Below are 144,179 nucleotides of genomic sequence, written 5' to 3' on the forward strand. Positions count from 1 at the left end.
GGTCAAAAATCTGGCAACTAAATGTAATGTGGATAAGTGCCAAGATAATGCACCTGGGACGTAAAAACCCAAGAGCAGAATATACAGTCAGTGATACAGTCCTAACCTCAGTGTCTGAGGAAAGGGATTTAGGGATCATTATTTCAGAAGACTTAAAGGTAGGCAGACCATGTCAGAGCAGCAGGAGATGCTAGCAGAATGCTGGGGTGTATAGGGAGAGGCATTACCAGTAGACAGAGGGGGGCGCTCATGCCGCTCTACAGAGCACTAGTGAGACCTCATCTGGAGTATTGTGCGCAGTACTGGAGACCATATCTCCAGAAGGATACTGATACTTTGGAGAGAGTTCAGAGAAGAGCTACTAAACTGGTCCATGGATTGCAGGATAAAACTTACCAGGAAAGATGAAAGGACCTTAACATGTAGAGCTTGGAAGAAAGACGAGACAGAGGGGAGATGAGAGAAACTGCTAAATACATAAAGGGAATCAACAAGGGAAAAGAGGAGAGAAGATTTAAAAGAAGAAAAACTGATACAAGAGGACATAGTTTTAAATATAAAAACTGAGTCTGCTTATATAGCACCTACCAGTAGCCATTTGGCTCCAGGAGAAGTATATAATGGGCTCAGCATGCATGTTGGTACTTGCATCCATGGATCCGATGGAAGCTGTTATGGCCCTGGACGGGGTTAAAAGCAGAGTGTGCTTGGCGTGCATGCTGTACCTGCGCTCCCTGGACTTTGTGTGGCTGTCATGGCCCATAACAGGTAGGAACTAGTGTTAGGGACCACTCATAGAGGCGACCTTGACGTGGTGAGTGGCTTATTACGCTTTGGCCAAAATGTACACCAATGCCATTCAACATCCAGTATAGAGGCAGGCAGAGTGCTGGGTGCAGAGTGCTGGCTGCAGAGTGCTGGGTGCAGAGTGCTGGGTGCAGAGTGCTGGGTGCAGAGTGCTGGGTGCAGAGTGCTGGCTGCAGAGTGCTGGCTGCAGAGTGCTGGCTGCAGAGTGTGATTGCATTTGTGTTTTAGCGCCTCTATTATTTAAGCATTGTATGGCTGTATTATTTGGATATTGTAGTGCTTTTTTATTTGGGTATTGTATGAGCCTATTATTTCAGAATTGTATGGCTCTATTATTCAGATATTGTATGGCCCTGTTATTTGATAGAGCCATACAGTGCTCGAGTAATAGAGCCATCCAATGTATGGCTTTATTATTTGAGTATTGCATTTCCCTATTATTTGAGCACTGTATGGCTCTATTATTTGGGTATTGCTTCTAGAGGCAGTGGAATACCAATCTTGCATTTTATCTCGTTTAAAGTACATTTACTTTCTTTTTGTCGCACACGACGATGGACAGAGAGACTTATGGAAGAAACCATCTAAGGCTAGTTTACAGATCCTGCAGGTTGTTCCATTTAAGAACAGCCTGCCAGATCTGCCACTGCTAAACACTGCCAGAAATAACATCCGGCCCCATGAACTATAATGAAGTCTGGGAGAAATCCGGCACAAGTCCGGCAAATATGTCAAGTAATATGGAGAATGCTGGTATAACTCTGGGTATCTCCTGTATATAATTATATATGTACAGCTGGTATAAGTTATACATCTTCTTGTACATAGTAATATGGACCATGCTGGTATAACCTGGGCATCTTGTCACGAGGGTGTCAAGAGCCACGTCTGACTCCGTTGTACCCGGGGTAGGAAGTCGCAGCGGGTGGCTGCGCGCTCTATGTCTAAAGATCACGTTGTTTCTTAGTGATTGTTTTCTGTGTTTGGCCTTGCAATCCTTTTTGTCTCACTCAGGGATCCGTAGCTTCTCCTCCTCAGCTGTTTCTTGTCTGCCACTCCCAACTCCTCTATATTCTCCTCTCACACTTCTCTAGTTGCCAGTTATAGAGCTTCCTGCCTGGACATCTATACTGACCCACTGGAGCTGTGAATCCTGGTTGTTGTTCCAGAGTGCTTCCCTCCGGATCCCTGTTTGGGCTTTTTGTTGTCTCCTGTTGTCGCCCACCTGGGATTATATGTTTAGTCTGATTGTCTGTCCTCCCCTTGGTGTTTTCCTTTAGAGCTAGTGGTGCGGACTAGTGTTCCCACCGCCCTGTTCACTATCTAGGGCTCATCTTAGGGAAAGCCAGGGTTTTAGGCACGTGATCGGCGTACGGGTGAGGAAACCCGTCTAGGGACGTCAGGGCAGCCAGGTGCCAGCCGCAAGGTCACCACCTTCCCTCTCACTTGGGCAGGGCATTCCTCTTTCCCTCCCTCTGTGTCACGTATGTGATAGTCACGCCGATCGTGATACATCTCCTGTATATAATTATATATGTACAGCTGGTATAAGTTATACATCTTCTTGTATATAGTGATATGGACCATGCTGGTATAACCTGGGCATCTCCTGTATATAATTATATATGTACAGCTGGTATAAGTTATACATCTTCTTGTATACAGTGATATGGACCATGCTGGTATAACCTGGGTATCTCCTGTATATAATTATATATGTACAGCTGGTATAAGTTATACATCTTCTTGTATATAGTGATATGGACCATGCTGGTATAACCTGGGCATCTCCAGTATATAATTATATATGTACAGCTGGTATAAGTTATACATCTTGTATATAGTGATATGGACCATGCTGGTATAACCTGGGTATCTCCTGTATATAATTATATATGTACAGCTGGTATAACTTGGGCATCTCCTGTATATAATTATATATGTACAGCTGGTATAAGTTATACATCTTCTTGTATATAGTGATATGGACCATGCTGGTATAACCTGGGTATCTCCTGTATATAATTATATATATACAGCTGGGATAAGTCATACATCTAGTATATAGTGATATGGAGCATGCTGGTATAACCAGGGTTGTTCTTCATACACGGTCACACAGTGTGCAGTCTGACATTCAGCATAAACCATTCCTGTCTTCCTAATAAGAGGACTGTTCTTTGTAGTCTAACTTGTTTATTAGCCAAACAGGATTGTTTGATTGGTAAAACTATAAGAATGCAAATAGCAAGTATAAGTATAGATAGCATGTACTATAACATTACATTTACACTGAAGCACATGGTAAAATGGCTGCCTGTACATGAGATTGCATGTCTAGCTAACAGTGGTAACAACTCCCTGAGTAACAATTATAACTAGCTGAACAGCTTTGCATACCATAATGTCCCTGAAACAAAGACAGATCTCTCACCAGATATGCTTTTACATGGATGGTGGAGTTTGAGAAGGAGATATGCAAAATACAGCTCTGCTGATGTGTCCTGGAGACTGGAGGCTTCTCTTTCACAGGATGCTCGACACTCCCCACAATGCAGCAGTATTTGTAACAGGAAAAACTAAGTGTAATACAACTTAACACCGCTACATGGTGCTATAACCACACTAATCACTACAGAAATACCAAAACTGAGGAAGACATAATCTGTAATGATTCTCAAACTCATCTAGGCTGAACAAGGGCATCTCCTGTATAATTATATATGTACAGCTGGTATAACCTGGGTATCTCCTGTATAATTATATATGTACAGCTGGTATAACCTGGGCATCTCCTGTATAATTATATATGTACAGCTGGTATAACCTGGGTATCTCCTGTATATAATTATATATATAACTGGTATAAGTTATACATCTTCTTGTATATAGTGATATGGACCATGCTGGTATAACCTGGGTATCTCCTGTATATAATTATATATGCAGAGCTGGTATAACCTGGGTATGTAATATCTATGTTTCCATTTCTGGTCTTGGATGTCTTGTGTTGGTTCCGGTTTCTCTGAGCTTCTTAGAAAACATTTAGAGTTTCTCTGATTTCGGAGGGTTTGTTGATGACACAATGTTCTGCTCTCGGGTTACTGGCGGCTCGGGGCAGTTGTGTTCTTACAAGTCTCCAGCGAGTGCACGCAGCTCTGAGGTGTTAACATTTCCTAGATTATAAAGTATTACGGTGGAATTGCGCTATACCTGCTGCTGCTGCGTTCAATCAGCAATTTGGTTTTAATATCCTGTATCGTGAATCGGCTGAGCACCTGATCGGAGGAAGGCCGTGCCGCAGAGTTCATCTTTGATGCCAGTGAATATTTTGCTCATTTCCCTCCCGACCCTCACATAACACTGAGGGGAGGGGGACGTCTGTATAAATCTCATGGATTATAATCTGTTCTTTCAGATCTGGCACAAGGCTTGTTTTCATTGTGAAGTCTGCAAAATGATCCTGACCGTCAACAACTTTGTCAGTTTCCAGAAGAAGCCGTTCTGCCAGGCGTAAGTCGGGAGGGGGGTAATTACCTTCATGTTACATTCTCATTGGACGCAACCTTCTCAGCTATATACATTGACATCAATAATAACACTGAATAATAAAATAGAGGCGGTATATATCTACAACAAAGAAGAAAAGAAATGAATCGCGCATCCAGCTGCTCCGCTTTGATCTCAGACTTTAGCAGAAAACAGCGTTAAATAGCGCATGTGAACCGCCTCCTGTGCTACCTGCTGAGGCATTAGTGTACATAAAGGCATAAGCCCGCTCACCACGCCAAGGTTGCCTCTATGAGTGGGTCCTATTCTAAAATTGACGTGGCACTGCACGGCGACCACCGAGGCTGTGGCGCCAATCTGGCAGGCGGCGGGACCCAGCAGCCAAACAGCACCCCTGCTGCCTGACTATGCCATACCTAGCACTGGGCCCCCCCAACCTGCCAGCAACAGTGGTCACCGTGCAGCACCGCACCATGTGAACAGTTGTCAAAGCTCACCTTACCTGAAGCCCTCAGAAACTCCAACTGAGAGCATGGTAGGTTCATGTAAACCCACATGCAAAATACCTTGCTAATTAAAATCACCTGGCCGAATGGGAGGAGTGCTGATCCAGGGACAGATTCTCTATACATATACAAAAAAGCAGAAAAGAAATGAATCGCACATGTGGCTGTATATATATCTGTATGCGGTTTGCTGCTGAGCTCCCTCTAGTGGTGGCTGTATAAATCTGTATGTAGTAATCTCCTGACCTCCCTCTAGTGGTGGCTGTATATATCTGTATGTAGTAATCTCCTGAGCTCCCTCTAGTGGTGGCTGTATATATCTGTATGCAGTAATCTCCTGAGCTCCCTCTAGTGGTGGCTGTATATATCTGTATGTAGTAATCTCCTGAGCTCCCTCTAGTGGTGGCTGTATATATCTGTATGCAGTAATCTCCTGAGCTCCCTCTAGTGGTGGCTGTATATATCTGTATGTAGTAATCTCCTGAGCTCTCTCTAGTGGTGACTGTATATATCTGTATGTGGTATGTTGCTGAGCTCCCTCTAGTGGTGGCTGTATATATCTGCATGTAGTAATCTCCTGAGCTCCCTCTAGTGGTGGCTGTATATATCTGTATGTAGTAATATCCTGAGCTCCCTCTAGTGGTGGATGTATATATCTGTATGTAGTAATCTCCTGAGCTCCCTCTAGTGGTGGATGTATATATCTGTATGTAGTAATCTCCTGAGCTCCCTCTAGTGGTGGCTGTATATATCTGTATATAGTAATCTCCTGAGCTCCCTCTAGTGGTGGCTGTATATATCTGTATACAGTAATCTCCTGAGCTCCCTCTAGTGGTGGCTGTATATATCTGTATGTAGTAATCTCCTGAGCTCCCTCTAGTGGTGGCTGTATATATCTGTATACAGTAATCTCCTGAGCTCCCTCTAGTGGTGGCTGTATATATCTGTATGTAGTAATCTCCTGAGCTCCCTCTAGTGGTGGCTGTATATATCTGTATGCAGTAATCTCCTGAGCTCCCTCTAGTGGTGGCTGTATATATCTGTATGTAGTAATCTCCTGAGCTCCCTCTAGTGGTGGCTGTATATATCTGTATGTAGTAATCTCCTGAGCTCCCTCTAGTGGTGGCTGTATATATCTGTATGTAGTAATCTCCTGAGCTCCCTCTAGTGGTGGCTGTATATATATGTATGTAGTAATCTCCTGAGCTCCCTCTAGTGGTGGCTGTATATATCTGTATGCATTGAGCTCCTGACCTGCTTTTAGTGATATCTGCAGGAAAGAAGCTTTTGGTCTCTGAATGGTGTTTGGAGTTCGTTGTCAGAAAAGGATGCAGGGTAAAGTGAACCTTAGAACATTATTGTGTTAAAACATTTACCTTAAAAGCGTAATCATATACTCATCTGGGCTTCCAACATATTAGTCAGGGCCTCCTGTTTATTACTTAGGTCTGACCTTCACCTTTCTTCTTCAGGCACAATCCTAAGATTAACACCTTCACCAGTGTGTATGACACGCCGGCCAATATCCATGTGAAGAGACAGTCTGATACATTCAGTGAGGTGAGTGCACAGGTGACATCCACCTGATTGTGTAGTTCTATAATATCTGGCAGAGACAGAAGCTTTCTTATGGTCTATGTAACACCTGCTTGGTGTAGTGTACAAATCACACAACACAACGCTCATGACAGCACCTAGTGGCCATCAGAGGTACTGCAATTACCGTATTTGTAACTTTAGGATATTACCTGGACGGCACGGATGTCAGATAGCCATGCCTGCGTTTTCTGCAGAGCGCCACTCCTGGCCGTGGCTGTGCCTGGTATTGCAGATCTTTGATGTCCATTGTGTGGGATAATATTTTCCCTAACAATTGTACTTGGCTGTTCTTTGTTGTATCTGTTCATGGGAAAGCTGGGTGACAATGATCCTGTCATTACAGCTCCTTCATGTGTTGTCGCTCAGCTTCTCCAGACTTCTGTACGCCGGTCCCATATTCTCCTTGATCTGCTCTTCAGGACTGCAGGAGCTTTCATAGCAGCCACTGAGGTTGTCACCCAGCTTTCCCAGAAGCAGATAAACGACTGATGTGATGACCTGAGAGAAGAGTTAGCGATTGTCGTGGCTTTCAGTCCACACTTTCCACCATTCACCACATACCAGACTTTTCCTGTGACCCCAGTGTTTAATAAGAGCAGCCCCTCTGCGGCCGCCGTCGTGTTCCGGAATGTTCTGTGGTATTCCGATCTATTTTGGTGACTCAGCTGTGACTTGAGCGCAGTTATTTACGGATCCTGTAGGTTTACAACAGTTTCCTTCCAGTGCGGCTGTCGCTGTCAGTCATCATCCACCCGGCGGTCACTGGTGGAGGCTTCTATGCGATAGAGGTCACATGACGTGTCTAAAATTGCCTAAATACCTTATGTGTGGAAATTTCTTGTATGCACTGACTTTACTGGTTTACTGATCAGAATCCGAGGAAAGCTGGGTGATAACCTCTGTAAGGACTGCAATGACGGCCATATTACTTGTCATCCAGCTTTCCCAGGACCAGACAGAGTCAAGAACCTGATGGATATATTTCTAGATCCCGGAATGACAACCCCGCGTGAGCTACAGAAGCAATGACATGAGTTGTCACCCAGGAGCTGCCAGTTATATCTGCTTCTGGTAAAGCTGGGTGATACCGCTGCTGTTACAGCCCTCACAGGGGTCGTCACTCAGCTTTCCTTGGGGCTGAGAGGTAAATCTGCCGGGTCACACAGCAGTAAAGTGTCAGGATCGGGCTGACTTGTAAAGGTGACATGCTTCTGGTTCTGGGAAAGCTGGGTGACCTCTGTAAAACTTTGCCGGTTTGCCATTTAGCAATCTAGTAAATGTTTCCAGGCATTTTTTAAGAAGGAACCGGGATGACAGGAGACAAGCAGGGGCGGCACTGCTGCGCGACTGGGGAGCTGATGGCACTCAGACTGGTCATTCCGGACATGGGAACGCTGGGTGACAACCCTCATAGGAACTGCTGTCACCCGGTGCCCCATAGAACTGCCATCACCCGGTGCCCCATACAACTGCCATCACCCGGTGCCCCATACAACTGCCGTCACCCGGTGCCCCATACAACTGCCGTCACCCGGTGCCCCATACAACTGCCGTCACCCGGTGCCCCATAGAACTGCTGTCACCCAGTGCCCTGTAGAACTGCCATCACCCAGTACCCCATAGAACTGGTGTCACCCAGTGCCCCATACAACTGCCATCACCCAGTACCCATAGAACTGGTGTCACCCAGTGCCCTGTAGAACTGCCATCACCCAGTGCCCCATACAACTGCTGTCACCCAGTGCCCCATACAACTGCCATCACCCAGTACCCCATAGAACTGGTGTCACCCAGTACCCCATAGAACTGGTGTCACCCAGTGCCCTGTAGAACTGCCATCACCCAGTGCCCCATACAACTGCCGTCACCCAGTGCCCCATACAACTGCCGTCACCCAGTGCCCCATACAACTGCTGTCACCCAGTGCCCCATACAACTGCCATCACCCAGTGCCCCATACAACTGCCCTCACCCGGTGCTCCATACAACTGCCATCACCCGGTGCCCCATACAACTGCCGTCACCCGGTGCCCCATACAACTGCCGTCACCCGGTGCCCCATACAACTGCCGTCACCCGATGCCCCATATAACTGCCATCACCCGGTACCCCATAGAACTGACATCACCCGGGACCCCATAGAACTGCCATCACCCGGTGCCCCATACAACTGCCATCACCCGGTGCCCCATAGAACTGCTGTCACCCAGTACCCCATAGAACTGGTGTCACCCAGTGCACTGTAGAACTGCCATCACACAGTACCCCATAGAACTGGTGTCACCCAGTGCCCCATACAACTGCCGTCACCCAGTACCCCATAGAACTGGTGTCACCCAGTGCCCTGTAGAACTGCCATCACCCAGTGCCCCATACAACTGCTGTCACCCAGTGCCCCATACCACTGCCGTCACCCAGTGCCCCATAGAACTGGTGTCACCCAGTGCCCTGTAGAACTGCCATCACCCAGTGCCCCATACAACTGCTGTCACCCAGTGCCCCATACAACTGCTGTCACCCAGTGCCCCATACAACTGCCGTCACCCAGTGCCCCATACAACTGCCCTCACCCGGTGCCCCATACAACTGCCATCACCCGGTGCCCCATACAACTGCCATCACATGGTGCCCCATACAACTGCCCTCACCCGGTGCCCCATACAACTGCCGTCACCCGGTGCCCCATACAACTGCCGTCACCCGGTGCCCCATACAACTGCCGTCACCCGGTGCCCCATACAACTGCCGTCACCCGGTGCACCATACAACTGCCGTCACCCGGTGCCCCATACAACTGCCGTCACCCGATGCCCCATACAACTGCCGTCACCCGGTGCCCCATACAACTGCCGTCACCCGGTGCCCTGTAGAGATACAACAAAGAAAATAACAGAATATTAAATCAGAGGACAGATGAAAGGGCCTGGATATCTGGAATTATATGGGTTCTGCAACTTTCTGATAGACCCTGTATTTTGAGGCTTCATATTTTTCAAGATCTCTGCTTGTGCGGCGTCCGACAGCTGCAAGGGGTGCTTTGATGAAAGGGAGGATGAAATAAAGGAGTCCAGACCTTGTGTTGAAGTTGATAACAGCTTTAGGCCTCATGCACACGACCGTTGTTTTGGTCCGCATTTGAGCCGCAGTTTTTGAGGCTCAGGTGCGGACCCATTCACTTCAATGGGGCGGCAAAAGATGTGGACAGCACTCTGTGTGCTGTCCGCATCCGTTGCTCTGTTCCGTGGTCCGCAAAAAAAATATAACCTGTCCTATTCTTGTCTGTTTTGCGGACAAGAATAGGCAGTTATATCAATGGCTGTCCGTGCCTATTCACAAATTGCGGAACGCACACGGACGCCATCCATGTTTTACGGATCCGCAATTTGCGGACCGCATCACACAACAGTCGTGTGCATGAGGCCCAACTTGAATAAGCATTCATCAGGAAACCATCTTCCAACATTGTCTTGGTTACCAGCAGGCGTTGGCATGAAACTGTGGCAGGCAAACTCACTCGCCTACATCAGTTGCTCTCTGGCTCTGCTGTGCTAACAGGCTTAAATAGGAATCTTTTCCTTTCTGCTGTACTTAACTTTGTAGTCTGGTCTGTCTCTAATTTTATCCAGAGAGCTTTCTTCCTGGCTTCAGAGGCTCCAAGCCTTGGCCTCCATGTCCAGCAGAGCTGAAGGTGCTCTAGCTGGCTTGGACACAGCCTTCCCCTAGCAGGGGGTACTCTATTCTCACTCTAACCAGCTGAACTCCTCCCTTGAGGGAGCAAGCTAGAATGGAAAGAAGGTACATTCCTAGACAATTTAGCTCTGCCACATATGCCGCCATCTACTGGTCAACCAGGTACATTACACTTAAACAGTTACAAAACAATATTATGAATACACATTTTGCAGGCCCTGGAAATAAATACATCTGATGACATTAGGTTAACCATAGGAGACAGTAGAGAGGTGTAAAGGTGGTAATGCACCTCTGGGGCATTACACTTGCTGACAGTAAATTGGAACATTGATGAATTAGCTGTCATGTTCTGGTACACTGTAACAAACCCTCAGCTGTATCAGCAGGATCAGGTCAGGATGGGATTATGCAGATCCTGTCCTGTTGATTTTAACAACTGCAGCGCTTTGATGCGATTTTATGAAAATTGCTCCCTAAAAAATTGCAATTTGACAGCATCATGTGACATAAAGCTAAATTCAGAATAATAAAAGCTTCTACAAAGTTCTCATAGAATTTGTGAGCTGAACCAGCAGCCGTTTGTTACAATGTATCAGTGCAGCTGAAATGTATCAGTCTGGAGTGGAGGATTGTCCAGGCTGGATACTATAGCAAACCTCAGTTGTTAGACGTTTTTGGATCAGGACAGGTTTCTGTTTACTGCTCGCAAGCAGAGATCTTGAAAATAGTTAGAGAGCAAGAGACAATGTATATTAAAAGGTTAAGGAAGTGCCGGGGGGTTGTGGATGAGGCGCCGCTTATCTTCTTCGTTACTTTGTTTCTGCAGATTAAGTATCGGGAGGACGGAGAACGATTCAAGTCTGTTTTTCACTGGGACATGAAAGACATCGATCGTGATGAGAACTACAAGGCGCAGCATGTGAAGCAGCAGGTATCCCCTGCGCTGGGGGTGCGCACGTTGCGGTCAGGGGTATTGGGGTTGAGCTCTGACATCTACTGATCTTTATTTCCTAGAATGCATTTGAAGAGGGTAAATCCTGGCTGTCTAATGTAGACCCGGAGATGGTTCGCATCAAGCAGGTGCAGAGGATGGCAAATAACGTAAGACCCTCCGAAATCTATGACGTCCTCTCATGCCTTTGGAGGCCGCTTATCACACTGCACCGCTGATCATACACCCTTACCATTGCCACATCGTCAATTATTCTGGATTATAGGGCATAGGCAGGGTGCTAACCTCCTTAAGGAGACCAGTCCTGTATGGAGACTTACTGGAAGTCCTCCAGATTATAGAGACGAATGCTCCATGGGAATCGAATATGCAAACATGTATCTTCCAAAAAAGAGAACCATCTTGCTAGCGCCACCTTGTGGAAGTGGCTCCCTATGAGTCAAAATCCATCTTTCCAAGAAGCCTTGTGATTTGACAAGAGAATATAACTGGAACAGAGATCCCTGTTTACATAGTTGTTTTGGGGTGCTTGCCCCACATCAGTACGGAGCAGGATTCTGGCTGGCTCTGCAGTGGGAAAGGGTTCTGTTTCTTGGGTGATACCTCTTTGCATATTCGTTTCCCATGGAGCATTGCCAATAAATCTTCATATTATAGAGCACGTCCAGTAAGTCTCCAAACAGGACTGGTCTCTTTAGGGAGATTCAGCACCCTGACTATACCGCTTCCAAAGCATCGCACTGACCCGTAATGATGAGAGTCAAGCACCCTGAAACAGCTGCCTATGGAGGAATATCTGGTCTGACTATATTCCCCTGTCCAGTTCCAAGTTTTTGGGAAAGTCTGATCTTGACTCTCATCTCAACTGAGATAGTTCCCTTCCTTGGATTATAAGGTGAAAGGTGCTGTCAGGACACACCCTATTTGTAGTGTTTCTGATAGGTAGCCCACCCACACCGATCTAGGAATCTCCACATGACAGCCCACATACACCAGGCATCTAGTAGACTTCATATAGGGTTTCCATTCACTTCCATGAAGGATGCATTGCTGTCTTTACTTGACTGGTGACCGGTGACTTTCTATTACCATGTGCCTCTGCTCTTTTGCCAGGAAGAGTATACAGAGGAACATGAGCAGCAGAGCAGGAAAGGAAGCTTCCCGGCCATGATCACCCCGACATATCAGACAGCGAGGAAAGCCGCTCAGCTGGCCAGTAATGTAAGTGACCCAGACGAGCTAGGGGAGAGGACTTCTTTGGGGGGGGGGGGGGTTTCTGGGCTGGTCTTCTCATAGGCGGTATGCATAATACAGTATATTGTGGAACTCATCTGTATTGATGTGGGGGTGCTCTTTCAATGCAGGTGGTCTTATGGAGTAATATCCCACCATGCGGCCCCTGCAATCACCATATATACTGTGACTATACTCTTATATATCTTTCTACATGACAGGTGGAATACAAGCGCGGGCATGATGAGCGGCTGTCCCAGTACACGAGTCTGGCGGACACAAAGGATATCCTACATGCCAAGTCTGGGGGGCAGCAGCGCAGTGATGTAAGTGCCCCTAGTCCTCCCTGCACTCCACAGCACAATGGCTCCTGTCACATCTTTATTTTTTTTATCTAGATACAATACACAGAAGACTATGTGGAGCAGAGGGGGAAGGGCAGCTTCCCGGCACTGATTACTCCAGGCTACCAGATAGCCAAGAAGGCTAATGAGCTGGCCAGTGATGTAAGTGCATGTCTCATGAAGCTTCAGTGCCACTTCTAGCCATTAGGTGGCAATGTAGATCCCAACTGAAATTATCTTACAGTGTCATTTATAGACTATAGGGGGCTGGTTTCATATAACACGAGCGGTACGCATATGTCTACATCACAGTGGACTTTACATCCTGATGGCAGACAGCGCAAAAGAGACAAACCTGACTGCTTAAACATATATTCAGCACCTATAGAAGTCAATGCAAGCTGCATAAATCTGCATGCAATGGCGTTACCCTAGTGGTGGCTGTATAATCTGTATGTAGTGAGCTCCCTCTAGTGGTGGCTGTATAATCTGTATGTAGTGAGCTCCCTCTAGTGGTGGCTGTATAATCTGTATGTAGTGAGCTCCCTCTAGTGGTGGCTGTATAATATGTATGTAGTGAGCTCCCTCTAGTGGTGACTGTATAATCTGTATGTAGTGACCTCCCTCTAGTGGTGTCTGTATAATCTGTATGTAGTGAGCTCCCCCTATTGGTGGCTGTATAATCTGTATGTAGTGAGCTCCCCCTATTGGTGGCTGTATAATCTGTATGTAGTGAGCTTCCCTAGCAGTGGCTGTATAATCTGTATGTAGTGAGCTCCCTCTAGTGGTGACTGTATAATCTGTATGTAGTGAGCTCCCTCTAGTGGTGGCTGTATAATCTGTTGTAGTGAGCTCCCTCTAGTGGTGACTGTATAATCTGTATGTAGTGAGCTCCCTCTAGTGGTGGCTGTATAATCTGTATGTAGTGAGCTCTCCCTAGTGGTGGCTGTATAATCTGTATGTAGTGAGCTCCCTCTAGTGGTGGCTGTATATATCTGTATGTTGTGAGCTCCATCTAGTGGTGACTGTATAATCTGTATGTAGTGAGCTCCCTCTAGTGGTGGCTGTATATATCTGTATGTTGTGAGCTCCATCTAGTGGTGACTGTATAATCTGTATGTAGTGAGCTCCCTCTAGTAGTGGCTGTATAATCTGTATGTAGTGAGCTCCCTCTAGTGGTGGCTGTATAATCTGTATGTAGTGAGCTCCCTCTAGTGGTGACTGTATAATCTGTATGTAGTGAGCTCCCTCTAGTGGTGGCTGTATAATCTGTATTTAGTGAGCTCCCTCTAGTGGTGGCTGTATAATCTGTATGTAGTTAGCTTCTTCTAGTGGTGACTGTATAATCTGTATGTAGTGAGCTCCCTCTAGTGGTGGCTGTATAATCTGTATGTAGTGAGCTCCCTCTAGTGGTGACTGTATAATCTGTATGTAGTGAGCTCCCTCTAGTGGTGGCTGTATAATCTGTATTTAGTGAGCTCCCTCTAGTGGTGGCTGTATAATCTGTATGTAGTTAGCTTCTTCTAGTGGTGACTGTATAATCTGTATGTAGTGAGCTCCCTCTAGTGGTGGCTGTATATATCTGTATGTGGTAATCTCCTGATCTCCCTCTAGTGGTGGCTGTATATATCTGTATGTAGTAATCTCCTGAGCTCCCTCTAGTGGTGGCTGTATATATCTGTATGTAGTAATCTCCTGAGCTCCCTCTAGTGGTGGCTGTATATATCTGTATGTAGTACTCTCCTGAGCTCCCTCTAGTGGTGGCTGTATATATCTGTATGCAGTAATCTCCTGAGCTCCCTCTAGTGGTGGCTGTATATATCTGTATGTAGTAATCTCCTGAGCTCCCTCTAGTGGTGGCTGTATATATCTGTATGCAGTAATCTCCTGAGCTCCCTCTAGTGGTGGCTGTATATATCTGTATGTAGTAATCTCCTGAGCTCCCTCTAGTGGTGGCAGTATATATCAGTATGTAGTAATCTCCTGAGCTCCCTCTAGTGGTGGCTGTATATATCTGTATGCAGTAATCTCCTGAGCTCCCTCTAGTGGTGACTGTATATATCTGTATGCAGTAATCTCCTGAGCTCCCTCTAGTGGTGGCTGTATATATCTGTATGTAGTAATCTCCTGAGCTCCCCCTTGTGGTGGCTGTATATATCTGTATGTAGTAATCTCCTGAGCTCCCTCTAGTGGTGGCTGTATATATCTGTATGCAGTAATCTCCTGAGCTCCCTCTAGTGGTGGCTGTATATATCTGTATGTTGTGAGCTACATCTAGTGGTGAGATGTTTCTGGACAAAGGGCAATGTTCTGTTGTCCAAATGGTCAGTTCCTTTTTGAAACATTTGCCCCTGCAGGGGGATTATGGCCGTGTGGAGAATTCAGTAAACAATGCAGAATGAGGTATAGAATACATAGCTGTGGTAATGCAGAGCCCTTACAGTTGGAGTGTAGTGGGACGTCATGCACCCTCTTATCTCTGTGGCAGGTAAAATATCACCAGCGTTATCAGAGGGAGATGAAGGGGAAAGCAGATGTTACCTCCACCAGACAGAGTACGGACCAGCTGGACCAGGTATGGTGGCGTCTCAGGGGTGCAGAACTGTTGCCTGTACTTCATCCCCCCCGAATGACTGTACTATCTCTTATCAGACCCTTGAAGTCTCATCCGTGTCCATTATACGATCAGATGACCCTTAGTCCCTGTAGGAGCTGATACAACCCCTCTAAGGCTAGGTCTACACGACGGCATTTGTAGCGCAACATTTTGTTGCACTAATGTCGCTCGCCAATTTTTATAATGGCAGTCTATGGTGTCGCACTGCAACATGCAACATGCTGCGATGCAACAGTCGCAGAAAAAACCATCTCGAATGTTGCAGTGCGACACCATAGACTGCCATTATAAAAATTGTTGCACGACAAATGTCGTTGTGTAGACCTAGCCTTAGGCTACTTTCACACTTGTGGCAGTGTGATCCAGCGGCCAGTTCCGCCGAATTGCCGCTGACTGAAAGCATTTGTGAGACGGATCCAGATGCGGATCCGTCTCACAAATGCATTGCAAGGACGGATCCGTCTCTCCGATTGTCATGCGGGCAGACAGATCTGTCTTGTATCTTTTTTCACATTTTTACTGGTCTGCACATGTGCAGGCCGGAAGGCCGGATCCGGCACTAATACATTCCTACGGGAAAAAATGCCGGATCCGGCGTTCAGGCATGTCTTCAGTTTTTTTCGCCGGAGATAAAAGCGTAGCATGCTGCGGTTTTCTCTTTTGCCTGATCAGTCAAAACGACTGAACTGAAGACATCCTGATGCAAACTGAACGGATTACTCTCCATTCAGAATGCATGGGGATAAAACTGATCAGTACTTTTCCGGTATTGAGCCCCTGTGACGGAACTCTATGCCGGAAAAGAAAAACGCAAGTGTGAAAGTAGCCTTAGTTCTATCACTGTCACCCCGGATATACAATATCTCCCATAAGTCACTTCTCTTATATTCAGCGTCATGTTTGCAGAAATAAGGGGGCACATACCTCCCTATAAGGGGGGCACATACTTTGTACAGACACAGGGCTAATCTCCCTATAGGTCAGGATAGCAGGCTGGTTACTAATTGATACATCTCTCAGCTCCACCTTGTATACAATGTAACAAGACGTCTTTGATGATGGGGATGCATCTTTTTGGTGCAGGAATATGATGAGGATCTGGAGGAGTACAGAGGGAAGGGCAGCTTCCCAGCAATGATCACCCCTGCATATCTCAGCGCCAAGAAGGCTAATGATATCGCCAGTGACGTGAGTATTGGTGTCGCGGGACTGTGGATTCTGCTGTTTTTGGTTTAGAACACTGTATGTGAATATATGACTGATGAATGCTTGTATGAGCTCTGTATGGTGGATGTACGTATATCTGACCCATGTATGGCGGATGAGTGTATGGCGGATGTATGTATATCTGACCCATGTATGGAGGATGAGTGTATGGCGGATGTATGGAGGTTGGATGTATGACTGATATATGGAGAACTGATGTATTGCTGATGTATGCAGGTGTATGACCCATGTATTGAGGATGGGTGCAGGTATGACTAATTGTGGAGAATCGATGTATGTCTCATTTATGGAGAGTGGGTGTATGAGTGACTGATGTATGGAGGATATATATATGACCCATGTATATAGGATAGGTGTACATATGATAGGTATGTGGTCATGGGTGCATGAGCCCTGGATAGAGGGTGGTTGTATGTATGACTGATGTATGTTGGATGTATGTATGTATGATTGATGTGTGGGGAATTGATGTATGGTTAATGCATGAAGGATGGGGGTATGAGTGATTCACACAGGGTAGGTGTATATATATACTGGTGTATGAGTAGGTAGGAAAAAGGCAGCACTCCAAAGAAATAAAATTAAAAAAACTCTTTATTCACCTCAGTGGCAATGGCGACGTTTCGGCTCTGCACTAGAGCCTTTCTCAAGCTGATGTATGAGGATCGGTGTATGTATGAGTGATGTATGAGGATAGGTGTATGCAGGGGCGTAGCTAAAGGCTCATGGGCCCTGGTGCAAGAGTTAGGCTTGGGCCCCCCTTCCCTCAGTGCTTTGTGTGTCTTCTTATGCAGCACAAGGGTCTTTGGGCCCCTCAGGCTCCTGGGCCGGGTAGCGACTGCTACCTCTGCACCCCGTATAGCTACGCCCCTGGGTGTATGTATGACTGATGTATGAGGATAGGTGTATGTGTGACTGATGTATGAGGATCGGTGTATGTATGACTGATGTATGAGGATCGGTGTATGTATGACTGATGTATGAGGATCGGTGTATGTATGACTGATGTATGAGGATCGGTGTATGTATGACTGATGTATGAGGATCGGTGTATGTATGACTGGTGTATGAGGATCGGTGTATGTATGACTGATGTATGAGGATCGGTGTATGTATGACTGGTGTATGAGGATCGGTGTATGTATGACTGATGTATGAGGATCGGTGTATGTGTGACTGATGTATGAGGATCGGTGTATGTATGACTGGTGTATGAGGACCGGTGTATGTATGGCCAGAAATAAGGAATATTCCATGTTCAGCAAATGCATGCTATCTATGTGTAATACAAGTTCTACAACCTTCCTATGTCATACTGTATCAGTTCCCACAGTTGTCAAGAAAAGATCTCTGCTTGCTGTCTCCAAATAGAAACCTTTGTAGTTTATTTCCTGCGGATACAGGCCTGGTCATGTGATGGATGCCCGAGAGTTACTGTCAACAGCTGTGCACCTGTGTGTCCCTCAGATGACCAGGGTATGCATACTTTTGCAACCAAGTTTTTATTGCTTCCATGCATCAAAAATGATGAATGAAGAAACGGGAATCGTCTCAATTAAAACGTTGCTGCTGTGTTGTGTAGACGGCTCCCGAGCAGACCTTTGTCTCCATGGTTACAGACTACAAACCACCCTTGTGTAGTCAGATCCTGCAGTCATGTGGTTCCCCCTCTGCTCCTCATCTTCATGGCCTACAAAGAGCAGAAGAGTCGGCTGCTGACAGCAGGATCAGACGACACCGCTTCCGTGTAGTCTGTTACCGTGGAGACCCACCAGTCTGCATAGGAGCTGTGGACGGAGGATTTTAATGAAAACGATTTGTAAAGTTGCTTCATTTCTATTATTGATGCCTTAGGGTCACAACACATGATTGCAAAAGTATACAAACTCCACACAGCTGGATGCTCAAGGGCTTTTCAGGGCGGGGGAAGGGGGTTCTCTGGATAATATGGCTTTGCTCTGGGGAGGGTTCACTGGTAAACTTTTAGCCCGTTCTTGTGGCCCCCCAGATATAGGCCCTTACTCTTATACTGCCATGTGGTGCAGTATTACAGGAGACACAGATACCTCTGGAGGGGGCCCAATAAACACAGGAGGTGTCCCCTCTCTATTTACTACATTCACCTGTTACAATGTATCAAAATGCAGAAGATGCAAATACAGGAAAATCTAATGCACTGGTCTAAGACTACAACTCTCATTCAATCTCAGGAGGTCAGCGAATAACCAGAAAACAATGTCCAGTATTGAACAATAGTCCAGCAGACATGTGACATCACCCCCAGCATCCGCCCACCTCACTCAATGTTCTTCTACTCCCCCTTTTGCCACCTCTTGCTTTCTAGAACAGAATAATCCAGTTTCTGTAGAATTCACTGCCAGCAGCAGCTCTATGAACTACACGTCCCATGATGCCTAGACAACACACAGGGAGGTGAGGCTGGATGACAGGTGTCAGAAGCTCTAGATGTATACAGGTGGGAGGCACAGGAGAGGCTAGACACTGTGCCCCGCAGCCTGTCACAAGCAGTGTACAAACTCCAGCCCATTGTCAGGAGGGGCAGAGGTGATAACAGTCTGACATCATCTACAGGAAACAGGGAGCTGTATTGTGGTGTCACCCGATGCATTCCTGAATCCCTGACGTATCCCCTCAAAATTATATTAAATATCAGTATAAAAATCAGTAACTTTTTATTATTTGTAGTTATTAATTGTCTTATTAATTACTCACTTATGTCGCCCCCGACTGTTGCACGTGATTTCATTGTGATCAAATGTAACTTCACCTCTTCCTGCAGCTTAAATACAAAGAAAAATACCAGACTCAGGTGAAGGGACATTACGATGGCGTCGGCATGGATCGCCGCACCTTACACGCCATCAAGGCCGGGAACCTCGCCAGCAATGTGAGTGGACCGAGAGGTTGATGCCTGTAGGACAGTTTTGTTACTAAGATGTCTGGATTTTAACATCTACAGTTAAACTCAATGAAAACTGTATGAATCTGTATGTAGTGAGCTCCCTCTAGTGGTGGCTGTATAATCTGTATGTAGTGAGCTCCCTCTAGTGGTGGCTGTATAATCTGTATGTAGTGAGCTCCCTCTAGTGGTGGCTGTATAATCTGTATGTAGTGAGCTCCCCCTAGTGGTGACTGTATAATCTGTATGTAGTGAGCTCCCTCTAGTGGTGGCTGTATAATCTGTATGTAGTGAGCTCCCTCTAGTGGTGGCTGTATAATCTGTATGTAGTGAGCTCCCTCTAGTGGTGGCTGTATAATCTGTATGTAGTGAGCTCCCTCTAGTGGTGGCTGTATAATCTGTATGTAGTGAGCTCCCTCTAGTGGTGGCTGTATAATCTGTATGTAGTGAGCTCCCCCTAGTGGTGGCTGTATAATCTGTATGTAGTGAGCTCCCTCTAGTGGTGGCTGTATAATCTGTATGTAGTGAGCTCCCTCTAGTGGTGGCTGTATAATCTGTATGTAGTGAGCTCCCCCTAGTGGTGACTGTATAATCTGTATGTAGTGAGCTCCCTCTAGTGGTGGCTGTATAATCTGTATGTAGTGAGCTCCCTCTAGTGGTGGCTGTATAATCTGTATGTAGTGAGCTCCCTCTAGTGGTGGCTGTATAATCTGTATGTAGTGAGCTCCCTCTAGTGGTGGCTGTATAATCTGTATGTAGTGAGCTCCCTCTAGTGGTGGACTGTATAATCTGTATGTAGTGAGCTCCCTCTAGTGGTGGCTGTATAATCTGTATGTAGTGAGCTCCCCCTAGTGGTGACTGTATAATCTGTATGTAGTGAGCTCCCTCTAGTGGTGGCTGTATAATCTGTATGTAGTGAGCTCCCTCTAGTGGTGGCTGTATAATCTGTATGTAGTGAGCTCCCTCTAGTGGTGGCTGTATAATCTGTATGTAGTGAGATCCCTCTAGTGGTGGCTGTATAATCTGTATGTAGTGAGCTCCCTCTAGTGGTGGCTGTATAATCTGTATGTAGTGAGATCCCTCTAGTGGTGGCTGTATAATCTGTATGTAGTGAGCTCCCTCTAGTGGTGGCTGTATAATCTGTATGTAGTGAGCTCCCTCTAGTGGTGACTGTATAATCTGTATGTAGTGAGCTCCCTCTAGTGGTGGCTGTATAATCTGTATGTAGTGAGCTCCCTCTAGTGGTGGCTGTATAATCTGTATGTAGTGAGCTCCCTCTAGTGGTGGCTGTATAATCTGTATGTAGTGAGCTCCCTCTAGTGGTGGCTGTATAATCTGTATGTAGTGAGCTCCCTCTAGTGGTGGCTGTATAATCTGTATGTAGTGAGCTCCCTCTAGTGGTGGCTGTATAATCTGTATGTAGTGAGATCCCTCTAGTGGTGGCTGTATAATCTGTATGTAGTGAGCTCCCTCTAGTGGTGGCTGTATAATCTGTATGTAGTGAGATCCCTCTAGTGGTGGCTGTATAATCTGTATGTAGTGAGCTCCCTCTAGTGGTGGCTGTATAATCTGTATGTAGTGAGCTCCCTCTAGTGGTGACTGTATAATCTGTATGTAGTGAGCTCCCCCTAGTAGTGACTGTATAATCTATATGTAGTGAGCTCCCTCTAGTGGTGACTGATATTAGTGGGTCGCTCTCTAGACCCTGTGGCCGCCCCAGTTACAGTGGAAGTAGCAGAATGGATGGAGACTGATTTGCGCTCTCGGTTTTGTCCTGCAGCTCTCCTACAAATCAGACAAGGCTGACGGCGAATACTGTTACCCAGCAACCCTCGCTCCATCTTACCAGACCACAAAGAAGCTGCTCCCCCTGAAGGATGTAAGTCACACAGGATATATACAAAGATGGAGCAGGAGTCTCACAGCGGTACAGAGTATTTTAGGAGAGGAGTGTACTGATCTTGTCCAAGGTCACAGACTGATCTTAGAGTTACATAGTGGAATGAGCAGGGCCCCCAGCAGCACAGAGTATTTCAGAGTGTGCAGATCACTGCGTGGCTCCTGACTCATTCCCGTTTTGCTGCTTTTTCCCTGCAGGTAAATTACCGGCAGAACATTGACCGGGTGAAGTTCAGCTCTGTCACCGATACCCCGCAGATTGTGCAAGCGAGGGTTAATGCTCAGCAGCTGAGTGATGTAAGTTAGCACGACCCTAACGGCTGATAATGCTTTGCCTTTCTTTCCCTCACTATTTTTAGGATCTCTGCTTGCTGACAGTGAATGGAAATGTTATTGTTTGCACAAAACCCATCCTGACCTGATACTTCTCACAGCTGAGGGTTTGTTACAATTGTATCCAGCTTAGACAATCCTCTGTGTAATAAAGTGTCAGGGCGGGAGAGATTTGTGGATCCAATGACACAGTTGTAACAAACCCTCAGCTGTGAGACGTGTTTTCTGTCTCTTCAGCTGAATTACAGAGCGGAGTACGAGAAATCCAAGACCCGCTACACCCTGCCCCAGGACGTCCCGGAATTAGTGAAGGCGAAGGCGAACGCTGAGCTCTACAGCGAGGTACGGTCACATCACTGCATGCCGCAGCCGACCCTCCCCCACCCGGGGGAACTGAGGGGGTAACACAGGGGGTCAGGAATCACTAAATATCCATCAGAAGTTCCCAGATCCTTTACCAAGCGTCAGCACCTTTCAGATCAAGCTGCTTCTAGGAAAGCTGGGTGACATCCAGTATGATCGCCATCATGGGTCAGAAGTTGTCACCCAGCTTTCCCAGGCTCCAGAATGTGGCATCTGCTCAGATATACAATGACCGTCCCCCTCCTATGCTGGGACCTGCATCACTGCTCCCTCCGCCATCTTGGAATCTGCCATGTTCCTGACTCCTTCCCATACATCCCATGTATATAATAGCTGTGCCCCTCCCCCCGTTATCCGCCGCGCTCTGGGATCGGGGGCCCCGCGGATCTCCGTGCATTTACTGATGGGATCCGTCTTTGTTACAGAACAGATACAAGGAGCAATGGAAGAAGAGCAAAGGGCAGAACTTCGAGATGAGCCTGGACAACCTGGCCATGATGACCGCCAAAGCCTCAGGGGACCTGGCAAGTGACGTAAGTGGGGAGCAAGCGTGGCACGGCGCCACCGGGGCTCTAACCCCTGCTGGGGCCACAGGGCTCCGCCTCCATATGGCGGAACTAGAATTCTATGGGACCCAGGGTAAACTTTGGATTGGGCCCCCCATTATAGGTTTGAATTTTGCCCCTTCAACGCTGTATATATATCGTTTTGCCCCCTCTGTATATAGTTGAATGATTGCCCCCCTCACTCTGTGTATATTAGATTTTTTGGGATTTTTTTTAATTCTGTCCTCATACCGGAGAGCAGCGTGCTGCGGTTTGCTTTCCGTCCTGGGATGCGGAGCAAGACGGAGCCGGCATGACCCACAATGCAAGTCAATGGGGACGGATCCGTTTTCTCTGCCACAATAGAAAACGGAACCGTCCCCCATCGACTTTCAGTGGCGTTCATGCCGGATCCGTCTTGGCGATGTTACAGATAATACAACTGGATCCGTTCATAACAGATGCAGACGGTTGTATTATTATCAGCGTTTTTGCTGAAACTGATATTTATTTCTAAGCCGGCACACTTGTGAACACAGCTTTGGATGTGACTAGAGAGTAAGACATGATGCAATGGCAGAACTAACTGAGAGACAAATACAGCAGAACTGGATGTGACTGGAGAATAATATATTATAACAGCAGAATCTATCAGATAAGATTTTTTTTTTCTTTTAATGCAGCTTTGGATGTGACTGGAGTGTAAGATGTGCTTTCTATCGCCTACAGATTAAATACAGAGAAGAATATGAGAAATATAAAGGAAAGGCGGCAGCGACCAGTGACTTGCGACTCCTCCATTCTATGCAAGTTGGGAAGCTGAGCAGCGAGGTGACAGATACACATCCGTATTTGGCCGCCATTACAGTCATCCAGCTTTCCTCAAAGCCGAAGCGGCTAATGTGCCTGAGACATCCCAAATCAGTGCCTGCCATTCAGGGGCCTGGGAAAGCTGGGTGACACGTATCATTAGGGTAAAGCTATTGATCAAACTTGTTGATTTCCCTTCCAGATCAACTACAAGAAAGGATTCGAGGAGTCGAAGACGCGCTTCCATTTGCCGATGGACATGGTGAACCTCACTCACGCCAAGCAGGCGCAGGCGCTGGCGAGCGACCTGGACTACCGCACCAAGCTCCACGAGTACACGCTGCTGCCCGAGGACATGAAGGTCACATGGGCCAAGAAAGCCTACGGCCTGCAGAGCGAGGTCAGCGGTGGCAGTTGATATCCTGCAAGCTTGTGTTACAGATCCTCTCCATTTTCAAGATCTCTGCTTGGTGTCAGTGAATGGGAGCATTCTTGTTTACAACCAGAGACTGAAAACATGAACACACCTAAGACCTCAGATTGTTACAATGTATCTGTGTGGAGTCTAGACTGGATACATTGTTGCAGTGTCTGTGTATTAACCTCTTAGTTCCAGGACATTCCTTTGTTAGAGCTGTCTTTCAGACCTAATATTACTGCTGGTGCAGGGGTTGTCACCCAGCTTTCCCAGAATCCCAGATTGATGCCTTGGGCTGAGATGTACAGTAACTAGTTAGATTTACCATTCAGGAGTCTGGAGGAGATGAGTGACCACAGGCCTGTAATCAGGGGCGTAGCTAAAGGCTCATGGGCCCTTGTGCAAGAGTTCAGATTGGGCCCCCCTTCCCTCAGTGCTTTGTGGCCAGGGGCAGGGAAGCACATTGCCTTTGTGCTGCCTGAGGCAGAAATTAAAACGGCACCTCTGCCCCATGCCAAATACTTCCCTCCAGCCAGAGGTGTAACTTGAACAGCATGCACTTTCTATAACACTGGTGTCTTCATATGCAGCACAAGGGTCGTTGGGCCCCTCAGGCTCCTGGGCCCGGTAGCGACTGCTACCTCTGCGCCCCCTACAGCTACGCCCCTGCTTGTAATAGAGGCTGCTATCATCTATGGTTGCCACTCAGCTTTCCCAGGGTCAGATATGATAGTTCCAGGGCTTCTATTTACTGGGGATAGGGATGAAAACCAGTTTGCTGCAGAGTCCAGTGTATTGTGGGGGAGAAACTAAAGTCTGCTCCATCTGTTCTTTCCCAGCATCAGTACAAGTCGGACCTGACGTGGATGAAGGGGGTCGGGTGGATGACAGAGGGAAGCCTGAACGCGAAGCAAGCGAAGAAAGCCGGAGATCTGTTTAGCGAGGTGAGACCTCAGAAGGGCCACCATGGTGGCCCCCAGCACAGTGGCCTCTCACCCAGCTTCTCTGGAAGCCTGAATGACAATCTGCTCCGCTGGGCAGTCGTACCCCCCACCCCCCTATTGCTGCTCCATAGTGACTGTTTTCCATTCAGGGGTTTGGAAAAGCTTGGTGAGGGCCTTGTGGGAGGTTGGCCAGACTGGTCACCCAGCTTTCCTAGGAACCAATAATGAAAGTTCATATTTTTTTAACCTTTTTTTTTAACAGAAAAAGTATCGTCAGAAGGCAGACGCTCTGAAGTTCACCAGCGTCGCTGACAACCCGCAGATCAGACATGCTAAGAAGAGTCAGGAACTGCAGAGCGATGTGAGTGGGACAGGACCAGCAGCTAATCAGGATTTAAAGGGACAGGCGTGCAGAGGGGGTAAATAATCGGGTCTCCTCAGGATATGGAGGCAGATCCCTATGAACATAGCAGTGCGTCCACTTACCTGCATAGAGGGCATGAGGGTGACAGCCAGGTGAAAAAGCTGCTAACACCATCATCATCACTCCCCATGTAGTAAGCAGCTAACAGGGTTTAAAGGGGAATTCCACCATTTTTCTGATGTGTCTTAGAGGCTATGTACACCTTTGGGGACATTTTTTTTATGATTGCATTTTACTCATATGGGGCTAAAAATCATTTTTTTAAATTGGTCTTTATTTTTTTTAAAAATATTGAGCTGTTCTGTCACAAAGGGTTCATTGTTTTTCTAGCTGTGCGCATCCTGCTTTTACTTTGTCATCTAATAACCCTCATCTCTAAATTACTGAGACGTCATAAACACTTATTAAGCCACATTCTTATCAGTAAGAGAAGGACTGAGCTATAACGAGTGTTTATAACGTCAGAGAGCAGAGATAAGGAGCCGTCAGCTCCCCAACTGATGGAAAAGAGAGAAAATCCACTGGATCATCTCAGCTCTGTACAGAGAAAATGACTCCATATTTTTAATAAAGACCAATTAAACAATGTTTTTTTTTTGCTCATAATGAGTACAATGCAATAATACAAAAATGCCCCTAAAGGTGTACATAGCCTTTAAGGGGGCACCGTATGCGATGGTTGTCATTAAATTAGGCATTCGCCATGTTATGAATATTCTCCAGAGCTGCACTTACAATTCAGTACGCTTCAGAGCTGAAATCTTCCAGTGTTCCCTGATTGATCAGTGTCTGCAGAGATTGCCCTGGTGATTTGCAGTCTGAGAATTGTCATCTGTACACCAGGGACTGTACAATTATCGGATGTGGTGGATACTCTCCCCCCCCCCCCCCACACACAATGCATTAAAGGGGTAACACTGTATGCAAAGGAAAACAATGTAACCTGAAAGTAAATCTCATGAGCCGCAACTTTACATTTTCCAGAGCAATAGTATAGCTTGCTAAAGTTCTCATACCCCTCTGCTGGTCATGGTGATTTCTATAAGTCTGCACAGAAGGTTGGGGGTTCTAGGATATTTAGGGGTGTCAGTCCCATTTACTAACATTGTCTGATATTGTGATGCAGCTTGTGTATAAATCTGGCATGGAGGATCTCCTGCACCACTACACCATGCACCATGATGAGCCCACCTTCCATCAAGCCAGGATCAACGCTACCAACCTCAGCGAGGTGAGGTCATTCCTCCACCCCAGGAACCCCAGACATCAACCCCTTAAAGACCGGGCCTATTACCAACCTTTTCATTTTTTCGTTCACATAGCCATATGAGGGATTATTTTTTTTGCCACTATGTTTTGTATTGGAAATCAGGTAGAAAATTTTTTGTGGGGTAAAATTGAAAAAACAAAACAAACAAAAAAAAATGAATTCTGCCAAAGTTTTGGGGGTTTTGACATTACGACGTTCACTGTGGGCTAAAAATGACATGACATCCTTATTCTGCAGCTCAATACAATTACGATAATTCCAAACTAGTATAGTTTATATTTTAAAATAAATAAATGTGCCTCTTGACTTTATTGCTACAGAATCATAGTGGCAGCTTTATGTCAGGATGGTGCTGTAGAAGTAAGGAACATAGAATTATAACTCAGGATAATGCCATGCACACCTGCAAGACGAGCAGTGTCCGGAACGGAGAATCACACTCTTACATGCAGCGTGATTTCTGGACTGCATACAGATATATACAGCCACCACTAGAGGGAGCTCAGGAGATTACTACATACAGATATATACAGCCACCACTAGAGGGAGCTCAGGAGATTACTACATACAGATATATACAGCCACCACTAGAGGGAGCTCAGGAGATTACTACATACAGATATATACAGCCACCACTAGAGGGAGCTCAGGAGATTACTTTATACAGATATATACAGCCACCACTAGAGGGAGCTCAGGAGATTACTACATACAGATATATATAGCACCACTAGAGGGAGCTCAGGAGATTACTACATACAGATATATACAGCCACCACTAGAGGGATCTCAGGAGAGTACTACATACAGATATATACAGCCACCACTAGAGGGAGCTGAGGAGATTACTACATACAGATATATACAGCCACCAATAGAGGGATCTCAGGAGAGTACTACATACAGATATATACAGCCACCACTAGAGGGAGCTGAGGAGATTACTACATACAGATATATACAGCCACCAATAGAGGGATCTTAGGAGAGTACTACATACAGATATATACAGCCACCACTAGAGGGAGCTGAGGAGATTACTACATACAGATATATACAGCCACCACTAGAGGGAGCTCAGGAGATTACTGCATACAGATATATACAACCAGCACTAGGGGAGCTCAGGAGATTACTGCATACAGGTATATACAGCCACCACTAGAGGAAGCTCAGGAGATTACTACATACAGATATATACAGCCACCACTAGAGGGAGCTCAGGAGATTACTACATACAGATATATACAGCCACCACTAGAGGGAGCCCAGGAGATTACTACATACAGATATATACAGCCACCACTAGAGGGAGCTCAGGAGATTACTGCATACAGATATATACAGCCACCACTAGAGGAAGCTCAGGAGATTACTGCATGTAGATATATACAGTCACCACTAGAGGGAGCTCAGGAGATTACTGCATACAGATATATACAGCCACCACTAGAGGGAGCTGAGGAGATTACTACATACAGATATATACAGCCACCACTAGAGGAAGCTCAGGAGATTACTGCATGTAGATATATACAGTCACCACTAGAGGGAGCTCAGAAGATTACTGCAAACAGATATATACAGCCACCACTAGAGGGAGCTCAGGAGATTACTACATACAGATATACAGCCACCACTAGAGGGAGCTCAGGAGATTACTACATACAGATATATACAGCCACCACTAGAAGGAGCTCAGGAGATTACTGCATACAGATATATACAGCCACCACTAGAGGGAGCTGAGGAGATTACTACATACAGATATATACAGCAACCACTAGAGGGAGCTCAGGAGATTACTACATACAGATATATACAGCCCCCACTAGAGGGAGCTCAGGAGATTACTACATACAGATATATACAGCCACCACTAGAGGGAGCTCAGGATCTCACTGGACACAGATATATACAGTCACCACTAGAGGGAGCTCAGGAGATTACTACATACAGATATACAGTTACCACTAGAGGGAGCTCAGGAGATTACTACATACAGATATATACAGCCACCACTAGAGGGAGCTCAGGATCTCACTGGACACAGATATATACAGCCACCACTAGAGGGAGCTCAGGATCTCACTGCATACAGATATATACAGCCACCACTAGAGGGAGCTCAGGAGATTACTACATACAGATATACAGCCACCACTAGAGTGAGCTCAGGAGATTACTACATACAGATATATACAGCCACCACTAGAAGGAGCTCAGGAGATTACTGCATACAGATATATACAGCCACCACTAGAGGGAGCTGAGGAGATTACTACATACAGATATATACAGCAACCACTAGAGGGAGCTCAGGAGATTACTACATACAGATATATACAGCCACCACTAGAGGGAGCTCAGGAGATTACTACATACAGATATATACAGCCACCACTAGAGGGAGCTCAGGATCTCACTGGACACAGATATATACAGCCACCACTAGAGGGAGCTGAGGAGATTACTACATACAGATATATACAGCCACCACGAGAGGAAGCTCAGGAGATTACTACATACAGATATATACAGCCACCACTAGAGGGAGCTCAGGAGATTACTACATACATATATATACAGCCACCACTAGAGGGAGCTCAGGAGATTACTACATACAGATATATACAGCCACCACTAGAGGGAGCTCAGGAGATTACTACATACAGATATATACAGCCACCACTAGAGGGAGCTCAGGAGATTACTACATACAGATATATACAGCCACCACTAGAGGGAGCTCAGGAGATTACTACATACAGATATATACAGCCACCACTAGAGGGAGCTCAGGATCTCACTGCATACAGATATATACACACTGAACAAAAATATAAACACAACACTTTTGGTTTTGCTCCCATTTTGCATGAACTGAACTCAAAGATCTGAAACATTTTCTACAGACACAAAAGACCCATTACTCTCAAATATTGTTCACAAATCTGTCTAAATCTGTGTCAGTGAGCACTTCTCTTTTGCTGCATCCATCCCACCTCACAGGTGTGGCATATCAAGGTGCTGATTAGACAGCATGAATATCGCACAGGTGTGCCTTAGACTGCCCACAATAAAAGGCCACTCTGAAATGTGCACTTTGATCACACAGCACAATGCCACAGATGTCGCAACGTTTGAGGGAGCGTGCACTTGGCATGCTGACTGCAGGAATGTCTACCAGAGCTGTTGCCCGTGCAATGAATGTTCATTTCTCTACCATAAGCCGTCTACAAAGGCGTTTCAGAGAATTTGGCAGTACAGCCAACCGGCCTCACAACTGCAGACCACGTGTAACCACACAACCGCAGACCACGTGTAACCACACCAACCAGGACCTCCACATCCAGCATGTCCACCTCCATGGTTGTCTGAGACCAGCCGCCCGGACAGCGGCAGCAACAATCGGTTTGTATAACCAAATAATTTCTGCACAAACTGTCAGAGACCGTCTCAGGGAAGCTCCTCTGCTCGTCGTCCTCATCGGGGTCTGGACCTGACTGCAGTTCGTCGTCGTAACCGACTTGAGTGGGCAAACGCTCACATCCAATGGCGTCTGGCACGTTGGAGAGGCGTTCTGTTCACGGATGAGTCGCGGTTTTCACTGTTCAGGGCAGATGGCAGACGGCGTGTGTGGCGTCGTGTGGGTGAGCGGTTTGCTGACGTCAGCGTTGTGGATGGAGTGGCCCATGGTGGCGGTGGGGTTACGGTATGGTCAGGCGTATGTTATGGACAACGAACATAGGTGCATTTTATTGATGGCATTCTGACTGCACAGAGATCCCGTGAGGAGATCCTGGGGCCCATTGTTGTGCCGTTCATCCACAACCATCGCCTCATGGTGCAGCAGGATAATGCACGGCCCCATATTGCAAGGATCTGGACACAACTCCCGGAAGCTGAAAACATCCCAGTTCTTGCCTGGCAGCATACTCACCGGACATGTCACCCATTCAGCATGTTTGGGACGCTCTGGATCGGCGTCTACGACAGCGTGTTCCTGTTCCTGCCAATATTCTGCAACTTCGCACAGAAGAGGAGTGGACCAACATCCCACAGGCCACAATCCACACCTGATCAACTCTATGCCACGGAGATGGGCTGCACTGTGTGAGGCAAATGGTGGCCACACCAGGTACTGACTGGTTTTCTGCCCCCCTCTCAGTAAGGCAAAACTGTGCACATTTCAGAGTGGTCTTTTATTGTGGGCAGCGTAATGCACAGCTGTGCAATATTCATGCTGTCTAATCAGCGCCTTGATCTGCCGCACCTGTGAGGGGGGATGGATGCGGCAAAGGAGAAGCGCTCACTGACACTGACACAGATTTGTGGACAATATCTGAGAGTAACGGGTCTTCTGTGTCTGTAGAAAATGTTTCAGGTCTTTGAGTTCAGCTCATGCAAAATGGGAGCAAAACCGAAAGTGTTGTGTTTATATTTGTGTTTAGTGTATATTTACCCATTGAAGTGAATAGCATTTTGAACCCCTCCCCCCACATCTGCAGTATTTCTGATAACCCCCATTATGCTTTACCTTTTCTTTTCTCACCTTCTTGCTTTCTTTGTCCAGACTTTATATAAGAGCAGCTGGAAAAAGCAGAAGGAGAAGGGATTTGAGCTGACTTTGGATTCGTTGCCCATCTTGACCGCCAAAGCCAAACGGGACCTCGCCAGTGACGTGAGTTCTCGATCCATCCGCCTCATAGACAGTTCCTGACTCCCGGATTAGGCTACTTTCACACTAGCGTTATTTTTTTACGGTATTAAAATCCGGTAAAAGGTTGCAATACTGGAAAAAAAAACGCATCAGTTTTGTCCCAAAGCATTCTGAATGGAAAGCAGTCCGTCCAGTAGGCATCAGGATGTCTTCCCTTCCGTCCCTTGTACGGTATTTGACCGGACAAAATACCGCAGCATGCATTAATGTATTAATGCCGGATCCGGAAATTGCCGCATCGCCAGATCCGGTTTTCCGGTCTGCGCATGCATAGTTCTTACTAGCTTTGAAAAACTTAAATACAGGATCCGTTATTCCGGATGATCCGGTATTTCAATGAATAAGTCTAACGGATTTCTGGATTCTTCTAACGCTAGTGTGAAAGTCCCCTAAGAGGCTGCTTCATAAATATCCGTAAATGTTTAAGGTTCGGGAACAATAGATTCGCTGAAGGGAGCGCTTCTCCTTTAAATAACCTTAACAACTTCCAGTCGTCTATATGATTGAAATGATATCAACTGTTTCTGCATCGGGGAAAGCTGTGTGACAATCAGTATGGCTGATATCGCGGCTCCTTCACGGGGGATCCCCCAGGTTCTCCAGGCTCTGATGGTACGATAGCCGCGATACACCCCCCGCTGGCGCTGATGTGGTCCACTGTCTCAGTGTGACATCCCCGCTGCTCCTGGAAGGGTCTCCTTGGCGTCTGTTACTGCAGCCACTTGCTATCACCCAGCTTTCCCAGATTCCTGCACAGCAGACCTGTAGAGGGGGGTCACCGTCTCTTCCTTCTCATCAAGGACCCCGGATATAAAGAAGAACCCCCACCATGGAGTCTCTGGTGCACATTATTCACCAAAGCAAAGGCAGAGACTTTAAGCTCCTGGGCCCCACTTTGAAATCTGTGACAGGGCCCCCAACACCAGTCAGAATACTGGGAGCAGAGGGGTTTTGGGGTTCCTTCAGGCACCAGGACCCAGATGTGACTGCTACCTCTGGTTATTAGAGTACCATTAGCCTCAGGGGTGCACCAGTCCAGCTGACACCTGGCTGAGATTCACATCCGAGGCGCCTGGCACGGAGTCAGTATCACACAACCCTAAGGTGGCGCTAGAGGGGGCGCTGTCAGTGCCCAAGGGGTTGTCTTCTGTAGCTGACCTTGGTCCCATGAGGAGCTGATAGAAGCGGTGCCCATCTACTGTCTATTGGGACGGACCTCACTGGGTGCCAGTGGCGTTGCTAGGGTCTCAAAAGATCCGGAGCCCAAGCCCCAATGAATGTAGCTCGTCCTGAAATGCCCCCAGTTTTTATACTGCCCCCTACTGTTATAATGCTCGTCCTGAAATGCCCCCAGTATTTATAATGCCACCTGCAGTGCCCCCTGTAGTTATATTCCTCCCTTTAGTGCCCTCAGAAATTATCATTCCTGAGCCCCTTTACCATACAGTCCCATGTAAATAACACTACTTCCCTCCCTCCGCCATAGAGACCCATGTAAAAAACATCACACCTTCTCTCCAGCCCCCTCCAATATACAGTTCCATATAAATAACATTATCCCCTCCCCAGCCGCCCCCAACATGCAGTTCCATGTAAACAACATCACCCATTCAACATTCAGTCCCATGTAAATAACATCACTCCCTTCAGCCCAGCATTAACCACAACTCCCAGCATTGCTCTGCCTCTCCCTTCACTTCCCTCTCCTCATGTAGCAGACATCACCACAGCTTCTTACCCAGGACTTCTCCTCTTCACTGCCGTCCTCTCCTGCACTGGTCACATTATGGTAACATCATCGCAGGTCCTTCTAAACCACCGCGTTCACCACTGATCACATGACCTGTGATGTCACCACAGGTCCTTCAGCTCTTCCAGTGCCTTACATTCAATTGTATTGCGTCCTGAGGACTTACAGTTGTATCTATCTGGCAGGCAGGACATCCGGGGCCCGGGACAGAACATCAGGGGTAAAACAATGCTCTCCTTTACACAAAGGTTCTGCTGAAAGCTACAGCTTATTCCAGGATTTTCATTTTCTAGCTCTGTGCTTGCTGTCAGTGAATAAGACCACTCCTGTTTACATTCAGAGGCAGTAATCATGCACATAACTAAGGGTACTTTCACACTAGCGTTGTTAGAACCCGTCAGGCAGTTCCGTTGTCGGAACTGCCTGCCGGATCTGGAAATCCGTATGCAAACGGATATCTTTTTTTTCCGGATCCGTTTTTCATTGAAATACCGGATCCGTCTTTCCGGTATCGTCCATCGTCCAATGCGGCAATTTCCGGAACACTTGGTACCAGATCCGGCATTAATACATTTCAATGGAAATTAATGCTGGATCCGGCAAATGCTGTAGTGTTCCGGAATTTTGGCCGGAAAAAATATCGCAGTAAGCTGTGGTATTTTATCCAGTCAAATAATGTACAAAGGACGGAACGGAAGACATCCCGATGCATGCTGAACGGATTGCTTTTCATTCAGAATGCATTGGGACAAAACGGAAGCGCTTTTTTCCCGGTGTTGAGACCCTTTACCAGATTTCAATACCGGAAAAGAATAACGCTAGTGTCAAAGTACGCTAATCCTGCTCCTGGCTGAGGGTTGGTTACAATTGTATCCTGCCTAGACAGCTGGTTTGCTACAATGTATCAGACTAGAGTCAAGGCCACAGAGCATTGTCTAGCCTCCTAACAATCACGTTAAAATTGGAAAAACCCTTCCAAAAATGTCACCTTTTTTTATTATAGATTTGTGTGTCTGCAGTAAATCTTGTTGGCGCACAACTCAGGGGACACTATTGCATTTTTAACCCCTTTAGCCTTAAGAACCAATACTATTTTCCCCCTTTGTGTTCTAGCAGTCATAACTTTTTTAACTTTTTCTTCTACATTTTTATTTTATTTTGCGGGATTAGTTGTAGGTTTTTTAGGAACCATTTTAGGGTATATATATTGTGTATTAAATAACTTTTATTATTTTAATTTTAGGGGGGAAGATTAAAAAAACAGCAATTTTTACATTATTTTGTGGATTTTTTTTTACGGCGTTCACTGTGTGGTAAAAATAACAGAATTTTATTATGTGGGTCTGTACAATGATGATAATGTCACATTTCTATATATTTTTACCGTTTTTTTCCTCTCCTCCTGCAGCTGCTCCCTCATTCTCCTCCACACTGGCAGGGAGTGGAGTCTGCTTTATCTGCTCATATCTCTGGTTTGGTACCAGCAAGAGTATTGTTTGAAAACTGACATTCTAAGCTTTCAGACAATACCAGAATGACAGCAATACGTTCAGTACAGGGGAAGATATCACTGATAGAAATCGGGATGCTGTGAATGCAGATGAAAGTGAAAGTAAAAGCAGGTTTTACCCCCGATTATTCCCGACTCGATTTGTAACAGTGATTTCTCCTCTGTTGCTTGGACATTAGCTGTCATTTTGGTCTTGTATGAAAAGTCTGGAATATCAAACAAGACCAGTTGCACGTTTCTAGCTGCTACTATTCCGGAGAAAGCAGCATGTAAAGCAGCCCTCCGCCCTCTATTTTAACAGTTAGCTACTTTTCCCACTGCCCCAGATGGATTTGGGGAAAACAATTAGGTGGCTAGACTGGATACAATTGTGTGCACTTCTTAGCTGAGAGCACAGGTAGCTGTGCATAGCGTTATGCTTCTCATTCACTGAAAGCAAGTAGAGATCTTGAAAACAGTAAGGAAGATAAAGTCTATAAGAAAGTTGTAGACTTTTCATTTATACAGTGGCCTCTGGGCTATCCTTTCCTACATGAGGTTCTCCATAGTCTTCTCATGACCTCCTGAGGTGGTGACATCTGGACAGGGGTTTCATCCTCATGATTTATATCACTCCCTGCAATTGTCTTATCTGCAGATCAAGTATAAGGAAGAATATGAAAAGACAAGGGGCAAGATGATTGGGGTGCAACGGGCTGAGGAAGACGCCACAATTTCCCACTCTCTCCAGATGACCAAAATGCAGAGTGATCTCGAGTACAAGAAAGGTTTTGAGGACACAAAGTCACGCTATCACGTATCCATGGACATGCTAGACATGGCACATGCGACCTTGGCACAAGCCCTGGCCACCGATCGTGGTTACAGGACGATGCACCACCGATATAGTGCCCTGCCTACTGACATGAAAGTTCAATGGGCAAAGAAGGCCTATGATCTGCAGAGTGATGTAAGTGCAACCAGGGTAATCGGGGAGATGGCAAAAAAGAGGTCCCACCCAAGCAGATGCAGCTTATTAGAGAGCATACAATTAGCTGGGGGATTACAATTTCAGGGGCTTCTAGAGTTCTTCACCATCCTTATCAGAAAGATCATCTACATAGAGTGTGCAACACTTGAAATGTTATTTTTTCTCTGAAAAAAAGTTCCAAATCACAAGCTTTCAGCATACAGATATACACAGCTACCACTAGAGGGAGCGCAGGAGATTACTACATACAGATATACACAGCTACCACTAGAGGGAGCGCAGGAGATTACTACATACAGATATACACAGCTACCACTAGAGGGAGCTCAGGAGATTACTACAAGCAGATATATACAGCCACTACTAGAGGGAGCTCAGGATCTCACTGCATACAGATATATGCAGCCACCACTAGAGGGAGCTCAGGAGATTACTACATACAGATATATACAGCCGCCACTAGAGGGAGCTCAGGAGATTACTACATACAGATATCTACAGCCACCACTAGAGGGAGCTCAGGATCTCACTGCATACAGATATATGCAGCCACCACTAGAGGGAGCTCAGGAGATTACTACATACAGATATACTGTCACCACTAGAGGGAGCTCAGGAGATTACTACATACAGATATATATTGTCACCACTAGAGGGAGCTCAGGAGATTACTGCATACAGATATATACAGCCACCACTAGAGGGAGCTCAGGAGATTACTACATACAGATATATACTGTCACCACTAGAGGGAGCTCAGGAGATTACTACATACAGATATATACTGTCACCACTAGAGGGAGCTCAGGAGATTACCACATACAGATATATACAGTCACCACTAGAGGGAGTTCAGGAGATTAGTACATACAGATATATACAGTCACCACTAGAGGGAGTTCAGGAGATTACTACATACAGATATATACAGCCACCACTAGAGGGAGCTCAGGACATTACTACATACAGATATATACAGCCACCACTAGAGGGAGCTCAGGAGATTACTACATACAGATATATACAGCCACCACTAGAGGGAGCTCAGGAGATTACTGTATGCAGATAAATAGAGCCACCACTAGAGGGAGCTCAGGAGATTACTACATACAGATATATACAGCCACCACTAGAGGGAGCTGAGGAGATTACTACATACAGATATATACAGCCACCACTAGAGGGAGCTCAGGAGATTACTACATACAGATATATACAGCCACCACTAGAGGGAGCTGAGGAGGTTACTACATACAGATATATACAGCCACCACTAGAGGGAGCTCAGGAGATTACTGCATACAGATATATACAACCACCACTAGAGGGAGCTGAGGAGATTACTACATACAGATATATACAGCCACCACTAGAGGGAGCTCAGGAGATTACTACATACAGATATATACAGCCACCACTAGAGGGAGCTCAGGAGATTACTGCATACAGATATATACAGCCACCACTAGAGGGAGCTCAGGAGATTACTACATACAGATATATACAGCCACCACTAGAGGGAGCTCAGGAGATTACAGCATACAGATATATACAGCCATTACTAGAGGGAGTTCAGGAGATTACTACATACAGATATATACAGCCACCACTAGAGGGAGCTCAGGAGATTACAGCATACAGATATATACAGCCACCACTAGAGGGAGCTCAGGAGATTACTACATACAGATATATACAGCCACCACTAGAGGGAGCTCAGGAGATTACAGCATACAGATATATACAGCCACCACTAGAGGGAGCTCAGGAGATTACAGCATACAGATATATACAGCCACCACTAGAGGGAGCTCAGGACATTACTACATACAGATATATACAGCCACCACTAGAGGGAGCTCAGGAGATTACTACATACAGATATATACAGCCACCACTAGAGGGAGCTCAGGAGATTACTACATATAGATAGAATTTTATAATTGTCTTTTTCTGTTCCTTCTTCCAGAACCAGTATAAATCGGACCTGAAGTGGATGCGGGGGGTCGGCTGGATCACTGCGGGGTCACTGGATGTGCTTCAGGCAAAGAAAGCAGTCGGGCTGATAAGTGAGGTCAGTCCCCGGGATGAATGAAGGAGTTGAATCAATAGTGTAGGAGAAAATGGCACAGACCGTTTCAATATGGAGCCTATAACACTATATGTTTGGTGCATCTTGCAGACAATTGCCCTCATGTCGCCTAATGGCTGCGTCCATCAATAATATCTGTCAGTATTTGAAGTCTTTAATAAATTACTCGCTAATTGCAATTTCTTGCACAATTCATAGACATCGTACAGACAGCTGCCGTCCGCCCTCAGCTTCACCAGTGTCCAGGACTCACCGGAGATGGTTCAGGCCAAGATTAGCTACAACCAGGCCGTGGACGTAAGTTGGGAAACCATCCCTATATAATAAAACTACATCCATAATTTCTTCCAGTCACATCCAGAGCTGCATTTACACATTTACAGTAATGCAGATTACAAATCTGCGCTGCATTGAGGTGGCGGTTAAAGTATCAAACATGTATGTGTAAGCACGGCGTTAACTGGTTCCATGTGGCAGCCTGCAGAATTCTGAATGCTGCTCTGGCTGTGACTAGGGTATAGGACATGCGGTTTATCTACACTGTGTTGTCAGTCATGTGATTGATTGTCCTGTGAGCTCACACAGGAAAGCAAGATTTGTAAATGCAGCTCTGGTTGTGACTAGAGTAGAAGTAAATCTTCATCTTCTTTCACAGAGTAAATATAAAAAGCAGGGGGAGAACATCAAGCACCGATTTACCGCCACCGCCGAGCTGCCTGAACTACTGCAAGCCAAACTCAATGCCCTGAACATCAGTGAGGTGGGTATCTGTGGATGGGCACTGAATATGGGGGGGAGCACCAGATAATTATCAACATGGGTTGTATGATTGACAGCTCTACAACATACAAGAAATCAGGACTCTGAGTGGTTGTGGTCAGCAGGACTCTAAGTCATTGTCTATGAGTCGGTGTGGTTAGCAGGACCCTCAGCCTTAGTCTATGAGTGGGTGTGGTCAGCAAGACTCTCAGGCTTTGTCTATGAGTGGGTGTGGTCAGCAGGACTCTAAGTCATTGTCTATGAGTGGGTATGGTCAGTAGGACCCTCAGCCTTAGTCTATGAGTGGGTGTGGTCAGCAGGACTCTTAGGCTTTGTCTATAAGTGTCACGGAAGGTGTACAGGAAACAAGACAACACAAAATGAATATACGACTCACTGGATTCAAAATTAAGGAACAAAAAGGGAGACCCCTGCATCAGACCTGGCACTCTCCCTGACTGCTCAGCCTATGCGAAAATCCCAATGGTAGATGATCGCATATCCTCGTACCTCGACTGTATAACACCTGAACACCCTATAATAGTGAGGGGACACGACAACCGGCTCCCTACACTAGATACGGAGGGAGTCAGGGTCACCTGGGATCCAGCAAACAGAAAAACACAAATGAATGCACAACACTTATCTTGTAGAAGACTGGGAAGTAGGATCAGCATGCACACACACTCCAGGAAGAAATATAAACCGCACACTGATGCACTATGGGGAGGAATTTAAAGGGATGCAATCAGTACAACTACATGACAGCTGAGAGAGGCTAACGAGATGAGGAACTGAAAGCAAAACAAAGGAAGCTCAAGGAGGAGGTTCTGAAAGGCATCTGTCAGAGTTTCTCAGATGTCTGGTGGTGACAATAAGGGAGTCTAGTCAGCAGAACTCTCAGGCTTTGTCTATGAGTAGGTGTAGTCAGCAGGACTGTCAGGCTTTGTCTATAAGTAGGTGTGGTCAGCAGGACTGTCAGTCTTTGTCTATGAGTGGGTGTGGTCATCAGGAGTGTCAGGCTTTATCTATGAGTGGGTATGGTCAGCAGGACTCTCAAGCTTTATCTATGAGTAGGTATGATCAGCAGAACTCTCAGGCTTTGTCTATGAGTGGGTGTGGTTAGCAGGACTGTCAGGCTTTGTCTATGAATCGGTGTGGTCAGTAGGACTTTCAGGCTTTGTCTACGAGTGGTTGTGGTCAGCAGGACTCTCAGTCGTTGTCTATGAGTGGGTGTGGTCAGCAGGACTCTCAGTCGTTGTCTATGAGTGGGTGTGGTCAGCAGGACTCTAAGTCGTTGTCTATGAGTGGTTGTGGTCAGCAGGACTCTCAGTCATTGTCTATGAGTGGGTGTGGTCAGCAGGACTCTAAGTCGTTGTCTATGAGTGGTTGTGGTCAGCAGGACTCTCAGTCATTGTCTATGAGTCGGTATGGTCAGCACGACTCTCGCTTTGTCTATGAGTGGGTGGGGTCAGCAGGACTCTCAGGCTTTGGCTATGAGTGGGTGTGGTCAGCAGGACTCTCAGGCTTTGGCTATGAGTGGGTGTGGTCAGCAGGACTGTCAGGCTTTGGCTATGAGTGGGTGTGGTCAGCAGGACTCTCAGGCTTTGGCTATGAGTGGGTGTGGTCAGCAGGACTGTCAGGCTTTGGCTATGAGTGGGTGTGGTCAGCAGGACTCTCAGGCTTTGGCTATGATTGGGTGTGCTCAGCAGGACTCTCAGGCTTTGGCTATGATTGGGTGTGGTCAGCAGGACTGTCAGGCTTTGGCTATGAGTGGGTGTGGTCAGCAGGACTCTCAGGCTTTGGCTATGAGTGGGTGTGGTCATCAGGACTCTCAGGCTTTGGCTATGAGTGGGTGTGGTCATCAGGACTCTCAGGCTTTGGCTATGAGTGGGTGTGGTCAGCAGGACTCTCAGGCTTTGGCTATGATTGGGTGTGGTCAGCAGGACTGTCAGGCTTTGGCTATGAGTGGGTGTGCTCAGCAGGACTCTCAGGCTTTGGCTATGATTGGGTGTGGTCAGCAGGACTGTCAGGCTTTGGCTATGAGTGGGTGTGGTCAGCAGGACTCTCAGGCTTTGGCTATGAGTGGGTGTGGTCAGCAGGACTGTCAGGCTTTGACTATGAGTGGGTGTGGTCAGCAGGACTGTCAGGCTTTGGCTATGATTGGGTGTGGTCAGCAGGACTGTCAGGCTTTGGCTATGAGTGGGTGTGCTCAGCAGGACTCTCAGGCTTTGGCTATGAGTGGGTGTGGTCATCAGGACTCCCAGGCTTTGGCTATGAGTGGGTGTGGTCAGCAGGACTGTCAGGATACCCAGATAAAAAATTGTAGGGGAATTTTATTGAATAAATAGTGCGTTCAGCAAAACTACAGTAGGGCGGAGATCACACGTATGTTTTTGGCAGCATTTTCTTTTGCACTTTTGAATTTTTTGGTACATTTTATGCAGTAAAAACTCCAGCTCCAGATGTTAGCTATAGGTCTAAGGGAAATTCAGTTTGGACTCAACCTGTATACCTGTATTTGTTTCCCTTCCCACAGACCCGCTACAAGGAGTCCTGGAGCCGGATGCGCGACGGCGGATACAAGCTGAAGCTGGACGCCATCCCATTCCAGGCCGCAAAGTCGTCGGGGGAAATTATCAGTGATGTAAGCGACTTGTGTAACATCATATTGTCAGAGCCGTGGCTGCAATGTCTGGAGCACAGCCGTAATGTCAGGAACGTGGCTGTAATGTCAGGGCCGTGGCTGTAATGTCAGAGCCGTGGCTGCAATGTCTGGAGCACAGCCGTAATGTCAGGACCCTGGCTGTAATGTCACGACCGTGGCTGTAATGTCAGGACCAAAGCTGTAATGTCAGGACCACGGCTGTAATGTCAGGGCCGTGGCTGTAATGTCAGGGCTGTGGCAGTAATATCAGGACCATGGCTATAATGTCAAGACCACGGCTGTGTCAGAACCACGGCTGTAATATCAGGACCCTGGCTGTAATGTCACGACCATGGCTGTAATGTCAGGGCCGTGGCTGTATTGTCAGGACCACGGCTGTAATATCAAGACCCTGGCTGTAATGTCAGGACCATGGCTGTAATATCAGGGCCATGGCTGTAATGTCAAGACCACGGCTGTAATGTCAGAACCACAGCTGTAATGTCAGAACCACGGCTGTAGTGTCAGGACCGAGGCTGTAATGTCAGGACCGAGGCTGTAATGTCTGGGCCGCGGCTGTAATGTCAGAACCACGGCTGTAATGTCAGGACCGTGGCTGTAATGTCAGAACCATGGCTGTATTGTCAGAACCACGGCTGTAATGTCAGGACCGTGGCTGTAATGTCAGAACCATGGCTGTAATGTCAGGATAGTGGCTGTAATGTCTGGGCCACGGCTGTAATGTCAGAACCACGGCTGTAATGTCAGGACCGTGGCTGTAATGTCAGAACCATGGCTGTAATGTCAGAACCACGGCTGTAATGTCAGGACCGTGGCTGTAATGTCAGGACCGTGGCTGTAATGTCAGGACCGTGGCTGTAATGTCAGAACCACGGCTGTGATGTCAGAAACACGGCTGTAATGTCAGGACCGTGGCTGTAATGTCAGGACCGTGGCTGTAATGTCAGGACCGTGGCTGTAATGTCAGGACCACGGCTGTAATGTCAGGACCCTGGCTGTAATGTCAGAACCACGGCTGTAATGTCAGGACCGTGGCTGTAATGTCAAGACCGTGGCTGTAATGTCAGGACCGTGGCTGTAATGTCAGAACCACGGCTGTGATGTCAGAAACACGGCTGTAATGTCAGGACCGTGGCTGTAATGTCAGGACCGTGGCTGTAATGTCAGGACCACGGCTGTAATGTCAGGACCGTTGCTGTAATGTCAGGACCGTGGCTGTAATGTCAGGACCGTGGCTGTAATGTCAGAACCACGGCTGTGATGTCAGAACCACGGCTGTAATGTCAGGACCACGGCTGTAATGTCAGGACCCTACAGTTAAACACTGCCCTACAACCTTTAAATCTCAGCATATTTATCATAATCTTGAATGAGATCAGTGTTTACTTGACCCCGAGCTAAAATAATTCCCTCATTCTACCCGTGGCCTTATAATAACCTGTCTGTGACACTATACTCATCTGCTCGTGCTGTTATCATGGTCTGTAGTATTATAATGCTGCGCCTAAAATATTATAATGGTCTGTAGTATTATATAGCCTCTAGTATTATAATGTCCTTTAGTATTATAATGGCCTGTAGTTTTATAATGTCTTGTAGTATTATAATGCTTTGCCTGTATTATCATGATGACCTATAGTATTATAATGCTGCACCTATTATATTATAATGGCCTATAGTATAATATTGCTCTGCCTGTAGTATTATAATAATGCACCTATGATATTATAATGGCCTGTAGCATTATAATATCCTGCAGTATTAGAATGGCCTATTATATTATAATGACCTGTAGTATTATAACGCTCCGCCTCCATCCGCCATCTTTCTCTCCACAGTATAAATATAAAGAGGAGTTTGAAAAATGTAAGGGTAAACTGCTCGGCCTGCGCAGACTGGAGGACGACCTGAACCTGTCTCATTCCGTTCACACCTCGTCTCTGTCCAGTGAGGTGAGATATCGGCGGTACCTATTTACACTACTACTCCTATCATGTTATAATTGTATCCTTTCTGTGGGAAAACACATTACACCTTCCGCAGGGGCTGGGACCCAGCTTTCCCAGACTGCTGAAGAGCAATAAACGGCCTGGTTCTGCCCCGGTCCAGTAGCAGGGTGTCATGGCGTTCAGGGACCTTAGCCTCAGCAGAACGATTGTCACCCAGCTTTCCCAGAAACTGATACAGTGAGATTATCACCCTAGACCGCTTACTATAGTCCAGCCTCATATTCAAAGCCGCTCCATGCTGCCCCCTGGTGTAAAAGCACCGCAGGGCAGATAGATTGATTCTTGATAGCTTTGGCTTCATTACTAATTCCAATATCTGTGCTTGCTGTCATTGAATGGATAATTATTGTTTGCATTCATGGGCTGTAAAATCATCCTGAGCCAAATGCTCATGTTGGTAGGTAGAGCAATGATACACTGTAACAAGTCCTGCAGCTGTGTAAGTCATGATCCGCACTGGATTCTGGTTTCTGGATGGAATTGGTAATGTTCCCATTCACCGAGAGCAAGCAGAGATCCTGGAGTGTATGAGAAATAGTTTGTTACCCAGCAGGCTGATCTTGTGTATCTCCAGGTCCAGTACAAGAAAGGCTTTGCGGAGAGTAAGTCTCGCTTCCGTCTGCCCCTGGACATGGTGAATCTGGTCCACGCCCGGAAGGCGCAGGCTCTGGTCAGCGACCAGGACTACAGGCACCTGCTGCACCGCTACACCGCACTGTCCGATGACCTCCGACTTATGACGGCTAAAAAAGCGTACAAGCTGCAAAGTGAGGTAATGCTGCAAAACCTGGTGACACACTGAACAAGATACGGGGTCACACCGGGGAGCGGGGGGCCGGTCAGGTGGCATCAATGTGATGAGGAAATCCTTTAAGGGGAATCTAACCAATCACATTGGAGGATGGTGTGAGGACAGGATACAAATGTGGCAACATTGTAACTCCCAAGCCACGCCCCCATCAACAGGGCAGCTGCCAACTACTGGTACTGCACAGAAAGGCAATGAACGAGTTTGGGGCATATTTCATGGTTCTGCTTGTGAACGCTAAATGACCCCCATGTACAGAATGACCGCCTAGCAGTAATGGCCGCTCTGTTCTATCTAGAACTTGTACCGATCGGATCTAAACTTTATGAGAGGCGTCGGCTGCATCACTCCCGGAGCGCTGGACATCGAGGAGAGGAAGAGAGCGACAAACCTGATCAGTGAGGTAACGGACGCGGAGGACTTCTCTGTTATCAGCCATTTCAGGGGAGAGGATAACTGTAGGACAGGAGAATACAGTATTGTCCCCTGTTATCAGCCATGTCAGGGGAGAGGATGACTGTAAGACAGGGGAATACGGTCTATTGCCCCCTGTTATCAGCCATTTCAGGGGAGAGGATGACTGTAAGACAGGAGAATACAGTCTATTGCTCCCTGTTATCAGCCATGTCAGGGGAGAGGATGACTGTAGGACAGGAGAATACAGTCTATTGCCCCCTGTTATCGGCCATTTCAGGGGAGAGGATGACTGTAGGACAGGAGAATACAGTCTATTGCCCCCTGTTATCAGCCATTTCAGGGGAGAGGAGGACTGTAGGACAGGAGAATACAGTCTATTGCCCCCTGTTATCAGCCATTTCAGGGGAGAGGATGACTGTAGGACAGGAGAATACAGTCTATTGCCCCCTGTTATCAGCCATTTCAGGGGAGAGGATGACTGTAGGACAGGAGAATACAGTCTATTGCTCCCTGTTATCAGCCATTTCAGGGGAGAGGATGACTGCAGGACAGGAGAATACAGTCTATTGCCCCTTGTTATCAGCCATTTCAAGGGAGAGGATGACTGTAGGACAGGAGAATACAGTCTATTGCTCCCCCTGTTATCAGCCATTTCAGGGGAGAGGATGACTGTAGGACAGGAGAATACAGTCTATTGCTCCCCTGTTATCAGCCATTTCAGGGGAGAGGATGACTGTAGGACAGGAGAATACAGTCTATTGCCACCTGTTATCAGCCATTTCAGGGGAGAGGATGACTGTAGGACAGGAGAATACAGTCTATTGCCCCTGTTATCAGCCATTTCAGGGGAGAGGATGACTGTAGGACAGGAGAATACAGTCTATTGCTCCCTGTTATCAGCCATTTCAGGGGAGAGGATGACTGTAGGACAGGAGAATACAGTCTATTGCTCCCTGTTATCAGCCATTTCAGGGGAGAGGATGACTGTAGGACAGGAGAATACAGTCTATTGCCCCCTGTTATCAGCCATTTCAGGGGAGAGGATGACTGTAGGACAGGAGAATACAGTCTATTGCCCCCTGTTATCAGCCATTTCAGGGGAGAGGATGACTGTAGGACAGGAGAATACAGTCTATTGCCCCCTGTTATCATGCCATTTCAGGGAGAGGATGACTGTAGGACAGGAGAATACAGTCTATTGCCCCCTGTTATCAGCCATTTCAGGGGAGAGGATGACTGTAGGACAGGAGAATACAGTCTATTGCCCCCTGTTATCAGCCATTTCAGGGGAGAGGATGACTGTAGGACAGGAGAATACAGTCTATTAGCCCCCTGTTATCAGCCATTTCAGGGGAGAGGATGACTGTAGGACAGGAGAATACAGTCTATTGCCCCTGTTATCAGCCATTTCAGGGGAGAGGATGACTGTAGGACAGGAGAATACAGTCTATTGCCCCTGTTATCAGCCATTTCAGGGGAGAGGATGACTGTAGGACAGGAGAATACAGTCTATTGCTCCCCTGTTATCAGCCATTTCAGGGGAGAGGATGACTGTAGGACAGGAGAATACAGTCTATTGCCCCCTGTTATCAGCCATTTCAGGGGAGAGGATGACTGTAGGACAGGAGAATACAGTCTATTACCCCCTGTTATCAGCCATTTCAGGGGAGAGGATGACTGTAGGACAGGGGAATACAGTCTATTGCCCCCTGTTATCAGCCATTTCAGGGGAGAGGATGACTGTAGGACAGGAGAATACAGTCTATTGCCCCCTGTTATCAGCCATTTCAGGGGAGAGGATGACTGTAGGACAGGAGAATACAGTCTATTGCCCCTGTTATCAGCCATTTCAGGGTAGAGGATGACTGTAGGACAGGAGAATACAGTCTATTGCCCCTGTTATCAGCCATTTCAGGGGAGAGGATGACTGTAGGACAGGAGAATACAGTCTATTGCCCCCTGTTATCAGCCATTTCAGGGTAGAGGATGACTGTAGGACAGGAGAATACAGTCTATTGCCACCTGTTATCAGCCATTTCAGGGGAGAGGATGACTGTAGGACAGGAGAATACAGTCTATTAGCCCCCTGTTATCAGCCATTTCAGGTTAGAGGATGACTGTAGGACAGGAGAATACAGTCTATTGCCCCCTGTTATCAGCCATTTCAGGGGAGAGGATGACTGTAGGACAGGAGAATACAGTCTATTGCCCCCTGTATCAGCCCATTCAGGGGAGAGGATGACTGTAGGACAGGAGAATACAGTCTATTGCTCCCCTGTTATCAGCCATTTCAGGGGAGAGGATGACTGTAGGACAGGAGAATACAGTCTATTGCCCCCTGTTATCAGCCATTTCAGGGGAGAGGATGACTGTAGGACAGGAGAATACAGTCTATTGCCCCCTGTTATCAGCCATTTCAGGGGAGAGGATGACTGTAGGACAGGAGAATACAGTCTATTGCTCCCTGTTATCAGCCATTTCCAGGGGAGAGGATGACTGTAGGACAGGAGAATACAGTCTATTGCTCCCTGTTATCAGCCATTTCAGGGGAGAGGATGACTGTAGGACAGGAGAATACAGTCTATTGCCCCCTGTTATCAGCCATTTCAGGGGAGAGGATGACTGTAGGACAGGAGAATACAGTCTATTGCTCCCTGTTATCAGCCATTTCAGGGGAGAGGGATGACTGTAGGACAGGAGAATACAGTCTATTGCCCCCTGTTATCAGCCATTTCAGGGGAGAGGATGACTGTAGGACAGGAGAATACAGTCTATTGCCCCCTGTTATCAGCCATTTCAGGGGAGAGGATGACTGTAGGACAGGAGAATACAGTCTATTGCCCCCTGTTATCAGCCATTTCAGGGGAGAGGATGACTGTAGGACAGGAGAATACAGTCTATTGCCCCCTGTTATCAGCCATTTCAGGGGAGAGGATGACTGTAGGACAGGAGAATACAGTCTATTGCCCCCTGTTATCAGCCATTTCAGGGGAGAGGATGACTGTAGGACAGGAGAATACAGTCTATTGCCCCTGTTATCAGCCATTTCAGGGGAGAGGATGACTGTAGGACAGGAGAATACAGTCTATTGCCCCCGTTATCAGCCATTTCAGGGGAGAGGATGACTGTAGGACAGGAGAATACAGTCTATTGCCCCCTGTTATCAGCCATTTCAGGGGAGAGGATGACTGTAGGACAGGAGAATACAGTCTATTGCCCCCTGTTATCAGCCATTTCAGGGGAGAGGATGACTGTAGGACAGGAGAATACAGTCTATTGCCCCCGTTATCAGCCATTTCAGGGGAGAGGATGACTGTAGGACAGGAGAATACAGTCTATTGCCCCCTGTTATCAGCCATTTCAGGGGAGAGGATGACTGTAGGACAGGAGAATACAGTCTATTGCCTCCTGTTATCAGACATTTCAGGGGAGAGGATGACTGTAGGACAGGAGAATACAGTCTATTACCCCCTGTTATCAGCCATTTCAGGGGAGAGGATGACTGTAGGACAGGAGAATACAGTCTATTGCCCCTGTTATCAGCCATTTCAGGGGAGAGGATGACTGTAGGACAGGAGAATACAGTCTATTGCCCCCTGTTATCAGCCATTTCAGGGTTGTGGATGACTGTAGGACAGGGGAATACAGTCTATTGCCCCCTGTTATCAGACATTTCAGGGTTGAGGATGACTGTAGGACAGGAGAATACAGTCTATTGCCCCCTGTTATCTGCCATTTCAGGGGAGAGGATGACTGTAGGACAGGAGAATACAGTCTATTGCCCCCTGTTATCTGCCATTTCAGGGGAGAGGATGACTGTAGGACAGGAGAATACAGTCTATTGCTCCCTGTTATCAGCCATTCCAGTGGAGAGGATGACTGTAGGACAGGAGAATACAGTCTATTGCCCCCTGTTATCAGCCATTTCAGGTGAGAGGATGACTGTAGGACAGGAGAATACAGTCTATTGCTCCCTGTTATCAGCCATTTCAGGGGAGAGGATGACTGTAGGACAGGAGAATACAGTCTATTGCCCCCTGTTATCAGCCATTTCAGAGGAGAGGATGACTGTAGGACAGGAGAATACAGGCTATTGCTCCCTGTTATCAGCCATTTCAGGCCCTTGTAGTGGTGGGGCTTTCTTCTTGGGGACCAGGCGCAGTCTTCTCTCTGTAGAAGGATCTCCTTTAGCTTGTACTGGAGGATTTTGGGTTCCGGTTCTCATTATTGCAATGTTCTTGTTCTCTGCTTCACACAGAGCAAATACCGACAGCAGCCGCACACGTTTAGATACACGACTGTAGCCGACTCCCTGGACGTTTTGCACGCTAAATTCAGCAACAAGATAACCAATGAGGTGAGTGACACTGGTGATTCCACAAATTTAAAGGGCCAGTGCAGTCTCCTGTGCAAGGGTTTTCCAGGAATAGCAAGTGATGGCCGTTATTAGACTTGCAATGGCTCATTGTGGGGAACAAATGCTGAGACCCCAACTGATCATAAAATGAAGGGGTATTGATTCCGGATACAGCACTGCAGCTATGTCTGAATTTTTTCCTGTCAATGAATCGAAACATGTTTGTTTCCAGCTGGAAGATAAAACCCTATGTTAATACTTCTAACAGCTGCAGCAGTGTAAATGTTCTTTCTCCTGTGCTGGATTCAAGGCACATCACTATTTTCTGCACTGACACAGTGCAACAAAATCTCAGCTGTGTAAGTGACTACATCAGGAGTTTACAATTTGTAACTCTCAAGAAGAATGTTTTCATTCACTGAGGGCAAGTAAAGATGAAAATGGTGACATTGAACCTCAGAGTACATAGAATATTTTGGGTGCCAGGGGAGGACTGCATTGGGCTGAAGTTTGGTCTTTACACAGAGCAGGCAGCCCTTAGGAGTCTCCCGCCTGACTCCATACATAGAATTATCCTGTGGGGTATCCCCAAATACTATCAGCAGTCTGACCGGGTGTGTGAATACCTCTGTAAATTCAGAGTTTATTCAGTCTCTACTTTTAAATTATTACCGGGATGCAAACTCACAGCCTCCTGTTCGGGAGACTGAGACCTCACCAGCGTGCTACAGACAGCACTGTTATTTATGAAAGGAATTCAATAGTCTTCATGTACAGTGCACCTACAGATACATCTCTGCATACCCGGACTCTATCTATCTATCTATCTATCTATCTATCGTTCCAAAATGTAATTGTGTGTATTGTAATATATTTAGCTCCATTACATTTAGCCTTTTGCTGTTATCCCTGTAGATACCGGGACATTGTACGTGAATACTACTGAAGGTTTTTAGATAGACACATTCCTGCCCCTCACTACAGTGAAGCCTGTGGCTCAGCTGGTAATGTCATATACAGTCCAAAATTATATCAATATAAACTACAGATTACCCTACAGATAAACCCCACCCACTTGGCTTGCCACACCCTCTACTAGTTTGGCTCCGCCTACAACATGTGGCCACTTCTATGTTTTTTTTAGCAGGGCCACTTTGAGCTCCCAATCTGCAGGGTTCCAAGCAGAAGGTGACTGAAATGACAGAACCCAATATCAGAATGGGGGGGGGGGGGTCAGATACTTCTGGTCCGACCACCACTATGCACATCATTAGGATGATACAATATTTCCATGTGTGATGGACACAATGTCATTACTGGAGGCAGGAGCTGACCATTGTTTTCCTATATACAGCGGCTGTACAGAGCGGCCGGGGAGGAGGTCCTGCACCACTACACCGCCGTGCTGGAGCTCCCGGAACACGTCCGCGCCAAACTGAATGCTGTCAACATCAGTGACGTAAGCACTGGGTGTAAAGGGTTAACAAATGTTCTGCAGTCTTATTCTACAATTCATAATAGTATCACTGTGTTATCTGTGGTGTTGCATAGGACTGCAGGTGACATCTACTACATTATCTGTACTCAGAGAGTTATCACTGTGTTAGCTGTGGTGTTACATAGGACTGCAGGTGACATCTACTACATTATCTGTACTCAGAGAGTTATCACTGTGGTATCTGTGGTGTTACATAGGACTGCAGGTGACATCTACTCCATTATCTGTACTCAGAGAGTTATCACTGTGTTAGCTGTGGTGTTACATAGGACTGCAGGTGACATCTACTCCATTATCTGTACTCAGAGAGTTATCACTGTGTTATCTGTGGTGTTACATAGGACTGCAGGTATCATCTACTACATTATCTGTACTCAGAGAGTTATCACTGTGTTATCTGTGGTGTTACATAGGACTGCAGGTGATATCTTCTACATTATCTATACTCAGTTATCACTGTGTTATCTGTGCTGTTACATAGGACTGCAGGTTTCCGTGATTGCGCTGTATTACCGGATTGTGATGCGTTTTCTGTTCTCCGCAGATAAAGTACAGGGAATCCTGGCTCAATATGCGCGCTCACGGTCACAACCTCACAATGGACGCACTACAGTTCCAGACTGCGAAGTTGTCGGGGTCTATAGCCAGCGATGTGAGTACAGTATGATGTGCACTATTCCACATGGGGTCATGTGACTGTGGCCGTGTATCACGCTGATCTCTCACGCTGATCTCTGGTGTCATTCACAGTACAAATACAAACACGATTACGTTGCTGAGAGAGGGAAACACATCGGCACTCGGAGCGTCTTGGACGATCCCAATATCCTGCGCTGTCTGCGTGTCGCCAAGTTGCAGAGCGAGCAGGAGTACAAGAAGGATTCCCATCATCTCCACTCCCAGTATCATCTCTCCTCTGACATGATGGACCTGGTGCACGCCAAGAAGGCGCAAGCTTTGGTCAGCGACCAGGACTACAAGGTTCTGCTCCACCAGTACACGACCGACTCTAAGGATCTAAGACTGCAATGTGCGAAGCAAGCACATCTGCTGCAGAGTGAGGTGAGAGACAGCATGAGGGTCTGCAGAGATACTCTGTTATGGGGGAATCTGTGGGTGATACTGTTATGGGGGATCTGTGGATGACACTGTTATGTGGGATCTGTGGATGACACTGTTATGGGGGATCTGTGGATGACACTGTTATGGGGGATCTGTGGATGACACTGTTATGGGGTATCTGTGGATGACACTGTTATGGGGGATCTGTGGATGACACTGTTATGGGGGATCTGTGGATGACACTGTTATGTGGGATCTGTGGATGACACTGTTATGTGGGATCTGTGGATGACACTGTTATAGGGGATCTGTGGATGACACTGTTATGGGGGATCTGTGGATGACACTGTTATGGGGGATCTATGGGTGACACTGTTATGGGGGATCTGTGGGTGACACTGTTATGGGGGATCTGTGGGTGACACTGTTATGGGGGATCTGTGGATGACACTGTTATGGGGGATCTATGAGTGACACTGTTATGGGGGATCTGTGGGTGATACTGTTATGGGAATCTGTGGATAACACTGTTATGGGGGATCTATGGGTGAAACTGTTATGGGGGATCTGTGGATGACACTGTTATGGGAATCTGTGGATGACACTGTTATGTGGGATCTGTGGGTGACACTGTTATAGGGGATCTGTGGATGACACTGTTATATGGGATCTGTGGATGACACTGTTATGTGGGACCTGTGGATGACACTGTTATAGGGGATCTGTGGATGACACTGTTATATGGGATCTGTGGATGACACTGTTATGGGGGATCTGTGGATGACACTGTTATGTGGGATCTGTGGATGACTCTGTTATGGGGATCTGTGGATGACACTGTTATGGGAATCTGTGGATGACACTGTTATGTGGGATCTGTGGGTGACACTGTTATAGGGGATCTGTGGATGACACTGTTATATGGGATCTGTGGATGACACTGTTATGTGGGATCTGTGGATGACACTGTTATAGGGGATCTGTGGATGACACTGTTATATGGGATCTGTGGATGACACTGTTATGGGGATCTGTGGATGACACTGTTATGGGAATCTGTGGATGACACTGTTATGTGGGATCTGTGGGTGACACTGTTATAGGGGATCTGTGGATGACACTGTTATATGGGATCTGTGGATGACACTGTTATGTGGGATCTGTGGGTGACACTGTTATGGGGGATCTGTGGATGACACTGTTATAGGGGATCTGTGGATGACACTGTTTTGGGGATCTGTGGATGACACTGTTTTGGGGGATCTGTGGATGACACTGTTTTTGGGGATCTGTGGATGACACTGTTTTTGGGGATCTGTGGATGACACTGTTATGGGGATCTGTGGATGACACTGTTATGGGGGATCTGTGGATGTCACTGTTATGGGGGATCTGTGGATGACACTGTTATGGGCGATCTGTGGATGTCACTGTTATGGCGATCTGTGGATGACACAATGCTATGGGGATCTGTTGATGACAATGTTATGGGGGATCTGTGGATGACGCACTGGTATGGGGGATCTGTGGATGACACTGGTATGGGGGATCTGTGGATGACACACTGTTTTGGGGAGATCTGTGGATGACACTGTTATGGGGGATCTGTGGATGACACTGTTTTAGGGGATCTATGGATGACACTGTTATGGGGGATCTGTGGCTGACACTGTTATGGGGGAATCTGTGGGTGGCACTGTTATGGGGGATCTGTGGATGACACACTGTTTTAGGGGATCTGTGGATGACAATGTTATGGGGGATCTGTGGATGACACTGTTTTAGGGGATCTATGGATGACACTGTTATGGGGGATCTGTGGCTGACACTGTTATGGGGGAATCTGTGGGTGGCACTGTTATGGGGGATCTGTGGATGACACTGTTATGGGGATCTGTGGATGACACTGTTATGGGGATCTGTGGATGACACTGTTATGGGGGATCTGTGGATGACACTGTTATGGGGATCTGTGGATGACACTGTTATGGGGGATCTGTGAATGACACTGTTATGGGGGATCTGTTGATTACAATGTTATGGGGATCTGTGGATGACGCACTGTTATGGGGGATCTGTGGATGACACTGTTATGGGGGATCTGTGGATGACACTGTTATGGGGTTCTGTGGATGACGCACTGTTATGGGGGATCTGTGGAGGGCGCACTGTGATAGCTGTTCTTACTATTTGCATTTTGTTTTCCCGCTGTTGCCGCAGTTACGTTTATTAGCCGGGATCGGTCGCTGTGTTTGCGCCGTTTTGACACTTGATGAACATTTCCCATTATTAATTAAGGGCGCAGAAAATAATGCAACACAGGGAATATCTGATGGCGGCGAATGCTTCATCCGCTCGAGGTCTCTGGTATCAGACATGATCCATTATTTACCGGCGCGGCGTGTGAACAAATGCAAACAGGTCCGCTTAACGGCTTGATGTGCGGGGAGGATGAATACGACGACGTTCAATTATTGATGCTGATCAAAGCCGCTCGTTAAACCTCTAATCATCGCAGATTGAGAATATTTTCTTTAGAAAATGGATATCACACATCAAATCCTCATGAAGATTGCAGCTCACACGATGGGGGTTATTAACGAGCGCAGCTCTGGAAGCCTTTTGTTTTAGATTGCAATAAGTTTTTCAGTCATCGTTTGATTTTTTTTCTGGGAAAGCTGGGTGATGGCCACCATGTCCGCTGTTATGACGCCCATTGGGGCTGCCACCCAGCTACTTGGTCAGGCAGGTAGAAGAGGGTTTTGGCGTCCAGTGAACAGGTGATAATTGTTTTCCGCTGTTCACCATAGAAATGCAGTCTCCTGTACAGCGGTGCATAGAAGACATCATGACTGGGAGATACATGGATGCTAATGGTGGTCACCCAGACAGGAAGCAAGTGGTTGCCTGGCAACATGAAATAACAAACCTGCAGAATATACGCAGAAAGAGATACATAAAACTCTACTAATGCTGACTGCACTGTGTATGGGGGAGGGCGCTGATTACCCATGATTCCCTGCCCTGATGTGAATAATTAATAAGCATCTGATACACTTTCATTACACATTATCACAGTTAAATACATTTGTGTGTGAAAGCCGCCGCCAACAATAATATAATGAATATTAATTCCCCCTATGACCGAAACGTCCCGACTCTGCTCTATTATTTAATGGCTGCCTCTCGTTTACTGGGAAGACGTCTTATTTGATGCTGCTCCTCTGGGATCCTGAATTAATCACAATCGTCTTCCTCTTCCTTCCTCCACAGTCTCGATATAAATCTGACCTAAACTTCCTGAGAGGAGTAGGGTGGGAGGCAGCGGGATCTCCCCATATACAAAGTGTGAAGAAAGCCGGAGAGCTCATCAGTGAGGTGAGAGGTCCTGAGAAAGAACTCCCCTGAGCTCAGTGTCTCCCCCTGGTGTATGCAAGCTGCCAAGGGGATGAGGGAAATGACCGCTACACTGAGCATATTCCTGACTCAAAAATAATATAACTAGTACAATACTGCCTCCTATGTACAAGAACATAACTACTATAATACTGCCTCCTATGTACAAGAACATAACTACTATAATACTGCATCCTATGTACAAGAATATAACTACTATAATACTGCTCCTATGTACAGGAATGTAACTACTATAATACTGCTCCTATGTACAAGAATATAACTACTATAATACTGCTCCTATGTACAAGAATATAACTACTATAATACTGCCTCATATGTACAAGAATATACCTACTATAATACTGCTCCTATGTACAAGAATATAACTACTATAATACTGCTCCTATGTACAAGAATATAACTACTATAATACTGCCTCCTATGTACAAGAACATTCAGTAACTACTATAATACTGCCTCCTATGTACAAGAATATAACTACTATAATACTGCCTCCTATGTACAAGAATATAACTACTATAATACTGCCTCCTATGTACAAGAATATAACTACTATAATACTGCCTCCTATGTACAGGAATATAACTACTATAATATTGCTCCTATGTACAAGAATATAACTACTATAATACTGCTCCTATGTACAAGAATATAACTACTATAATACTGCTCCTATGTACAAGAATATAACTACTATAATACTGCTCCTAAGTACAAGAATATAAGTACTATAATACTGCTCCTATGTACAGGAATATAACTACTATAATACTGCCTCCTATGTACAAGAATATAACTACTATAATACTGCTCCTATGTACAAGAATATATCTACTATAATACTGCTCCTATGTACAAGAATATAACTACTATAATACTGCTCCTATGTACAAGAATATAACTACTATAATACTGCCTCCTATGTACAAGAATATATCTACTATAATACTGATCCTATGTACAAGAATATAACTACTATAATACTGCTCCTATGTACAAGAATATAACTACTATAATACTGCCTCCTATGTACAGGAATATAACTACTATAATACTGCCTCCTATGTACAAGAATATAACTACTATAATACTGCCTCCTATGTACAAGAATATAACTACTATAATACTGCTCCTAAGTACAAGAATATAAGTACTATAATACTGCTCCTATGAACAGGAATATAACTACTATAATACTGCTCCTATGTACAAGAATATAACTACTATAATACTGCCTCCTATGTACAGGAATATAACTACTATAATACTGCCTCCTATGTACAAGAATATAACTACTATAATACTGCTCCTATGTACAGGAATATAACTACTATAATACTGCTCCTATGTACAAGAATATAACTACTATAATACTGCTCCTATGTACAAGAATATAACTACTATAATACTGCTCCTATGTATAAGAATATAACTACTATAATACTGCCTCCTATGTACAGGAATATAACTACTATAATACTGCCTCCTATGTACAAGAATATAACTACTATAATACTGCTCCTATGTACAGGAATATAACTACTATAATACTGCCTCCTATGTACAGGAATATAACTACTATAATACTGCCTCCTATGTACAAGAATATAACTACTATAATACTGCTCCTATGTACAAGAATATAACTACTATAATACTGCCTCCTATGTACAGGAATATAACTACTATAATACTGCCTCCTATGTACAAGAATATAACTACTATAATACTGCTCCTATGTACAAGAATATAGCTACTATAATACTGCTCCTATGTACAGGAATATAACTACTATAATACTGCCTCCTATGTACAAGAATATAACTACTATAATACTGCTCCTATGTCCAAGAATATAACTACTATAATATTGCTCCTATGTACAAGAATATAACTACTATAATACTGCCTCCTATGTACAAGAATATAACTACTATAATACTGCTCCTATGTACAAGAATATATCTACTATAATACTGCTCCTATGTACAAGAATATAACTACTATAATACTACTCCTATGTACAAGAATATAACTACTATAATACTGCCTCCTATGTACAAGAATATAACTACTATAATACTACTCCTATGTACAAGAATATAACTACTATAATACTGCTTCTATGTACAAGAATATAACTACTATAATACTGTTTCTATGTACAAGAATATAACTACTATAATACTGCTCCTATGTACAAGGATATAACTACTATAATACTGCTCCTATGTACAAGAATATAACTACTATAATACTGCCTCCTATGTACAAGAATATTACTACTATAATACTGCTCCTATGTACAAGAATATAACTACTATAATACTGCCCCTATGTACAAGAATATAACTACTATAATACTGCTCCTATGTACAGGAATATAACTACTATAATACTGCTCCTATGTACAAGAATATAACTACTATAATACTGCTCCTATGTACAAGAATATAACTACTATAGGGGCGGAGCCGAGCCACGCTGCTGAATGGCCGCACGAGCTTGAGCTCCTCCAGCATTCCGGTTCATTTGCCCTATATAAGCGTTTGATTTGCCTCATTATGGGGAGATCTGGCAAGGATAAGACCAGAGGAAGTTCGGAGTTGACCCCAAGGCTCCCTAAACAACCAGAGATGGAGAAATTCCTGCGAAAAACGCCAAGAGCTGCCGCACTGAAAGGCGCCAATATGGCGGCGTCTACCGCTCCGGACTCTGATGCAGGAGAAATGTCGGATGCGGGCAGTGGTTCTGATATTTCAGACAGGAGGCCTAGAGATCCGCCGCTGTCGGAACGGACCCTTCGCCGGGTTCTTGAATCTGCCCTTACGCCTCTCAAGCAGGATTTGGCGGACATTAAGGATGATATCAAACATCTAGGCCAGAGGGTGGTCACGCTGGAAAGCACGCAAGAAGCCATACTGACCTATGAGGGTAAAGCGGCAGAGGTGCTTGCGTCTCACAAAGCCCTATTGAACGACGCCTTCTTGAAATTGGAAGATCAGGAGAACCAGAGTCGCCGGCGCAACATACGCATTCGCGGCCTACCTGAATCAATGGTGGCGGAGGCCTTGCCGAAAGTGGCGCGAGAACTGTTCTCCACGATGCTTGGGCCTGATAGAGCAGAGGGGATAGTGGTGGAGCGCATACACAGGGCATTGCGCCCTAGGCCTAAACCCCAAGATCCGCCACGCGACGTAATTTGCGGCCTACTGAGCTACGTAGACACCGCAGCTCTCCTGAAAAGGCAAAGAGAGATGGAAATGTTGGAGTATGACAACGTACCGCTACAGATGTTCCAGGACCTGGCGCCATCTACCCTGGCAAAGCGACGCTTGTTCAAGCCTCTCCTTGATGTTCTTCGCAAGACGTCTACTCCGTTCAGGTGGCTGTACCCATTCGGTCTGTCGGTGTCCAGGAATGGAAAACTGCTCACGGTGCGGTCGCCTGCGGATCTGGAATCGGTCTGGAGGTCCCTAGATGTCCCTCCGGTGGAAATTTCCTCGTGGTTGCCAGCCGACCAAGATGGCCCCCTGCCTTTACCACCGCGAGTATCTGCCTGGCAGACGGCATCTGCGGGCAGGCCGGATCGATCGGGACGCAGCAAGTCGGACAGGGCTCTCACCTGAGCCTGTGACAAGGTTTTTGGCTGTTTGTATGAGCATGAACTGCTAATGCCATGCTTTATTTCACTCCGTTAATGTGAAGAGTTGGTAACCTCTACCTCTGTGCAAAATGTTTTGTTTAGCGGACTCTGGCCTTTCCCTAATGGCCCTATGTTTCGCTGCTATTCAGCTCATAATCTATGGTTTTTATGAAACGTTATGTCTTAAATGGGACGATTTCCTGCTGAGGCAGGCCTCCAAAAAGGGGTTTCCTCTCCCCTCATGTGCAGGGTAATGACCGGATGATCCCGGTGCTGGATGTGTTTTCTTTCACTTTTTTCGTTCTTTTTTGGTCTATATGTTAGAGACCAGAAGCGCTTCAATTGCCCCCTCACTAGTCCATTTCTATTTGGGCTCCTTCCCTCCCCTCCTTTCCGCTGCTCTCTTTATCTTGGTGCTTCTTTCTGGGACCTGGTGTACCATATGCTCATATACAGCTGTATGTATACAAAAATGTCCTCCATAACTGTAGCCTCACTTAATGCACATGGTCTGAACGAGCCATGCAAGCGGGCTCAGACACTTTCCCTCCTCCTGAAGGATAAGGTGTCAGTGGTCTTCCTGCAGGAGACTCATTTTAGGACAGGCAAAATTCCCAAGTTTCCTCCTAAGAAATTTGTGCAATGGTTTCATAGCACACATGATTCGGCCAGTAGGGGGGTTAGTATTGCCATACATAAGTGCCTTCCTTTTAAGCCCCAAACTATATCCGCTGACCCTGAAGGCAGATTCCTGTTTGTAAAGGGCGTCTTGGGGGACTCCCCGGTAACGCTCGCCAATTTGTATGCACCTAATAAAGGCCAAATCCCATGGCTCGTTCAGACCCTAACTGCACTCTCATCCTTCTCTGAGGGGTTACTGATTCTAGGGGGCGACTTTAATGTTGCCATGGAACCAGCGGTGGACACATCGGCGGGCAGACCCTCTGTGTCTTACAGGTTATTAAAAAGGCTAAAAATTTCGCTGAGGAAACTAAAAGTTTTAGACGTTTGGCGGATCATGAATCCCAATGGACGGGACTATACGTTTTACTCCCATGCTAAGACGTCCTTCCATAGATTGGATTATTTATTCATGTCTGATTCATACAGTCATGTGAAAAAATTAGGACACCCTTTGAAAGCATGTGGTTTTTTGTAACATTTTTAATAAAAGGTTATTTCATCTCCGTTTCAACAATACAGAGAGATTAAAGTAATCCAACTAAACAAAGAAAACTGAAGAAAAGTCTTTTCAAGATCTTCTGTAAATGTCATTCTACAAAAATGCCTATTCTAACTGAGGAAAAAGATAGGACACCCTTGCCCCTAATAGCGAGTGTTACCTCCTTTGGCTGAAATAACTGCAGTGAGACGGTTCTTGTAGCCATCTACCAGTCTTCGACATCGGTCTGAGGAAATTTTACCCCACTCCTCAATGCAGAACTTTTTCAGCTGTGAGATGTTTGAGGGGTTTCTTGCACGTACAGCCCTTTTCAAGTCACCCCACAGCATCTCAATGGGATTCAAATCTGGACTTTGACTTGGCCATTCCAGGACTCTCCATTTCTTCTTTTTCAGCCAATCTTTGGTTGATTTACTAGTATGTTTTGGGTCATTGTCATGTTGCATGGTCCAGTTCCGCTTCAGCTTTAATTTTCTAACTGATGGTCTCACATGTTCTTCAAGCACCTTCTGATACACAGTAGAATTCATCGTGGATTCTATGATGGTGAGCTGACCAGGTCCTGCTGCAGCAAAGCAGCCCCAAACCATGACACTTCCACCTCCATGCTTCACAGTTGGTATGAGGTTCTTTTCTTGGAATGCTGTGTTTGGTTTACGCCAAACATGTCCTCTGCTGTTGTGTCCAAATAATTCAATTTTGGACTCATCTGTCCAAAGAACATTATTCCAGAAGTCCTGGTCTTTGTCAACTTTATCTCTGGCAAATGTCAGTCTGGCCTCGATGTTTCTCTTGGAAAGCAAAGGTTTCCTCCTTGCACACCTCCCATGCAAGTTAAACTTGTACAGTCTCTTTCTGATTGTAGAGGCATGTACTTCTACATCAACAGTAGCCAGAGCCTGCTGTAGTTCTCGAGATGACACTTTAGGGTTTTTGGAGACCTCTTTTAGCATCTTGCGGTCTGCTCTTGGGGTGAACTTGCTGGGGCGACCAGTCCTGGGCATGTTGGCAGTTGTTTTGAAAGCCCTCCACTTGTAGACTATCTTCCGGACAGTGGAATGGCTGATTTCAAAATCTTTTGAGATCTTTTAAATCCCTTCCCAGACTCATAGGCTGCTACAATCTTTTTTCTGAAGTCCTCTGACAGCTCTTTTGCTCTCACCATGGTGCTCACTCTCACTTCAACAGTCAGGAGCACACCAAACTAAATGTCTGAGGTTTAAATAGGGCAAGCCTCATTCAACATGCAGAGTAACGATCTACTAATTATGTGCACCTGGTGTGATATACCTGTGTGAGATCTGAGCCAATTTAAGAGGGAATACATGTGAGGGTGTCCTATCTTTTTCCTCAGTTAGAATAGGCATTTTTGTAGAATGACATTTACAGAAGATCTTGAAAAGACTTTTCTTCAGTTTTCTTTGTTTAGTTGGATTACTTTAATCTCTCTGTATTGTTGAAACGGAGATGAAATAACCTTTTATTAAAAATGTTACAAAAAACCACATGCTTTCAAAGGGTGTCCTAATTTTTTCACATGACTGTATATTCGTAATGTCTCTGGAGCCCGGATAGGCAATATAACGTTATCTGATCATGCCCCTGTTTTTATTAGCTTCTCTTTGACAGGTCCGCAAAGGAAGGAACGTGTGTGGCGCCTTAACGACACTTTGGTCTCAGACCCCTCACACGTAACCAAACTTAGGGCCTCGATCTCGGAATTCTTTAGTATTAATGACACCCCAGATTCCCCCCCCTCGCCAGCTATACTTTGGGAAGCCCATAAAGTGGTCATTAGGGGAGAACTTATTGCCTTGGGGGCTTATGTAAAAAAGCAAAGGACGAAGGCCTTGGACGCTTTGCTGGCTACCATTGCCCGTTTAGAATCCTCCCACAAGGAGTCACAGGCTATTCATACCCTAACGGAATTGACTGAAGCCAGAACGCGTCTTAAAAACTTATTAAACGTCACTTCTGCAAAATTAGTGTTGAGATCCAGATTCAGGGCCTATGCCCATGGGAATAGGGGAAACAAACTGATGTCGGCTATTGCCAAAAAACAGTTCTCTGACTCCTTTGTTTCCTCTATCAAGGATCCCAAGGGGTTGTTACATAAGTCCACCCCAGACATAGCCAAGGCATTTTGTTCCTTCTATGAAGCCCTGTATAATCTACCCCCGCCGGCAGGAGCTACGCCTGGTGACCTAGCGGAAGCCACTGATAAATTCCTGCAGACCCTTGATCTCCCTTCTATCTCCTCATCTAAGGCCTCCCAACTAACTAGACCTATTTCAGAGTCAGAAATCCGCAAAGTTCTTATGTCAATCCCGTCAGGCAAGAGTCCAGGGCCTGATGGTTTTTCCATCGTGTATTATAAATCATTCCAAGATGTTTTAATCCCTCGTTTTCAGAATTTGTGTAACTATCTCCTGACTGGGGGTTCGCTTGCTCCCCACTCCTTGTTGGCACACATTACTGTCCTCCATAAGGAAAATAAGGATCCGACTTGCTGCAGTAATTATAGGCCGATATCCCTGCTTAACAATGATGTGAAGTGGTGGGCGAAGATTCTTGCCTCTAGGCTTCAGGATGTTCTTCCTGACGTGGTCCATGAGGAGCAGGTGGGCTTTGTCCATGGCAGACAGGGGTCGGAAAACACGGTGCGGCTTCTTCATCTGGTGAATTGGGCGAAGAGAGCTTCAAAGCCTCTGGTTCTGGTAAGTACGGATGCGGAGAAGGCCTTCGACAGGGTCAGCTGGCACTTTATGTCGCGGACCCTGGCGAGGTTTGGCTTCCCAGACCAGTTTGTTACTGCTATCCATACCCTATATTCGGCCCCCTCTGCCATGGTCAAGGTCAATGGAGCACTGTCCCCACCATTTCGCATCACTAATGGGACGAGACAGGGATGCCCCCTCTCACCCGCACTATTCGTTTTAGTGATGGAGACCCTTCTGTGTAAAGTTAGAGATGATCCAGATATTATAGGCCTACGGGTTGGCTCTGGCTACCATGTTACTGCAGCATTTGCGGATGACCTTTTGGTTATGACCTCCAACCCTTCGGAGTCCTTGCCCAAATTGTTGAATATATTTGAGGACTTTGGATTCGTGTCCAATTTTAAAATAAACTATGGGAAATCCATGGCTCTCAATATTTCCTGCCCCAAAACTATGATGAATAACCTTAAAAAAAGTACCCCGTTTGCCTGGGCCTCCAGAGACATTACGTTCTTGGGGACGCGAGTCTCGGCTAATGTCCAGGACTTAGCCTCTCTCAACTTTGCTCCACTTTTGCAAGATGTGCGTAATCATTTACAAAACCTGAAGCTTCCATTTATATCTTGGGTTGGAAGGAAAAATTACCTTAAGACATTCATCCTTCCCAAATTTCTATATATGCTGCAATCCCTCCCTATTTGGTTGCCGAATTCGTATTTCACAGAGGTCCGCCGAGTGTTCACGCGCTTTCTATGGAATAGCAAATCCCCGCGCATTGCCTACCATGTTCTGACAAGGGATAGAAGGTTTGGGGGTTTTGGGATGCCAGATGTAAAATTATATTATACTGCTGTCCAATTATGTAGATGTGTAACAGCCTTGTCCCGGCCATCTAGCTCACTATGTTCACGACTTGAGTCTGCACTGATCTCCAATCAGGAATGGCTTACCTTATGGGGTGTTCGGCCCTTCTCAGCCAATCACTGCGCCTCCTCTCCGTTTTTGAAGGGGATGCTGTAGAATGGTCCAAGATGGTCCAATCCCACCTGTTCAACTTTCCAAACTCCTGTATGCCACTCAAATTTTTGCAATCCCATATCCACCCTGCCGTGTCAAACCCCTCTGGGATTTGGTCCAAGCTCGCTGACCTCACTTTGCGAGATGTCCTTCTTCCAGATGGTAGTTTGGACTGGAATTTTATACTGAACCGCCCCGAAGTCAAAGCTGCTCCCTTCTTTCACCTGGCAGATTTTAAGAGAGATTCAGTTAAGTGTACTGGATCCTTTGCGGGGAGTGGTTCTTCTTCCTGGCTGGAGAAGAAGGTCCTAGCGATTAAGCCCCCCCTTAGGCAACTTTCTCTGATGTATAAAGAAATGCTCTCCAGCTTGCCTCCGGGGCTCAGTTATATGGCCTCTTGGGAAAAGGAGCTATCTCTGACCTTTACAGAACCAGAGAAAGCCTTTGTTTTAGCTCATTCGCATGGGTTTAACCGTTGTGTTAGAGTCCAGGAGAATTCTTTTAAGTTACTCAGCAGGTGGTATAAGACGCCCGAATTCCTGCATAAATTGAATCCAGAAATTCCTGAAACCTGTTGGAGATGTGGCATAGAAACCGGATCCCTGTCTCACATTTGGTGGCTGTGTCACAAGATTCAGCCGTTTTGGAAACAGGTGGAGTCTCTGATTAACACTATTTGTAAGACCAAGATTGTGCTAGATGCTAAACTTGTTCTGGTATGGTGCCCTAACGATACCCTCACTCCTGCTAAGAATAACCTCCCGACAATGCTACTTACCGCAGCGAAGTTGCTTATCCCCTTTTTGTGGAAAAGTGATTCCTCACCGTCTCTCCACATGTGGTCAGATAAGGTTGACCAGATCTACCGTTTTGAGGAGTTGGCGCACTGGGAAAGTAACTCACGCTCTCGCTTCTTAACACTGTGGTCCCCATGGAAAGTATATAGACACTTTGCTTGATAGAGCAGAAATGTATCACTTCTTGTTTCCCCTCCCTCCTCACCTTCCTGACTTTTCCTTCTTTCCCCCCCCTCACCTTTTTTCTTGTGTCATGTTTTCATGATTTGTTCATTGACAATGATAACTTGTGATGCCCTCACTTGACGTGTATGCTGGATGACTATTCTGTATTCCTGGCCATTGTATGGTCATGTGTGGGCCTCGGCCTTGATTTTCTTTCAATAAAAAGAAATATGGTTAAGAATATAACTACTATAATACTGCTCCTATGTACAAGAATATAACTACTATAATACTGCTCCTATGTACAAGAATATAACTACTATAATACTACTCCTATGTACAAGAATATAACTACTATAATACTACTCCTATGTACAAGAATATAACTACTATAATACTGCTCCTATGTACAAGAATATAACTACTATAATACTGCTCCTATGTACAAGAATATAACTACTATAATACTGCCTCCTATGTACAAGAATATAACTACTATAATACTGCTCCTATGTACAAGAATATATCTACTATAATACTGCTCCTATGTACAAGAATATAACTACTATAATACTACTCCTATGTACAGGAATATAACTACTATAATACTGCCTCCTATGTACAAGAATATAACTACTATATTACTGCTCCTATGTACAAGAATATAACTACTATAATACTGCTCCTATGTACAAGAATATAACTACTATAATACTGCTCCTATGTACAAGAATATAACTACTATAATACTGCCTCCTATGTACAAGAATATAACTACTATAATACTGCTCCTATGTACAAGAATATATCTACTATAATACTGCTCCTATGTACAAGAATATAACTACTATAATACTACTCCTATGTACAGGAATATAACTACTATAATACTGCCTCCTATGTACAAGAATATAACTACTATATTACTGCTCCTATGTACAAGAATATAACTACTATAATACTGCTCCTATGTACAAGAATATAACTACTATAATACTGCTCCTATGTACCAGAATATAACTACTATAATACTGCCTCCTATGTACAAGAATATAACTACTATAATACTGTCTCCTATGTACAAGAATATAACTGCTATAATACTGCTCCTATGTACATGAATATAACTACTATAATACTACTCCTATGTACAGGAATATAACTACTATAATACTGCCTCCTATGTACAAGAATATAACTACTATATTACTGCTCCTATGTACAAGAATATAACTACTATAATACTACTCCTATGTACAGGAATATAACTACTATAATACTGCCTCCTATGTACAAGAATATAACTACTATATTACTGCTCCTATGTACAAGAATATAACTACTATAATACTGCTCCTATGTACAAGAATATAACTACTATAATACTGCTCCTATGTACAAGAATATAACTACTATAATACTGCCTCCTATGTACAAGAATATAACTACTATAATACTGCTCCTATGTACAAGAATATATCTACTATAATACTGCTCCTATGTACAAGAATATAACTACTATAATACTACTCCTATGTACAGGAATATAACTACTATAATACTGCCTCCTATGTACAAGAATATAACTACTATATTACTGCTCCTATGTACAAGAATATAACTACTATAATACTGCTCCTATGTACAAGAATATAACTACTATAATACTGCTCCTATGTACCAGAATATAACTACTATAATACTGCCTCCTATGTACAAGAATATAACTACTATAATACTGTCTCCTATGTACAAGAATATAACTGCTATAATACTGCTCCTATGTACATGAATATAACTACTATAATACTACTCCTATGTACAGGAATATAACTACTATAATACTGCCTCCTATGTACAAGAATATAACTACTATATTACTGCTCCTATGTACAAGAATATAACTACTATAATACTGCTCCTATGTACAAGAATATAACTACTATAATACTGCTCCTATGTACCAGAATATAACTACTATAATACTGCCTCCTATGTACAAGAATATAACTACTATACTACTGTCTCCTATGTACAAGAATATAACTGCTATAATACTGCTCCTATGTACAAGAATATAACTACTATAATACTGCTCCTATGTACCAGAATATAACTACTATAATACTGCCTCCTATGTACAAGAATATAACTACTATAATACTGTCTCCTATGTACAAGAATATAACTGCTATAATACTGCTCCTATGTACAGGAATATAACTACTATAATACTGCCTCCTATTTACAAGAATATAACTACTATAATACTGCTCCTATGTACAAGAATATAACTACTATAATACTACTCCTATGTACAAGAATATAACTACTATAATACTACTCCTATGTACAAGAATATAACTACTATAATACTGCCTCCTATGTACAAGAATATAACTACTATAATACTGCCTCCTATGTACAAGAATATAACTACTATAATACTGCCTCCTATGTACAAGAATATAACTACTATAATACTGCCTCCTATGTACAAGAATATAACTACTATAATACTGCCTCCTATGTACAAGAATATAACTACTATAATACTGCTCCTATGTACAAGAATATAACTACTATAATACTGCTCCTATGTACAGGAATATAACTACTATAATACTGATTCTATATACAAGAATATAACTACTATAATACTGCTCCTATGTACAAGAATATAACTACTATAATACTACTCCTATGTACAAGAATATAACTCCTATAATACTGCCTCCTATGTACAAGAATATAACTACTATAATACTGATCCTATGTACAAGAATATAACTACTATAATACTGCTCCTATGTACAAGAATATAACTACTATAATACTGCTCCTATGTACAAGAATATAACTACTATAATACTGCTCCTATGTACAAGAATATAACTACTATAATACTGCTCCTATGTACAAGAATATAACTACTATAATACTGCTCCTATGTACAAGAATATAACTACTATAATACTGCCTCCTATGTACAAGAATATAACTACTATAATACTGCTCCTATGTACAAGAATATAACTACTATAATACTGCTCCTATGTACAGGAATATACTACTATAATACTGATTCTATATACAAGAATATAACTACTATAATACTGCTCCTATGTACAAGAATATAACTACTATAATACTACTCCTATGTACAAGAATATAACTCCTATAATACTGCCTCCTATGTACAAGAATATAACTACTATAATACTGATCCTATGTACAAGAATATAACTACTATAATACTGCTCCTATGTACAAGAATATAACTACTATAATACTGCTCCTATGTACAAGAATATAACTACTATAATACTGCCTCATATGAACTGGAATATAAGATGTTGAATTCCCCGCGCTTTGAATTTTCTCTCCTCAGACCAAATATCGTCAAAGTCCCGGATCAATGTCTTTTACAGCCGTTACAGACTCTCCCAGCCTGCTCCATGCCAAGAACAGCTATCAGCAGTGCAGTGAGGTCAGTACAACTCTCCAGGAAATTATACCGTATGTACTAATGTAATGTAAAGAGATAACTGTACAGTGCCTTGTGTAGAATGAAAATTTGCAGTGAACGTTCTGCACTTACACTAGACAAGGAGTATTATGCTGGGAGATTTCAGCTTTGGAGCTGCAAAATAGTGAGTACAGCTCTGGAGTATAATACAGGATGTAACTCAGGATCAGTACAGGATAAGTAATGTATGTACACAGTGACTGCACCAGCAGAATAGTGAGTGCTGCTCTGGAGTATAATACAGGATGTAACTCAGGATCAGTACAGGATACGTAATGTATGTACACAGTGACTGCACCAGCAGAATAGTGAGTGCAGCTCTGGAGTATAATACAGGATGTAACTCAGGATCAGTACAGGATAAGTAATGTATGTACACAGTGACTGCGCCAGCAGAATAGTGAGTGCTGCTCTGGAGTATAATACAGGATGTAACTCAGGACCAGTACAGGATAAGTAATGTATGTACACAGTGACTGCACCAGCAGAATAGTGAGTGCAGCTCTGGAGTATAATACAGGATGTAACTCAGGATCAGTACAGGATAAGTAATGTATGTACACAGTGACTGCACCAGCAGAATAGTGAGTGCAGCTCTGGAGTATAATACAGGATGTAACTCAGGATCAGTACAGGATAAGTAATGTATGTACACAGTGACTGCACCAGCAGAATAGTGAGTGCAGCTCTGGAGTATAATACAGGATGTAACTCAGGATCAGTACAGGATAAGTAATGTATGTACACAGCGACTGCACCAGCAGAATAGTGAGTGCAGCTCTGGAGTATAATACAGGATGTAACTCAGGATCAGTACAGGATAAGTAATGTATGTACACAGTGACTGCACCAGCAGAATAGTGAGTGCAGCTCTGGAGTATAACATACTGTAATACTGTTGCTCAGGGTGATAAGCCTGCGCTTAGTTGTTGTGGTTTGACCTCTTCCATCTTTATTCTTGCAGAGACTGTATAAATCGGGGGATCAGGAGTCGATGCACAGATTTACGTTGCCTCCGGATCATCCGGACTTTGTTCGCGCTCGAATTAATGCGGCTCAGATAAGTGACGTACGTTTCTTTTCTTGTCTGGATCGATGTATCCAGGGAAGGATGATTTGCTGACATTTGTATCATTTACAATCTTATCCATCTTATATCCGCTTCAGCTCGGCTGCACTGTGTCTCTGTACTGAGAGGTAGTGTGCAGTCCAGGGCCTGTCTCTTGGTTTCTGCTTTGTTCCTGCTCTATACTTTACAGTGCAGCTTCGCTCAGTTTATCATATTTTTGGAAGAAATATTGTGACATACATGGACAAGAAGATTTGAATGGTTATTTATTCATCTTTTCTTTTGACAGAAAGCCTACAGGACTCTATGGGAGCAGTCTCGTGCGGCGGGCTACGACCTGCGCCTGGACGCCATTCCCTTCCAGACCGCCAAGGCTTCCAGAGAGATCGCCAGTGATGTAAGATGTGGGGCTGCATGATTAAGGAATGTTTTTTCCTAAAATTCCAAAGTCATCCAGAGCGCAATGCAAAAAAACGTTTGGAGGCTTTAACCAGTTATAAGCCCCACCACTAGGAGGCAGCACCTGCGCCGGGGTCCTCACCCCTGAATACCATGTGTAATGCAGTTATGGCTCCATGGTACAAATCTCATTATTCTTCCTGCAGTTCCGCTACAGAGAAGCCTTCGTGAGGGACAGGGGGCATCAGATCGGCTTCCGCAGCGTCAGCGATGACCCCAAAACACAGCATGTTATGAAGGTGGGCAAACTCCTGAGCGACCGGGAGTACAAGAAACTGTCAGAAGAGAGCAGGTGCCGGGTCCGGACTCATATGGATCAACCAGGATTCATCCAGGCCAAGAAGAGCCAGGAGCAGGCCAGCGACATCAAGTACCGCCAGCACCTGCACCAGTACACGTGTGACCCCGAGCAGCTCGCCCTGAAACACGCCAAACAGGCGCACGGACTGCAGAGCGATGTGAGTGGGAGAAAGGGAGGTGGGGGGGGTCATCCAGATCCGTACAGGTCCGAGCCCCCCTCTATCCGCCAGCGCTGAGAGACGCCACAAGGAGCAGCCCCCCGGCCGGAGTACGGACGAGCTGGGTCACGACCTCACAGGATTATTACAGAATTCATTCTTATCTTCTCTTTCCAGGTTAAATACAAATCTGATCTCAACTGGATGAAAGGTGTGGGGTGGACGCCCCCCGGGTATTACAAGGTAGAGCTCGCCCGCCGGGCTGCGGAACAGAGAAATGCAGAGCATGAAGCGCCGCGCCGCCCGGAGGTTGGAGACTACGCAGCGGTAAGTGACCCTCAGACAGAATGCACCCCAACTTCTGCAGTCAGAGGTCTCTTTTTACCCTAAGGACAATGACACTGACACTCGGGGTACAGGATAATGACGCTGACACTCTGGGTACAGGATAATGACACTGACACTCGGGGTACAGGATAATGACGCTGACACTCTGGGTACAGGATAATGACACTGACACTCGGGGTACAGGATAATGACGCTGACACTCTGGGTACAGGATAATGACACTGACACTCGGGGTACAGGATAATGACACTGACACTCGGGGTACAGGATAATGACACTGACACTCGGGGTACAGGATAATGACACTGACACTCGGGGTACAGGATAATGACACTGACACTCGGGGTACAGGATAATGACGCTGACACTCAGGGTACAGGATAATGACGCTGACACTCGGGGTACAGGATAATGACGCTGACACTCAGGGTACAGGATAATGACGCTGACACTCAGGGTACAGGATAATGACGCTGACACTCGGGGTACAGGATAATGACACTGACACTCGGGGTACAGGATGATGACGCTGACACTCAGGGTACAGGATAATGACGCTGACACTCGGGGTACAGGGTAATGACACTGACACTCGGGGTACAGGATAATGACGCTGACACTCGGGGTACAGGATAATGACAATGACACTTGGGGTACAGGATAATGACGCTGACACTCGGGGTACAGGATAATGACACTGACACTCGGGGTACAGGATAATGACACTGACACTCGGGGTACAGGATAATGACACTGACACTCGGGGTACAGGATAATGACGCTGACACTTGGGGTACAGGATAATGACGCTGACACTCGGGGTACAGGATAATGACAATGACACTCGGGGTACAGGATAATGACGCTGACACTCGGGGTACAGGATAATGACGCTGACACTCGGGGTACAGGATAATGACGCTGACACTCGGGGTACAGGATAATGACGCTGACACTCGGGGTACAGGATAATGACACTGACACTCGGGGTACAGGATAATGACACTGACACTTGGGGTACAGGATAATGACACTGACACTTGGGGTACAGGATAATGACACTGACACTCGGGGTACAGGATAATGACACTGACACTCGGGTACAGGATAATGACACTGACACTCGGGGTACAGGATAATGACACTGACACTCGGGGTACAGGATAATGACACTGACACTCGGGGTACAGGATAATGACAATGACACTTGGGGTACAGGATAATGACGCTGACACTCGGGGTACAGGATAATGACACTGACACTCGGGTACAGGATAATGACACTGACACTCGGGGTACAGGATAATGACACTGACACTCGGGGTACAGGATAATGACGCTGACACTTGGGGTACAGGATAATGACGCTGACACTCGGGGTACAGGATAATGACAATGACACTCGGGGTACAGGATAATGACACTGACACTTGGGGTACAGGATAATGACGCTGACACTCGGGGTACAGGATAATGACACTGACACTTGGGGTACAGGATAATGACGCTGACACTCGGGGTACAGGATAATGACGCTGACACTCGGGGTACAGGATAATGACACTGACACTTGGGGTACAGGATAATGACACTAACACTTGGGGTACAGGATAATGACGCTGACACTCGGGGTACAGGATAATGACCCTCATTAGTTTGCTTATCCCCAGTATAACTTTTCTTGTAATGCTTTTTAGGGTGCCGAAGAATCTTTGGGGGACGTAAACCGAGACGCTTCTGAGATCCTTCAGGTGAAACGGAGAAAGATTCTTCCTATGAAGAAATGAGGGGCGCTGATCCTGGGGTGTTGGGGTGAAGATTTTGTGGACGCACTGGGCGGCTCCTGCTATGAAGATGTTGCTAGTGTTATTATGGTGTATTCTCCCCGGGGATCTTCTGGCGCTGTTCCACGCCTCACCTCCAGAGGGCAGTGTACTATAGTGATGAATGGGGAGGACTCAGCAGCACTATCAGTGTTACTCCGCAGTGCCTTAAAGTGCTTGCAATGAAGCTGCGATGTTCACTGGACACAGTGGAGGCTGCTGTAATTGCCTTGTAGATTTCTAGACTGGCAGGATCAGTTTCCGTATAATCCAGAAACATGAAGATGAATATTTGTAGACCTGAGATGTGTTTGTAAGAAATAAACAAGATTAATGCAGCAACTGTGTCAGTCTCTAGGACCCTGCGCTATACATCAGGACTGTGTCAGTCTCTAGGACCCTGCGCTGTACATCAGGACTGTGTCAGTCTCTAGGACCCTGCGCTATACATCAGGACTGTGTCAGTCTCTAGGACCCTGCGCTATACATCAGGACTGTGTCAGTCTCTAGGACCCTGCACTGTACATCAGGACTGTGTCAGTCTCTAGGACCCTGCGCTATACAGCAGGACTGTGTCAGTCTCTAGGACCCTGCGCTATACATCAGGACTGTGTCAGTCTCTAGGACCCTGCGCTATACATCAGGACTGTGTCAGTCTCTAGGACCCTACGCTATACATCAGGACTGTCTGTCTCTAGGACCCTGCTCTATACATCAGGACTGTGTCAGTCTCTAGGACCCTGCGCTATACATCAGGACTGTCTGTCTCTAGGACCCTGTGCTATACATCAGGACTGTGTCAGTCTCTAGGACCCTGCGCCATACATCAGGACTGTGTCAGTCTCTAGGACCCTGTGCTATACATCAGGACTGTGTCAGTCTCTAGGACCCTGCGCTATACATCAGGACTGCGTCAGTCTCTTGGACCCTGCGCCATACATCAGGGCTGTGTCAGTCTCTAGGACCCTGCGCCATACATCAGGGCTGTGTCAGTCTCTAGGACCCTGCGCTATACTTCAGGACTGTGTCAGTCTCTAGGACCCTGCGCTATACATCAGGACTGTGTCAGTCTCTAGGACCCTGTGCTATACATCAGGACTGTGTCAGTCTCTAGGATCCTGCGCTATACATCAGGACTGTGTCAGTCTCTAGGACCCTGCACTATACATCAGGACTGTGTCAGTCTCTAGGACCCCGTGCTATACATCAGGACTGTGTCAGTCTCTAGGACCCCGCGCTGTACATCAGGACTGTGTCAGTCTCTAGGACCCTGCGCTGTACATCAGGACTGTGTCAGTCTCTAGGACCCTGCGCTGTACATCAGGACTGTGTCAGTCTCTAGGACCCTGCGCTGTACATCAGGACTGTGTCAGTCTCTAGGAGCCTGCACTATACATCAGGACTGTGTCAGTCTCTAGGACCCTGCATTATACAGCAGGACTGTGTCAGTCTCTAGGACCCTGCGCTATACATCAGGACTGTGTCAGTCTCTAGGACCCTGCGCTATACATCAGGACTGTGTCAGTCTCTAGGAGCCTGCGCTATACATCAGGACTGTGTCAGTCTCTAGGACCCTGCGCTATACATCAGGGCTTTGTCAGTCTCTAGAAGCCTGCGCTATACATCAGGACTGTGTCAGTCTCTAGGAGCCTGCGCTATACATCAGGACTGTGTCAGTCTCTAGGACCCTGCGCTATACATCAGGACTGTGTCAGTCTCTAGGACCCTGCACTATACATCAGGACTGTGTCAGTCTCTAGGACCCTGCGCTGTACATCAGGACTGTGTCAGTCTCTAGGACCCTGCGCTGTACATCAGGACTGTGTCAGTCTCTAGGACCCTGCATTATACAGCAGGACTGTGTCAGTCTCTAGGAGCCTGCGCTATACATCAGGACTGTGTCAGTCTCTAGGACCCTGCGCTATACATCAGGGCTTGTCAGTCTCTAGAAGCCTGCGCTATACATCAGGACTGTGTCAGTCTCTAGGAGCCTGCGATATACATCAGGACTGTGTCAGTCTCTAGGACCCTGCGCTATACATCAGGACTGTGTCAGTCTCTAGGACCCCGTGCTATACATCAGGACTGTGTCAGTCTCTAGGACCCTGCGCCATACATCAGGGCTGTGTCAGTCTCTAGGACCCTGCGCTATACATCAGGGCTGTGTCAGTCTCTAGGACCCTGCGCTATACATCAGGACTGTGTCAGTCTCTAGGAGCCTGCGCTATACATCAGGACTGTGTCAGTCTCTAGGACCCTGCGCTATACATCAGGACTGTGTCAGTCTCTAGGACCCCGTGCTATACATCAGGACTGTGTCAGTCTCTAGGACCCTGCGCCATACATCAGGACTGTGTCAGTCTCTAGGACCCTGCGCTGTACATCAGGACTGTGTCAGTCTCTAGGACCCTGCGCTGTACATCAGGACTGTGTCAGTCTCTAGGACCCTGCATTATACAGCAGGACTGTGTCAGTCTCTAGGAGCCTGCACTATACATCAGGACTGTGTCAGTCTCTAGGACCCTGCACTATACATCAGGACTGTGTCAGTCTCTAGGACCCCGTGCTATACATCAGGACTGTGTCAGTCTCTAGGACCCTGCGCTGTACATCAGGACTGTGTCAGTCTCTAGGACCCTGCGCTGTACATCAGGACTGTGTCAGTCTCTAGGACCCTGCGCTATACATCAGGACTGTGTCAGTCTCTAGGACCCTGCGCTATACATCAGGGCTGTGTCAGTCTCTAGGACCCTGCACTATACATCAGGACTGTGTCAGTCTCTAGGACCCTGCGCTGTACATCAGGACTGTGTCAGTCTCTAGGACCCTGCGCTATACATCAGGGCTGTGTCAGTCTCTTGGACCCTGCACTATACATCAGGACTGTGTCAGTCTCTAGGACCCTGCGCTGTACATCAGGACTGTGTCAGTCTCTAGGACCCTGCGCTGTACATCAGGACTGTGTCAGTCTCTAGGACCCTGCGCTGTACATCAGGACTGTGTCAGTCTCTAGGACCCTGCGCTGTACATCAGGACTGTGTCAGTCTCTAGGACCCTGCGCTGTACATCAGGACTGTGTCAGTCTCTAGGAGCCTGCACTATACATCAGGACTGTGTCAGTCTCTAGGACCCTGCATTATACAGCAGGACTGTGTCAGTCTCTAGGAGCCTGCGCTATACATCAGGACTGTGTCAGTCTCTAGGACCCTGCGCTATACATCAGGACTGTGTCAGTCTCTAGGACCCTGCGCTATACATCAGGACTGTGTTAGTCTCTAGGACCCTGCGCTGAACATCAGGACTGTGTCAGTCTCTAGGACCCCGTGCTATACATCAGGACTGTGTCAGTCTCTAGGACCCTGCGCTGTACATCAGGACTGTGTCAGTCTCTAGGACCCTGCGCTGTACATCAGGACTGTGTCAGTCTCTAGGACCCTGCGCTATACATCAGGACTGTGTCAGTCTCTAGGACCCTGCGCTATACATCAGGACTGTGTCAGTCTCTAGGACCCTACGCTATACATCAGGACTGTCTGTCTCTAGGACCCTGCTCTATACATCAGGACTGTGTCAGTCTCTAGGACCCTGCGCTATACATCAGGACTGTCTGTCTCTAGGACCCTGCTCTATACATCAGGACTGTGTCAGTCTCTAGGACCCTGCGCTATACATCAGGACTGTCAGTCTCTAGGACCCTGCGCTATACATCAGGACTGTGTCAGTCTCTAGGACCCTGCGCTATACATCAGGACTGTCAGTCTCTAGGACCCTGCGCTATACATCAGGACTGTCAGTCTCTAGGACCCTGCGCTATACATCAGGACTGTGTCAGTCTCTAGGACCCTGCGCTATACATCAGGACTGTGTCAGTCTCTAGGACCCTGCGCTATACATCAGGGCTGTGTCAGTCTCTAGGACCCTGCGCCATACATCAGAGCTGTGTCAGTCTCTAGGACCCTGCGCCATACATCAGGACTGTGTCAGTCTCTAGGACCCTGCGCTATACATCAGGACTGTGTCAGTCTCTAGGACCCTGCGCCATACATCAGGACTGTGTCAGTCTCTAGGACCCTGCGCCATACATCAGGACTGTGTCAGTCTCTAGGACCCTGCGCTATACATCAGGACTGTGTCAGTCTCTAGGACCCTGCGCTATACATCAGGACTGTCTGTCTCTAGGACCCTGCTCTATACATCAGGACTGTGTCAGTCTCTAGGACCCTGCGCTATACATCAGGACTGTGTCAGTCTCTAGGACCCTGCACTATACATCAGGACTATGTCAGTCTCTAGGACCCTGCGCTATACATCAGGACTGTGTCAGTCTCTAGGAGCCTGCGCTATACATCAGGACTGTGTCAGTCTCTAGGACCCTGCGCTATACATCAGGACTGTGTCAGTCTCTAGGACCCTGCGCCATACATCAGGACTGTGTCAGTCTCTAGGACCCTGCGCCATACATCAGGACTGTGTCAGTCTCTAGGACCCTGCGCTATACATCAGGACTGTGTCAGTCTCTAGGACCCTACGCTATACATCAGGACTGTCTGTCTCTAGGACCCTGCGCTATACATCAGGACTGTGTCAGTCTCTAGGACCCTGCGCCATACATCAGGACTGTGTCAGTCTCTAGGACCCTGCGCCATACATCAGGACTGTGTCAGTCTCTAGGACCCTGCGCTATACATCAGGACTGTGTCAGTCTCTAGGACCCTGCGCTATACATCAGGACTGTCTGTCTCTAGGACCCTGCTCTATACATCAGGACTGTGTCAGTCTCTAGGACCCTGCGCTATACATCAGGACTGTCTGTCTCTAGGACCCTGCGCTATACCTGAGGTTGGACAGTGACCTCTTGGCCACACAGTGACATATTTAAAGAGTAAACCCTAAAGGTCATAGGTCATGGATGTTCATATACTGGAGGAACTTTGCTTTACTTTGGAGTCCAGAGTTTAGGCCTCGGCTACACAGCAACTTTTTGTAGCGCATCTGAATGATTTTAACTATTGAATGACAGCTGTATTTACTAGTTAAAATCAATGAGTCAATCTACAAAAAGTTGCATCGATCACACAAACGGGGGCCTCGTACCCCTGCAGCTCCCCTGAAGAGAATGGAGCCGCCGGTCAGGCTTGTGGGCAGCCGGTCAGGCATGTGGGCAGCCGGTCAGGCATGTGGGCAGCCGGTCAGGCTTGTGGGCAGCCGGTCAGGCATGTGGGCAGCCGGTCAGGCATGTGGGCAGCCGGTCAGGCATGTGGGCAGCCGGTCAGGCATGTGGGCAGCCGGTCAGGCATGTGGGCAGCCGGTCAGGCTTGTGGGCAGCCGGTCAGGCATGTGGGCAGCCGGTCAGGCTTGTGGGCAGCCGGTCAGGCATGTGGGCAGCCGGTCAGGCATGTGGGCAGCCGGTCAGGCTTGTGGGCAGCCGGTCAGGCTTGTGGGCAGCCGGTCAGGCATGTGGGCAGCCGGTCAGGCATGTGGGCAGCCGGTCAGGCATGTGGGCAGCCGCTCCATCCATTTCTAGGGGGGTTCCGGACATAGTGGAGCGTTGTACTCAGCTTCTCAGATTTCCCATAGAAGTGAATGGAGCGGCTGCCCGCATGTGCGACCGACCAACTAACTCCACCAGTGAGAAACAGAAGATGATTAAGAAGTGCTGCACATAGACAAGGGGGTGGAGCCTCAATAAGTGGGGGCGGAGTCCTTAATAAGTGGGGGCGGAGTCATTAATAAGTGGGGGCGGAGTCCTTAATAAGAAGGGGCGGAGTCCTCTGCTATACAACAGGCCGCACAGACTTCTTATAGATCCTTCCCACCCAGACAGGAGAAGATGGTGTTAGAAACCCTGGAGCCTTAGGACAAGGATGTGCAATAGAAATGGGGGAACCTTTGTAGGGATTTAGCTAAAATAATCAATTATAGCATAATGCCCAAAAAATATATAAAATGCTCGATCTGTACAGATTTTTACTTTTAGAATTACAAATTAAAATCCCATTTTTTCTTTGTCTCCGGGTTCTGATCCGGCATATCCTGACCTGAGATTCACAGAAGACGACATTTGTAAACAAACAACAAAGTATAATCTGGAAAGGTTACAATGTGTCACTGGAAGATACTGTCATTTGTGTCCAGAGCTGCATCTGCATAAAGGTTTCCAGCGCAGCCACTAAAGGGTTTAAAGGGGTTGTCCAGGGGTTTAAGGAAATGATATGAAATATAGAAATATTTTATACAAACTCTTTAAGTCCCCCCTCTCTGCGGTGGTCCCAAGTGGTCTTTCAGCAATGACATCACATACATCATTCACGTGACCGCTGCAGCCAAGCATTGGTCTCAGAGGTGACACTTGGATGGCATGTGACCTCTGGGGCCAGTGATTGGCTGCAGTGGTCATGTGAATGATGTCTGTGATGTCATTGCTGAAAGACCAGTTGTGGCAACTGGAGTGGGGGCTTTAGGATGGCGAAGGGTTAAAGAGTTGGGACATTGATAGCATATCGCTAGGATCAGGTAGGAGCCAGTCCCAGAGGTGGGAACCACACCTATCTCCAGAACGCCCCCCAAAAGTGAAGGAGAGCTCGCCGATCATCGCTATGGGAGTTCCGAACATAGCAGAGCCAGAGCGCACAGCTGCTTTTGGAAGTCCCATGGCAGTGAACAGGTTGTGGCCGCACATGCGCAGCTGCTCTCTGTTCACACTGGGGGCCCCGTTCTGGAGACAGAAGAAGGTTCCAGACCTGGGGCCCCCTTATCTGACACTGACATAGCCTTGCTATTTGCCATCAATGTTCCAGATGGGCCAATAATCCCCTTGATGAGTGAGTATAGTTTCTTTACTACAGCCCCTTTAAGCTTCTTTATGACATTTTGATATACAGGGAGCTCTCCCAGATTCACAGTGACCAATGTAATCCGTCTGAGGTCCCCCTCCCCCACATCTACCATCAGTAATATGGACTATGACGCTGCTGCGGTCACATCGGGGTCCACAGCTCCTAGGATTCCGCTCTCAGGCGTTGGATTTCATGCTTTTTTCGATCCATGGCAGAAATCTATAGACGTGTGCATAGACCCCGGGCTTGTCCTTCACTCCGCAGTTCTCTCCCCAGCTAACGACTCCGGCCACTTGTGTCTGACCTTCACCTTCACAGGCGAGGGGCCCCCCCGAGTCACCCTACAAAACCAAGGACCAATTAATCAAGTATTATTTGTAAAGTAGAGAAAGTGCAAGAAATGATTACATAGAAACGTATATTAAATGTAGACTATACACAATCCACCCTCTTACTGGGTCTGATCCAAAGGTTGGGAGCAATAAATATGATACAAGAGTATTAAAAAAAAGAAGGTATATTGTGGAGAAATGATGTATGAGATATAATATGGAACAAGAAAGACTTTTACGCAACAATTGTTACAATTGATGACACCATAAACTCGTACAGGATACAATGTGTTAAACCTCCCCAGATGTACTACCGCACAGAGGCCTGTTTAGGTCTCACTAGTTCCTGTCTCTCCTCTACAGGGGCGGACTGGCCATAGACCCTACTGGGAATTTTCCCAGTGTGCCGATGCCCAGAGGGCCACCCGAGCCCCCTCACTGCTGCCGGCCTGGTGCATACTACTGGGGGAACTCTAGGGGAAGTCCAGGCAGCATGCTGAAGGTAGGGCTGGTCTGGTGGCCCACATCTCACCTCCTAAGCTCCTGCTCCACAATTGGAGGAGGACAGAACGTGGCAGATCGTGAAGGCCACGGCAGAGGGACAGCTTCTGGGGAGGTATTCTGTGCTGCACTGTGGTATTACTGACTCTGCCAACTTCTATCAATTTGGACCGACCTACAACATTGGGGCCACTTTTATTTTTTTTTCCAGGGCCACTTAAAGTTCCCAGTCCACCCCTGCTCCCCTGGCTTTCCCCTCCGGGTCTGTTATCTAAGAATCTGCTGGCCTTCCCGCCTGCTTATTCACCACTTTATGGCTTGCTCGGCTTTGCACGCTTTGTGTGCCATTTGTTCCCTCCCTATCAGCATATGTAAGAGATACTGAAAGACCTTTATCTATGAGCCGGATGCTAATGAAGTGCATTCAGATATTACACCCACATTCCAGCCTCTCTATTTCTGATTCACAGAAATAAAATCCCTCCCAATATATACAATATAACACATATATCACTTCTGAAACACAAGGATAAGCAGCGCCCTGTATGCCAGGTGGCGCCATCTTATAGCACCACATTGGTGGCCGCTTCTCTGGTGGAGCAGGAGCATGCGATGACTACTAAACCCCATGGGCAAGTCAATGCATGGCCACAAGGATGCTGAGCTGGTAGAGGTAGAAATCCACTTCACTATCAGGGATAAGCCCTGGAACATCAAGGATAACCAACTGGTAGAGTCCAGGTCTCCGGTTCACCAGACCGTCTCGCCTGCCCGGTATTACACAAGCCCATTGTAAGAATGGACACTGTGTAATGCTTCATCTTCCCTGCGGCAGTGGGGTGCACAATGTGAAGACACAGACCTGATATTACAGGGGTCTTTACCCTAATCATCTGATAAATCCAAGCTTTAGGGCTGTTTTTACCCTGTACTAAGAGCTCTGTATAATAGAGGGACATACCTGGCAGGCATCCACTCCCCCGTCAGGGACTCCTGCGCAGAGCATACTGCGGTCAATTAGTTTCCCATAAGATTTAGCATCGGAGCAATTGGTTTCAGAGATCACCTGGACAGAAGCTTCAAGAAGATGGGCGGTTTGACCTGTTATAAACAGTAATGGATTTTAAGGTCAGAAGTGGTTGCGGAGGACAGGACAGAACCTCTGTCTGCTGTAATATAGTAACTAATAAGGAGGAGAGGAGAGAGAGGGGGAAGGAGGGAGATGCAGCTGCAGTATAAACTGTGACAAGACATCGAAAGGAGAGGAGAAGAAGGGGAGGACAGAACCTCTGTCTGCTGTAATATAGTAACTAATAAGGAGGAGAGGAGAGAGAAGGGAAAGGAGGGAGATGCAGCTGCAGTATAAACTGTGACAAGACAGCGAAAGGAGAGGAGAAGAAGGGGAGGACAGAACCTCTGTCTGCTGTAATATAGTAACTAATAAGGAGGAGAGGAGAGAGAAGGGAAAGGAGGGAGATGCAGCTGCAGTATAAACTGTGACAAGACAGCGAAAGGAGAGGAGAAGAAGGGGAGGACAGAACCTCTGTCTGCTGTAATATAGTAACTAATAAGGAGGAGAGGAGAGAGAAGGGAAAGGAGGGAGATGCAGCTGCAGTATAAACTGTGACAAGACAGCGAAAGGAGAGGAGAAGAAGGGGAGGACAGAACCTCTGTCTGCTGTAATATAGTAACTAATAAGGAGGAGAGGAGAGAGAGGGGAAAGGAGGGAGATGCAGCTGCAGTATAAACTGTGACAAGACAGCAAAAGGAGAGGAGAAGAAGGGGAGGACAGAACCTCTGTCTGCTGTAATATAGTAACTAATAAGGAGGAGAGGAGAGAGAGGGGAAAGGAGGGAGATGCAGCTGCAGAATAAACTGTGACAAGACAGTGAAAGGAGAGGAGAAGAAGGGGAGGACAGAACCTCTGTCTGCAGTAATATAGTAACTAATAAGGAGGAGAGGAGAGAGAAGGGAAAGGAGGGAGATGCAGCTGCAGTATAAACTGTGACAAGACAGCGAAAGGAGAGGAGAAGAAGGAGAGGACAGAACCTCTGCTGTAATATAGTAACTTATAAGGAGGAGAGGAGAGAGAAGGGAAAGGAGGGAGATGCAGCTGCAGTATAAACTGTGACAAGACAGCGAAAGGAGAGGAGAAGAAGGGGAGGACAGAACCTCTGTCTGCTGTAATATAGTAACTAATAAGGAGGAGAGGAGAGAGAGGGGAAAGGAGGGAAATGCAGCTGCAGTATAAACTGTGACAAGACAGCGAAAGGAGAGGAGAAGAAGGGGAGGACAGAACCTCTGTCTGCTGTAATATAGTAACTAATAAGGAGGAGAGGAGAGAGAGGGGAAAGGAGGGAGATGCAGCTGCAGTGTAAACTGTGACAAGACAGTGAAAGGAGAGGAGAAGAAGGGGAGGACAGAACCTCTGTCTGCTGTAATATAGTAACTAATAAGGAGGAGAGGAGAGAGAAGGGAAAGGAGGGAGATGCAGCTGCAGTATAAACTGTGACAAGACAGCGAAAGGAGAGGAGAAGAAGGGGAGGACAGAACCTCTGTCTGCTGTAATATAGTAACTAATAAGGAGGAGAGGAGAGAGAGGGGAAAGGAGGGAAATGCAGCTGCAGTATAAACTGTGACAAGACAGCGAAAGGAGAGGAGAAGAAGGGGAGGACAGAACCTCTGTCTGCTGTAATATAGTAACTAATAAGGAGGAGAGGAGAGAGAGGGGAAAGGAGGGAGATGCAGCTGCAGTGTAAACTGTGACAAGACAGTGAAAGGAGAGGAGAAGAAGGGGAGGACAGAACCTCTGTCTGCAGTAATATAGTAACTAATAAGGAGGAGAGGAGAGAGAGGGGAAAGGAGGGAGATGCAGCTGCAGTATAAACTGTGACAAGACAGCGAAAGGAGAGGAGAAGAAGGGGAGGACAGAACCTCTGTCTGCTGTAATATAGTAACTAATAAGGAGGAGAGGAGAGAGAGGGGAAAGGAGGGAAATGCAGCTGCAGTATAAACTGTGACAAGACAGCGAAAGGAGAGGAGAAGAAGGGGAGGACAGAACCTCTGTCTGCAGTAATATAGTAACTAATAAGGAGGAGAGGAGAGAGAAGGGAAAGGAGGGAGATGCAGCTGCAGTATAAACTGTGACAAGACAGCGAAAGGAGAGGAGAAGAAGGAGAGGACAGAACCTCTGCTGTAATATAGTAACTTATAAGGAGGAGAGGAGAGAGAAGGGAAAGGAGGGAGATGCAGCTGCAGTATAAACTGTGACAAGACAGCGAAAGGAGAGGAGAAGAAGGGGAGGACAGAACCTCTGTCTGCTGTAATATAGTAACTAATAAGGAGGAGAGGAGAGAGAGGGGAAAGGAGGGAAATGCAGCTGCAGTATAAACTGTGACAAGACAGCGAAAGGAGAGGAGAAGAAGGGGAGGACAGAACCTCTGTCTGCTGTAATATAGTAACTAATAAGGAGGAGAGGAGAGAGAGGGGAAAGGAGGGAGATGCAGCTGCAGTGTAAACTGTGACAAGACAGTGAAAGGAGAGGAGAAGAAGGGGAGGACAGAACCTCTGTCTGCTGTAATATAGTAACTAATAAGGAGGAGAGGAGAGAGAAGGGAAAGGAGGGAGATGCAGCTGCAGTATAAACTGTGACAAGACAGCGAAAGGAGAGGAGAAGAAGGGGAGGACAGAACCTCTGTCTGCTGTAATATAGTAACTAATAAGGAGGAGAGGAGAGAGAGGGGAAAGGAGGGAAATGCAGCTGCAGTATAAACTGTGACAAGACAGCGAAAGGAGAGGAGAAGAAGGGGAGGACAGAACCTCTGTCTGCTGTAATATAGTAACTAATAAGGAGGAGAGGAGAGAGAGGGGAAAGGAGGGAGATGCAGCTGCAGTGTAAACTGTGACAAGACAGTGAAAGGAGAGGAGAAGAAGGGGAGGACAGAACCTCTGTCTGCAGTAATATAGTAACTAATAAGGAGGAGAGGAGAGAGAGGGGAAAGGAGGGAGATGCAGCTGCAGTATAAACTGTGACAAGACAGCGAAAGGAGAGGAGAAGAAGGGGAGGACAGAACCTCTGTCTGCTGTAATATAGTAACTAATAAGGAGGAGAGGAGAGAGAGGGGAAAGGAGGGAAATGCAGCTGCAGTATAAACTGTGACAAGACAGCGAAAGGAGAGGAGAAGAAGGGGAGGACAGAACCTCTGTCTGCAGTAATATAGTAACTAATAAGGAGGAGAGGAGAAAGGAGGGAGATGCAGCTGCAGTGTAAACTGTGACAAGACAGTGAAAGGAGAGGAGAAGAAGGGGAGGACAGAACCTCTGTCTGCTGTAATATAGTAACTAATAAGGAGGAGAGGAGAGAGAGGGGAAAGGAGGGAGATGCAGCTGCAGTATAAACTGTGACAAGACAGCGAAAGGAGAGGAGAAGAAGGGGAGGACAGAACCTCTGTCTGCTGTAATATGGTAGCAAATAAAGATGTAGCTGCAGTGTAAACTGTGACAAGATAGTAAAAGGGGAGAACAGGAAGGGGAGGAGAAGAAGTGGAGAACAGAACCCCTGTCTGCAGTAAGCTAACAAGGAGGAGAGGAGAGGGAAGGAGGGAGATGTAGCTGCAGTGTAACAACACAACTTCTGTCTGCAGTAATAAAGTAACTAATTAGGAGGAGAGGAGAAGGAGAGTGAAGGAGGGAGAGGAGCTGCAGTGTCCTTGAGCTACCTTGAGATACCGTAATCCATAACGCTTGTGTGAAAGAGGCCTAAGGAGGAGAGGGAAGGAGGGAGATGCAGCTGCCTCCGACTGCAGGGTAAAGTGTGACAACACAGGGAAAGGGGAGATCTGAACGTCTGTCTGCAGTTATATAGTAACTAATAATCAGGAAAGGAAAGCAATGGAGGAGGGGGAAGGAGGGGGATGCAGCTGCAGATTTTCTCTCTGTATGAGGGGAAGCTTCTTTCCAACAACATAATTTCAGGCAATTCATCATAATTCATAAGCTGCAAACCGGATCATCACAGATGGCCATAGCTGCAGGGAGCAAAGGATGCAGGGAAGAGTCCCCCCATAAGCGTGTAACGCACCTTTTTCTGTCATCCCCCATCCAGCAATCTGACAGACTTTTCCTGGTAGGAACTCGCGATCGGGTAAGCACGCCGTCTTCACGTTTCGCGTCTCCCTGGTGCACTTGCCTTCGGATTTCTTTAGTTTCATAAGAGCTGCAGCAAAAGCAACAGAGTATTAAAAAACAGGATCCCCCCAATTCTCCCCTCTCTTGTGTATTAATTCTATGCCATTTTCAACATTCTGCTTGCTGTCAGTGAGTTGTCTCACATTTAGAACTGGCGCTGGATGCACCGAAGATATGGAGAGTCCAGCGTCTGTACATAACTCCGGCGGATCCACCGCCAGCTTAGGGGTTTATTAAGACCGGTGTCTATAAATGTGCCCCCAAAAAATGCACATTTCTGGGATGTTTCTTTTGAGGGACACGTTGTCGGAGGCGTCCTCGCCCCACATTTACCGCTCACCGATGTCGTTGTGCAGACTGGAGATTTCCTCCCGATAATTCTCATGTATAATAATCTTCTCCACGTCAAATATTTGCTCAAATGTCTCGTTCTTGTTGAGATCCACCTTACCCAGCAACACTCTCCACAGCCTGGGCTGGGACCTGGAGGAGACATTGATAGTTCATTTGTGTTTCAATTCTTCACTACAAGATCTCTGCTTGCTGTCAGTCAATGGGCTCATCCCATAGGCTCACCTGACTCAGGCCATATGTTACAGCTGTGTCCAGTCTAGGCAATGGTTTGTGAGATAAATGATGTGGACTTTACTATGATACATTTTATCTGCACTGATACATTGTAACAAACATTGTAGTGAAGTATTAGTTCCAGGAGGATTGTTGAGACTGGATACAATTATAAGATGTGTAGGACTAGGGGGCCACATCTTAGGGCTTGAGACAATTGTATCCCGTCTCGACGATCAAACAGGAGAGGAGAAAGAGTATTGCTGCTGAGGATTGTCTGGCCTGGATACAACTGTAACAAACCCTCAGCTCTTCTCAACCGTTAGAAACGGAAGCATGCAACATATAGGAAAGTTGCTGGAAAATCCCTTTAAATTCTAGGAGATGGATGTAAGATAATGTGAGCTAACTGGAGTCACCAGTACAGCGCTCGGCTACCCCCGCCGCTGCCATAGAAATAAACGGAGCGGTGTCATGTATTTCTGACCAGCCGCTCCGTCCATTTCAGGGGGCCCCACAGAATACGGGGCCCCCGTTCTCGTGATCTAATAGTTATCCCCTATCCTGTGGAGGGGGGATAACCTTCTCTAACCCAAATACCCCTTTACGTAGACTTGTTTTATGCCAGTCTTTGCCCCCCCCCCCCGCACTGGCAGAGAAAGTCCCTAATTTATGAGGAGTCACAGGCCTCATTATAAATTAGTCGCACCGCAGGCGGTCCATGCGCCTGGGGTAAATACTACTCCAGCCCCCGACTGTTACCCCCTGACTGGGATCCTTTTTATTCTTCTTTTAAACCAATTTGAGGTGTAAAAGTGAGTACATTTCTTGTAGCGCACTATGTAAATGACCGCCATTACAGCGCCATTACTGAGGTTTTTTTACTTAGAATTTTTGCTTTTCACTCCCCGCCTTCCCAGAGCTATAACTTTTTTATTTTTCCGCTCACATAGTCGTATGAAGGATTATCTTTTGCGGAATAAGTTGTACTTTCGAACACCACCATTTAATATTGCATAGAATGTAGTGGGAAGTGGGAAAAAATTTGGTGGAATTGGAAAAAAAAAACGTAATTTTGCCAGTTTTATGGGGTTTTTTTTGTAATGGTGTTCATTATGTGGTAAAACTGACTTGTAATCTTCATTCTTCAGGTCAGTACGAATACGGCGATACCACATATGTATACTTTTCCTTGCGTTTTTGATGCTAAAAAAAAAAATTGAACTTGAATTTTTTTTTTTTTTTGCTGCCATATTCTGACCCCTATAACTTTTCTGTAGTAAGTTGTGTGTGTGGAGCTTATGAGGGCTTATTGTTTGTGGGGCGATGTGTACTTTTCATTGATACCATTCTGGGGCATGTACGGCTTTTTGATCACTTTTTATAAAAAATTTGATGGGAGGAGAAGCAACCAAAAAATGGAAAATCGTCCATTTTGACCCTTTTGTTTGTTTCGGCTTTTTCCGCATGAGATTAATACTTTTATATTTTGATAGTACGGGCATTTATGCACGCCGCAATACCCATGATGTGTATTTTTTATTTTTAGACATTTTTTATTCTCATTTTGGGGAAAAGGGGGTTTGAACTTTTTATTTTTTTTTGCAAAAACTTTATTCATTTATTTAACACTTTTTTATAGTTCACATAGGGAACTATAATAATCAACCATTTGATTGCTATTATCATAGACATTGGAGTCTATGATGATGTCACTACTTTCCTATGGAGCCCTATTACAGACAGGGGCTCCATGGTATTTACTATGCAGCAGCCCCCTGTCATTCACAAAGACAGGGGCTGCTGCACACAAGGTTTGGCTCCTCCGATCGCCGCACGGGGGAGCCGGAGCATACCCGGAAGTGTGCACTTCCAGTTTTTTTAACGCGCTCAGATGCCGTGGTCAGGTTTGACCATAGCTTCTGAGGGGTTAAATATCCGCGATCGGCATCAACGCCGGTCGTGGACATTAGCCGCCAGTGTCTGCTGTAGGAAACAGCAGGCACCGCGTTGCTATGGTGCCCGCTCTGCTCGGGAGCGGGTGCCATCTTTAAAGGGGTTAATGATAAATAATAACAATAATTATTATTGTTATTATTAACTTAAAGGGGTCCTCTCACTTTAGCAAATAGTATTTATTATGTAGAGAAAGTTAACACAAGGCTGTTACTAATGTATTGTGATTCTCCATGTTGCCTCCTTTGCTGCTTCATTCATTTTTCCATCACATTATACACTGCTCATTTCCATGGTTACGACCACCCTGCAATCCAGCAGCAGTGGTCGTGCTTGCACACTATAGGAAAAAACGCCGGCCTATTTGGTGGCCCGGACTGAGGGAACGCACACAGGCAAGTGCTTTTTCCTATAGTGTGTAAGCACGACCACCGCTGATGGATTACAAGGTGGTCATAGCCATGGAAACAAGCAGTGTGCAATGTGATCCAGCCAGCAAAGGAAGCAATATGGAGAATAACAATACATTAGTAAGCGTCATGTATTAACCCTGTCTACATTATAAATGCCATTTGCTGAAGTGAGAGGACCCCTATAACACAATTTCCGTGGGGCGCACCGCAGTCACCCTAGGGCGTTGATCTGTGTTACTTACACGGATTTCACACAATGTGCAGCTGTCAGGATCCAGCACTCCGCAATTAAAGTGCCGCCGCAGAGATGCCCGGGGTTCAACTTTCCAACGGTTCTCTTCAGCTGCAGTGATGCCAACCACGGGTGCATGCCCGGCTGGGTCCTTTTGCCACCAATGATCCTTCCCCGAGTCTTAGAGGACGACTCTCTGAGGCCACATGTGGAGAACGGAGCGCTGGCGTTGTTGGTGGTCATGGGCTGTGCGGTGGAGTTTGATGGCTTCAGTGTAGTGGACACACTGTGATGGAGAACTAGGAAACCAGATGAGGAGATGATGAGAGTCATAATACTCTATTGCTTGTTGTGTGAGGTAAACCCTCCTGGTTGTTACAATGTATCAGTGTTCGGCTGCGCAGAGACGGTGGTCGTGCGACAGCTGTTGCAGTGGAATCGCAGTGTAGCGGAGCTGGCATAGAAATGAATGTGCCGCTACTGCGACGGCAAAAAGTACAACGCGGCAGGTTTTCTGCAATTATAGTGTCACCGTCGCAGCCGTGATCCCGTTCACTTCTACGCTAGATCCGCTACACTGAGATCCTCGAGCTTTCGTGTGTCTGCCATGTAGTCTGGAGCGCGGCCTGTGTCCACACTGGATACATTGTAACAAACTCTCAGATGTGAGAAATATTAGTTTAGGACAGATTTTCAGATCCAGGAGGTAAATAAGAATACTCCCATTCAGTGACAGCATGCAGAGGTCTTGAACACGTTAAGGAATTGAAACACAAAGAACATTAGAAGTTGAAGAAAGTTCAGATTGGACGCACATTTGCCACGATGCCCGCCAGTCCCACCGAGCAGAGATTACTTTACCCGCTGAACAGGCAGAAACCTCACAAAGGTCCCATTTCAGCGCCTCGTCCGCATCCTGATAGTAGCACCACGGCCTCTCTGCACCGTCCGGGTTCCTGTGGAAATAAGGACGGCGGTAAGTATGTGCCCCCCATAACCAACTTCCTCACATCCTCACATTCAGTGGGTTGTAAGAAGTGGAGCAGCGTATGAATGATTACAGGATCAGACTACACAGGGGTCGTTTGTAGTCTGTTACCATGGAGACGCATAGCTATGCACAGGAGCTGTAGACACATAACGGCATCTTTAATGAAGACTATTTACAAATATTTTTTTTCCTTTTAGAGGCATTTCTATAATTACAGTAAATGATGGAGTTAGAATGGACCCCATATGGTTTTGATTTAGGTTATTATTTTAGTTTTTCATTTCTATTTCCCCCCCCCCCCCCCACTAATGAATGGGGTCGTATGATTTCCGGTCTATTACCATCCTGTGTGCAGCGTCCGGCGCTGTCTGGACCTTTACCTGCAGAAGTTGTGCTCCCCGATCCCACGCAGCCATATGTCAGGCACAAAGGCGTTGACGCTCTCCCTGGCCAGGTGGTAGGAGTCCCAGGGCAGGCAGCGGTGGCCGTCCTCAGTCCGGCTGACCTGACCGCGGTATCGAAACCCATCGTTCCTGTAGCAGTTGCTGGAGGCTGAGGATGCAAGTTGGGGCGATACCCAGGCTGAGAATACATGTGATCTCTGTACAAATTCTGGTGTCCAAATTATTATCTCTATAGAGGTGAGAGGGTCCCAGCCACTCCGGGCGCCGCTTATCCTTTTCTGGGACAGGAAGTAGCTGCCCACAGCTACCATTCAGCCATGGGCTACCTTATGTGTCACCCAAAAGGCTCCTCCATCTCCATTTTGTATCTGTTGTCCATCTAGGATGGGGCCATGATTGTCTATGCCGGCTGGGGGTTATAGTGCATCTCCTCCTGGAGGGGATAGGGAGAATTGTACCTTTATCCTCTAAGACTATACAGAGGTGGTCTTCAACCCGTGGATCTGTAGCGGCTCTGTCAACCACAACTCCTAATATGCCCTGAAGGCTAACATTATGCCAGGCAATGGCTTATCATACAATTCCATAAAGCAGGGGTTTACTCACCAATCTCACAGAACGTCCCTCCGAAGCTCTTCAGACAGATGCAGACAAACCTATTGAGAGGCTTCACCAGGCAGGTTCCTCCGTTCCTGCAGGGGTTGTGGGTGCAAACTGTCTCAACTGCAGGAAGAACGGGGGAAATTACAACCCAGGGCAGTACCAGTGAGGACCCTGCTGAGACACCGCCAACACTATTCCAATGTAGCAGAGCTCTCTTTGCATTATGCACCATCAGTGGAGAACATGCTTGGGTGGAGGCCATACACACCACATCTCTGAGCTGTACAGGCTGCCCTCATGGTACATATGGCATTATTACCCCCACCCCCCATGATATCTTCTGACATCTCTGCTTTCACTGACACATTGTAACAAGCCCATCAACTGTGTAACCAAGATTAGGTCTCCTTTTCAGTTTCTGCATCTAAACTATAAGATTTTTCCATTCACTGACAGCAAGCAGAGATCTTGGCAATGATATTCTTTGGATAGTCAGTTTTCCCACCCTGTGACTATTGCCCTCTTACCTGCGCTGCACGAAGGTCCGTGGTATGGGTAGTGACAGCGGCACTTGTGATAGGGAGCATGCTTCTTCAGGACACAGTCGCCCTGTCCACAGGTCTCCTTCTTACACGGCCGCATCGCTGCGCACAAAATAAGTCACAATGATGTCATGGAGAGGATGGACGCTGACAGGGCCGGAGCCGCCAACCGTAAAGCCATGGCCCCAGACCGTGTCATATCAAAGGGGCAACTGTGGACCACCCGCAGAACATAACTCTGTCCAGAGGCAAAACTTACGGCTCCTCGCCCCCAATACGAAATCTTTAACAGATCCCCCCCCACCTGCCAAGTGCATTCATAATAAAGAACCCTTTCTGTCTATATAGATATTTCCACTGATCTTTTGCTCTTACAGTAAAGAATCCTTATAGTCTAGGAAGAATATTCCACAACTAAACTTCTAATACAATACAGAAGCCTTATTGTCTTTAGAGAATTTTCTACACCCTTATTGCTTTTCAGTAAAGAATCCTTATCTTCTATGGACAGCATTCCACAGTCTTACTGCTCTTACAGTAGAGAATCCTTATCTTCTACAGAGAACTTTCCATAAATGTACTGCTCTTACAGTGAAGAATCCTTATCTTCTATGGACAGTATTCCACAGTCTTACTGCTCTTACAGTAGAGAATCCTTATCTTCTATGGACAGTATTCCACAGTTGTACTGCTCTTACAGTAGAGAATCCTTATCTTCTATGGACAGTATTTCACAGTCTTACTGCTCTTACAGTAGAGAATCCTTATCTTCTACAGAGAACTTTCCATAAATTTACTGCTCTTACAGTAGAGAATCCTTTTCTTCTACAGAGAACGTTCCATAAATTTACTACTCTTACAGTGAAGAATCCTTAAACTATAGCCATAGCAGCCATCGGGGTTCAATACATGACAGTTATGACCCTGCTGATCTTCTGTAGAGGACTTTTCCTCAGCCTTACCGCTCTTACAGTAAAGAATCCTTATTGTCTATGGTAAAGATGATTATGTCTTTATTGCACACTAAGCTAAGTGTCTGGTGTGGGTTTTATATATTTCTAGATAATATCTGTTGGGGTGTTTGACATCCCCGCAGATCATCAGCGCTCAGCGCCGGCCGCCATATTGGGTTTTACCTGCAGAAAACGTCTTTACTCACCTTTCTCACAGTTTAATCCAGTGAAGAACTCGGTGCAGCGACATGTGTATCCGCGTTCTTTGTTCTCGCATGTTCCATAGTTAAAGCATGGATTAGAGCTGCAGGGATCTGAAAGGGAGGTTTCATATTAACACTGCACATGACGCACACGTCTTCACTACTCCTGGGCGCTCTAATCTATAGTGTCTTCCTCATGATATGATATAGCGGTTGGGGTACATGCACTGGGGCCCCAACAATTGCCAGCAGAGATGAGCGAGTCGAAGTATCCAAAGTGGAATTTGATCCGAAGTTTAAGAAAAATTTCTTTACCTAAAGTGGCAGCTACACGTTACAAAGAGAAAGTTAGAAACCCGGGAATGCGATATTACCCATAATGCCATGCAGCCAGCCAATCCGCAGATAGCCATCTCCTGTGATGTCACAGCCCTTTAAAAGCCTCACCCCACACGGTTGCCACCATTTCACTGTGAGCTGAGCATAGGGAGAGACGTGGCAATTGCTGGGGACAGTGTTTCAGATAGCTTTTAATTGTAGAATATTGGATAGGGAGAGTGCAGAGACAGTGTAGGGAGATCATAGGGAAAGTTCTCAGACACTGCAGGGAGAGCATAGGGAGAGTGCAGGGACAGTGTAGGGAGATCATAGGGAGACTGCAGGAAGAGCATAGGGAGAGCATAGAGAGAGTATAGGGAGACTGCAGGGAGAGATAGGGAGACTGCAGGGACAGTGTAGGGAGATCATAGGGAGAGCATAGGGAGACTGCAGGGAGAGCATAGGGAGACTGCAGGGACAGTGTTTCAGATAGCTTTTAATTGTAGAATATTGGATATGGAGAGTGCAGGGACAGTGTAGGGAGATCATAGGGAGACTGCAGGGAGAGCATAGGGAGACTGCAGGGAGAGCATAGGGAGACTGCAGGGACAGTGCAGGAAAATAAATTGATTCTTTGCACAGCAGAGTTGCCCACAAGCTGGTTGTCGTTTTTTGTTGGAAAAATCATTTTATCTAAATTTTTAGAATTTTTTAACTTGTAGCAAAAAAATTTGTCTTTTACCAAACACATTAGTCTGCTTCAGTAATACAGTCTCCAATCTCTATGACGAATGACGCTGAGCAGGTAACCCGCACCTGTCGGCGAAGGGTAGACAGACGGCTATCCCTTCAGTGCAGCGTGTGCAGGCCCAGACATGTAAGGGCATCACACAGCAGTAAGCGCTAAACATCACTTGGCCCTCAAGGAAGATGGAGGCGGAACGCCTAGGGTTAAATAACTGCTTGTATTTGGGTTAAAACCAGATGAGCCGAACTTGCTGGACGGACCAAACATGGCAGCCGGATTATTGCCATAAGGGAGGAGTCTCTTTGGTTATCAGAATGAACCAAACAAATCTCTGCACCAACTCGACCCAAATTCATTGTGGCTAATATGTTCTTTTAGCCCAAGAAAAAATCAGTCTGCGTCATTATTGCAATCGTTTATGGTCGTAGATACGACGGTATTACCAGACAGATCGCTGCACCAACTGGACCCAAATTCATCAGTCCTGGCGAACACGTTCTGTTAGCGAAAATTTTATTCTGCTTCACTCTGACAGCCACGACAAATTTTAAACAAATTCTACGTCGCTGTTCAGTGCAACAAAATTGTAACCTATGTTGATCCCTCCATACGGTCTGGGATCCCTCCATACGGTCTGGGATCCCTCCATACGGTCCGGGATCCCTCCATACGGTCTGGGATCCCTCCATACGGTCCAGGATCCCTCTATACGGTCTGGGTTATTGTCACACGGGAGGAGCGTTGTTGGTTATTAGAATGAACCGCACAAATCGCTCAACGAACTCGACCCAAATTCATCGTAGCTAATACCTTCTTTTAGTCAGTGTTTGGTCAGTGTTTTGCATCAGTATTTGATTAGAATTTATAAGCCAAAAGCAGGAGTGGGTCCAAAACACAGATGAGATGCAAATAATTCCATGACATTTTGTCTCTGTTTTGGACCCACTCCTGTTTTTGGCTTACAAATACTGATCAAATACTGACCGTCTGAAAGAGGCTTTATGGATGCTCAAAATACAGGATTTATTTATTTTTTGTTTGTTTTATGTTCTTCTAACAGATCAGAAGAATGGAAACTTAAACAGTGATGTGAACACAACCTCACTGCCACTGCTGCCACCAGACTCTGTCATGGGGCCACTATTGTCACAGTTACTGACGCTGCTGCCACTGTCCCCACTCTGTCATGGGACCACTACTGCCGCTGCTGCCACTGTCCCCACTCTGTGATGGGGCCACTACTGCCGCTGCTGCCACTGTCCCCACTCTGTTATGGGGCCACACTACTGACGCTGCTGCCACTGTCCCCACTCTGCTATGGGGCCACACTATTGCCGCTGCTGCCACTGTCCCCACTCTGTCATGGGGCCACTACTGCCGCTGCTGCCACTGTCCCCACTCTGTTATGGGGCCACTACTGCCGCTGCTGCCACTGTCCCCACTCTGTTATGGGGCCACACTACTGATGCTGCTGCCACTGTCCCCACTCTGCTATGGGGCCACACTACTGCCGCTGCTGCCACTGTCCCCACTCTGCTATGGGGCCACACTACTGCCGCTGCTGCCACTGTCCCCACTCTGTTATGGGGCCACTACTGCCGCTGCTGCCACTGTCCCCACTCTGTTATGGGGCCACACTACTGACGCTGCTGCCACTGTCCCCACTCTGCTATGGGGCCACACTATTGCCGCTGCTGCCACTGTCCCCACTCTGTCATGGGGCCACTACTGATGCTGCTGCCACTGTCCCCACTCTGCTATGGGGCCACACTATTGCCGCTGCTGCCACTGTCCCCACTCTGTCATGGGGCCACTACTGCCGCTGCTGCCACTGTCCCCACTCTGTCATGGGGCCACTACTGCCGCTGCTGCCACTGTCCCCACTCTGTCATGGGGCCACTACTGCCGCTGCTGCCACTGTCCCCACTCTGTCATGGGGCCACTACTGACGCTGCTGCCACTGTCCCCACTCTGTCATGGGGCCACTACTGCCGCTGCTGCCACTGTCCCCACTCTGTTATGGGGCCACTACTGACGCCACTGTCCCCACTCTGTTATGGGGCCACTACTGACGCCACTGTCCCCACTCTGTTATGGGGCCACTACTGACGCCACTGTCCCCACTCTGTTATGGGGCCACTGTTTGGTGCACTGCACAGTTAAGTCCACGGTGACAAATTAGACCTGATGCTTTTCTTGACCTGTAATACTGAAGTACAGTAATTCCACAGCCAACAGAAGGGATTAGCTATGAATCTTGGGGCCCTGCACAGTGATGTGAACGGCTTGTAATACTGACAGAACGGATTACCTATGAATGTGGGTGCACCGGAACATAATGCACACTGCGATACACCCCTCCAAGCCTCCCTACTGAGATTGGGCCACCAAGTGGGAAGCATAGGATAAGGCAGAGTGGCCTGGGTATACCTGATTTATCGCATTTCGTGATGAATTAATTTGGATGTAATCGAATTTCTTGTCAAACTTCGGCTAATCGTCCAAATCGAATTTTTCCAAACTTCGCTCATCTCTAATTGCTGGTATGAGGGTTTGGGGCCCATTTCTGTAAATGCAGTCTCACACACAGAAGCTGCAGCTGCATCTCCCTCCTCCTGTCTTTTATTTACCACATTTCTCTAGAAGGCTTTTTGTCAGTGGGTCTCCTCAAGGTATTTGCTATGGGGCCCTTACATAGATGGGGCCCAGTTCTGTGCAGGACTCCTCTCTCCAGACTGGGACTTGGGAGTCAAAGAAGGGGCCTTCTGTAGACCGTCTGTGCTACGTGGCAAAAACCCATCACCATAATAGGGGCCCCGTTGCATGTTTGCTGTGGGGCCCCTCTCTATGTACGCTATTATATGTACCTATAGCACACACTACCTTACACTCCGCCATCTTGGATATGAGATTTACATATATATTTTAAGATAATAATAATAATACTATTTGTTATGTTGTATCCGGGGCCGATTGTCATTTAGGGCCCCAGTGAACACATCATAGAGAATCTTCATGTGGATTTACCCTCCGTGGTGTCATAGTATTTCAGTTTCAGTGGAAACAAGTCCTCCACAAGGCGTTTTTCTAGATCTTTCAGCAACAGTCCTGCAAAACCGAGAAAGAATGAGTAAGAGGATGATGATGACGGTGGTGGCCATTTCCAGTTACACTTACTAGCACATGGTGTCAGTGAATTGAACCCCCCTTGCCTACATTGTCTACATTCTGACCCAATGCTGATCACTTTGCTACAGTTTGTTACAATGTATCCAGTCTGGGTGATCCTGTCTGACAACTCATCCTGACCCCGTCCAGGAAGGCTATCCGGCTCTGAATGCAGACATTGTTTCCATTCAATGACTGCTGCATCCTGACCTTGTCCTGCTCGCACTGTTGACGCAGTTGTGTATCACCTGACCCCTATGTATTTGCCAAGAGGACAATATTTTGGGATATGCTATAAACATGTATGGACATGTCGCCACAGGCATGGACGTACCCCGAATGATACACTGTAACAAACTATAAGCTGTGTAGATAGTACTATGGGCTCATGTGAATGGGCCCTGGGGTTTCAGCCTCTAGATGTAAACAAGATTGCTTCTTTTCACTGACAAATTAGGCATTCACCTGACATAAAAGAAATTCTGATTATGTGGCTCGATGTACATTATACGGTCAAAGGATAAAAAATTTACAGCAGGCCAGTGGACTACAGGCCCCAAACATTATGCATTCACCGGACAGAAAAGGCCTTTTATGCCGCTGTATTTACCTGAGACAGGGACCATTCTTTGTTCTAGGTGGTGGCGGATATGTGTGGGCTGGCATGTAGAAATTCTATTAAATGTGGTCATCACAGGTGTTGAATTCCTCCGAGATCCATGCCTCATTCATTTTTAGAAATGTGAGGTAGTCCACACTGTCGTGAGCTAGGCGAGTGCGCTTATCCGTCACAATCCCCCCTGCTGCGCTGAACGTCCTTTCGGACAGGACTCTGGACGAGGGGCAAGCCAACAGTTCCATGGCAAATTGTGCCAGCTCTGGCCACAGGTCAAGCCTGCACACCCAGTAGTCCAGGGGTTCCTCGCTTCTCAGAGCGTCCACATCGGCCGTTAATCCGATGTAGTCGGACACCTGTCGGTCTAGGCGTTCCCTGAGACTGGATCCGGAGGGCGGCTGTCGATGGGTTGGCTGCAAGAATGATCTCATATGCGAAGTGACCAACGCATCTTCAAACCGCCCTCTTCTTGCATGCGCTGTAGGATTGGTACTCGCAACTGTTTCTCTGTGAGTAGAAATTCCTCTGCCAGTGCCCGAATGCAGCATCTCTCGCAGCAAAGCCTGGAAATGCTGCATTCTGACAGCCCTCTGTAAAGCTGGTAACATGTCTACCATTTTGTGTTTGTACCGGTGGTCTAAGTACTTTGCCACCCAGTACTGGTCCTTGCCTTTTATGCTTTTTATATGGGGGGTCCCTCTTCAAACACTGAAGCATGAAGGCCCCCATTTGCAATAAACTGAAAGCAGTGGAGCGGCCTGGCTCCTAATCATCGCCCAGGATAATGTCGTCCTCGGTCTCCTCCCCCATCCATGGACAACACCAGGGATCCCAGAAACGTTTAAAACCTGCTCTTCTTGCTCCTCCTCCTCCTCCCCCCAGCCACCATCCTCCTCTGACTCCTCTTCAGACTCCTGCTGACTTGTCTCAGATGGAGTAGCCCCCCTGGGAATTCATTCAGCATTGCGACTTCTTCATCTTCCTGCTCCTGCTCCCCGACGCCTTGATCAATGACACAACGCAATGCACGCTCCAGAAAGAAGGCGTAAGGTACTATGTCACTGATGGCGCCCTGGCTGCGACTGACCAGTTTGGTGATCTCATCAAATGGCCGCAGAAGTCTGCATGCGTCGCGCAGGAGCAGCCACTGGCGCGGTGAAAAGAAACCAAGCTCCTAGAACCTGTCCTGCTGCAGAATTCGTACAGGTAGTTGTTAACGGCACGTTGCTGCTGGAGCAGCCTATCAAGCATATACAAGGTGGAGTTCCAGCGCGTCGGGCTGTCACAAATCAGACGTCTGACGGGCAGGTGGTGTCACTGCTGGACCCCGGGGTATTTGGCAACGAATCGCTGCACAACTAAGTTCAGGACGTGTGCCATTCACGGCACATGTGTCATTTTGCCCTGTTTCAGCGCGCTCAGCAGATTGGCACCGTTGTCGCACACCACTTTACCAACTGTCAAATTGACCAGGGTTAGCCACTGATCGGCCTGTGATCACAGAGCTGAAAGGAGTGCAGGACCGGTGTGGCTCTTGGCTTCCAGGCACAACAGACGCAGCACAGCATGGCTACTGAGGTTCTGGGGAGCTTGGGGGGCGCAGCGGAAGAGGTGGTAGCAGCGGAAAAGGAGGAGTCAGCCGAGGAGGAGACGGAGGATGGAGTAGGAGGAGGAGAAGAAGAGGCAGGCCTGCATGCAATCCGTGGCGGTAACACCAAATCCACACGGGTGCCACGGGTTGCATGCTTGACAGCCGTCAGAAGGTTCACCCAGTGGGCAGTAAAAGTTTTGTACCTTCCCTGCCCGTGTTTGCTAGACCACGTGTCTGTGGACAGATGTATCTTGGCACCGACACTTTGTGCCAGAGATACATTCACTTGCCGCTGAACGTGGCCATATAGCTCTGGGATGCCCTTCTGGGAGAAATATTTCCTTCCGGGGACCTTCCATTGCGGTGTGCCAATGGCCACAAATTTTCTAAAGGCCTCCGAGTCCACCAGTTTATTTGGCAGTAGTTGGCGGGCTAGCAGTTCCGACAAGCCAGCGGTCAGCCGTCGGCCAAGAGGGTTATCCGTCGTCATCATCTTTTTATGCTCGAACATTTGGGCCACAGAATCCTGCCTTCTGCCAGATGAACGCGACAACGGCACGGTGGAAGGTGGAGTGGAGGACAAATGGGAGGAGAGAGGAAAAGGAGAAGAGGCAGGACGTGGAGCGCCGGGTGTATGGCTTTGTGGGTTCTGACGGTGTTGCTCCCACTGGGCTCGGTGATGGGAGGCCAGGTGCCTTCTTAAGGCGGTCGTCCCTACGTGAGTGTTGGGCTTACCGCGACTTATGTGTTGACAGCACAGGCTGCAGATGGTAACACTATTGTCAGCAGCAGACACGTTAAAAAAAGCCCACACTGCAGAGCCATGTGCCGGCGTCCTGGGAGCACCAGATGTGACCGTGCATGGTGGATAGCTCGCTCCAGATACATTTACAGTCTGTTTTTTGCCTCCTGTGCGCTGCGAGCTCTGCCTGCTTCTCCTCCTTCTCCTCCCTATCTGCTGCTCCGTCTCTCCCTCTGAACTCCCCTCCTCTTCCTCTCTTGTGGGCACCGACGTGACTTCCATAGACACGTCATCATCGACGTCACCTTCACCATCTCTGACATTAGAGATCTCGGAGTAGGCAGCAACAGCGGGGACCTCCCTCCTTGGGCTGATCTGGGTACCAGGCGCGTACATACAGGGGTCGCAGTGGTCGCAGTTGCGACCGGGCCCGGCACTCCAGGGGGCCCGGCCGCCTGTGGACCCCTGGCCTCTGCAGTAGTGCTGTACCCAAGGCCCCACCGCAAATGATTTTAAAGGTTTTAATTGTATATGGCCAGTCGGGCCCCGGCCTCTGTGTGTGGCCGGCAGTGCAGCACTGCGCACTCGCAGTTACTACCTTACGCGGCGGCCCCTCCTCCACCCTTGCTCCAGACCTGTGACCCTCGTGCCAAGTCTCGTGGGATTACGCTGGTTGACGGGATTATGATGAACAAGACGGCGGGAGCAGAGCAGGTTCAGAGTAGGTAAGTTTTTGTTTATTATTTTGTATCTGCCGGCTCACAGGGAACACAGGGAGCATCTGGCAGTGCGGCAAATCCTTCATAGGGGCCCGACCCGAAATACTTGGCAAAATAGTAATACCAAAAATGACAAAAATTAAATATATACAGAAGGGTAAAAAATGTAATACATACACAGGGGACAAATGGAATATATACAAAGGGGGCAACATGGATATATATATATATATATATATACATATATACAGGGCCCCTGTATATATATCCATGTTGCCCCCTTTGTATATATTCCATTTGTCCCCTGTGTATGTATTCCATTTTTTGCCTCCGCTGTATATATATTCCATTTTGCCCGCTGTCCTAGGGGGACACATATCTGGGCATTACTACTGTAAGGGGGGCATATATCTGGACATAACTACTACTGTGAGGGGAACACATATCTGGGCATAACTACTGTAAGGGGGGCATATATCTGGCCATAACTACTACTGTGAGGGGGACACATATCTGGGCATAACTACTACTGTGAGGGGACACATATCTGGCCATAACTACTGTGAGGGGACACATATCTGGGCATTACTACTGTGAGGGGGATACACCTGGCCATAACTACTGTAAGGGGGGCATATATCTGGCCATAACTACTGTGAGGGGCCATAAGGAGGACATAACTATTTTAAAGGGACCACAAGGTGGGCTTAATTACTGTGAGGGGCCACAAGGTGGGCATTAGTACTGTGTAGTAGCACTTAGGGGAAATCTATGCTATACATTGGCATGGCTCAGTGTCACAGGCCAGCACAGCGCCCCCTGCTGGTGATTTGACAGGGGCAGTCACCGTCCCTTCCTTATGTGATTATTCTTTTTTTCTCTATCACCACAGGGACCTTGTTCTGGATCCAGTGAACATCACGCCGACGCCAGCGACACCCCAGATGAGGTAGGACCAGATTTTATTAGTTAGTACTGGGTGAGTGTAGCCATGCATTGGGCAATCCCCGTACTGGACAGCGGAGAAACAGAGCACTAACATGATAGATAATGCTCCGTGCCTCTCTGTGATCTATTTGCTACAAAATCACGGTGACAACTTTATCTCACTGGGATTTTGTAGTAAAGAGATCACAGAGAGGCACGGAGCATTATTAATCCCAATCCAGGGGGCCCAAGTAAATTCTTGCGACGGGTTGGGGGGGAAGGGGGGGTGGGCGACAGGGAGGGGGCCCCATGGATCAGTTTCGCACCGGGGCCCCATGGATTTTGTGTACGCCACTGCTGGGTACTGTCGTCAGACCGCTGGGTGGCGGCCATTGCTATTCACTATTATATGCCCCGCCCTTCTATGTGATCAGCATTGTATGCCCCGCCCTTCTATGTATTCAGCATTGTATGCCCCGCCCCTTCTATGTATTCACCATCATATGCCCCGCCCCTCTGTGCACTCCCCCTCACAGGCCCCGCCCCTGCATACACGCCCCAGTACACATCTGATGTCACATTAAGTAAATGTTCAGAAAGCAATATTTACCGTATTTAGTCAGACGATGGAGAATCTGTGGAGAGAAAGCTGAGAATGAGACCCCGAGCAGCAGGGGACGGACGGACCACGTATAACATGCAAATGAGCTGTAACCCAGGGCAACAGGAGGTTGTCACCATTCGTGATGGTTACCTTCAGAGGCGGCCGGATTTCTGAAATCTGAAGTAATTACTGCCGCTCTCTAATTTTATATTTTAATTCCTCACCATTATCAAGATCTCTGCTTGCTGTCAGTGAATGGGAACATCCAAAGGCTGAAAACCTCCCTTCTGTCCTGACAGTTTGTTACAATGTATCAGTGGAGTCCGGGCGGGGTCTATCATAGAGGACGGTTCAGACTGGGTAGAAATCCTCAGCTCTGAGCAGTATTAGGTCCCCACAGGTTTTCAGCCTCTGGATGTAAAGGCAAATGTTTCCATTTGCTGACAACAAGCAGAAAACTTGGACTTGGCGAGGACTTGACATATGAAGCAGGCTAGGAAGGTGCAGAAATTTTAACTATAAATAAAAATGTAATTTAAGTAAAACTGGAAAATTTCCTTTACAGATTAGATCGCTCAGTGTGTGAGTGAAATGTGTGTGTGTGTACTGGTGTGTGTGTGTACTGATGCCTGTGTGTGTACTGGTGTATGTGTGTGTACTGGTGTGTGTGTGTATTGATGCCTGTGTGTGTACTGGTGTATGTGTGTGTACTGGTGTGTGTGTACTGGTGTATGTGTGTGTACTGATGCCTGTGTGTGTACTGGTGTATGTGTGTGTACTGGTGTGTGTGTGTATTGATGCCTGTGTGTGTACTGGTGTATGTGTGTGTACTGGTGTGTGTGTACTGGTGTATGTGTGTGTACTGGTGTGTGTGTACTGATGCCTGTGTGTGTACTGGTGTATGTGTGTGTACTGGTGTGTGTGTACTGGTGTATGTGTGTGCACTGGTGTGTGTGTGTGTGTACTGGTGTGTGTGTGTACTGGTGTGTGTGTGTGTGTACTAGTGTGTGTGTGTGTGTGTGTGTGTGTACTAGTGTGTGTATACTGGTGTGTGTGTGTATGTGTGTGTACTGGTGTGTGTGTGTGTATTGATGCCTGTGTGTGTACTGGTGTATGTGTGTGTGTACTGGTGTGTGTGTACTGGTGTATGTGTGTGTACTGGTGTGTGTGTACTGATGCCTGTGTGTGTACTGGTGTATGTGTGTGTACTGGTGTGTGTGTACTGGTGTATGTGTGTGTACTGGTGTGTGTGTACTGATGCCTGTGTGTGTACTGGTGTATGTGTGTGTACTTGTGTGTGTGTACTGGTGTATGTGTGTGTACTGGTGTGTGTGTGTGTGTACTGGTGTGTGTGTGTACTGGTGTGTGTACTAGTGTGTGTGTGTGTGTACTAGTGTGTGTATACTGGTGTGTGTGTGTGTACTGGTATGTGTACTAGTGTGTGTGTGTGTATACTGGTGTGTGTGTGTGTACTGGTATGTGTACTAGTGTGTGTGTGTGTGTGTGTGTGTGTGTGTGTACGTGTGCTGGTTTGTGTGTACTGATGTCTGTGTGTGTTTGTGTGCACTAGTGTGTGTGTGTGCTGGTGTGTGTACAGATGTCTGTGTGTGTACTAGTGTGTGTGTTGCTGTGTGTACTGGTGTTTGTGTGTGTACTAGTGTGTGTACGTTTGCTGGTGTGTGTACTGGTGTATGTGTGTGTGTACTGGTGTATGTGTGTGTACTGGTGTGCGTGTACTAGTGTGTGTGTGTGTGTGTACGTTTGCTGGTGTGTGTACTGGTGTATGTGTGTGTGTACTGGTGTATGTGTGTGTGTACTGGTGTGCGTGTACTAGTGTGTGTGTGTGTGTGTACGTTTGCTGGTGTGTGTACTGGTGTATGTGTGTGTGTACTGGTGTATGTGTGTGTGTACTGGTGTGTGTACTGGTGTATGTGTGTGTGTACTGGTGTGTGTACTGGTGTGCGTGTACTAGTGTGTGTGTGTGTACGTTTGCTGGTGTGTGTACTGGTGTATGTGTACTGGTGTATGTGTGTGTGTACTGGTGTGTGTACTGGTGTATGGGTGTACTTGTGCTGGTGTGCGTGTACTAGTGTGTGTGTGTATTTGTGTGTATGTGAGTGTACGTCTTGTGTAAATGTGTGTACTTGTGCATATGTATGTGGGTTTGTGGCTGTATGAGTGTAGTTGTGTGTATACGTGTGCGCAGTGTCGGACTGGGGTACCTAGGGACCACCAGTAAAATGTATTTTGGGGGCCCACCGTACGGATACATTCAAATATAATAAATAATCTAACATTTTTGTTATATGAACATCGGCTGGTTGAGGTGCTGTACACTGAAGATATGTATGTAGGGCAGTAAATCTAATGTGTTATGTGCCACTTGTGCAGGGGGTGAGAGACTAGGGGCCCACCTTGCTCAGGGGCCCACCGGGGGATTCCCCTGTACCCCTGTGGGCCAGTCCGAGCCTGGTGTGTTGTACTGTAGAAGTCCTGAAAAGTGAGGGGTTACCAAATTGGCATTATAATCAGCGCCCCCTAGTGTTTGGAGCAGGTAGCAGAGAGGTCCTAACCAGCGGCCTCCTCTCCATGAGCTCGGCGTGCTCAGGGATGCAGTGATGGACTACTCCTCCAATGGTCAATGCCATGCTTCATTAGGATGATGGGAGTACCAGGGGCGTAATGATCACGGACGCAGAGGGTGCGACTGCGACTGGGCCCGGCAGGGGGGGGGGGGTGCAAGTGCTTTCAGCCAGTCCCCTCTGCGGCTGCACATATCCCCATACCCTCTCCTGCGCCACCGCCGTGTAATCATGTCATGTCGGTGAGACCCGGTGCTGGAGTTCGGCAGAGGGTATGGCGGGATGTGCTCGCAACTGACTGTGCAAGCAGAGACGGAGTGGAGCAGAACAGAGGGGAGTATTTATTGTTATGTATGCCAACCCCATTCTGGGGGGCACCCGGCATTAGGAACTTTTTTAGATTTTAGAAAGGGAACCCGCTGACCATATACGTATATATAAGACAGGGGGGAAGGGGGGGCAAAATCTAATATACACAGAGTGAGAGGGGGCAAAATGATATATATACAGCGTTGAAGGGGCAAAATTCAAACCTATAATGGGGCCCCCAATCCAAAGTTTGCCCTGGGTCCCATAGAATCCTAGTTCCGCCACTGGTGAGTACCCGCACTCCCAGTGCCAGGAAATCAAATCCCTGTGTAGATTGTAAGCTCTTATGCTCCAGTATAAACCTTCTCCTTCCTGACGCCGTGTACAGCTCGGCGGTATAACATGGCCCCCCCAGAACCCCAGTACTGACCGGCTGAGATAACGGGGTACAGGACAGAAGGATCATGGAGCTGAGGAGGAATCCGGTGCTGGAGGTCATCGCGGCTTCATACACCTACAGGTCCCCGGCCATAGAACAGAGTCTATGTTGTCTCACACAGGGTCATCCTCCCGAAATCCCATCCCCCCACCTTTACATTAGTAAACAATGGGGCAATGGGGCTGGGGGGCAGGGCAGACAACATACAGATGTAGCAGAGCCCAGTGCGGCGTGGGCTCGATGTTTCATCCATTATTTGGTTTTTGATAAAGAAAAAAAAGATAAAACCAGTAACAAATCCTATACGATACTTACATAGAAGCTGGGATAAAGTCATGGGGTATGTACTGCAGAATAGAATGCGAGCAATACTACTGTACTATAGTGCTGCATCCCCACCGTACCGGAGCTGGTTGCGGTATTACTATCCACTATGGATACGCTGTAAGACATGAACCATCTGCGGTTATTCGTCCTCGTTCACACCTCCATATGTGTCATTCACGTGCTACCTGCGTATTTTGCGGACTACACACTGCCCCATTCATTCCCTTGGAGTCATGTGCACATCCGAAATTATAACACGTCCTATTCTGGTCCGAACTGCAGATGCACAGGGAAGGTATCTGGATTTTGCAGATCCGTGGGCCCAGTCCTGTGCATGAGGCATATGTCTAAGGGCTCATGCACACGACTGTATGTCTTTTGCAGTCTGAAAAATACGGATCCGCAAAAAATACGGATGACGTCCGTGTGCATTGCGTATTTTGCGGAACGGAACAGCCGACCCCTAATAGAACAGTCCTATACTTGTCTGTAATGTGGACAATAATAGTCATTTCCGTTTTTTTGCAGACCCATTGAAATGAATAGTTCCACCTACAGTATGCAAAAAAAGTGCAAAAAAGAAAATATGTTTGTGTGCATGAGCCCTAACTGTGGTACTACAACTCCCAGCCAGCTTAATCAGTCCAACCTCGGCAGGAGCTTAATGAACGCTGGAGAACTACAGCACCGACCAGCGCTCCACACGCTCATATCAACTACTCCAACACCGGCGCTCATCAGACGTCGCCTACTCTCATCAGCAGCGTCCCCAGGGCACAGCATGGCGGTGACACCGTGTGATATGTACACACAGGTATTATTGTTACAGGAAGAAACATTGTATCTTATTACTGCCATCTCTGACACGTGACGGCACACATACACGCGCTGACATATGTCAATACCTACGTCTTCTACGGACGCATCCAAACCTGGCTGTGTCAGTCTGAGCGCTGGATACACCGTGTTTGGTGCCAAATATTTACTTTCAGGAAGAACAGGCTGAATACAACATTGTACCAACAGCTCAGCTGTATGACGTCACTGCGACCTTGTATATCAGTTCTGCGTGAAATGTATTTGGAGGGGACTGCGGACGTCGGCAGATCTAGTCTCGTATGCATTTTTACTGATCAGTATATTTTTTTTTTCACTGCTCGCATTCTATTCTTTGTCTGCCCACATAATAATTGTAAATCAGTAAACATCGATATACATTTTCATTGTAGCAGTTTTCATAAGGCCTCTTTCACACTACCGTTTTTTTTTTCCGTTTTGCGGGGCGTTTTTTGCGTTCCGTATACGGAATTATTCATTTCAATGCGTCTGCAAAAAAAAAAAAAACGGAATGTACTCCATATGCATTCCGTTTCCGTGTTTCCGTATCTCCGTTCCGTGCAAAGATAAAACATGTCCTATATTTGGCCGCAAATCACGTTCCGTTGCTCCATTAAAGTCAATCTAAGTGGTCTCTTCCTCGTCGGGCCCCCTCTGACTTGATCGGAAGGTCCTGATGGTTGCCATAACAACAGCCATGTACGGAAGTAATGGCAGGCCCCAAAGCCCACAGGGTGCACCTCCAATCCTATGGCTGGCATTTGAGTCACGTAGAACTCTACGGCCACATACGGGAGATTAGTAAAAACTGCTGAATCCGTGTATTAAATTTAGAGCTTTATTTTTCTTCTATCACCTGCTGCGTTTAAAAAAATAGACTAAAATTGAACAAAAATAAATAAATGAAAATAAAATAGAAAAATAAAATTTTTACATTTCACCCCCATTTTGGATTAATTCCTGTGGCTTAACAAGCAATAGAAATGTTATTTTGAATACTTTGAGGGGTGCAGTTTTAAAAGGGGGTGAGTTGTGGGGGGCTTCTAACGTGCAGGCCTCTCCAAACCACTTCAGTATTGAAATGGCCCTTTAAAATTAAAATTTTACACATTGCGGTTAAACTTAGAAGAGTTTTAATGTCTCCAAGAAACTGCATTAGGCCTCATGCACATGACCGTTGTTTTGGTCGGCTCGGATGGGGACCCATTCACTTCAATGGGGCCGCAAAAGATGCGGACAGCATTCCGTGTGCTTTCTGCATCCGTTGCTCCGTTCCGTGGACCGCAAAAAAAATATAACCTGTCCTATTCTTGTCCATTTTGTGGACAAGAATAGGCAGTTATATTAATGGCTATCCGGGCACAAATTGCGGAACGCACATGGACGCCATCCGTGTTTTACGGACCGCAGAACAGTCGTGTGCATGAGGCCTTAGGCCGACAGTGTTTTTTCACAGTGTTTTTTCACTGATTTGGCTTCAGTGGTCCGTGTCCGATTTTGCTTCAGTTGTGTTTCCTTGTGTCTTCCTGTATGTCAAGGGACGCGGACACGGATGACATACCAGTTGTGCATCCGTTTTTTTGGACGGACCCATTGACTTGAATGGGTCCGTCCTCCGTTTTTCACTGACAAGAATAGGACAGGTTATATTATTTTGACAGACTGGATCACGGACGCATAGAAAAAACGGAGGACTATCAGTTTTTTTTCACAGCTCCATAGAAATGAATGGGACCTCCGCTAAACTGTGAAAAATGACGGAACGGACGCGGATGCACACAACGGTCGTGTGCATGAGGCTTTATACTGTGTTTTTTCTGCACATAATCCACTTGTGAAGGTACCATAAAAGTTACTGCGCCCTGACGTTTACCTCTCATTACAAGAATCGCTGTCTGCGGAGCAGCCTAAAAAATCTCTGCAAAATCGCTCCTGTCTGTCGAGTCGTTGGTAATTTCTTTTTTATTCTCATTAGATTTCTCTACAATATAAAAATCAGCTGCTATCTCCTTCCTTAGATGAAGTTGGAAATTGCTTGCAAAAATCTTGTAAAGTACCAAAACGCTCAGTTTGTAGATAGAGCAATGTGATTGGCCGCTGCTTGCAACTTTGGAAACAAGAATAGCTACAAAAATGAGAGATATCGGTTGTGAGGAGTTTCCTGTGCATCCACCAGGGGGCAGCATTGTACCAGTAGTGAGCGCGCATCTTATCCCGGATTCATCTGGAAGAGTCGACAATTCCCTAAAAAAAGAGTCATGGGGAATGTGAGGTTCACACCTGGATCGGATGCGGTCACTCCGGGTCTGATTCTCCAGCAGAATAAATGGGGCCTGGGGATTGCGGAGGAAATAGTCAGAATACGATTGTAACGCACTTTTATCAAATGGCAACATTTTATAAAAAAAGTTTCATTCAACTTTTCTCTGCATCTGGGAAAGCTGAGTGACAACCAATATGGCCGCTGTCCTAGCTCAGGGTTTGCTGCATGGGAAGTTGTATCTCCAAGGCCTCAGTCACAGCAGTGATCACATACGTGTGCGGTCCGTGGTCTACAAGGACCGGTGACAGCGCAGAAGCAATGCCGTATTTTGTCCATGATTACGGATTCTCACGTTGGGTCTGTAAAAAGAAAAGACACGATTTAGATGACATCCGAACTGAAAATAACAGATCAACCGCGGATGGCTCACGGACAGACAAAACACGGACCGTCCTGTCAGACATATGATTGTACGGCCCACAGCAGTGTAATTACAGTGGGGGTCTCAGGGGAGACTCCCCCGGGACTGTATGAGCTCAGGGTGTTGCCGGACACAGGAGGAATTAGGAAACAATTTAGATTTTTTTCCCGTTAAACCTTGTGAAAATGAAAAATGACCTAAAACTCTATATTATTGGAAATGTTATTTTTTATTTTCACTCCCCACTTCTAATATATTCAATGAATAATCTCTGCGGTCAAAACAGCCTTAAATGAATTCCCCCCCCCCCGCCTTTGATAAATATGTTATAAAGGATATCCTCACGACCCTCCAATCTTCTGACTTGCATGAGACAAGACATCTCGTGGGATCAGCAGGTGGTAAAGAGTTAATGTGGACCTAGAAAAGAAGACCAATGACAGTTAATGCGCATTCACACAAGAAGCAGCAATGAACCCCTCCCTTTGTCGCGATGTTTTGAAACATCGCGGCCATAAATCTGAGCACAAGAAGAAAGAAATACATTTATAATTATTATATTTCACTTCTTCTAATGGGTCATTATTTGACTCTAAGGAATTTTTGTGAGGTTTATATTATAGGAATTATCCCACATGAGGCCTGAGAAGTAATGTTTCTTCTAGAGGAAATCTGTTGATATCTGGGTGGAGGTTGATGCGGCAGCCTTTACAGATGAACCAAGTATTCAAAAATTAGATTTGGCTGAATCGACCAAATTTAGCAAAAATAAAAAATAAAATTTGCTTTGTGAGTAATTACTTTGTCACGAAGCGCATTTCTTGGTAAGTAGTGGGTGCAGTGACATTGTCCGTCATTGTACCCCTCAGATGCTGCATTCTTAGCTTATCACAACATCTGACAGTAATAATACAGAGTAAAATTAAAAAAAATCATACTTACCTCATCCATTTGCTCGCGAAGAGCCGGCCATACATCACCGTGCATGGGATTTTGGGCAGGGTCTTTAATCAAGATTGCGGTATCCGGCTCGTCACGAGCAAATGAGGTACCGTATTTTTCACTTTATCAGACGCACTCGATGATAACACGCACCTCAGATTCTAGAGGAGGAAAATAAGAAAACAATATTTTTCATCAGACCTCATATCAGACCCCCATAAATATCAGGACATCACATCAGACCCCCCATATCAGCCCTCCGTGTCAGACCCCATCAGACCACAGAACAGCCCTTTTCTTTCAGACTAATAAAAACAAAAACAAACATCTTACCTCTCCTGTGCCGCGGCTCCGCTCCAGGTCCGGCGGTCTCTTCAGAAGTTGCGCTCCCCTGTGTTCTCCGCGCTGCACTGTCACCTGACTGCGTGCAGCGTCAGGTCATAGTGCTCACACCTATTGCATACTAGCGAGCGCTTCCATAATGGATGCGCTCACTACTATTCGCTTTATAAGACGCACAGCCATTTCCCCCCTACTTTGAGGGGAAAAAGTGCGTCTTATAAAGCTAAAAATACGGTAAGTCAGATTTTTTTTGTTTTTTACCGCCATTCAGGGAAAATTGATTTGCTACCGCGAAGCACAAGGAATTTCAGCTTCGTGACAAATCAGATTTTCCTGGAAATTCGGATCGAACTCCACTTTGTGGACTTCGATTCAGTCAACAATAGCAGCCGTGTTGGTCACCCAGCTTTCCCATGGATGGATATATAGTATCTAAGACATGTCTGAAAAACAGGAGAAAATTATCCTGCTTTCTGTTTGTTACTTTATGTTTCACAAATTAGTAGAGACCATTTCTTATAACATTTCCCTCCGGAAACAAGACCTGAGTGTAGAAAAGAGACAAGTGCGATGGACACAATCACAACTTTCTGTCTCTGGATGTGTTTGTAAACAAAACATAAAATCCAGATTTCACAAAAGTACAGAAAAAACACACAAAAATCATAAAATCATGAAGAAAATGGGAGTTCAGGACAAGTAATGTAATGTATGTACACAGTGACTGCACCAGCAGAATAGGGAGTGCAGCTCTGGAGTATAATACAGGATGTAACTCAGGATCAGTACAGGATAAGTAATGTATGTACACAGTGACTGCACCAGCAGAATAGTGAGTGCAGCTCTGGAGTATAATACAGGATGTAACTCAGGATCAGTACAGGATAAGTAATGTATGTACACAGTGACTGCACCAGCAGAATAGTGAGTGCAGCTCTGGAGTATAATACAGGATGTAACTCAGGATCAGTACAGGATAAGTAATGTATGTACACAGTGACTGCACCAGCAGAATAGTGAGTGCAGCTCTGGAGTATAATACAGGATGTAACTCAGGATCAGTACAGGATAAGTAATGTATGTACACAGTGACTGCATCAGCAGAATAGTGAGTGCAGCTCTGGAGTATAATACAGGATGTAACTCAGGATCAGTACAGGATAAGTAAAGTATGTACACAGTTACTGCACCAGCAGAATAGTGAGTGCAGCTCTGGAGTATAATACAGGATGTAACTCAGGATCAGTGCAGGATAAGTAATGTATGTACACAGTGACTGCACCAGCAGAATAGTGAGTGCAGCTCTGGAGTATAATACAGGATGTAACTCAGGATCAGTACAGGATAAGTAATGTATGTACACAGTGACTGCACCAGCAGAATAGTGAGTGCAGCTCTGGAGTATAATACAGGATGTAACTCAGGATCAGTACAGGATAAGTAATGTATGTACACAGTGACTGCACCAGCAGAATAGGGAGTACAGCTCTGGGGTATAATACAGGATGTAACTCAGGATCAGTACAGGATAAGTAATGTATGGGCACAGTGAGTCCACCAGCAGAATAGTGAGTGCAGCTCTGGAGTATAATACAGGATGTAACTGAGGATCAGTACAGGATAAGTAATGTATGTACACAGTGACTGCACCAGCAGAATAGTGAGTGCAGCTCTGGAGTATAATGCAGGATGTAACTCAGGATCAGTACAGGATCAGTAATGTAATGTACACAGTGACTGCACCAGCAGAATAGTGAGTGCAGCTCTGGAGTATAATACAGGATGTAACTCAGGATCAGTACAGGATAAGTAATGTATGTACACAGTGACTGCACCAGCAGAATAGTGAGTGCAGCTCTGGAGTATAATACAGGATGTAACTCAGGATCAGTACAGGATAAGTAATGTATGTACACAGTGACTGCACCAGCAGAATAGTGAGTGCAGCTCTGGAGTATAATACAAGATGTAACTCAGGATCAGTACAGGATAAGTAATGTATATGGGTGGTACACCCTTATCTACCCTGCTGTTTTATTCTGTAATGTACTTGTATTCCTGTATTACGAGCTTGCAGATAGTGACTAAAACTCTTAGGTCCCTTTCACACGAGCGTGATTTCCGCGCGGGTGCCATGCGTGACGTGAACGCATAGCACCCGCACTGAATCCTGACCCATTAATTTCAATGGGGCTGTGCACATGAGCGTTTTCTTTCACGCATCACTTCTGCAATGCTTTGAAATCGCAGCATGCTCTATATTCTGCGTTTGTAACGCAGGTCAGGCCCCATAGAAGTGAATGGAGCTGCGTGAAAAACACATTGCATCCGCAAGCAAGTGCGAGTGCGATGCGTTTTTCACTGATGGTTGCTAAGAGACGTTGTTTGTAAACATTCAGTTTTTTATCACGCGCGTGAAAAACGCATCAAAACGCATTGCACCCGCGCGGAAAAAACTGAACAACTAAACGCAATCGCAGACAAAACTGACTTGTTTTAGTGCCAAAATCGCAGCATTTTCACTGAACGCACCCTGAACGCATCCGGATCAAATCCGTCACGCCCGTGTGAAACCAGCCTTAGGCCTCTTTCACATGGGCGTTGTGGGAAAATGTGCGGGTGCATTGTGGGAACGTGCATTTTTCCGCGCGAGTGCAAAACATTGTAATGCGTTTTTTCTCGCGTGAGAAAAATTGTGCATGTTTGGGATCGGTGTTCTGTAGATTGTATTATTTTCCCTTATAGCATGGTTATAAGGGAAAATAATAGCATTCTGAATACAGAATGCATAGTACAATAGGGCTGGAGGGGTTAAAAAATAAAAATAAAAATTTTACTCACCTTAATCCACTTGATCGCGCAGACCGGCTTCTCTTCTGTCTTTTTTGCTGTGGGCAGGAAAAGGACCTGTGGTGACGTCACTCCGGTCATCACATGGTCCGTCACATGATCTTTTACCATGGTGATGGATCATGTGATGACCGGAGTGACGTCACCACAGGTCCTGTTCCTGCACACAGCTAAGATCAAGACAGAAGGAGATGCCGGGCTTCGCGATCAAGTGGATTAAGGTGGGTTAAATTATTTTTTATATTTTTTTAACCCCTCCAGCGCTATTTTACTAATCATTCTGTATTCAGAATGCTATTATTTTCCCTTATAACCATGTTATAAGGGAAAATAATAATGATGGGGTCTCCATCCCGATCGTCTCCTAGCAACCGTGCGTGAAAATCGCACCGCATCCGCACTTGCTTGCGGATGCTTGCGATTTTCACGCAACCCTATTCATTTTTATGGGGCCTGCGTTACGTGAAAAACGCTGAATATAGAGCATGCTGCGATTTTCACGCACGCAAGCGTGAAAATCACCGCTCGGGTGCACAGCCCCATAGAAATGAATGGGTCGGTATTCAGTGCGGGTGCAATGCGTTAAACTCACGCATCACATCCGCGCGGAATACTCGCCCGTGTGAAAGGGGCCTCACTGCCTAGCCTAAAGCTGGTGACACAATGTATCATATCACACCAGGACACCAAACCTCCCAGCTTTTTGAACATTCAAAGAGGGACACTTAGGTTTCATTGCATGAAAGATCATTTTTTCTGAATATCTATAACCTTCAATAGTTTTGTGTATATAAAAGGACTGGGCCTATGGTACTTGGTCACTGGTTTTATTTAGTGTGATTAAAATATAGCTGGATGGAATACAATGAAATAGAATATCTGACACAATGTTGCTGGCTGTTACCAAGGGGCAGTCACTCACGGAGGTACTGAGAATGTGTGTCCTCTGGGACTAACCACATTGGGAATTATCCCGGCGTGACTACAACTCATTACTATTATAACACATCCAAGAGTAGGAAAATATGATGAAATAAAATTGGAGTAAAAACTTCAGGTAAAATACATCTAGAGTACCGTAGTAGCATACATCAATACAATAGAGCCGCATAGTGCACCAATTAATATAAATGCAGCAGTTAAGTCAGTATTGGCAACAATGATACTAACAAAATAGCAAATTAGTCCCAATATTTGGTGCAAAAAAGTGAAAGTTTATGGTAGCTCAAATTGCTTTAGGAGGTCCGTTAGAATAATGCAGGTGACTCAAAACTTGTTGTCCCCACATTTTGGCCACAAAGTGTAACTTCAAATCTTCCGGTACTGACCCCAATATTCAATAACAATGTAGGTCCTCTGATCAGACTTATAGAGGGGTGTAATGATAATAGGCAGAGTCCCGCGTCCCGCTTCAGGTCAGATTAAGCTTATGGCAATACCAGCTATTAGTATTGGAGCCGTTTTACCGTTGTTGGAGGCTTGAATCGTCCAAATACAAGCCTCTGCCGTCTGTCAAAACTTGCTCCTGGTCCTTTGTTCCGGTCGGGTGGATCACCTGTTCGCAGCTTGATTTAAACGCTGCGCGCGGTCCCACTTACTTAGGTCCGGACTTGGTCTGTTTCCCACCTTCCGGGCAAAGTTTCAGATCGGCTGGACACTGTTCCTCAATACAGTCAATGTGGTGCGCTCACATGTGTTTGGGGGGGTCTGACCAGACGCGTTTTGGGCTAAAATGTCCCCTTCCTCAGTGGTTATCGGACCCCCCCAAACATCCCTGGCATGGACTCTATTCCGGAAGTCTCCTAAATAACTCCATCTCACAACTTTAGTCCATTTTCCTTTTTGTTGTATATTAGCAATTTTCTTGTTTTAGCAGTCATTCATATATTATTGCATCCGTACACTTTTGATTTCACAAGCGCTTGTTCCACTATGATAAAAAACGCAAATTGTAACCTTGCGATATTGTTGCATTTTTTTTGCGTTTTTACTGCCAACATAATTATAGACCTCCATAAATAACATATTCATGATGTACATTACTAACATTATCTAGAATTTATCCAAAAATATTAAAATTAAAAAGTTTATTAATAATGTTAAAAATTGTGATATTAAAAATATTAAAATATTTCTTTATATATTATTTAATATAAGATTTGTTATATATATAAATATGTTTTACTTCATTATAAATAGGGGAATATATAATACCCAGGATAAGCTTAAATAGGAATGGGTTTAGATAGGGATCCCAACAAAGAGGGGATAAATATATATATATACATAGTGATAGAACAAATAAGGTTGTGTATAAATATAGCATCGCACCTATACAAATTTTGTGTACTTTTTTATATTTTTGTATTATTATACGATATTCATAAGGGTAAAATAAGATTCATAAAATCTGGGATGGATACGCATCACGGTGGTGGTGGTGTCGAATAGTGGAGGCCCACCGTCAAGGGGGAAACCCGCCGTGGCACTAAGCCACTCGGTGGGGCTCACCCTCAAAGGTGGGCCTCCCAATTTGTACTTATAGGAAACCAAATAATTCATATTCAGCGTTTAATCCCTCCGGAATCAGTGGGGTGTCACTGCGGGACTGAGAGCACCCTGTTTGGTCTTCCAACCATCCTGTGCATCCTACTAATATACTATATTACTTCAATAGTTTTATCTAATGAAATAGCTCACAAATTATCTGAATATAGAAATTTCTAAAATTCAGATTGCATCAAATAATGAAACAATATACAGGGTGGGGTCAAATATACAGAAAGGAACCAGACAAAGACTTTCTGGATCAATATAGTAAATGCAGTAATGAAAATCTATACCTCAGATCAAAAAGAGGGACATTTATGGAACAAAAAGGGACAGAGGGACCTGGGACAAAAAGAGGGACACTTGGGAGGTCTGGGACACTACACATGGGGGAACTACACGGTCCATAAGGAATTGCACTGTAAACCAGCGGAGGAGGAGACATCAGGGTCAGAATATTAGGCCTCCTTCACACGAGCGTGGCGGATTAGGTCCGGATGCGTTCACGATGCGTTCAGTCAGTTTTGTCTGCGATTCTGTTCAGTTTTTTCCGCGTGAGCGCAATGCGTTTTGATGTGTTTTTCACGCACGTGATAAAAAACGAAAGGTTTAAAAACAACATCTCTTAGCAACCATCAGTGAAAAACGTATTGCATCCGCACTCTTGTGGATGCTTGCGTTTTTCACTCAGCCCCATTCACTTCTATGGGGCCTGCGTTGCGTGGATTATCGCACCGCAACGCACAAAGAGGAGCATGCTGCGATTTTCACACAACGCACAAGTGATACGTGAAAATCACCGCTCATGTGAACAGCCCCATAGAAATGAATGGGTCCGGATTCAGTGCGGCTGCAATGTGTTCACCTCACACATTGCACCCGTGCGGAAAACTTGCTTGTGTGAAAGAAGCCTAAGGCCCCTTTCACACGGGCGAGTATTCCGCGCGGATGTGATGCCTGAGTTGAACGCATTGCACCCGCACTGAATCCTGACCCATTCATTTCTAAGGGGCTGTTCACATGAGCGGTGATTTTCACGTATCACTTATGCGTTGCGTGAAAATCGCAGCATGCTCCTCTTTGTGCGTTGCGGTGCGATAATCCACGCAACGCAGGCCCCATAGAAGTGAATGGGGCTGCGTGAAAATTGCAAGCAAGTGCGGATGGGGTGCGATTTTCACGCACGGTTGCTAGTAGACGATCGGGATGGAGACCCGATCATTATTATTTTCCCTTATAACATGGTTACAAGGGAAAATAATAGCATTCTGAATACAGAATGCTTAGTACAACAGCGCTGGAGGGGTTAAAAATAAATAAATAAAAAATTTAACTCACCTTAATCCGCTTGATCGCGCAGCCGGCATCTCTTCTGTCTGTCTTCTGTGCTGTGTACAGGAAAAGGACCTGTGGTGACGTCACTCCGGTCATCACATGGTCCATCACATGATCTTTTACCATGGTGATGGATCATGTGACTGACCATGTGATGACCGAAGTGACGTCACCACAGGTCCTTTTCCTGCCCACAGCAAAAAAGACAGAAGAGATGCCGACTGCGCGATCAAGTGGATTAAGGTGAGTTAAATTTTTATTTTTATTTTTTAACCCCTCCAGCACTATTGTACTAATCATTCTGTATTCAGAAAGCTATTATTTTCCCTTATAACCATGTTATAAGGGAAAATAATACAATCTACAGAACACCGATCCCAAGCGGAAAAATCATGCATGTTCCAGCAACGCACCCGCACCTTTTCCCGCAACGCCCGTCTGAAAGAGGCCTTAGGGTTGTGTGGGCTTTGTAGAATAGTGAGTGGAAAGGAGTTTACTGCAATTGGAGAAAAATGAGGACACCTTGTGTCCGGTGTGTGTAACTGCACGTAGGGAGGGGTTCTTCTGTTCCATTACAGATATCAGTGGTAAGATTTGCCTTTACTCCTCCAGGATAATATATTATGAGGCCCATTATAATTAGTATTCTGTCCCTTAGGCCTCATGCACACGACCGTTGTTGTGGTCTGCATCCAAGCCGTATTTTTTGCGGCTCGGGTGGGGACCCATTCACTTCAATGGGGCCGCAAAAGATGCGGACATCACTCCGTGTGCTGTCTGCATCCGTTGCTCCGTTCCGTGGCCCCGCAAAAAAAATATAGCAAGTCCTATTCTTGTCTGTTTTGCGGACCAGAATAGGCATGTCTACAATGGGCCGCCCGTTCTGTTCCGCAAATTGCGGAAGGCACATGGGCAGCTTCCGTTTTTTGTGGACCGCAAAGTCTGGGGCTCGGTTCAGCTTTTATAACATGATGTCTCCGCTGTCAGTGTGCAGAATACACCAACATGCTGTAAGGTCATGTATGTGATAGGGGAACATATAAAGGGTCCGATCCTGGGGCCCAGAACCCTTCCAGACGACCGTCCTTCATTCAGCCGATCTCTCCAGTTCCTCATTTATAAAGGAGATGAAGTTTCTGAACATCACTTTGAATATGTATTCTCAGAATAAGAACGTCCAGACAGAAACTCATTTTTATATATAGTGATAGTTCAGGCGTTATGGGACGTGTGATACTAATGATCTGTATTTTTTTATAGTATTTTTAAAAATTTTAAAACTTTTTTTTTTACATAAATTTTTACCCCCCCCCAGGGGTTTTGATCATGCAATTGTCTGATAGCTTCTCTCATAGACTGCAATGATTTAGCAGTGTAGCCTATGGGAGATTCACTATGGGGGGCATTTATTAATGCCAGCGTTTTAGACATCGGTCTTAATATCTCCTATAGCTGGCGGTGGATCCACTGGAGTTATGTAGAGACGCCGTCCTCTACATAATTTCAGCGAATCCACTGCGGCTTCTAAGGCTACATTCACACGACCGTATGAATGAGTCCGCAGACCAATTCATTTCTATGGGGCCGCAAAATACGCGGACAGCATACCGTGGCATTTTCTATGACAGCCGTGGCATGTGCGGTCTGCAAATTGCGGAACGCACATGCGCCGGTGTCCGTGTTTTGCAGATCTGCAAACACCACGTTCGTGTGAATATAGCCTAAATGTAAGGCAGCTTCCTTGCTATCTTTAGACCATTTTCTACACCTTCCCCACTACACCCACTATTTTAGACATGTGGTGAGCAGTGAAAAGTTGCAGATTGTGTCGCAAAGGACCTTTGCGCCGCAATCTGATCCAGAGATACGCCTCATGTAGGCATATTTCTAGTTACTAAATGACCACCCGTGTTCCTATGGAGCCCTGCTAGAGACAAGACTTGATAGAAACATCGCTATGACAGGCCTCAGAGCCTTCAGAAGGCTTAGCTTGCCATAGCAACCTAACAGCTCCTGCGATCACATCGTGGAGAGTCATTTAGTCACCGGAGTGCAGCGTTTCCAGTATTTGGCTGCTTAGATGTGTCACGCTCGTGCGTGGGGGGAAAACACTCCACCAAGCATAGGAGGGAAAGGGAATACCGGAAAAAGGCCTGGAAACTAGGGAAGGAAGATGGACACCTCCTAGAGAAAACCCTAACTCCAGTCCTGACAGACTACCAATATGAACAGGCTCCAAAGGTAGGCGAGTTCATACACTGGATACCTAGAATCCTATCTCACCCTATAGGACCCTGGAACTAATGTCAGGACTGAGTCTACCTGTTTCTCCAAAGGGAAGGACGAACAGGAGTCTCCCTCAGGAATAATGACAAACAACAGGGAAAGGCAACACACACAAATATATAAACAAAATACAAAAGGGAAAAGAAACACTTATCTTCAATGAAGCTTTGGTAGCACCAGGAATTCAGCCGAGAACCAAACACCAGCTAACCACAAGTCCAACAGAAGCTATAAACCGCATAGCATAGTGGGAGAAACAACAATAAACAGAGAAGGTAAAATCACCCTAATAACCACATCTCGGGATAGAAGGTGTGGAAAGCACCAGAAACAACACAGACGTCATTTGATCCAAAAGGAAAACATGTCAGATCAAACCATGTGTTGCCAGTCTCACCGATCTCCTGCCACCTGTCACGGGAATGTCCGTATGTCTCGGTACGTCCGTGACAAGATGCTGTGGTCACAAATGACCACAGTATCTAAGGGGTTAACGGTCTGTGAACAGACTCTGCTACCAGGTGTTTGCTGTATAAAACAGCAGTCACTCGGTGGTTATGGCGCTGGCTCAGCTCCTGAGCGGGCACCATCTTCAAAGACCTGACATCTGCCGTACATGTAGGGCAGATGTCAGGAATGTGGGTTATGGGCAGCTACATATACAGTACAGACCAAAAGTTTGGACACACCTTCTCATTCAAAGAGTTTTCTTTATTTTCATGACTATGACAATTGTAGATTCACACTGAAGGCATCAAAACTATGAATTATCACATGTGGAATTATATACATAACAAAAAAGTGTGAAACAACTGAAAATGTGTCATATTCTAAGTTCTTCAAAGTAGCCACCTATTGCTTTGATTACTGCTTTGCACACTCTTGGCATTCTCTTAATTATCTTCAAGAGGTAGTCACCTGAAATGGTCTTCCAACAGTCTTGAAGGAGTTCCCAGAGATGCTTAGCACTTGTTGGCCCTTTTGCCTTCACTCTGCGGTCCAGCTCACCCCAAACCATCTCGATTGGGTTCGGGGCAGTGACTGTGGAGGCCAGGTCATCTGGCGCAGCACCCCATCACTCTCCTTCAAGGTCAAATAGCCCTTACACAGCCTGGAGGTGTGTTTGGGGTCATTGTCCTGTTGAAAAATAAATGATGGTCCAACTAAATGCAAACCGGATGGAATAGCATGCCACTGCAAGATGCTGTGGTAGCCATGCTGGTTCAGTATGCCTTCAATTTTGAATAAATCCCCAACAGTGTCACCAGCAAAGCCCCCCCACACCATCACACCTCCTCCTCCATGCTTCACGGTGGGAACCAGGCATGTAGAGTCCATCCGTTCATCTTTTCTGCGTCGCACAAAGTCACGGTGGTTGGAACCAAAGATCTCAAATTTGGACTCATCAGACCAAAGCACAGATTTCCACTGGTCTAATGTCCATTCCTTGTGTTCTTTAGCCCAAACAAGTCTCTTCTGCTTGTTGCCGGTCCTTAGCAGTGGTTTCCTAGCAGATATTCTACCATGAAGGCCTGATTCACACAGTCTCCTTCTAACAGTTGTTCTAGAGATGTGTCTGCTGCTAGAACTCTGGGTGGCATTGACCTGGTCTCTAATCTGAGCTGCTGTTAACCTGCGATTTCTGAGGCTGGTGACTCGGATGAACTTCTCCTCCGCAGCAGAGGTGACTCTTGGTCTTCCTTTCCTGGGGCGGTCCGTGTGTGAGCCAGTTTCTTTGTAGTGCTTGATGGTTTTTGTGACTGCACTTGGGGACACTTTCAAAGTTTTCCCAATTTTTCGGACTGACTGACCTTCATTTCTAAAAGTAATGATGGCAACTCGTTTTTCTTTACTTAGCTGCTTTTTTCTTGCCATAATACAAATTCTAACAGTCTATTCAGTAGGACTATCAGCTGTGTATCCACCTGACTTCTCCACAAAGCAACTGATGGTCCCAACCCCATTTATAAGGCAAGAAATCCCACTTATTAAACCTGACAGGGCACACCTGTGAAGTGAAAACCATTTCAGGTGACTACCTCTTGAAGCTCATCAAGGAGAATGCCAAGAGTGTGCAAAGCAGTAATCAAAGCAAAAGGTGGCTACTTTGAAGAACCTAGAATATGACATATTTTCAGTTGTTTCACACTTTTTTGCTATGTATGTAATTCCACATGTGATAATTCATAGTTTTGATGCCTTCAGTGTGAATCTACAATTGTCATAGTCATGAAAATAAAGAAAACTCTTTGAATTAGAAGGTGTGTCCAAACTTTTTGCCCAGTTTGCCCCCCCTAGCGCTGGCCCTGCATACCGGTTGAGGGCTTGTATGGAACGGGCTGCTGCCGTGAGCCCGCTCCATACGTGGTGGGTGCTGGCTGTATCACACAGCAGACACGCGGCAACAAAGACGGGGAACAGCGATCCCACCGAACCCCATCATTTAACCCCTCAGATAGACTGGAGGCTTGGGCAGAGAAGTGGCAGATGAGGTTTAACACTGACAAATGTAAAGTTATCCGCATGGGAAGGAATAATGTAAGTCACCCGTACATACTAAACGGTAAGACACTCAGTAACACTGACATGGAAAAGGACCTAGGAATTTTAATAAACAGCAAACTAAGCAGTAAAAACCAGTGTCAGGCAGCTGCTGCCAAGGCCAATAAGATAATGGGTTGCATCAGAAGGGGCATAGATGCCCGTGATGAGAACATAGTCCTACCACTTTACACATCAGACCACACATGGAGGACTGTGTACAGGTCTGGGCTCCTGTGAACAAGGCAGACATAGCAGAGCTGGAGAGGGTCCAGAGGAGGACAACTAAAGTAATAACTGGAATGGCGCAACTACAGGACCCTGAAAGATTATCAACATTAGGGTTATTCACTTTAGAAAAAAGACGACTGAGGGGAGATCTAATAACTATGTATAAATATATCAGGGGTCAGTACAGAGATCACTCCCATCATCTATTTATCCCCAGGACTGTGACTGTGACGAGGGGACATCCTCTGCGTCTGGAGGAAAGAAGGTTTGTACACAAACATAGAAGAGGATTCTTTACGGTAAGGGCAGTGAGACTATGGACTCTTTACTGTAAGAGCAGTGAGACTATGGACTCTTTACTGTAAGAGCAGTGAGACTATGGACTCTTTACGGTAAGAGCAGTGAGACTATGGACTCTTTACTGTAAGAGCAGTGAGACTATGGACTCTTTACGGTAAGAGCAGTGAGACTATGGACTCTTTACTGTAAGAGCAGTGAGACTATGGACTCTATACTGTAAGAGCAGTGAGACTGGACTCTATACTGTAAGAGCAGTGAGACTATGGACTCTTTACTGTAAGAGCAGTGAGACTATGGGCTCTTTACTGTAAGAGCAGTGAGACTGGACTCTATACTGTAAGAGCAGTGAGACTATGGACTCTTTACTGTAAGAGCAGTGAGACTATGGACTCTTTACTGTATGAGCAGTGAGACTATGGACTCTTTACTGTAAGAGCAGTGAGACTATGGACTCTTTACTGTAAGAGCAGTGAGACTATGGACTCTATACTGTAAGAGCAGTGAGACTATGGACTCTTTACTGTAAGAGCAGTGAGACTATGGACTCTTTACTGTAAGAGCAGTGAGACTATGGACTCTATACTGTAAGAGCAGTGAGACTATGGACTCTTTACTGTAAGAGCAGTGAGACTATGGACTTTTACTGTAAGAGCAGTGAGACTATGGACTCTTTACTGTAAGAGCAGTGAGACTATGGACTCTTTACTGTAAGAGCAGTGAGACTATGGACTCTATACTGTAAGAGCAGTGAGACTATGGACTCTATACTGTAAGAGCAGTGAGACTATGGACTCTATACTGTAAGAGCAGTGAGACTATGGGACTCTATACTGTAAGAGCAGTGAGACTATGGACTCTATACTGTAAGAGCAGTGAGACTATGGACTCTATACTGTAAGAGCAGTGAGACTATGGACTCTATACTGTAAGAGCAGTGAGACTATGGGACTCTATACTGTAAGAGCAGTGAGACTATGGACTCTTTACGGTAAGAGCAGTGAGACTATGGACTCTATACTGTAAGAGCAGTGAGACTATGGACTCTATACTGTAAGAGCAGTGAGACTATGGACTCTATACTGTAAGAGCAGTGAGACTATGGACTCTATACTGTAAGAGCAGTGAGACTATGGACTCTTTACTGTAAGAACAGTGAGACTATGGACTCTTTACTGTAAGAGCAGTGAGACTATGGACTCTATACTGTAAGAGCAGTGAGACTATGGACTCTATACTGTAAGAGCAGTGAGACTATGGACTCTATACTGTAAGAGCAGTGAGACTATGGACTCTTTACTGTAAGAGCAGTGAGACTATGGACTCTGTACTGTAAGAGCAGTGAGACTATGGACTCTTTACTGTAAGAGCAGTGAGACTATGGACTCTATACTGTAAGAGCAGTGAGACTATGGACTCTATACTGTAAGAGCAGTGAGACTATGGACTCTATACTGTAAGAGCAGTGAGACTATGGACTCTATACTGTAAGAGCAGTGAGACTATGGGCTCTATACTGTAAGAGCAGTGAGACTATGGACTCTTTACTGTAAGAGCAGTGAGACTATGGACTCTGTACTGTAAGAGCAGTGAGACTATGGACTCTTTACTGTAAGAGCAGTGAGACTATGGACTCTATACTGTAAGAGCAGTGAGACTATGGACTCTATACTGTAAGAGCAGTGAGACTATGGACTCTATACTGTAAGAGCAGTGAGACTATGGGCTCTATACTGTAAGAGCAGTGAGACTATGGACTCTTTACTGTAAGAGCGGTGAGACTATGGACTCTTTACTGTAAGAGCAGTGAGACTATGGACTCTATACTGTAAGAGCAGTGAGACTATGGACTCTATACTGTAAGAGCAGTGAGACTATGGACTCTGTACTGTAAGAGCAGTGAGACTATGGACTCTTTACTGTAAGAGCAGTGAGACTATGGACTCTGTACTGTAAGAGCAGTGAGACTATGGACTCTTTACTGTAAGAGCAGTGAGACTATGGAGCTCTCTGCCGGAGGAGGTGGTGATGGTGAGTACAATAAAGGAATTCAGGAGGGGCCTGGATGTATTTCTGGAGTGTAATAATATTACAGGCTAGAGCTACTAGAGAGGGGTCGCTGGTCCAGGGAGCTATTCTGATGCCTGATTGGAGTCGGGACGGAATTTTTTTATTCCCCTAAAGAGGGGAAGATTGGCTTCTACCTCACAGTTTTTTTTTTTTTTGCCTTGTTCTGGATCAACTTGTTAGGCTCCATTCACACGTCCGCAATGTGTTTTGCGGAAACACGGAGCCACGGATCCGCAAAACACGGAAAGCGGCAATGTGCATTCCGCATTTTGCGGACCGCACATTGCCGGCACTAATAGAATATGCCTGTTCTTGTCCGCAATTGCGGACAAGAATAGGACATGTTCTATTTTTTTGCGGAAACGGAAGCACGGATGCGGAAGTGCGGATCCGCAAATGTGGATGCGGACAGCACATTCCGGCCCCATTGAAAATGAATGGGTCTGCACCTGTTCCGCAAAATTGCGGAACGGATGCGGATCCATTTTGCGGACGTGTGAATAGACCCTTATAAGGGAAAATAATACAATCTACACAACCTTGAACCCAAACCTGAACTTCTGTGAAGAAGCTCGGGTCTGGGTACCACAGTCAGTTTTTGTCAGTTATTGCACCCGCACGATAAAAACTGAACAACGGAACGCAATCGCAGTCAAAACTGACTGCAATTGGGTACCTACTTGCACGGGTTTGCCGCGACGCATACGGACCTTATCCGGACACGCTCATGTGAAAGAGGCCTAAGACTGAGCCAAACCATGTGTTCATTGCAGAAACTGACCTGCATCTTGCGGATTTCCAAATCTGCAGCCTACTAATTATGTTGGCGGTTTTAGCTATGGATTTCACCCTTTTCAAGGGAAGCATGAGATCTGCATCAAATCCGCACCAAAAACATAGCAGATTGTGGTGCGGATATGCCGAAGAAACGCACATAACTCTGCACAGAAATTCGTGTGGATCTTGGGGCACATTTATTATAGTGTCTGCATCTGTTTTTAGATGTAAAATGATGTTTTAGACCGTCGTATTTTTTTGTCTCATCTACTACTGAAAATGTGCCTGTTTTGGAGGTATTTGCTCCTTGTTCGCCTGTTTTGATCTTTTAGACTAGGGCTAGTGTTGGGCGAGCATGATCGTCCAAACACCATTTTGACTCGAGCATGCTCGATGATCGAGATGCTCGAGTCTCCTCCCCGCAGCCAATAAACGTGCAGGTAAGTATTGCCATCACTGTAATGCCGTAGCCATGTTGGTTACTGGCATTACAGTGATTGGCTGGCCGAAACGCGTCATCGGGTGCAAACGTGCGGGGAGGAGACTCGAGCATCTCGATCATCGAGCATGCTCAAGTCAAAATGGTGTTTGGACGATCATGCTCGCCCAACACTAGCCCTAGTCTAAAAGATCAAAACAGGCGAACAAGGAGCAAATACCTCCAAAACAGGCACATTTTCAGTAGTAGATGAGACAAAAAAATACGACGGTCTAAAACATCATTTTACATCTAAAAACAGATGCAGACACTATAATAAATGTGCCCCAAGATCCACACGAATTTCTGTGCAGAGTTATGTGCGTTTCTTCGGCATATCCGCACCACAATCTGCAATGTCTAACAGCGGTTTTTGGTGCGGATTTGATGCGGTTTTGACGCAGATCACATGCTTCCCTTGAAAAGGGTGAAATCCACAGCTAAAACCGCCAACAATAATGCAGGTAATTTCTGCAAGGAACCCATCTGCAAAGTGTACAGGAGATTTGTGTAATCTCATACACGTTGCTAGTAGTGTATTACAGTTCGTGTTTTTCACACAGGAATCTGTGCGGAAAAACCGTTCGAGCTCCGCAATCTGTGCAGGTGGCCTAAAACCAAATGTGCAAAAACTCCACCATTACGCGTTAAATAAAATAAATAAATAGAAAACAAATCGCTAAAAGGTAAATTTAAGAGCTCATGCACACGAGCGTAGGGCGACCGTGTTGTGGATGACAAATAACAGTCTGCAATATACGGGCACCGGCCATGTGCACTCTATATTATGGATGTTGACCTATTGACTTGAATGGATCCACAATCCTCAAGATATGGAGCAGTGCGGAGGAACAGATCGGAAACCCACGGAAGCACTATGAAGCGATTCCGTGGGATTTCGGACCGTGCCTCCACACTGCAAAGAAATAGTACATATTCAATTTTTTTGCGTTGCGGAACGTATCTGGATCACAGACCCATTCAAGTGAATGGGTCCGCATCCGCCAATTGCATGCACTCAGCCGGTGCCCGTTGTGGGGACTCTCTCTGGTAGACAGGAGTACAGAGGCAACAACAAGTTCTTTGGATCAAACAGTTCAGTGTTTTATTCACACTTTAGGCAAGTGACAAAACAAGCAGTCATAATAAAGCTAAAAGTCACCTTGCGGTGTTGGTTGTAATTCACTCCATGCGGCAATTCTGCCGCAAAGCGTCCTTGCTGATAGCAGCACCAACCTGTTTTCAAGCCAAACAGGTAGCAAGCCTTCATTCAGACACAAGGCTTCCTAGATCCCAACACACAGACATGGCTTCTGAGACCAGCTGCCTATTTTAGGACAGCCAGATGCTTCCAAAACCCGGACCGGCACTTAAAATCCGGTCCGGTATTTGACCTCACGTGGCTGTAAATCAGCCCAGCAGCACATGCTGGGAGGAAAATACCAGTTTTCCCAGACCAAATCTCTCACTGTGTCACATACCCCCCCCTTTGTTGAACCCTGAGGGGGTGAACACACGCCAGACAGTGTAACCGGGACAGGGCATCCACGTTTCCCTGTAACTGGCCTGCCCTGTGTTCCACCAAAAACGTAAAGTTTTGTAGGGAGAGAAATCATCTGGTGACCCGGGCATTTCTGTCCTTGGCCTGGCTCATCCACTTGAGAGGGGAGTGGTCGGTCACCAGGCAGAATTTTCTCCCCAATAAATAGTAGCGGAGAGACTTCTAGTGCCCACTTGATAGCCAGGCACTCTCTCTCCACTATACTGTACCGGGTCTCGGCTGGAGTGAGCTTATGGCTGAGGAAGACAATGGGATGCTCCTCCCCGTTGGCTTCCTGAGACTGTACAGCACCGTGGCCTACTTCGGAGGCATCCGTCTGTACAACGAACTCCCTCTTGAAGTCGGGCGTCACCAAAACCAGTGACCCGCACAGGGCCGACTTCAAAGCGGAGAAAGCCTCTTCCGCCCGATCATCCCAGCTAACCATCGTTGACTTGTGTCCCTTCAAGAGCCCTGTCAAGGGTGCGGCTAGAGTAGCAAAGTGGGGGACAAACCTCATGTAATAGCCCACCATTACCAGGAATGACTTTATTTGCCTAGTGGTGACAGGTCGGGGCCAATTCCGTTTCGCCTCTATTTGGTTCACTTGGGGTTTGATGACTCCGCTCGCAATGACATACCCCAGGTACTTAGTCTCCTGTAACCCTATCGCACATTTTTTTCGGTTAGCGGTTAGGCCAGCTTTTCGAAGGGAGTCCACTACAGCCTGCACTTTGGGTAGGTGACTTTCCCAGTCGGTACTGTGGATGACAATATCGTCCGGGTAAGCCGAAGCGTACCGACGATGTGGACGAAGCATGATGTCCATTAGTCGCTGAAAAGTGACGGGGGCGCCATGCAGACCAAAGGGTAAGACCTTATATTGATATAGCCCCTCAGGCGTGATGAAGGCAGTTTTCTTTTTGGCAGCGTCCGTTAAGGGCACCTGCCAGTACCCTTTCGTGATGTCCAAAACAGAAAAATTCCGGGCTTGTCCTAACCTCTAGTGATGGACGAACATCGTCCAGGACAATTCACAAACGCAATTGTGCGAACGCAATCAAATGTTCGCGAACTGTAGGTTCGCGGCGGGCCCCATTACACTTTAATAGCAGGCAAACCTGAAAAACCTTCAGGTCATATTTGCAGCCACCAAATACTTACTAGAAGTGCACAAATAGTCCCACAACATGGACAGTGACATACTAGAGAGGGATCAATGACAAAAATTCCCACAAAAAATATGTATTTTAATCATGGGCCACTTTTATGCGTCTTAAAGGGAAATTCTCAAAAATGTGCCAGGCCACGGGAGTACAGACCCTAAAAATTAGGCATTCACCTGACAGAAAAGAACAAGTGATTATGTGGCTCGAGGTATATTAGGCGGTCACTGAATAACAATTTTACTGTAGCCCACTGGAGTACAGGCCCCAAACATTAGGCATTCACCGGACAGAAAACATCAAGTGATTATGTGGCTGAGGTATATTAGACGGCCATTGGATAACAATTTTTCTGCAGGCCAGTACAAATACATGTCAGATACATATGTTTAAAAGAACTAAAAATATAAATTGGATTAAAAACATGGCTAACAAAATTCCCCCTCTTGAATAAACCCCAAATGATAATAGGTGAAATTCGATAACACATGGTCGTTACAGGTGTTGAATTCCTCCAAGGTCCCAACAATTAGGCATTCACCATACAGAAAAGATGAAGTGATTATGTGGCTGGAGGTATATTAGACGGTCAATGGATAACAATTTTCCTGCAGGCCAGTGGAGTACAGGCCCCAAACATTAGGCATTCACCGGACAGAAAAGGCCTTTTATGCCGCGGTATTTACCTAAGACAGGGACCATTCTTTGTTCTGTTTTGTGGCGGATATGTGTGGGCTGGCATGAGGAAATTCAATTAAACGTGGTCGTCACAGGTGTTGAATTCCTTCGAGATCAATGACTCATTCATTTTTAGAAATGGCGAGTGCGCTTATCGGTCTTGATCCCCCCTGCTGCGCTGAACGTCCTTTTGGACAGGACACTCGACGAGGGGCAAGCCAAGAGTTCCATGGCAAATTGTGCCAGCTCTGGCCACAGGTCAAGCCTGAACATCCAGTAGTCAAAGGGTTCCTCGCTTCTCAGAGGGTCCAAATCGGCCGTTAGCCCGATGTAGTCGGACACCTGTCGGTCTAGGCGTTCCCTGAGGCTTGATCCGCAGGGCGGCTGTCGATGGGTTGGCTGCAAGAATGATCTCATATCCGAAGTGACCTGTTTCTCTGTGGGTGGAAATTCCTCTGCCAGCGCCCGCGACAGCAGAATGCAGCATCTCTTGCAGCAAGGCCTAGAAATGCTGCATTCTGCCAGCCCTCTGTGATGCTGGTAAAATGTCCGCCATTTTGTGTTTGTACCGGGGGTCTAAGTACGTTGCTACCCAGTACTGGTCCTTGCCCTTTATGCTTTTTATATCGGGGTTCCTCTTCAAACACTGGAGCATGAAGGCCTCCATTTGCACTAAATTGAAAACGGTGGAGCGCCCTGACTCCTGCTCATCGTCCAGGATAATGTCTCCTCCCCCATCCACGAACAACACCAGGGATCCCCGAAAAATTTAAAGCGTGCTCTTCTTGCTCTTCCTCCTCCCCCCAGGCACCATCCACCTCTCACTCCTCTTCAGACTCCTGCTGACTTGTCTCAGATGGAGTAGCCCCCCCTGGGAATTCATTCAGCATTGCAACTTCCTCATCTTCCAGTTCCTTCTCCTCGACGGATTGATCAATGACACAACACAATGCACGCTCCAGAAAGAAGGCGTAAGGTACAATGTCACTGATGACGCCCTGGCTGCGACTGACCAGTTTGGTAATCTCATCAAATGGCCGCAAAGTCTGCGCGCATGAGCAGCCACTGGCGCGGTGAAAACAAACCAAGCTCCCAGAACCTGTCCTGCTGCAGAGTTCGTACAGGCAGTCGTTAACGGCACGTTTCTTCTGGAGCAGCCTATCAAGCATATACAAGGTGGGTTCCATCACGTCGGGCTGTCACAAATCAGACGTCTGACGGGCAGATGGTGTCGCCGCAGAACGTCAGCAAGGCGAGCCATGGCCGTGTAAGATCTTCTAAAATGGCCAGAGATTTTCCTGGCCTGCCGCAGGACGTCCTGGACCCTGGTGTATTTGGCCTACGAAACGTCATGCACGGCACGTGTGTCATTTTGCCCTGTTTCAGAGCGCTCAGCAGATTGGCACCGTTGTCGCACACCACTTTACCAACTGTGAAATCTAGCGGGGTTCACCACTAATCGGCCTGTGACCGCAGAGCTGAAAGCAGTGCAGGACCGGTGTGGCTCTTGGCTTCCAGGCACAACAGCCGCAGCACAGCATGGCAACGTCTCACCTGGCACGTCGAATAGGTTCTGGGGAGCTTGGGGGGCGCAGTGGAAGAGGCGGTAGCAGTGGAAAAGGAGGAGTCAGCCGAGGAGGAGATGGAGGATGGCGTAGGAGGAGGAAAAGAAGAGGCAGGCCTGCATGCAATCTGTGGCGGTAACACCAAATCCACACGGGTGCCACGGGTTACATGCTTGACGGCCGTCAGAAGGTTCGCCCAGTGGGCAGTAAAAGTTGTTTGCTAGACCACGTGTCTGTGGTCAGATGTATCTTGGCACCGACACTGTGTGCTAGAGATACATTCACTTGCCGCTGAACATGGCCATATAGCTCTGGGATGCCCTTCTGGGAGAAATATTTCCTTCCGGGGACCTTCCATTGCGTTGTGCCAATGGCCGCAAATTTTCTAAAGTTCACCAGTTTATATAGCAGTAGTTGGCGGGCTAGCAGTTCCGTCAAGCCAGCGGTCAGCCGTTGGGCAAGAGGGTTATCCGGCGTCATCAACTTTTTACGTTCAAACATTTGGGCCACGGAAGCCTGCCTTCTGCCAGATGAATGCAACAATAGCACGGTGGAAGGTGGAGTGGAGGACAAGTTGGGAGGAGAGAGGAGAAGGAGAAGAGGCAGGACGTGGAGCGCCAGGAGTGTGGCTTTGTGGGTTCTGACAGTGTTGCTCCCACTGGGCTCGGTGGTGGGAGGCCAGGTGCCTTCTTAAGGCGGTCGTCCCTAGGTGAGTGTTGGGCTTACCTATTGTCAGCAGCTGACATGTAAAAAAAAGCCCAGCCATGTGCCGGCGTCCTGGGAGCGCCAGATGTGACTGTCCATGGTGGATGGCTCGCTCCATATACATTTGCTGTCTGCTTTTTGCCTCCTGTGCACTGTGAGCTCTGCCTGCTTCTCCTCCCTATCTGCTGCTCCATCTCTCCCTCTGAACTCCCCTCCTCTTCCTCTCTTGTGGGCACCCACGTGACATCTGGTCAAATCTGTTTTTTATTGTTTTCCAGGAAATATAGCTTACACATAATATATGCAGATCATGTACATCATGTATAAACAACACAGAGCAGATGACAGATTACAAATAGCCACATAATCATATTCCAAGACATTTTGGGCTTCCAGGGTATCAACCCGACAATACAGGCAGGTGGACCATTGCAATCACGCAAAACAAATCAGCTTTTCCCTAGATGTATATTTAAGTACTGAATAAACACACAGAAACAAAAACAAATGGGGGTCCTGTCTACCCCGACCTCCTCCGAATCACCTCCTTTCAACACCCTAAGGTGTATTTCCAAGATGACTAGTTCACTTAGAGTTTTCTAGGTACATCAAAGTTATCTCCTTCCCTCCTCATCACATACTTCAACCATGGTTCCCATACCCGTAAATATCTTTCCCTAGTATGGTATGTCCACCCCACTAATTCTTCCATTCTGCATATATCTGCCATTTTTTCATGCCACATCTCTAAGGACGGTGGCTCTTCATCTCTCCATTTTACAGGTACTAATAATTTGGCTGCTGCTATCATGAATGTGGGTAGACACGCTTTGCCCGGTCTGAAGTCCTTCGTGGGTAGCCATAGTAAGACCAGTTTCGGTGAGAGCTTCAGATTCATACAACAGACCTGATTAATCGCTTTTTCAACACCCTCCCAAAATTTCTTCAGCTTCGGGCAAAACCACCAAATATGTGATAGCGTTCCCCTACCTTCCCCACACCTCCAACAAAGATCATCTTGTCCCAATCCTACTTGAAATAACCACTCAGGTGTTCTGTACCATCTAGTGAGTATTTTCAGGGAGTTCTCTTGGATTAAAATGCACTTAGAGAAACCATGTGAGTGTGCTAGGAGATATCTCCTTTCCGAGTCCTCTAGCACACAATCCAACTCTTTCTCCCAAGCTTCCACATAAGAAGGAGAGCTATCACCTCTTTCCCTCATCAGCTGTTTATAAATAAGTGAAATGCATTTCGGGGGAAATTTGGGGAGCAGTATGTATGTTTCTAGCCAGGTAGGTTCCTCCAGAGGTACAAACTTAGACTTTTTAAATTTGGCACATGTGTTCTCGAAGTCCTGTCCCTGAAGGAAATCCCACTTTAAACTATTACTTTCACTAAGGGAGGTATAATATCCATGCGGGGCAGTAGATTTCACTAAATCCCCTACTACTACTCCCGGCAAACCCACGTGACATCTATCAACACGTCATCATCGTCCCCTTCACCACCACTGACATTAGAGATCTAGGAGTAGGCAGCAACAGCGGGGACCACCCTCCTTGGGCTGATCTGGGTACTGTCGTCAGACAGCTGGGTGGCGGCCGTTGCTACCTCCTCTTCCTGATCCGAAGCTAAGAAAAGTCTGAAAATGGATGGGAAAATAATTCCTCCGACTCGAGCAGAGGAAATATGGTGGTGGTGGTGTCTTTGGGGGTGCACACAGCAGAGAGTGAGGAGGGTGCAGATAGAGAGGATGAGGAGGGTACAGAAGAGGAAGGCTGAGTGAGCCACTTAACCAACTCTGGTGCGTCCTTTGACGTAATCGCACTCACCTTCTCCAACTTCCCACATAGGCTCCGGCCTGGTGCACCTGCCCGACCCCTATTACTCCTGCAGAATGGCTGCCTCTTCCTCTGCCTGTCATTTTTAAAATTACCCTCTGCCAAAGTCCATAGAGAAGAGCAGTATTTGTGGAAGCAGGTATATCTATCCCCTCTATCAGTATTTTGTGGAAACAAGTATATAGAACCCCTTAATAAGAATTTGCTGTAAGCCAGTATATCAAACCCCTCAATCAGTATTTTGTGAAAACAGGTAGCGTTTGTCCCTCTGTATAGCTTCGGTATCGCAGCAGAACCGCACACAACTGCTGCACAATACAAATGCACTGTAATATAGTTTCTATGTTGGAAAGTATATTATAAGTATATCGCACCCCTCTGTGTATCACACCTATCGATAGCACACCTATACCAGTCCTTAAAAGGACTTTGTGGCCCTATTAGCCAGCGTTTGGTGTCCCTAACAGCCTGTCCCTGCTCCACACAGCAACCTCTCCCTACACTGGCAAAACACTGAATGTAAAATGGCGGCCAGATCAGGTTTATTTATAAGGTAGGGGGGTGTCCATGTGCTGAAACGTCTCCATTGGCTGTCCTGTACCACCTGATGGATGTGTCATGGGTCAAAGTTCAGCACAATGCAAAAGAATATGACATCACCATATGTTCGCTTGTTCGTCAAACTAGCAAAGTTCGCCGCAAAACGACGGCCGGGCGAACCGCAAGGCCATCTCTACTAACCTCTCGATAAGCTCATCCATCTGGGGCATGTTATATACGCATCGAACTTGGAAACCTTGTTAAGTTTTCGAAAGTCGTTACAAAACCGCAACGTCCCGTCCGGCTTTGGTATCAATACTATAGGACTTTTTAACTCCTCAATGACGACTAGCTGCAACATTAGCTGCACCTCCTCCGATATGGCTTGTCACCGAGCCTCGGGTACCCGGAATGGTTTTAATCGAACTTTCGCCTGAGGCTCAGTGACAATGTCATGCTGGATTATGGAAGTGCGTCCAGCAAGGTCCGAGAACACATCCGTGTTCCGACTAACGAACCCCCTGGCCTCCTGAGTCTGTTTAGAGGGGAGACTGTCAGCAATTGTTACTGTGGCAGCCGCCTCTCTTGCATCAGACAGAGGGGCCTGTACCTCTTCTCCTAGAACACCCGGCCGAGGGCTGTCTTCTGTACAGGTTTCCCTATCTTTCCACGGTTTGAGTAAATTCACATGGTAAACCTGCTCCGGCTTTCGCCGCCCTGGCTAGTGTACCTTGTAGTTTACATCTCCAATTTTCTCGAGTACCTCGTAGGGCCCCTGCTACTTAGCCAGGAACTTACTGTCCACGGTCGGTACCAGAACCAATACCCGATCACCCGGGTTAAAGATCCGGACCCGAGCCTGCCGACTATAGACCCAACTCTGGGCTCGCTGAGCGGCCTCCATATGCTCCCTGACAAGAGGCAACACTGTCTCTATCAGATCTTGCATCTGGGTAACGTACTCAATGACACTTCTATGTGGAGTGGGTTGTTGTTCCCACGCCTCATTGGCCACGTCCAAGAGACCGCGAGGGAGTCTGCCATACAGCAGTTCGAAGGGCGAGAACCCAGTAGAGGCCTGGGGTACATCTCGCACTGCGAACATGAGATAGAGCAGAAGGAGATCACAGTCCTTCCCATCTTTAGACACTATCTTTTTCAACATATTTTTTAATGTTTGGTTATACCGTTCTACCAGACCGTCCGTTTGCAGATGGTAAACGGACGTCCGTAGTTGTTTTATGTGCAGCAACTTACAGAGTTCCCTCATCACCTTGGACATAAAAGGGGTCCCCTGGTCGGTTAGAACCTCTTTAGGAAGCCCCACTCGGGAAAACATCTCCATTAACTCCTTAGCTATAAGTTTGATCGAAGTATGTTGCAGTGGCACTGCCTCCGGGTACAGAGTGGTGTAGTCTAGAATGACTAAGATGTGTTGATGCCCTCTGGCGGACTTCGGTATTGGGCCTATGAGGTCCATAGCTATTCGGTCAAATGGTACTTAGATAATCGGGAGAGGTACTAGGGGACTACGGAAATATGGCTGGGGGCTAGTTATCTGGCAGGTCGGGCAAGACTTACAAAACTCTTCCACTTCTTTGAATATGCTGTGCCAGTAAAACCGCTGTAGAATACGATCCTGAGTTTTCTGCAGCCCCAGGTGACCCTCAAGAACGTGTTGGTGGGCTAGATCTACCACAAGCTTGCGAACCGTAGTTGGTTTACCCGATACAACATATCCTGATGAACCACAAAATGGGGAAACACTGACTCTGCCCCAGGTTGTTGTGTTTCACCATCTACTATTAACACATTTTCCCAGGCGGGGGTTAGGGTTGGGTCCCGACGTTAGGGCGGTACAAAAATTATCCCCAAGGACATTGAGGTCTGCCAATTCAGGACCCAACAGCAAGTCCTCCACGTCTCCCACCATCACACTTAGCGGGGTTGTCTCCCTTTCTTCCACCGAAGTGCCGGTCACCCCTATTGCCGGCACTTCGGTCTCAGGTTCCCAGGGTTCTGGTCTCCCCCCTGAGCCAGGCCACTCTGCTAGGGTTACCCCTGTCTCATGGATATCAGTCACTCTCATAGCAGGCCACAGTGCTGGAAATCCCAGGAAGTCTTTCTCTATTATGAGTTCATAAAGTAGATTTGCGGCGACAGCCACCTTGTGGGTCCATCTACCGGCCACCGTAGTTAGAGACAACAGCTTGTTGGGTAGTCTTTTAAGTCTCCGTGGATGCACATCATCCTGACTTTTCGGGCAGTATACTCAGTGGACCGCATTAGGGTAGCCCTTACTAGGGTCACCAGATTCCCTGAGTCGACCCCCCCTTCCCGATAGAACCCTCCTTTAGATTCCTGGTAGCTTCATAGCGTTCCACCAGGTCCACCATCTCAAGGGCATTGCCAGGAGACACCTGACCGATCCAGTGCTGGAGAGGGTATGGTAAATCCCTCCAGAACATATCGGCCAACATACGATCCAGCAGAGCCGTGGGACTCAGCACGTCAGGCTGTAGCCATTTTTGCAAGAGGTGAAGTAAGTTATAATACTGGGTCCTCGCAGGCTCTGCCGGCTTAAACCCCCACTGATGCACCCGCTGGGCCTGGACCAACACATTTACCCCCAGTCTTGCCAGAATCCCACTTGTAGTCGTCCACTTGATCGTCTGACATGTCGAAATACACCCGCTGGGAATCGGATGCCAGGAACGGAGCGACAAACTCAGCCAACTGGTCACGGGGTAGCTTCTCCCTGATGGCCACTTTTTCGTACATCGCCAGGTAGGTTTCGATGTCATCTGCGGGGGTCATCTTAGGAATCGCGGCACAGGACTGGTTTCCGGGCATCGTGGACACTCGGGGTTGCTCCTGCTGTCTGCAAAGCCATCACATGTTGTAGCAGCAACTGGTTAGTCTCCTGCTGCTGCTTATTAGTGTCACCGCCAGCTCTCTGAGAAGGTCTGGCAAATGTTCTTCTGTACCTCTTGCATGATGTTCTTTGTTTTAGTTTCACTTTGTCATCTCCTTTCCTTCTCCCAGCTGTCACCTATTCACACTAATTGCCTCTCTTTATATTCCCTCCCATACTGCCTCACTTTGCGGTTTTTGGGTTTTGCCAATTATTACAGAAAGTTCATTTTGAATTATTCCTCTGTTGTTAAGCCACTCACTGATATGACTAAAAAGGGGGTAGCTTTTTCCTCCTGCTCGGTAGATGCGCTTAAGGCCTTTTCTAGTATAAAAGAGAGTTTTGCTTCCGCTCCCATTTTGGTACAACCTGATGTCTCTCTACCTTTTATTGTTGAGGTGGATGCCTCTGAGGTGGGTGTGGGTGCGGTCTTATCTCACGGTCCCTCTCCTGCCAAATGGCGACCGTGTGCCTTTTTCTCAAGGAAACTCTCCTCCGCAGAGAGAAATTACGATGTGGGAGATAGGGAGTTGTTGGCTATAAAATTATCTTTTGAGGAATGGCGCCATTGGCTAGAGTGAGCTAGACACCCTATTACCGTGTTTACAGACCATAAGAATCTGGCCTACTTGGAATCAGCCAAGCGTCTGAACCCGAGACAGGCCAGATGGTCTTTATTCTTTTCTAGGTTTAATTTTGTTGTCACGTTCCGCCCTGGGGTTAAAAATGTAAAGGCTGATGCCCTGTCACGTTGTTTTCCAAGAGGGGGGAACTTTGAAAACCCGGGTCCCATTTTGGCTGAAGGGGTGGTCGTCTCTGCTCTTTATCCTGATTTGGAGGCAGAGGTTCAGGCAGCCCAGGCAGAGGCTCCTGATCTTTGTCCTCCTGGGAGGTTGTTTGTGCCTCTCACTGTACGACACAAGGTTTTTAAGGAGCACCACGATACTGTCCTTGCTGGGCACCCGGGGAGTAGAACCACAGTGGATCTCATTGCTCGGAGATTCTGGTGGCCGGCTCTTCGTAAACGGTTGAGAGTTCTATGGCAGCCTGCGAGACCTGCGCTCATTCACGGCCATCGGGTTCTCTCCTCCCGTTACCCATTCCTTCCCGTCCTTGGATGCATCTGTCCATGGACTTCATTACGGACCTGCCTCGTTCCTCGGGGAAGACTGTGATTCTGGTAGTAGTGAACCGTTTTAGCAAAATGGCGCATTTCATTCCCTTTCCTGGGTTACCCAATGCTAAGACGCTGGCGCAAGCATTTGTTGATCACATTGTCAAATTGCATGGCGTTCCTTCAGACATAGTCTCTGATAGGGGCACGCAATTTGTTTCCAGATTCTGGAAGGCCTTCTGTTCTCGCTTGGGGGTTCGGTTGTCGTTCTCTTCTGCTTTTCACCCGCAGTCGAATGGTCAGACTGAACACGTCAATCAGAATCTGGAGACATATCTGCGCTGTTTTGTGGCAGAGAATCAGGAGGATTGGTGTTCTTTTTTGTCCCTTGCTGAGTCCTCTGATAAGTCACCATTTTTTGGTGCATATGGGTTTCTTCAGCAGTTTGGGACATTCTCTGGAGAGGGGTCTTCTGGTTTACCTGATGAGGAGAGATTTTCCTCGTCTTTGTCATTTATTTGGCAAAAGATTCAGGGTAATCTAAAGAGCATGAGTGAGAGATATAAGCGTGTGGCGGATAAGAGACGTGCGCCTGGTCGGGACCTGAATGTTGGTGATCTGGTGTGGTTGTCTACAAAGAATATCAAACTGAAGGTTCCCTCCTGGAAGTTGGGTCCTAAGTTTATTGGGCCTTACAAGATCTTGTCCGTCATCAATCCCGTTGCCTTCCGTCTTGATCTTCCTCATTCTTGGAAGATCCATAATGTTTTTCACAGGTCCCTATTACAACCTTATGTCCAACCCACTGTACCCTCCTCTTTGCCTCCTCCTCCGATTGTTGTTGTCGGTAATCTTGAATTTCAGGTCTCTAGGATTGTGGATTCTTGCATTAACTGCGGTTCTCACCAGTACCTCGTTCATTGGGAGAGTTATGGTCCTGAGGAGAAGATGTGGGTCCCAGTGGTGGACATTAAGGCCACTCGTCTCATCAGGGCTTTCCATAGGTCCCATCCTGAGAAGGTGGGCTCTGAGTGTCCGGAGTCCACTCGTAGAGGGAGGGGTACTGTCACCGCCAGCTCCCTGAGAAGGTCTGGCAGACGTTCTTCTGTACCTCTTGCATGATGTTCTTTGTTTTGGTTTCACTTTGTCATCTCCTTTCCTTCTCCCAGCTGTCACCTATTTACACTAATTGCCTCCATTTATATTCCCTCCCATACTGCCTCACTTTGTGGTTTATACTACTTCCTGGATTGAAGTGATCACTGCTGGAGACTTCTGTTACTGCTTGTTCAGATAAGTCATTTCTTGTATTGTGTTTCTTTGCTGGTTTGATTCTAGGTGACCCTGACTCCCTCTGTATTGAGTGCAGGGAGCCGGTGGTCGTGTCCCCTCACTATTATAGGGTTTTCAGGTGTCACACAGTCTAGGTACGAGGGCATGCAATCGTCTACCTCTGAGACCCTTGTATGTGCTTAGCAGTCAGGGTGAGCTCTTAGGGTTTTACAGGGGTCACCTTTATGCTCCTTAGTTTGGGATCAAGTCAGTCGGATGTTTATCCATAACTTTCAGCTATCTGCAATATCATCCGTGACAATTAGCCTCTCGCTGCTGCAGATTAGCCTCCATGAGGGCCTTCACAACAGCCTTCATTTTGTCGTGGGGCACTGGTTGTAATACAGCTGGTTTAATGTACGACATACAACTGTGCCTGAAAAATGTAGAAACCAAAAATATCGGCGTTCACGCCAGCCTCACTGCTCTTGCCCAGCATTCTCCACCAATTGTGAGGTTTCGATCTGGTAGATAGGGTAAGTGGGTACAGTATAGAGGCAACAATAAGTTCTTTGGATCAAACAGTTCATTGTTTTATTCACACTTTAGGCAAGTGACAAAACAAGCCGTCATATTCAAACAAAAAGTCACCTTGTGGTGTTGGTGGTAAGTCACACCATACAGCAATTCTGCCTCAAAGAGTCCTTGAGCATAGCAGCACCAACCTGGTTTCATGCCAAACAGGTAGCAAACCTTCATCCAGACACAAGACTCCCAGATCCCAACACAGAGACATGGCTTCTGAGCCCAGCTGCCTATTTAAGGACAGCCATATGCTTCCAAAACCCGGACCGGCACTTAAAATCTGGTCTGGTATTTGACCTCACCTGGCTGTAAGTCAGACCAGCAGCAGATGCTGGGTGGAAAATACCTGTTTTCTGAGACCAAACCATTCACTGTGTGACACCGTACATTGCGGACCGCTGTTTGCGGTGCACAGCACGGGCATGGGGCACAGACACGCATGTGCCTAAGCCCTAATCCTGTATCATATATGTGGGCAAATAAATAAAGAAATAACAATGAATGAAAAATTACATTATATATAATGCTACTAGTAATAATAATTTATGTGTTTATTAAGGCTAGTTTCACACTAGCGGCAGGGGACTACATGCAGTACTTTTAGTCCGGCTGCCTCTCGCAGTGTGATAGTCGTGCCGCAACCAGAACTCCGCCCCCTCCCCATTATAGCCAATGGGGATGGAGCGGCAGTCCGGGGGGCACACGTGAACTAGCGGCAGGACGGATCCTGCCGCTAATGTGAAAGTACCCTAACTCTTATTCATATTAGTAGTAGTATTATTACTCCCCAGTTACAGGGGAAATCAGCAATAAAAAAAGTGTAACAAAAAAGTCTTGTATGGTCTTTTCAGTGTAAAATAAAAGAATATTAATAACAACAAAAATGAAACAAAAAATTAAAACAAAATGTAAAAAAGCAAAAACTTTATCACTACACACAGCCCAAAATGCAACTACTAGTCACCCCTGTGACAGTAAACTATATACTATGTACATAAATATAAAACTAGTAGAATGGGGACATCATTTAAAAAAGTATTTTAGTTGGGCTTTGGGCTAGAAAAAGTGAAAAAAAGACTCTCCTTTTTAGATTTTCCCACATATATATAAAACCAATCTAAAATAAAAAATAACTGAAAAAACATTTACCGTAGCATCACCTACAAAAGAATTATATCTACAAAAATCATTTCTATTACCAAATTCGAAAAAAATATATATTACTTTGTAACCTGAATGTAGTTAAAAAAAAATAAATATAATTAAATTGTGTCTGGCGATGAAAATCACCTGGACTGCAACTGGTTAAGTAAATAAATAAGATAAATAAATAAATTAAATGACTACATTAAATCAATAAAAAAATAATAAAAATAAATAAAAATGAGTAAATTTAAAATAATACAAGAAAATCAAATAACATGTCAATTAAAAAAAGTGTAATTCAATTAAAAAAAAAAAAAAAGACAGCATTTTATTGAGTCCCCCTCTATATATAGTTAGACCCATGAGGCTTGTATAAATCATGAGAAACGTCTGGAGGCCCAGTTGTTCCTGCGGTGGGGATGACACACGCAGGTAATCCGGGGAAGGATCCATCAGCCGTTACATGTGACACTTCTTGGCTTCCGTGGGAAAAAGAAAAAAAATTCCTGATAATGATGAATTTATAACGTGAATCCTGTTCTGCTCCATTTTACTCGTGTTTTAACAAGATTTGAATAGATGCTAAAGACATTGAACGAGGATGTCATTATTTCTACATGACGATATGCCAAGATGAAACCGTGTCAGATCCCGCAAGATTAAAGCGTCCCCGACGCGCGGGAAAGAATTATTCCTCTGCATCTGTTTAGCGCTAATATATTTCCAGCGAACAGAATGGAAATGTCACCGGAACTAATGGCAGAAAACTGCGAGTCAAAATTGTCACTCAAGAGAATCAATCTGCAGGTTTTTTTTTTTTGCATTCCTTAATCCCGAGCTTTCGGAAACTTTGACGACTCCCACAATGCAGCAAATTAGCGGCACCGGCCGTATTTATGGCGCCGATTTCTTATCGACTCCAGATCTCAGTACATTATTAGCTGCAGGAATTCGAGGCCTGTAATTATTTCGCCTCGGACCGGCCGCTCTCCGCCGAGGGCCAATTGTCATTTAATAAAGACTTCTGTGGACGCAGGGGGAGGGGGGAGGGGGCGATTATGACAAAGATGAATACAAATAATCTGGAGAAGAGACGATCCATTATTTATATTTACTTACCATGCAAGTTCCATCTCAAGAGATTCAAGTCGTGTTCCTTCCGGCTGTTCGGCGTGAGCGCGGCCGCCGCTAATGTGTATTTATTCGCCGCGCTGTGCTTGTTTGGGAGATGCTGGGTGATGCTGATAAGGTTTTGCATTCAGAGATGAAAGGCGTAGAGAAGAATTATTATTTCTGCTCTGAGATGTGGCTCCGTCTGTGGGAATTTTGTTATTCGTGGGGGGGTACATATATTTATGCAACTGGGGGGGGGGGGGTAATTCGGGCTTCTGTTCCTGTCTTAATTAGGACTCAAGACTCTACAACCCCTATGTAGGAGCAAGGACTCATATAATCCGGTGTATAATAGTTTTATCTGATACCAGGAAAGCTGGGTGACAACCAATAAGGGTATGTCAGCTTCTCTGGAGTCCTGAGTGGCAGCATTAAATGGTGTCTGTCAGCAGTTCTGTCCCTATGACACCGGCTGACCTGTTACATGTGCACTTGGCAGCTGACGGCGCCTGTGTTGGTCCCATGTTCATATCTTCTAATGAGCCTCTAGGAGCAACGGGGGCGTTACCATTACACTTAGAGGCTCTGCTCTCTCTACATCTGCCGCGCCCTCTGCACTTTGATGGACAGGATCAGGCATGATGATGCTTTTGCTGCCTGGTCCTGTCAATCAAAGTGCAGAGGGGTCGGCAGTTGCAGAGAGAGCAGAGCCTCTAAGTGTAATGGTAACGCCCCCGTTGCTCCTAGAAGCTCATTTGTACATATTAAAGATCATTTTCCCAGCAATGCGGCACATATGAACATGGCACCAACACAGACGCCTTCAGCTGCCAGGAGCACAGTGTGACAGGTCAGCCGGTGTCATAGCGACAGAACTGCTGACAGATGCCCTTTACCATTACCCCAGCGTCATGACTAGGCAAAGGCCTAAAAAAGGTACCTGACAACTGCATAGGGGCAGTAGTCATAAGGCCGCTCATATTGGTTGTCACCCAGCTTTCCTAGGAACAGGTATAACAGGTGGAAGGAATTTTGACAGAAGAGGGACTATTTAGTGTTGGGCGTGAATATTAATCGCAAATATCGGAACTTTGAGAATTTGCGAATATTTAGAATATAGCGCCATATATTTGTAGTCTCAAATATTCTAGATTTTGTTTCATCTGAACCCATGATCCCTCCCTGCTTCTTGTGGGCCAATGAGAAGGCTGCAATGTCTCTGTCTGAGCTTAGCAACATCCCTAGCAACCAATAGGAAAGCTGCCCCTCCCCCTTACTATATAAGACCCTCCCCAGCAGCCATCTTCTGTAGTTTTATGGAGTTCTGAGAGACAGCAGTGACATTGCTGTGCTCTGTGCAGGGGCGTAGCTAAAGGTTCATGGGCCCTAGTGCAAGAGTTTAGCTTGGGCCCCCCATCCCTTATTGCTTTGTGGCCAGGGGAAGGGTAGCACATTGCCTTCCTGCTGCCTGAAGCAAAAATTTTAACTGCACCCCCTCATGCCAAATTCTTGACCTAACCCCTTCCCTCCAGCCAGAGGTGTAACTTGACCAGCATGCACCTCCTATAAAATAGGTGTCTTCTCATGTGGTACAAGGGTCTTTGGGGCCCCTCAGGCTCCTGGGCCCGGTAGGGACTGCTACCTCTGCATCCCCTATAGCTACGCCCCTGGCTCTGTGCTTTACTGTGTCCTTACATTAGTTAGTTACTTAGTTAGCTGATATATATAATACAGATAGTCAGTGTAGGTTCTATCCTGATAATGTGGATGTCACCACCAGACATCTGAGAAGCTCTGACAGACGTTCTTCAGAACCTCCTCCTTGAGGTTCCTTTTGTTTTGCTTTTGTTTTCTCATCTTGTTAGCCTCTCTCAGCTGTCATGTAGTTGCACTGATTGCATCCCTTTAAATCCCCTCCCATACTGCATCACTTTGCGGTTTATACAACTTCCTGGAGTGTGCTGATGCTAGAAGCTGTTACTGCTGCATCCACAAGATAAGTCTGTTTTCTTTATTTCTGTTTGCCTGTGGGCTTGATCCTAGGTGACCCTGACTCCCTCCGTATTGAGTGTAGGGAGCCGGTGGTCGTGTCCCCTCACTATTATAGGGTGTTCAGGTGCATACAGTCGAGGAACGAGGATATGCAATTTTCTACCATTGAGACTTTTGCATAGGCTGAGCAGTTAGGGAGAGAGCCAGGGCTCTTACAGGGCTTACCCTCCTGTTCCTTAGTTTTGGATCAAGTCAGTTGGATCTTCATTTGTGTCTTCTAGTTTCCTGTACACCTTCCGTGACATTATAAACCGCCAAAACCGTCTCAAGCATGGATCCGGTTTCACTTTTGACTGAACGCATGCAGGGTCTTTCATTGGAGGTAGCAGATCTCCGTAAAACTGTTTCTCAGTTTCAAGTGACCGGTTCAGCTGGCGTTCATGGAGTTTGTTCTGAGCCTAAGATCTCGCTCCCGGATACGTTCTCCGGGGTAGTGAGAATTTTGTTCGTTTTAGAGAGGCTTGCAAACTCCATTTTCGCCTTCTTCCCCATTCCTCTGGTGATGAGGAACGGAGGGTGGGGATCATCATCTCGCTGCTCAGGGATAACGCTCAGTCCTGGGCCTTTTCGCTGCCGGTGGGGGCACGGCCCCTCTGTTCAGTGGATGAATTCTTTTTAGCCCTGGGTTAGATATATGATGATCCGGATCGTATTGCTCTGGCTAGTCTAGACTACGTCTATTATGCCAGGGTAAACAGTCCGCAGAGATATACTGCTCAGAATTTCGGAGATGGGCAGCTGATACTGGTTGGAATGATGCTGCACTCCGAAGTCAATTTTGCCATGGTCTTTCAGAGGGATTGAAAGATGCATTTGCCTTTCATGAGAGACCTACTCCCTTGGACTCTGCTATGTCTCGGGCCGTTCGTATTGACAGGCGTCTTAGAGAGAGAGGAGAGATGTCTCCCTTCCTGTCATACTCAGTCCCAGGACAGTGCAGCGGTCCCGTTCTGTGCGCAGGGGTCTCAGTCTCTCTCAATCCCCTCTGAGCAGGAGCCCATGCAGCTGGGTTTGCTTGCCTCGAACAATAGAAGATTCAGCATTCATAGGAAGGTTTGTTTCTGTTGTGGAGGTATAAATCATTTGGCAAATGTTTATCCCTCTAGGACAGTGGTTCTCAACCTAGGGGTCGCGACCCCTTTGGGGGTCGATCGGCCCTTTCCGGGGGGTCGCCTGAGGCTTCCTATTGTGGGTCGCCCGCACAATGGCAGCGGCCCCTTATCCTCGCGCACAGGAAGTGATGT

The 144,179-nt window shown here is 46.4% G+C and overlaps 2 protein-coding genes across 2 annotated transcripts; one reads left to right on the forward strand and one right to left on the reverse strand.

Moving 5' to 3' along the window:
• The first annotated feature begins 3,980 nt into the window (after window positions 1-3,980).
• On the forward strand, window positions 3,981-72,010 carry LOC122923835 (nebulin-related-anchoring protein-like). The gene is made up of 39 exons (XM_044274678.1): window positions 3,981-4,320; window positions 6,296-6,383; window positions 10,942-11,046; window positions 11,130-11,216; window positions 12,181-12,288; window positions 12,522-12,626; window positions 12,699-12,806; window positions 15,133-15,219; window positions 16,345-16,449; window positions 19,289-19,396; window positions 21,189-21,287; window positions 21,506-21,604; window positions 21,878-21,982; window positions 22,429-22,536; window positions 23,278-23,379; window positions 23,561-23,758; window positions 24,616-24,720; window positions 24,983-25,081; window positions 26,271-26,375; window positions 30,991-31,098; window positions 35,035-35,346; window positions 37,337-37,441; window positions 37,658-37,756; window positions 38,115-38,219; window positions 40,758-40,865; window positions 42,725-42,838; window positions 43,470-43,667; window positions 44,002-44,106; window positions 48,379-48,477; window positions 49,832-49,936; window positions 50,520-50,627; window positions 50,726-51,037; window positions 54,311-54,415; window positions 67,377-67,475; window positions 68,479-68,583; window positions 68,873-68,980; window positions 69,189-69,500; window positions 69,678-69,827; window positions 71,546-72,010. Exons 1-39 carry the CDS (start codon window positions 4,202-4,204, stop codon window positions 71,633-71,635), a joined length of 4,887 nt encoding a protein of 1,628 aa, XP_044130613.1. The 5' UTR covers window positions 3,981-4,201; the 3' UTR covers window positions 71,636-72,010.
• Window positions 72,011-78,129: 6,119 nt separating this feature from the next.
• Window positions 78,130-135,418, reverse strand: HABP2 (hyaluronan binding protein 2). The gene is made up of 12 exons (XM_044274677.1): window positions 135,367-135,418; window positions 95,485-95,565; window positions 91,395-91,502; window positions 90,221-90,337; window positions 89,697-89,813; window positions 89,067-89,238; window positions 88,557-88,651; window positions 87,706-87,994; window positions 84,868-85,010; window positions 84,421-84,555; window positions 80,302-80,441; window positions 78,130-78,848 (listed from the first exon to the last, which is right to left on the reverse strand). Exons 1-12 carry the CDS (start codon window positions 135,416-135,418, stop codon window positions 78,684-78,686), a joined length of 1,614 nt encoding a protein of 537 aa, XP_044130612.1. The 3' UTR covers window positions 78,130-78,683.
• Window positions 135,419-144,179: the final 8,761 nt, after the last annotated feature.

The sequence above is a fragment of the Bufo gargarizans genome, unplaced genomic scaffold (assembly GCF_014858855.1).
Source record: "Bufo gargarizans isolate SCDJY-AF-19 unplaced genomic scaffold, ASM1485885v1 original_scaffold_1968_pilon, whole genome shotgun sequence".
Lineage (NCBI taxonomy): Eukaryota > Metazoa > Chordata > Amphibia > Anura > Bufonidae > Bufo > Bufo gargarizans.

Bases quoted from the DNA above. Each gene is read 5' to 3' on its own strand.
- LOC122923835 (XM_044274678.1), top strand. From the start codon at position 4,202: ATGGATTATAATCTGTTCTTTCAGATCTGGCACAAGGCTTGTTTTCAT. The intron at 4,321-6,295 runs GTAAGTCGGGAG...TTTCTTCTTCAG, and splicing joins AAGAAGCCGTTCTGCCAGGC to GCACAATCCTAAGATTAACA. The intron at 19,397-21,188 runs GTGAGTGGACCG...TTTGTCCTGCAG, and splicing joins CCGGGAACCTCGCCAGCAAT to CTCTCCTACAAATCAGACAA.
- HABP2 (XM_044274677.1), bottom strand. From the start codon at position 135,418: ATGTCAGACGATCAAGTGGACGACTACAAGTGGGATTCTGGCAAGACT. The intron at 95,566-135,366 runs GTAAATGTGTTG...TCGGTTTTGCAG, and splicing joins GGATTCTGGCAAGACTGGGG to GACTGTTGCTGAAAGATCTA. The intron at 87,995-88,556 runs GTAAAGTAATCT...CTGGTTTCCTAG, and splicing joins GGTTTCTGCCTGTTCAGCGG to TTCTCCATCACAGTGTGTCC.